At 57.3% G+C, this 127,642-nt stretch overlaps 20 protein-coding genes across 34 annotated transcripts in view; 8 read left to right on the forward strand and 12 right to left on the reverse strand.

Annotated features, from left to right (window-relative positions):
* The first annotated feature begins 355 nt into the window (after positions 1 to 355).
* Positions 356 to 16,341, forward strand: LOC128755364 (cadherin-20-like). Of its 2 annotated transcripts, XM_053858713.1 has the most exons (11): positions 433 to 510; positions 12,138 to 12,327; positions 12,399 to 12,813; positions 12,890 to 13,057; positions 13,792 to 13,979; positions 14,116 to 14,369; positions 14,438 to 14,574; positions 14,635 to 14,756; positions 14,833 to 14,950; positions 15,008 to 15,259; positions 15,326 to 16,341. In XM_053858713.1, exons 2-11 carry the CDS (start codon positions 12,157 to 12,159, stop codon positions 15,832 to 15,834), a joined length of 2,334 nt encoding a protein of 777 aa, XP_053714688.1. In that variant the 5' UTR covers positions 433 to 510; positions 12,138 to 12,156; the 3' UTR covers positions 15,835 to 16,341. The 2 variants fall into 2 exon arrangements, with proteins under 2 accessions (XP_053714689.1, XP_053714688.1); XM_053858714.1 differs by lacking the exon at positions 12,138 to 12,327 and having other exon boundaries at positions 356 to 510.
* Positions 15,766 to 21,476, reverse strand: rnf152 (ring finger protein 152). Of its 2 annotated transcripts, XM_053858769.1 has the most exons (3): positions 21,028 to 21,476; positions 19,409 to 19,646; positions 15,766 to 18,275 (listed from the first exon to the last, which is right to left on the reverse strand). In XM_053858769.1, the coding sequence occupies exons 2-3, from the start codon at positions 19,469 to 19,471 to the stop codon at positions 17,667 to 17,669; spliced, it is 672 nt and encodes a 223-aa protein (XP_053714744.1). In that variant the 5' UTR covers positions 19,472 to 19,646; positions 21,028 to 21,476; the 3' UTR covers positions 15,766 to 17,666. The 2 variants fall into 2 exon arrangements, with proteins under 2 accessions (XP_053714744.1, XP_053714745.1); XM_053858770.1 differs by lacking the exon at positions 19,409 to 19,646.
* A 7,493-nt stretch (positions 21,477 to 28,969) lies between these two features.
* On the reverse strand, positions 28,970 to 32,131 carry buc (bucky ball). Its single transcript, XM_053858733.1, has 6 exons — positions 31,912 to 32,131; positions 31,700 to 31,849; positions 29,609 to 30,982; positions 29,445 to 29,546; positions 29,311 to 29,385; positions 28,970 to 29,248 (listed from the first exon to the last, which is right to left on the reverse strand). The coding sequence occupies exons 1-6, from the start codon at positions 31,916 to 31,918 to the stop codon at positions 29,220 to 29,222; spliced, it is 1,737 nt and encodes a 578-aa protein (XP_053714708.1). The 5' UTR covers positions 31,919 to 32,131; the 3' UTR covers positions 28,970 to 29,219.
* kbtbd2 (kelch repeat and BTB (POZ) domain containing 2) lies at positions 31,916 to 45,435 on the forward strand. Of its 2 annotated transcripts, none has more exons than XM_053858730.1 (4): positions 31,916 to 32,215; positions 34,638 to 35,120; positions 38,257 to 38,422; positions 38,993 to 45,435. In XM_053858730.1, exons 2-4 carry the CDS (start codon positions 34,948 to 34,950, stop codon positions 40,550 to 40,552), a joined length of 1,899 nt encoding a protein of 632 aa, XP_053714705.1. In that variant the 5' UTR covers positions 31,916 to 32,215; positions 34,638 to 34,947; the 3' UTR covers positions 40,553 to 45,435. The 2 variants fall into 2 exon arrangements, with proteins under 2 accessions (XP_053714705.1, XP_053714704.1); XM_053858729.1 differs by lacking the exon at positions 31,916 to 32,215 and adding an exon at positions 32,254 to 32,587.
* Positions 41,447 to 45,998, reverse strand: avl9 (AVL9 homolog (S. cerevisiase)). The gene is made up of 16 exons (XM_053858732.1): positions 45,799 to 45,998; positions 45,189 to 45,309; positions 45,022 to 45,107; positions 44,886 to 44,957; positions 44,599 to 44,688; positions 44,464 to 44,530; positions 44,352 to 44,392; positions 44,249 to 44,287; positions 44,109 to 44,178; positions 43,652 to 44,043; positions 43,451 to 43,585; positions 43,170 to 43,389; positions 42,979 to 43,096; positions 42,851 to 42,904; positions 42,578 to 42,666; positions 41,447 to 42,501 (listed from the first exon to the last, which is right to left on the reverse strand). The coding sequence occupies exons 1-16, from the start codon at positions 45,880 to 45,882 to the stop codon at positions 42,380 to 42,382; spliced, it is 1,800 nt and encodes a 599-aa protein (XP_053714707.1). The 5' UTR covers positions 45,883 to 45,998; the 3' UTR covers positions 41,447 to 42,379.
* A 534-nt stretch (positions 45,999 to 46,532) lies between these two features.
* On the forward strand, positions 46,533 to 49,538 carry lsm5 (LSM5 homolog, U6 small nuclear RNA and mRNA degradation associated). 2 transcript variants are annotated; one of them, XM_053858781.1, is made up of 5 exons: positions 46,533 to 46,633; positions 46,931 to 47,026; positions 47,101 to 47,128; positions 47,479 to 47,551; positions 48,251 to 49,534. In XM_053858781.1, exons 1-5 carry the CDS (start codon positions 46,588 to 46,590, stop codon positions 48,281 to 48,283), a joined length of 276 nt encoding a protein of 91 aa, XP_053714756.1. In that variant the 5' UTR covers positions 46,533 to 46,587; the 3' UTR covers positions 48,284 to 49,534. The 2 variants fall into 2 exon arrangements, with proteins under 2 accessions (XP_053714756.1, XP_053714757.1); XM_053858782.1 differs by having other exon boundaries at positions 46,610 to 46,678; positions 48,251 to 49,538.
* psme2 (proteasome activator subunit 2) lies at positions 48,319 to 50,929 on the reverse strand. Its single transcript, XM_053858768.1, has 11 exons — positions 50,443 to 50,929; positions 49,972 to 50,004; positions 49,829 to 49,891; positions 49,649 to 49,732; positions 49,536 to 49,581; positions 49,382 to 49,479; positions 49,191 to 49,259; positions 49,059 to 49,126; positions 48,788 to 48,842; positions 48,582 to 48,668; positions 48,319 to 48,514 (listed from the first exon to the last, which is right to left on the reverse strand). The coding sequence occupies exons 1-11, from the start codon at positions 50,488 to 50,490 to the stop codon at positions 48,434 to 48,436; spliced, it is 732 nt and encodes a 243-aa protein (XP_053714743.1). The 5' UTR covers positions 50,491 to 50,929; the 3' UTR covers positions 48,319 to 48,433.
* A 3,528-nt stretch (positions 50,930 to 54,457) lies between these two features.
* LOC128755377 (neutral cholesterol ester hydrolase 1-like) lies at positions 54,458 to 58,929 on the reverse strand. 2 transcript variants are annotated; one of them, XM_053858750.1, is made up of 5 exons: positions 58,559 to 58,929; positions 57,728 to 57,950; positions 57,535 to 57,604; positions 57,226 to 57,397; positions 54,458 to 55,744 (listed from the first exon to the last, which is right to left on the reverse strand). In XM_053858750.1, the coding sequence occupies exons 1-5, from the start codon at positions 58,805 to 58,807 to the stop codon at positions 55,133 to 55,135; spliced, it is 1,326 nt and encodes a 441-aa protein (XP_053714725.1). In that variant the 5' UTR covers positions 58,808 to 58,929; the 3' UTR covers positions 54,458 to 55,132. The 2 variants fall into 2 exon arrangements, with proteins under 2 accessions (XP_053714725.1, XP_053714726.1); XM_053858751.1 differs by lacking the exon at positions 58,559 to 58,929 and adding an exon at positions 58,318 to 58,531.
* Positions 58,930 to 59,547: 618 nt separating this feature from the next.
* On the forward strand, positions 59,548 to 61,477 carry emc9 (ER membrane protein complex subunit 9). The gene is made up of 7 exons (XM_053858771.1): positions 59,548 to 59,965; positions 60,053 to 60,190; positions 60,292 to 60,497; positions 60,661 to 60,737; positions 60,800 to 60,869; positions 60,936 to 61,030; positions 61,101 to 61,477. The coding sequence occupies exons 3-7, from the start codon at positions 60,303 to 60,305 to the stop codon at positions 61,279 to 61,281; spliced, it is 618 nt and encodes a 205-aa protein (XP_053714746.1). The 5' UTR covers positions 59,548 to 59,965; positions 60,053 to 60,190; positions 60,292 to 60,302; the 3' UTR covers positions 61,282 to 61,477.
* On the reverse strand, positions 61,171 to 65,148 carry irf9 (interferon regulatory factor 9). Of its 3 annotated transcripts, none has more exons than XM_053858757.1 (10): positions 65,018 to 65,148; positions 64,825 to 64,887; positions 64,384 to 64,506; positions 64,145 to 64,322; positions 63,938 to 64,062; positions 63,701 to 63,773; positions 63,568 to 63,627; positions 63,124 to 63,510; positions 62,939 to 63,060; positions 61,171 to 61,972 (listed from the first exon to the last, which is right to left on the reverse strand). In XM_053858757.1, exons 2-10 carry the CDS (start codon positions 64,876 to 64,878, stop codon positions 61,826 to 61,828), a joined length of 1,269 nt encoding a protein of 422 aa, XP_053714732.1. In that variant the 5' UTR covers positions 64,879 to 64,887; positions 65,018 to 65,148; the 3' UTR covers positions 61,171 to 61,825. The 3 variants fall into 3 exon arrangements, with proteins under 3 accessions (XP_053714732.1, XP_053714731.1, XP_053714733.1); XM_053858756.1 differs by having other exon boundaries at positions 61,328 to 61,972; positions 63,695 to 63,773; XM_053858758.1 differs by having other exon boundaries at positions 61,823 to 61,972; positions 63,167 to 63,510; positions 63,695 to 63,773.
* Positions 65,149 to 66,556: 1,408 nt separating this feature from the next.
* Positions 66,557 to 75,263, reverse strand: LOC128755357 (E3 ubiquitin-protein ligase RNF31-like). Of its 2 annotated transcripts, XM_053858698.1 has the most exons (24): positions 75,000 to 75,263; positions 74,529 to 74,719; positions 74,315 to 74,455; positions 74,095 to 74,250; positions 73,974 to 74,030; positions 73,803 to 73,899; positions 73,575 to 73,736; positions 73,147 to 73,294; positions 72,928 to 73,076; positions 71,923 to 72,065; positions 71,662 to 71,853; positions 71,324 to 71,599; positions 70,559 to 70,744; positions 70,283 to 70,489; positions 69,319 to 69,492; positions 69,154 to 69,252; positions 69,006 to 69,095; positions 68,140 to 68,254; positions 67,964 to 68,076; positions 67,791 to 67,904; positions 67,675 to 67,723; positions 66,973 to 67,066; positions 66,733 to 66,898; positions 66,557 to 66,667 (listed from the first exon to the last, which is right to left on the reverse strand). In XM_053858698.1, exons 2-24 carry the CDS (start codon positions 74,715 to 74,717, stop codon positions 66,620 to 66,622), a joined length of 3,165 nt encoding a protein of 1,054 aa, XP_053714673.1. In that variant the 5' UTR covers positions 74,718 to 74,719; positions 75,000 to 75,263; the 3' UTR covers positions 66,557 to 66,619. The 2 variants fall into 2 exon arrangements, with proteins under 2 accessions (XP_053714673.1, XP_053714674.1); XM_053858699.1 differs by lacking the exons at positions 66,557 to 66,667; positions 66,733 to 66,898 and having other exon boundaries at positions 66,978 to 67,046.
* Positions 75,264 to 79,670: 4,407 nt separating this feature from the next.
* On the forward strand, positions 79,671 to 85,248 carry tnfsf10 (TNF superfamily member 10). Its single transcript, XM_053858766.1, has 6 exons — positions 79,671 to 79,868; positions 81,581 to 81,706; positions 82,299 to 82,344; positions 82,416 to 82,553; positions 82,645 to 82,883; positions 84,718 to 85,248. The coding sequence occupies exons 1-6, from the start codon at positions 79,761 to 79,763 to the stop codon at positions 84,925 to 84,927; spliced, it is 867 nt and encodes a 288-aa protein (XP_053714741.1). The 5' UTR covers positions 79,671 to 79,760; the 3' UTR covers positions 84,928 to 85,248.
* Positions 84,518 to 91,267, reverse strand: msl2b (MSL complex subunit 2b). Its single transcript, XM_053858718.1, has 3 exons — positions 89,712 to 91,267; positions 87,758 to 88,860; positions 84,518 to 86,982 (listed from the first exon to the last, which is right to left on the reverse strand). Exons 1-3 carry the CDS (start codon positions 90,547 to 90,549, stop codon positions 86,689 to 86,691), a joined length of 2,235 nt encoding a protein of 744 aa, XP_053714693.1. The 5' UTR covers positions 90,550 to 91,267; the 3' UTR covers positions 84,518 to 86,688.
* Positions 90,965 to 98,304, forward strand: ezh2 (enhancer of zeste 2 polycomb repressive complex 2 subunit). Of its 4 annotated transcripts, none has more exons than XM_053858711.1 (18): positions 92,286 to 92,611; positions 92,984 to 93,107; positions 93,562 to 93,690; positions 93,751 to 93,870; positions 93,983 to 94,103; positions 95,005 to 95,320; positions 95,379 to 95,542; positions 95,609 to 95,706; positions 95,767 to 96,001; positions 96,448 to 96,614; positions 96,692 to 96,827; positions 96,883 to 97,008; positions 97,077 to 97,255; positions 97,315 to 97,410; positions 97,481 to 97,562; positions 97,633 to 97,713; positions 97,781 to 97,865; positions 97,930 to 98,304. In XM_053858711.1, exons 2-18 carry the CDS (start codon positions 92,991 to 92,993, stop codon positions 97,988 to 97,990), a joined length of 2,313 nt encoding a protein of 770 aa, XP_053714686.1. In that variant the 5' UTR covers positions 92,286 to 92,611; positions 92,984 to 92,990; the 3' UTR covers positions 97,991 to 98,304. The 4 variants fall into 4 exon arrangements, with proteins under 4 accessions (XP_053714685.1, XP_053714686.1, XP_053714687.1 ...); XM_053858712.1 differs by having other exon boundaries at positions 95,005 to 95,148; positions 95,209 to 95,320; positions 95,609 to 96,001; XM_053858710.1 differs by lacking the exon at positions 92,286 to 92,611 and adding an exon at positions 90,965 to 91,024 and having other exon boundaries at positions 95,609 to 96,001.
* Positions 97,112 to 108,721, reverse strand: LOC128755359 (cullin-1). 2 transcript variants are annotated; one of them, XM_053858703.1, is made up of 22 exons: positions 108,555 to 108,721; positions 105,197 to 105,573; positions 104,101 to 104,275; positions 103,874 to 104,041; positions 103,498 to 103,548; positions 103,350 to 103,440; positions 103,124 to 103,287; positions 102,901 to 103,063; positions 101,035 to 101,165; positions 100,862 to 100,969; positions 100,690 to 100,796; positions 100,577 to 100,625; positions 100,390 to 100,521; positions 100,204 to 100,321; positions 99,863 to 99,939; positions 99,678 to 99,796; positions 99,496 to 99,601; positions 99,388 to 99,435; positions 99,227 to 99,309; positions 99,057 to 99,162; positions 98,870 to 98,983; positions 97,128 to 98,800 (listed from the first exon to the last, which is right to left on the reverse strand). In XM_053858703.1, exons 2-22 carry the CDS (start codon positions 105,334 to 105,336, stop codon positions 98,720 to 98,722), a joined length of 2,331 nt encoding a protein of 776 aa, XP_053714678.1. In that variant the 5' UTR covers positions 105,337 to 105,573; positions 108,555 to 108,721; the 3' UTR covers positions 97,128 to 98,719. The 2 variants fall into 2 exon arrangements, with proteins under 2 accessions (XP_053714677.1, XP_053714678.1); XM_053858702.1 differs by having other exon boundaries at positions 97,112 to 98,800; positions 99,863 to 100,321.
* A 1,424-nt stretch (positions 108,722 to 110,145) lies between these two features.
* si:ch211-230g15.5 (polyhomeotic-like protein 3) lies at positions 110,146 to 116,626 on the forward strand. 2 transcript variants are annotated; one of them, XM_053858705.1, is made up of 12 exons: positions 110,812 to 111,021; positions 111,590 to 112,058; positions 112,131 to 112,283; positions 113,481 to 113,546; positions 113,615 to 113,819; positions 113,887 to 114,606; positions 114,682 to 114,941; positions 115,245 to 115,398; positions 115,514 to 115,625; positions 115,698 to 115,818; positions 115,885 to 116,149; positions 116,210 to 116,626. In XM_053858705.1, the coding sequence occupies exons 2-12, from the start codon at positions 111,609 to 111,611 to the stop codon at positions 116,362 to 116,364; spliced, it is 2,661 nt and encodes an 886-aa protein (XP_053714680.1). In that variant the 5' UTR covers positions 110,812 to 111,021; positions 111,590 to 111,608; the 3' UTR covers positions 116,365 to 116,626. The 2 variants fall into 2 exon arrangements, with proteins under 2 accessions (XP_053714679.1, XP_053714680.1); XM_053858704.1 differs by lacking the exon at positions 113,481 to 113,546 and having other exon boundaries at positions 110,146 to 111,021; positions 116,210 to 116,625.
* A 179-nt stretch (positions 116,627 to 116,805) lies between these two features.
* LOC128755381 (claudin-11-like) lies at positions 116,806 to 118,008 on the forward strand. Of its 2 annotated transcripts, XM_053858764.1 has the most exons (3): positions 116,806 to 117,165; positions 117,418 to 117,582; positions 117,647 to 118,008. In XM_053858764.1, the coding sequence occupies exons 1-3, from the start codon at positions 116,940 to 116,942 to the stop codon at positions 117,901 to 117,903; spliced, it is 648 nt and encodes a 215-aa protein (XP_053714739.1). In that variant the 5' UTR covers positions 116,806 to 116,939; the 3' UTR covers positions 117,904 to 118,008. The 2 variants fall into 2 exon arrangements, with proteins under 2 accessions (XP_053714739.1, XP_053714738.1); XM_053858763.1 differs by having other exon boundaries at positions 116,858 to 117,582.
* Positions 118,009 to 118,408: 400 nt separating this feature from the next.
* LOC128756000 (probable cationic amino acid transporter) lies at positions 118,409 to 120,863 on the reverse strand. Its single transcript, XM_053860123.1, has 7 exons — positions 120,563 to 120,863; positions 120,264 to 120,500; positions 119,979 to 120,196; positions 119,763 to 119,909; positions 119,484 to 119,692; positions 118,789 to 119,429; positions 118,409 to 118,725 (listed from the first exon to the last, which is right to left on the reverse strand). The coding sequence occupies exons 1-7, from the start codon at positions 120,861 to 120,863 to the stop codon at positions 118,409 to 118,411; spliced, it is 2,070 nt and encodes a 689-aa protein (XP_053716098.1).
* Positions 120,864 to 122,596: 1,733 nt separating this feature from the next.
* On the reverse strand, positions 122,597 to 123,694 carry rpl22l1 (ribosomal protein L22-like 1). Its single transcript, XM_053858779.1, has 4 exons — positions 123,606 to 123,694; positions 123,049 to 123,180; positions 122,818 to 122,939; positions 122,597 to 122,760 (listed from the first exon to the last, which is right to left on the reverse strand). The coding sequence occupies exons 1-4, from the start codon at positions 123,612 to 123,614 to the stop codon at positions 122,616 to 122,618; spliced, it is 408 nt and encodes a 135-aa protein (XP_053714754.1). The 5' UTR covers positions 123,615 to 123,694; the 3' UTR covers positions 122,597 to 122,615.
* A 3,338-nt stretch (positions 123,695 to 127,032) lies between these two features.
* Positions 127,033 to 127,642, reverse strand: part of LOC128755387 (eukaryotic translation initiation factor 5A-1-like) — a 1,165-nt gene continuing 555 nt past the window's right edge. The window contains exons 2-4 of the mRNA XM_053858772.1: positions 127,576 to 127,642; positions 127,352 to 127,483; positions 127,033 to 127,296 (exon numbers count right to left, since the gene is read on the reverse strand). The exon at positions 127,576 to 127,642 is cut by the window's right edge and continues 38 nt beyond it. Coding sequence (XP_053714747.1) covers positions 127,234 to 127,296; positions 127,352 to 127,483; positions 127,576 to 127,642 — 262 coding nt within the window. The 3' untranslated portion in view covers positions 127,033 to 127,233. The remainder of the gene's footprint in view (positions 127,297 to 127,351; positions 127,484 to 127,575) is intronic.

Genomic DNA, 127,642 nt, shown 5'->3' on the forward strand with positions numbered 1-127,642 from the left:
AGGGAGTGAGAGAGAGAGAGCGATGGAGAGAGTGGGGGGGAATAAGAGAAGGGGGGAGACAGAGAGAGACGGAGCGCAAGAGTGGAAACAGCGAGCGGAGTAGGAGCTAGAGAGAGAGAGAGTTAGAGGGAGAGAGAGAGAGAGTTAGAGGGAGAGAGAGAGAGGGAGAGAGAGAGAGAGAGTTAGAGGGAGAGAGAGAGAGGGAGAGAGAGAGTTAGAGGGAGAGAGAGAGAGTGTTAGAGGGAGAGAGAGAGAGAGGGAGCGATGGAGAGAGTGGGGGGGAGTAGGAGAGGGGGGAGACAGAGAGAGACGGAGCGCAAGAGTGGAAACAGCGAGCGGAGTAGGAGCTAGAGAGAGAGAGGAGAGGGAGGCGGTGCGACACAAGAGTCTCAGTCAGAAGCGTCTGCAGGCACTGGAGAGGAAACCGGAGTTCAGAGCCGACCACTCGTTCCCACGTCTCCCTCGGCACCAGACGAGAGCCAGAAGTCGCCGCGGAACAACGGAGAGAAGGTGAGCCTCTGATCGAGGTCCGGACCCGTCACTCAGGTGTGGCTTCTGGTTCTGTGAGGAACTTCTTCCTCCACACTCCACTCCTGAACCAGGACCCACATTTGAGAGCTGTCGCTCGGTGTCTGTCGCACTTGGACCTGAACCGAGGGTCGAGTCGTGACTCGGGTCACATGACCTGAGGCGGGCGTGTGGGAGACGGGAAGTTCTGCGCGGAATCTCTCACCGATGACCTGAGCGTGAGGAGTCTGTGGACTTCCTGCTGGGAGCCCTGCCCCCGCCCTCTCTCCAGGCTCCGGGGGTTCAGAGACCCTCTGCATCTGTGAGGCTCTCCTGCAGCTCCTCACCTCTGTCTCAGTCTGAAGCACGAAGCGTCGGCCATTTTTGTAGTCCTGGTCATGCCGGGCCAAACGGCTTTTTGAGCAAAGGCAGCCAATTTGGGGGTGGGGGGACACGATAGGGCCCCTTTATGCAGATTAGGCCCCGCGTCTGGGTCTTTGGCAGATTGATGTCTCTAGTTTTGGGGGTCGGACCGGAGCCCAGCAGGTTGCCAGGAGAGAAACAAGGTGGCGTTGAAAGTGAGGCAGATGAAACAACATCAGAGGGTGAGAGCGGCGGGATGTTGGGGAGGGGCGGGGGGTGCACTGTACCAGACGGGGGTGGGGGGCCGATCACTTACGGCGGCAGCTGACACGCTCGACAGCCGACCAGGGACAGTGGCATTTGTATTTTTCAGCCTGGTCCGGAGTCTGCGCCAAGTCTGGCGACTCTCCCCTCCCTCGCTCTCGCACCTCCGCCCCCTGCTGGATAAAGATTTCATTGTGCGCCTGAATTCATGAGGCGGCCCCTCGCTCGCTCGCTCGCCCAGCCCCTGTGTTGCATCAACAGTAGTGCTTTTCCTCAGTGAATAATGGTCCGACACACTGGACCTGGGTCACCACGGGACACCTGTCAAGTGAGCCTCTGTGGGAGGAAACCAGAGTGGCCAGGCTGATGATGATGATGATGGTGATGATGATGAAGGTGATGATGATGAAGGTGATGATGACGACGATGGCGATGATGATGATGATGATGATGAAGATGATGGTGATGATGATGATGATGATGATGAAGATGATGGTGATGAAGATGGTGATGATGATGATGGTGATGATGATGAAGATGATGATGATGGTGATGATGAAGAAGATGATGATGATGGTGATGAAGATGGTGATGATGATGATGATGATGATGATGATGATGATGAAGATGATGGTGATGATGGTGATGAAGATGGTGATGATGATGATGGTGATGATGATGATGGTGATGATGATGGTGATGATGATGAAGATGATGATGATGGTGATGATGAAGAAGATGATGATGATGATGATGAAGATGATGGTGATGAAGATGATGATGATGATGATGAAGAAGATGATGATGATGATGATGAAGAAGATGATGATGATGATGATGATGATGAAGATGGTGATGATGATGATGATGATGATGATGATGATGAAGAAGATGGTGATGATGATGATGGTGATGATGATGGTGATGATGATGATGATGGTGATGATGATGATGATGGTGATGATGAAGATGGTGATGATGATGATGGTGATGGTGATGATGATGATGATGATGATGAAGATGAAGATGATGGTGATGATGGTGATGAAGATGGTGATGATGATGATGGTGATGATGATGATGGTGATGATGATGATGATGATGATGATGAAGATGAAGATGAAGATGATGATGATGGTGATGATGATGAAGATGATGATGATGGTGATGATGAAGAAGATGATGATGATGGTGATGATGAAGATGGTGATGATCAACAAACCAGGTCAACTCTAGCTTGACCTGGTTTGTTAGCTGAGCCAGCTAACACACATATCTCATTTTAGCTGAGCGGCTAAGCAGCTAGCTTCGATGAAGCTACGTGCTTGACTTCAGAGCCTCATGAATGTGTTAGTCTTTGACGATTATTTTTCCTGTGAGATCATTCCGTCGTTTTTCTTGACTGTTTCCAGTGACGCCTGTTAGCATGTGGTTCAGATCAGCTCCACGCGTGTTGCTAGCATGTCCTGCTCTCCTGAGCGCTCAGCACTGAGGCTACAGCTACGGTCGAACGGTGGACCTTATGTTACTGAGGGTTTGGAGGCGGCGGCGGCGGCGTCCGTCGGCGTGAAGCGCTGCAGGTCGGAGACTGCTTGCTGTCTTGTTTGTTGGTGGAGTCAATGCGGCTCTGACTGGATGAGCGTGTGGCCCCGAGGCTCGCAGGGGTGGCAGGGGCCAGCGCTGATTCACCGCTTGCCGCTGCCGTGGCGATCCGGCCGGCGGCGCCAGAGAACATTCCTGCTTCCTGTCCGTCACCAGACAGACGCGGCGGCGGCGTCTGGCAATGAGCCTGTCGTCGCGCTTTGGAGAGGCAGAGCTGCTCTTTTGTCCGAGCGGTGATGGAGAGGTCGACTGAGCTGCAGGCTGCGTGTCGCAACGTGGCCGACAGACCAGGAGGAGGAGGAGGCCATGTTGGCGCTGGTGTCAGGAGCTGTCTGAGCTGACAATTTGGGTGAAAACCTCCAAATAACTGGGTGAGTCTAACTCCACTTTGGTCCTGGTTCAGGTGAGCCATGTGCGTAGGGTCGAGAGGCAGGCCCCCACAAGGACAGAGAGACAAACCTGTGTGTGTGTGTGTGTGTGGACCGATCCTGAAACCCGACCTCTCTGAGTTCCACGTGTTTCTCTTTGAACTGAACTGCGGCCCATTATCTGCTCTGTGTCAAATTGATGACAGCAGGTGTCGTGAGGAGAAGCATCCGGGCCGTGGAGTCCGACTGAAGCTGTGATGAAAGAGGCGCTGGAGATGAAACACACACTCACACACACAGAGCAGCGCGGTCGGGGGCGGAGCCGCCTGCTGCTCCTCAGGTGATGATGCGGCTCGAGCCCGACGTCTCACCTGGTGATGAGGATGATGAAGATGGTGAGGAGGAGGCGGATCTGTGGAGTGCTGACCTCATCACTCTGCTGCCAGCCGTCGTCGGTGAGGTGGCAAATGCTCTGAGCATCCAGGAGTCCAGCTCCCCGCTGCCTCTGAAGCAGCAGAAGCAGCCACTCGGACCGACCCGAGTCACGATCCGCGCGGAGCCGTTTGATCAGGTTCAAAAGAGATCAGGCGTCCGAACGCTTCACCGCCTCCTCCCGCTGCCTTTGAAGGCAGAGAAGCGGAAGGTTGTGCCCAGCAGGGGGCAGCAAAGCCTGGCCGACCTTCAGAGGTGGAACCAGAGCGGTTCTGGTCCAGGAGTTGAGACGAGGACTGGGCTTGTCAGGAGAAGATGGAGGAGAGAGCGGCGCCGCCACAGATCACCAGGACAGTCGAGTGGAAGTGATGCGGGCCCGGCACCGAGGAGACGACGTGATGGACCAGTCTGCTCCTGCAACACACACAGGTCCTCTCTTCACACCACTAGGGGCAGCGGTGCTGCGTCACAAACGGAGCTTTAGAACGTCTCAAGCTAAGAAAAGGCTCAAAGAAATGCGACATGCTCTCATTGGTGGGGAAGCTCATCCGAGAGGCTCGGGTCCAGAGGACTCACTCCGCTCTGAGTCACTTAAACAATGACTCAACTCACCCACGTTGCATGAGTCGCGGCTGGGATGAACGAGTCACTCGAGTCATTGAAAGAGTCGTCACCAGCAACACACCTCTTCAGGATCTGACTCATGTGTTGACTCCTGAATTGGTTCAGGAGTCTTTTCTGCTGAGTCAGAATAGAAAGTCTTATTAGCATGACTTGCTAGCATCATGCTATCAGGGGAGACTTGCTGAGCTATGCTAGGTAGTTTTGTGAGTCTTTCTGAGTGAGTCACTGCTGACTGAGTCATTTGAGTCAGCATCCCTCTCTGCGACGCTAAAACAAGGGAAGGCAGTCACGCCCTGACTCTTGAATGTGACTCCACTTGTGGGAAAAGTGTCCAAGGACAGAGCCTTGTGGCGCTCCGCCAGAGACGGCCCTCAGGCGAGAAGAACAGAAGCAAGCTGGAATGAAGGAAGTGTTTTGGAAGGAGAGAGTCAAATCCCAGCAGCTTCTGAGTCATATTCTGGAATGAAATGATGAGAAGTGTCGGGGCACAGGGAGGAAGTAGAACGCTGCCATTCAGATGTGTCATTCGTGAGAAAGGAGGCGGGTCAGGTGACCCTGCAGGAGGCGGGCTCCGGTGTTGACCTGAGAGAGCCGCCCTCTGGCTCAGCTCTGCTCCACACAGCAGAAGCTTCCTCTCACTCTGACTCTCCACACTCGTGTCCTCACGTCAGTGGCATCCTGAGACTCGAGTCATGAACGAGTCAAAGTTGCCTGGAGACACAGCGGCAGACTAGTTTTCCACTCACTCCGGAGTCACAGTCGTCTGCGTTTGTGCTGAGCGAGTGACTTGACAGCGGATCAGCGGCTCTGGTGCGCCGGCGTCGGCGGTACCCTCCGATGATTGACAAGCGGACGTCTGAACCGGCCAGCCAATTATTTCACCGCCCCAGAACCTGTCTGTGATCTGGAGCTGCGCAGCCACCTGGCACCAGCGACCTCACCACTCCGACCCGACTCCTGGTGGATCCTGTCGGGGGAATCAAAGGAGAGGAGGTCTCAGGAGTCAACGATGTCGAGATCAGCTCGCTGTCGGCCCTGGCATCTGCCGCGCCGAGCCACAAGGCGGGATGTGTGTGTGTTTGTGGCGTGTGGAGTGTTTGAAGACGGAGTCGTGGGAATCTGCTGAATTATTTTAGACGCTGAGCAGAAGCTTGAAGATGTTTCTGTCCAAGTCCTTCGAACCAGAGTTCCGGTTTGGTCCCGCACTTTCTCAGCCTTGAGTCATCTTCTCTGGTGATTCTGCCCTTTGAGTGGACGGGTCATGCGTCAGCTGTTTGAGGGATCTCCGCCCCTGGACTGGGCTCAACATGACCCACAGGTCGAACCTCCTGCACGCCACACGGCTGCGGTGCCGGCCGCGTCCAGGGGTCGGGCGGTGGCAGGTGAGGTGACTGTGGTGACCGCGTCACTGCGACGTCAGTTCAGACGCTGGCGCAGACTGGCGCAGAGAGCTGGGTGACCTCAGGTGGTCATGTGACCACAGCAGGACGCCGCTGCGTTTTTTCCGGTTTCTCTGAGGTCAGAACTTGAATGTGTCTGGCGGCTGATGACGGCGTGAGAGACGAGCGCTGGTGGTGGTGGCGTGCTAACCGCTAACAGCTAGCTGCACAAATGAATCCCGCCGGTGCTGAGTCCTGGTCTTGTCCCACTCGGGTGGAGCCAGTTCTGGACCCGACCCCACGGACGCCGGGCCAAGCTCCACAGCCGGGTCTGGTTCCGGATGATGAGCTCCGGTGAGGTGGCGCGGCGGCGCCGGCCAGATGCTGATGATTATTGACCCGAGGATTAGCGGAGGTGAGACACGGTCGCTGCAGGTGTGGACCTCGGCCACGCTCCACTGCCGGCCGTCTCCATGGGAACATCAATCGTCTCTGATGCGCCATCACGAAGCGGCTAACTGGCCTGCACACCCGCAGGCTCGCCCCTGCAGCCAGGTCAACAAGAGTCATGTGACCTGCTCAGCTCCTCCTCCCCCGATGGTGTTTTCTGTGTTCAGGTGTGTGCTGCGTCTCGCGTGTGTGTGTCAGCAGCAGACGGAGCAGCAGTTGGCACGTGGAGCGTGTCGGCAGGAAGCTGTCGACTCGGGTGGAAGTCCCCCCTCACGCTCCTCCTCCCCCCACTGTGTCGCTCTGATCGATGCGCCACCTGCTGGCCAAGTGTTTGTCGGATGCTCGCGGCTCGTGCGTATCTCCGTCCGAGCGTCGTGGAAGAAGTTTGGAGTGAAGCAGCTGGTGCCCAGAAGAGGGCGTGGTCATGTGATGTCACTTCATGAGCTCCAGCTGTGATGTCACTGGCACCTTCTGTCGTTGGCGTGGAGGAGAGGCTCTTGTGCTGCTGGTGTCACATGACGTCCGCACCAGTTCCCAGGGTTCTCTGCTGCGCTCCTGCGGCGCAACAAAACAGCAGAAATCCGATCGCTCTCCCCCAGTCAGGAGTCATCGATCAGACGGGTCATGTTCGGAGGGTCACGTGACTCGGTTCTGACCAGTCACAGGTGGCCAGACTTGATGAGTCACTCCAGATTCCTTTCAACTGCCGTCAGACCAAAGCAGTCGAATGACCAGCCTTAGCTGTTTGTTTGGGACACGACACGGTCATGTGACCTTTGTGAGTCACACTTGCTGTCCATGATGCGCTCACCTGTCCTGTCGTCATGTGACCTGAGGGCTCTCCAGTGATGTCCTCTCAGAGGCTCACCTTACCGACTGGATCCGGGCCCGGCTCAGGCCCCAGGCCCGGTTCTGTCAGAGCCATTGTTCCCCCACACTGAAGAACACGGTCGACAAGGAGAAGATGAGAGTCACACAGAGACTCTTTGTCTCCTGACGCTCCTCAACATGACTCAGAGGAACATGAGACCAGGACCCCAGGCAGGAGCATCGCCACGGCGACCGCAACAGAAGAGGCTGTGGATCAAATCCAGGAGGTGGAGGGAGGGAGGAACTGACCTCTCCTGGCACAGAGAGAGTGTGTAGACCAGAGTGTGTAGACCAGAGTGTGTAGACCAGCGTGTGTAGACCAGCGTGTGTAGACCAGAGTGTGTGGACCAGAGTGTGTAGATTAGAGTGTGTGCATCAGAGTGTGTAGACCAGCGTGTGAGGACCGTTGACAGGAGCAGTTTGGAGTGTGTCAGTCAGGACTTGTGTGTCGTCCTGGTGCAGCCGTCAGAGTGAGTCTGCCGCGCGTGTGTGTGCAGCGTCCTCATCAGTGAGTAAACAGTGTTCAATATTACATGACTTCACTCTCGGTGATCCAAAGTGGATGCTGGTGGTCCTGCTGGGCTCCAGGCTCCTGCTCCTCCATCATTTCCTCATGAATGAAACCAGACAAACTCAACTCCTCCAGTTGGAGGGAAACAGAGACCTGCCGCGACATCCAGCCGGCCTGATGGACACACGCTGTTTACACACACACACACGCGCGCGCGCACACACACTCCTCTATTGTTCCACTGTTGACTGCAGGAACTTGGTCTCTGAATGAGCCGCCATTTGAACCAGAACTGATGGTTTGGAGGTCAAACCAGGTCGCAGGAAGTGTGTGTGTGTGTGTGTGTGTGCAGGCGCTGATGACACTCCAGAGATTCACGTTGCAAGCTCGAGCTTGTGAGGCAGCAGCCATGCTAAAATGGAACCCGCGAGCACAGCGAAATACTCTAAAGCAGACAGAACAAGAGTCCGAACTCTGGCCGCTGCAGACCCGCGCTGGTGTGGCGGGGCCAGCGCTAACTCCTGCGCTGCAGGTGGAGTGAAGGAATGTGGCTGGTTCAGTTAGCAGCCGTGCTAACACGGCGTGGTCGGCGTGAGAAGCATGAAGCGCTGAGCGAGGCTGACCAATACTGTGGCTAACATGCTAACAAAGCGCCACCGGTGACACAAACTAGACAACCATGTTTGATGAAGCCTAAATTGGGTTTAAAAGAGCCTCAAACGTAGCGTTTCTCATGTTGTTATTTATCTGTTTCCCTCTCGGGTTCTCGTCAATAAATCACACAGTTTCTATAATTCAGCGGTTTCTTGTCTGGCTCTCGCGTCCGTCAGTCACAACGTCGGCGTTTCCCCGACTGGCCGACATCAAAAGTCACTTTGACATTCCGGCGGGACCGCAGGGGCCGAGCGGAGAGCTGGGTGATGAATAATGACAGAACGTGGAGGTCTGAGCATCGCAGCCAGGCGGGTCAAGCGAGCTTCGCCTCCCTCGCTGAGTCCTCGCCGCTGATCCCCAACCTGAGCCAGCCGCAGGGATCCTCCGTTAACTAGGTTAAAGCCGAGGCTCTGAGGGAGAAGCGGAGGAAAGGTCAGGAGGTGGATGGTGTCTGGAAGTGAGTTGAATGTCACGGTTCAGTCCTTCAACCTCTGACGTCTCGCTGAAAGGTCAGAGCGGGTTTTCTCACGCACGTCCACCAAACACCGCAGCATCTTCACTCTCTGGGTCAGAGCACCAACGCCCCCTGGTGGTGATGCCACTCTCCAGGGATCCGGTGTCCGTCTGCTGACCCAGGACCCGGACGGAGTTCCACACTGGACTCATCTGGTGAGCGTGTTGGACAGGGCTATGTTAGCATGTGTCACAAAGCAAGTGCAGGTGAGAGTCCCTCGAAGACCGGAGACTCAACTGTCTGTTCCTGCGTTGCTGTGCAAACCACCCTGCGCTACATTAGCCACATCAGCTGTGGCACATTACCCAGCGGGTCTTGTTGTGGTGGTTAGCTTGTGAGCGCTAACACAATATCCTCACCGAGTTGTTTTTAAAGCTTAGCACGTCATTCGCGAGGCGTGAGCGGCGAACCCTTGGCGTTAGCCGTACGATGTTTGTTCAGACGACTGAGAAGCTGTCGCTAGTTAGCGTGAGAAACAGGTCCCGCGTGTGGTGACCTGAAGTGTCCACATCTGCGATGGTTCTGGGTCATGGTCTCAGCCTGGCGTGAGGCACTTACCAGCCCCAACAAGTCACGGCTCTTTAGGCTGCTAAAGCAGAAGGCGGACTCGATGTGAGGTGTGAAACCAGCGTGTCCGTACAACTTCTCGCACATTAGAGAAGAAGTCCGACAAACATGCAGAACACAGCTGTGTCAAATCTATTCCTGCGGCGGCTCCGGGCTTTTGTCCGGGGCCCCGAAGGGACTTGTTTTCAGAGCCACCATAACGGACTTAAGAAGTCGGGCGCGAGTCCTTGGAGCGCGATTTGTTCTGCCAATTAGGATTCTCTGCGGCGACGGAGGGCGGTGATCGATGGGCCTCCCTGACAAAGAAGGGCCCCTCCTCTGAAGGGGGTCCGGTCAAGCATGCTGGGGCGGGGGGGCGGGGCCCAGTCAGCTCTTTAAAGCACAAAGGAGGCCTGCAGAAGAATGAGCCCAGAGGAAAGTCAATGAAAGAGGCTAAGTGGCCCATACAAGAAACATATTGAAGCCATTGAGAAGAACGACCTCTGGACCATCTGGCTCGGCGGGGGTCCCGGGGCAGCCCCGGCCTGGTGCGGGTCCTCAGGAAGACCGAATCGGAGCCAGGATCTGGGCCAGAACAAACAACTCTCATAAAGCAGCGGCGGGCTTCGGTCCCCTCTTGAGGTCCGTCGCCCCGGATGTGAGCGGGTCAGGGAACCTCCTCCAAACCTCTGGAGACCTTGCTCACCATCAAACCCGAGCTCTTCTTCTGTGACACAATGTTCCAGCGCAGTCGCTGAAGAGCCTCTGCTCTTCTCCTGCTGAGAGCTGAGAGGTCCAGACCTGGTCCGGAGAGGCGGCCTCCACTGGAGGAGCAGAGTTTCCTGAGTCTCTCCTGGATGATGGAGGCTCCAGACAGAGAAGCTCTGGGGCCCACAGGTCCGTCTCCATCATGGCCTCACTCGTGACCAAGACCCCGAGACACTCGAACTCACCGGAAGTCTCACGATCCCCGGCGTGAGCAGGGGTAGTGCTGAGGTCAAAGGTCAAGCAGAGGTGCTGAGGAACGGCCTTGGAACTGGAGAAGTGCGGGCGAAGCACCACTCTCAGGTGCAAAGCATGGCGGGGAGGTTTCAAAATAAAAGCCTCCGGCTGGCGGCCGCCCCCCCACTCCTCCTGTCAGCCCCGCCCCCCGCCCCCCCCCTCCTCATGCCAGAGGTCTCAGTTGCAGTCCTGATTGTGAAGAGGAACAATTGTTGCTAGGTTGTGATTGGCTGCCGCAGCAGAGACGAGAGCCGGAGCAGAGGAGTGTGAGACAGAAGAGCAGCGGCAGCCAGAGGCCACACACACACAGGCCGCGGCGGGAAGCCTTCCCCACAGACCTGGACTGGAGGACACCCGGACGTTTGCTGCTGATCCTGCCAGGACGTTGAGGTGAGTCAAGCCTCCTGCGGCGAGGAGTCAGACACTTCTGAGCGCTACACTCGTCACCATGACGACCGAGCAGGGCTCTGACCCGCCAGGTCCCGCAGGTCTGGCCTCGCCCTGTGACGCCCACCCATGAGGCGTTTAACGTGTTCGCCAGCTCGCTACGTGGCGGTAGCGCCTGACTCCGCCCCCTCATGCCGACAACAGCGTCACCCGACATCGGTGTTGGAGCTGCTACACACTCTGATGTCGTACGCTCAAGTTTTCCGCCTCCGGCAGCTGCGACGCTCTGCACAGAGCCGAGCGCTAACTGTTGGGATCAGGAGAATGTTCCGCGTGTCGATGAATCAGTCACTTTAACCTGTGATGGAGAGGCAGAGTGATGACGTCATCACTGGTCCTGTGAGAACCTGGGAGTGGAGAGTGACTCGCGACTCGCTCAACCTGAGGGCTGGACAGGTTGGGAGGCGTTGAGACTCGTGTTGAGATCCGAGGGGACTTGGACTCGCAGTGACGCCACGGGGCCAGCAGGCGGAGATCAGGCTCTCCAGCGCACCTGAGGCTCCTGATGGGGGGCGGCGAGCCTCAGCCTGTTCAAAGAACTCACCGGAGGCAGTGGGACCAAAGCAGAGGTTGTAGTGATGCATGCCGGGAGATGTGAGGGGCACAGACCAGCGAGGAGAGAAATCTTCTTTGAACCAGAGAAACACACAACTTCAGACTCCACCACTGCTTTTATATCTGCGCGCGCACACACACACACACGTCTGCCTCTCTGAACTTGTGGGGACCATCGCCCTTCCCCCAGCCTCTCCTCCCATGGCACCTGCACCAGGGCTCAGTTACTCTCAAGGTTTGTGCATCTGAAATTAAGGCTGAACCTTGTGGGGACCGGCCGAGCTGAAGCAGGTCCACACACACACACACACTCCGGCTGGTTAACACACTCAGAGGGGGCGGAGTCAGCCGTGACTGATGGGCTGATGACACTTGTTGCTTCCTGTCGGAGCGAGCGAGCAGCGCCTTCCTCTCTCCCCACCTGTCATGGTGTCTCTCCCCCGTCACTCACCAGCTGCTGTGTTTAACTCAAACAAGTCACAACGGCGGCGAGGTCGCCGACTCGTTAACCGGGTGAACTGTGACCCCCCCGAGGGAGGGGGGAGGGAGGGGGAGCAAATCTGCACTTCATGAAGACCTGAATGGGCTGAAAGGAGGAGGCGGCTCAGCGCCGCCCCCTGCTGACCCGCCGCCGCGCCCCGCGCTGCCTTTGTTTCCCAACTACAATGATGAAGTGAATTTGGCTGGCAAAATAATGGAGTCACAATCGAGTCACAGTCAGCCGCCCTCGCTCGCCCACGGCTCTCTCTCTCTCTCTCTGGTGAAATGTTTGCTTCCTAACGTCCATTTATGTGTTCATCAAGTGCTGCAAGCCTCATCCACTCATTTCACTCTCTCATCAAGCACTTCATCCTGTCACTCTATGGTCCGTTCACTCATTCACTCTCGGCCCCTCCTCATCCATTCACTCACACATCTCCCCTCTACTGATCTGTGATTCATCCGTTCATCTGTCACTCACTCGTTCATGGAGCTGGAGGCCCCCTCCTCCTCCTCGGGGGGCAGGTCCAGTGGACCCAGGTGCTCATCAGCCGGCGTGTGTCCGTCAGGTGTTTCGGAGGCGTCACCATGGCGACCGGGTCAGCACTGGTTCTGTTGGTCCTGCTGACCTCCTGGACTCTGGGCCTGCCGGTGGAGCCGGGTCAGAAGGCGCTGCGGCGGGCCAAGCGCGGCTGGGTCTGGAACCAATTCTTTGTTCTGGAGGAGTACACGGGTCTGGACCCGCTCTACATCGGCAAGGTGAGTGTCGATCCGGCGTCGGCGGCGGAGCCACTTTGCGGCCCACCCACGCTTCCCTCTCTGTCCGGCAGCTTCACTCGGACACGGACCGGGGCGACGGCGCCATCCGCTACATCCTGACAGGAGAGGGCGCCGGCTCCACCTTCACCATCGACGACAGCACCGGGGACATCCACGCCATACGGAGGCTGGACCGCGAGCTCAAGTCCCAGTACCTGCTGCGCGCCCAGGCCCGCGACCGCCGGACCGGCCGGCCGCTGGAGCCGGAGTCCCAGTTCCTCGTCAAGATCCAGGACATCAACGACAACGAGCCCAAGTTCCTGGACGGGCCGTACCAGGCCTCCGTCCCAGAGATGTCCCAGGTCGGCACCTCGGTGATCCAGGTGACGGCCAGCGACGCCGACGACCCCAGCTACGGCAGCAGCGCCCGCCTGCTCTACAGCCTCCTGGAGGGCCAGCCCTACTTCTCCGTGGACCCCGACAACGGTACGGCCCCCTCCGACCCGTTTCTGCTGACTCCACTGAATCTGACCGGAGCGCCACGTGCTGCGTCTCCCACCAGGCGTGGTGCGAGTCTCTCTGGCCGACATGGACCGCGAGACACGAGAGAACTACACCGTCATCATCCAGGCCAAAGACATGGGCGGCCAGCAGGGGGGGCTCGCCGGCACCACCACCGTCAACATCGCGCTCAGCGACGTCAACGACAACCCGCCGGTGTTCGACCACAGTGAGTCTGTCTTCCCAGCGGTGTGCTGCACCCTCTAGTGGACGGCAGCAGATCTGCAGCCCGAAACATTTTGTTTGGCTTCTATTTTTATTCTTATTTTACGCAACTTTATTTAATTTACAGAACTTGAGTTTCAACATATTCATGACTTGTCAGTCATTAAGTGTTTGAAGGGAAACATTTGTTTGATGTTGTGACATTATTCAACATGAAAAATGAGTCACTTATTTCGCCAACATCATCGTTTCACAATCAAAACTGAAGTGAAGAGGCAGCGGTTTACTGGGCGCCTGGTCAACGAGCGGTGGCGCTGCGCCCTCTCGTGGAGAGCAGCTGCACTGCACTGCAGTGAGACTTCAGCTGACGAGAAAATGCTTGTCAGATCATGTCGAGTACATTGTTAAATACATTACATTTGAATAGTTGAGCACATTTGAACCCAAACATTCAAGATACTGATGTTCGTCGCCAGTGAAGGTCACTTCGGGGCCTGTTGAGCTCATGAGGAGAAAAGTCCGGGGAAAGGGGACACGACAAAGTTTCCTGTTGGGCTTGCTTTTACAGTCTCGTCTGCGACAGCCAGTTCCTATTGATCAAACAGAAAATGGCGATGTTTTAAACGTCTGTTTTACATGTTTGACACTGTTTGAAAAGCAGCCTCAAACTTCAGCAACAGGTTTTCTCGCTGAGTCATCGGAAGCAGCTAAAACTGACGAGTCACTGTTCCCCCACAGGGTTGTACCAGATGAGCGTCCCCGAGTCGGCGACCGCGGGCGCCGTGGTGGGTCGGATCTGGGCCAGGGACCGGGACGTGGGCGTCAACAGTCACATGACCTACAGCGTCATCGACGGCGACGGCCGAGACACCTTCGACATCAGCACCGACCCGACCCACATGTTCGGAGTCATCACCGTGAAGAAGGTGAAGAAACCTCGGGTTTGGTCTCGGCGTGACGAGCTCTGCTGTGATTGGCTGGGAGGCGGGACCTTGGAGTCACCCTGAGGGGGGCACTGCATGGCCACCAGCATGCTCTAAACCTGGCGTCTCACGGTTGCAGCGTCTGGACTTTGAGAAGAAGCAGAGCTTCACGCTGAAGATAGAGGGCGCCAACACCTTCGAGGACCCGGCGTTCCGCCAGCGGGGGCCTTTCAAAGACGTCACCATCGTGCACGTGAGCGTGGAGGACGTGGACGAGCCGCCCACCTTCGACCTGACGTCCTACGTGCTGGAGCTGCGGGAGGACGCCGAGGTCGGCACGCGGCTGCGGACGCTGAGCGCGCGAGACCCGGATGGCGCCAACAACTCGATCAGGTGAGCAACGGACGGAGGGCATGTCACGCGGCGGTTCTGGTTCTGACCCGCTGACCTTGCTCCTGCAGCTTCTCCATCCTGAGCTCCAGCGACCCCGACAGGTTTTTCCACGTGGACCTCCTCTCCGGCGCTCTGATGGCGGTGCGGCCACTAGACCGCGAGACGCGCGGCTGGCACAACATCACCGTCCTCGCCACCGAGACCAGTACGTACCAACGCGTGTCCCGGAGGCGAGTCAGCTGACTGACCCAGCCTGTGTCTCCAGACAATCCCTCGCAGGTCTCCAGCGCGTCGGTGGCCGTGAAGGTTCTGGACGTCAACGACAACCCTCCGACTCTGCCGGACTTCCTGGAGGCCTTCATGTGCGAGAGCACCAAAGCAGGACAGGTGAGCTGCTCATGCGCTCGCCTCCTGCAGTCCCCCCCTCCGCGTCTCACACCCCCTCCCCCTCCTCTTGCTCCAGCGGGTCCAGACCGTGGCGGCGGAGGATCTGGACGAGCCACAGGAGGGACCCCGGTTCCACTACAGTCTGGCTCCAGAGGTGGTCAACAACCCCAACTTCACGCTGAGAGACAACCAAGGTAACGTCTGAGCGACGCTAACGTGTGAGCTACGCTAACGGGTGGTCTCTCCTGCAGACAACACGGCCTGGCTTGTGACCCGGCGCGGCGGCTGGTCGCAGCGGGACCTCACCGTCTTCCACTTGCCCATCGTGATCTCCGACGTCCAGCCGCCGGCTCACACCAGCACCGGCACGCTGACGGTGCGTGTCTGCAGCTGCGATCACCATGGCAACGTCATGAGCTGCGCGCCCGAGGCCTACAGCCTCCCAGCTAGCCTGAGCAGAGGCGCGCTGATCGCCATCCTGGCCTGCATCCTTGTGCTGCTAGGTGAGTGAGCCAGACCGGACCCGAGCCGGACCGGGACCCGTCGTTGACCACGGCCTTCTCTCGCAGTGATGCTCCTGCTGATGCTGTCGCTGCGGACTCATCGCAAGAAGCCGTACCTGTGTGACCAGGAAGAAAATGTTCACGAAAACATCGTACGTTACGATGACGAAGGCGGCGGGGAGGAGGACACGGAGGCCTTCGACATCGCCGCCATGTGGAACCCGCGCGAAGTGCACCCCCACACCAAGCTGAGGAAGGACATGATGCCGGAGATTGAGAGCCTGTCGCGGTACGTGCCGCAGCCGTGCATGTCTGCCGGCGACGGCAACGTGCAGGGATACGTTCTGGCCAAACTCCTGGAGGCCGACTTTGACCCGTCCGCAGCGCCGTACGACTCCCTGCAGACGTACGCATACGAGGGCGAAGGCTCCGTGGCCGAGTCGCTCAGCTCCCTGCAGTCAGGTACGTCCAACAACGACCACGAGTACGACTATCTGAACGAGTGGGGGCCTCGCTTCAGGAAACTGGCCGAGATGTACGGCGTGCTGGAGACAAACGATCCTCCGGTGTGGTAGGATTGTGGCGTGTGGCGCTCCCAGGAAGCCGGAGAGGTCGCCGCCATCACTTCCTGTCTGAGCTACTGGGGGGGTCCTCGATGCCACAGCCAGGACTCCTTTTGATAATCGCAAACAAGTTGGCAGCTTCTCTGTGGTACGACTGTCAGCAGGTGGCGCCGTCGCCTTCTGCACAGACCGCTCCGTTTTCTTTTCCGCGTGTCGTATTTATACATTTTTAACTTATTTGTACCATTTTGACACAACAGTCCTCCGTTTGTACTTAGCAATTAGCTGTTAGCCACGAGCGCTCAGCGGGAAGAGAATGAGGTCGAGGGCGACTTTTGTACGTCAACTTTTACACTCGACTGTTTTGGGATAAAAAAAAACAATGACATTTCCAAGATCGGCACTTCTTCTGCAACCAGATGGACGATTTTCTGCCACCGTGCCATGTCGTGTCACCGCGCCCCCTGGTGGCGACAGGTGGAACAAAAGACGGCCCGCTGCAGTCTTCACACCTCCAGTGACGCCTACTTGAATCTTTGTGTTTTTGGCACAAACCTTGTATTGAATGTCGATGATTTTTCTATCTTTGATAATAAAACATTTGACTACGATCCCTCACCTCTCACAGCAAGACAATTCCTTCTCAGTTCCAGGCTCCGCTGTTTAGGGAGCCAAACAAGTCGCCCACAGCAGACTTGGGGCGGCGCAACAGCACCCAAGTGTCGGCTTGATGGATCTAGATCTTGACTCCAGAGTTTGTAGAAAGATCTTTATTTACCCATCAAACAGGAAGTTGACAAACTGAAGTTTCAGAATCTTCTGGCTAAAAAGATTCCAACTTATTTCTTCCGTATAAACACAATGACACGCAACTGTGCAGATTTAAGATTATAGAAAACATTTACACAAACTTAAAGTGACTTTTTCTACAAAACAACGCGTTTGATGCTCTTATTTTGAAGAGTGCAACACAAAGTTCCTGTGTGTTCCTGAAGCCTTTTCAGAGCTAATACTTCGCGTCAGACTCAAACTACAAATCTCTTGGTGCTGGTTTGACTTCTCGTCACGATGGATGCTAACATGAGACACGAGCTCAGAGGTTTCACCCTCGTAACATTGACAACATCAACTACATACAAATCCTCAATACATTAGCACAACCACTAGACTTTGCTAACTTTAAATCTATTAGCATTCCAGTGTTGCTAGCGCACGGAACATTCAAGTAATGATGTCGAAGCTTCAGGTTAGCGCGTCAGCATTGTTGGCTAATAAATTCAACAGATTTATTTACACTAAATTAGGAATTTTCGCAAGCTAGCCAGGGACTCCGTCTCCACTCGATATGGCGTATCGTTATTGCTAGCTAATGACAGTATTGCAAAGAGATGGTGGAAGCAGCGAACAAATGTGTGCACTTTGACTTCAGATCATCATTCACATATTGTTAGCGTCTGCTCACAACACCGCGTCATGGCTTGCATGCTTCAGTCCTCCCACCTGCAGGGGGAGCTCTAAGGAAAATAAATCATTTTGGCACGAGCACATTTGGTGACTGTTTTTGGCGGGAAAAAGTTGCTGCTAATGCTTCTTAGCAGGATTGCTAGGTGATGGCTGCGCAGCTGTTTCGTTGAGCTTCATGAACCTTTGTGCTCCTGGACTTCCATGACAGGTGGACCCTGTCTGTCAGCACATAGTGTCTCTGGAGCGCCCTCTGCTGACAAACAGTGAGCAAGTAATAAGCAGGAAAAGTCTCAGGTCGTCGCGGCGAGCCTGACAGCCACCGGGCTTCCCAGGACTCGTCCGTCCTTCGAGCCGTGAGAGCAGATGTGCGCTCCGCACCGTCAGCCGCAGGAGATGACGGTGAAGCGCTTGGAGATGCAGGACATGTTGTGCAGCACGATGGCCAGTAGGAAGAGCAGCACGCACGCCACCAGGATGACGGTGCAGACTCCAGACCACGTGGACCCCTTCCTGGCCCCGCCAGGGCCCCCGGCCTGGCGCTCCACCTCCTCCAACCCCGATTCCTCCAGACCCGGTGGGTCGGGCACCGCCACCACAGCCACTCCCTTCTGCTGGCCCCCCGGCAGGAAGCGGCACGCAGACTCCTTCGCGGCATGCAGCGGCAGCATGTAGCAGCCGCTGCTCGGTAGGCGGATGAACACGGGCGTGCGCTCAGACACGTGAGGGACGGCTAGGACCGTGACCACATCCGGGTCGTCGGGCAACTGCGCCACCGAGAGGCCAGGGGCCAGTGTGGTGACGGCACGGCACCACGGGCAGCGGAGCTCCTTCTGGCTGCCGCGTAGCTGCGACAGGCAGACGGAGCAGCAGGTGTGGCGGCAGTCCAGCAGTTTGGGCCGCCGGCGGGCACTGTAGCAGTGGAAGCAGATCTGGCACTCCAGCAGCGAGTCCTGGCACACAGTCTCCATGATGAGCCCGGCGGCACCCGTCTGGACCAGGAAGGAAGGATGGAAGGAAAGAAGGAAGGAAGGAAGTAAAGGAGGGAGGAAGAAAAGCAAGGAGGAAGGAAAGAAGGAAAATAGGTAGGTAGGAAGGAAGGAAGGAAGGAAGGAAGGAAGGGAGGAAGGGAGGGGGAAGGCAAGGAGGAAGGGAGGAAAGAAGGAAAATAGGTAGGTAGGAAGGAAGGAAGGAAGGGGGGGAGGCAAGGAGGAAGGAAGGAAGGGAGGAAGAAAAGCAAGGAGGAAGGAAAGAAGGAAAATAGGTAGGTAGGAAGGAAGGAAGGGAGGGGGAAGGCAAGGAGGAAGGGAGGAAGAAAAACAAGGAGGAAGGAAAGAAGGAAAATAGGTAGGTAGGAAGGAAAGAAGGAAGGGAGGGGGAAGGCAAGGAGGAAGGAAGGAAGGGAGGAAGAAAAGCAAGGAGGAAGGAAAGAAGGAAAATAGGTAGGTAGGAAGGGGAAGGAAGGGAGGGGGAAGGCAAGGAGGAAGGGAGGAAGAAAAACAAGGAGGAAGGAAAGAAGGAAAATAGGTAGGTAGGAAGGAAGGAAGGGAGGGGGAAGGCAAGGAGGAAGGGAGGAAGAAAAACAAGGAGGAAGGAAAGAAGGAAAATAGGTAGGTAGGAAGGAAAGAAGGAAGGGAGGGGGAAGGCAAGGAGGAAGGAAGGAAGGGAGGAAGAAAAGCAAGGAGGAAGGAAAGAAGGAAAATAGGTAGGTAGGAAGGGGAAGGAAGGGAGGGGGAAGGAAGGGAGGGAGGGGGAAGGCAAGGAGGAAGGAAGGAAGGAAAATCAGAAGGAAGGAAAGGAAGCAAGAAAGCAAGAAAGAAAGTGGGGAAGAGAGAGAGACAGAGAGAGAGAGAGAGAGAGAGTTAGCACAGGTCAACTGTCAACCGTTCACTTCCTCCATCAGCAAGTTGGGCGGGCGGGCGGGCGGACAGTCACATGACTCCCCTCCACCCTGAACACAACTTCATTCAGTCACATGGACAGGTCCAGCGTTTCAGGGGTCCACCTCCAGGTTTCCACAGAAACTGACAGACAGCTCACGTTGCCGCCACGACGACGAGACCCTAGCTATCAGGGGCGAGAGCGGCGTCTCTCCTCCTCAAGTGTCCCGTCTCACTCTCCATACCACTTCACTGCACTGTTTTCTGCTGATGGACCCCGGTGACAGGTGCGAGCCGGCGCCGCTCATCGGTCCCACAGCCTCTGAGTCAAAGCAAACACAGCCTGCAGCTCGACGGCGCCCACTGGCCACAAGTTAGTTGCCTCCGCCCCTCTGAGAGAAGACACTCCTGGGAGGAGGCCCCGGGTCGGACCCAGCACAGACGAGGAGTCAGGGTGCCATCACAGCTCTGGACCCTGGAGTCCTGACCAGAGGGAGCAACATGAGACAGACTCTCGGACTCATGGCTGCAACAAGACACCATCTGTACTGAGGCTGCACAAGCAAATCCTGTGACATCATCGACTTCCTGTTTGAAAACAGAACCTTGCTGAACCTTCAGCTTCCCCCGCCGACCTGGACATGGATCTCCAGCACTTGAGGACTCGTCCAGAGTCAAAACAGCCGGCAGAGTCAAACTCTCCTCAGAGCACCGGTCGAGTCCCAGTGAGAACTTCCTATTTTCACTTCCTTCCTGTTTCTAAAGTGCTGTGGTGAGAAGAGTCACACCAGCTCAGGGAGAGGCAAGCGTCAGGACCGCTGCAGGAGTCACAGCAGATGGAGACAATTATCCACCCTGACTCGCAGAAAACATTCGACCAGCACGCAAATGAAGCAGCAACATCGAGGAGAGGAGGAGAGGAAGGAGTGAGGAGGAGGAGGAGAGAGGTGAGGAGGAGGAGAGCGGTGAGAAGCAGACAGGTGAGGAGGAGGAGGAGGAGGAGGAGGAGGAGGAGGAGAGAGGTCAGCTGCAGTGAACTGGGCCCCCTGGTGGCCCTCAACAGTCTTGCACAGATGGAAGGCATCAGTCTTCAGGTCGCTGAGGTTCTCGGGACCGAGTCTCCCATGAGGGAGCGGACGGCAGAACCGCAGCGGCGGGTCGATCGACACCAGCGACAGCGTGACATCATCACGGTGCCAGTGCCACGCTGGACCCTGGCTGGGGAGGTGGATCCCCTCGCCCCTGAAGAGCGTCTCTTCTTCTCAGCAGAACAATGCGTGTCGATGCAAATGAGCAGCTCAGGTCACGTGACACAGTGGCCGGCGTCGCCTCCTGTGGTGAGACTGACCTCTGACCTGCGCAGGTTTCACACCTTCACCCGGAGCCGGCACACAGGGGTGGGCTTCACGAGTCAGACAGAGGAGTCCCACACACCTACGGGAGTCCCTGTGACTCCAGTCAGAGCCGGGTCAGCTGCCGTGAACTGGGCCCCCTGGTGGCCCTCGACAGTCTGGCACAGACCCAAGCCCTCAGTCTTCAGGAGGTTGGTCATGACGATGACGACGAGCTCTTCATCATCGTGCTAACTGTGAACATCAACCTTTGTGCGCTCGAGCTGCGGTACCGACGCGGTCCAAAGTCGCGCGCGCCTGCGTCCCAACGTCCAGCTCAGTTCTACACAACAGCAGTAATCACTTTGTGCCAACACGCCGCAACAAAGTCACATGTGGGCCGAACCGGACGGTCCCCGAACTTCAACCGTTAAAGGACAATGAAGCACGAACCGAGAGGTCTCGCACCGCAGCTCGGTTGGGCATCATTAAAGTTGGTTTGAACAGACTCAGACACAAAGACAAAGACTCACCGTGTGTGTGCGGAACCGCGAGCGTCTGGCGCCTCTGTTGACTTCCTCCTGCACAAAAGAAGCCGCTCGGAACCGCCCACCGACACCGCCCTCCTGCCGCCGGGGCTGAAGTCCAGCGGGAGCTCCGGGGAGCGGGAGCAGTGGTGAGGGCTGGCCGCAGGAGGAGCCGCCTCGGCGGGCAGGGGAGAGCGGAAGTGGTCGGTGCCGCGAGTGGGTCACAACAACACTGGCAGGAACAGCGGCTCGTCCGGGTCACGTGACCACTTCCGCTGGAAGAAATCTCGGCCAACGCCAAACCTGTTCCGTAAGAGTCACAAGCTGGTATCACAGGAACAGTTGGAGTCCTTTGTTTACGGTGACGTCCTCCCGCCAGCTACCGTGCTAACTGCTAACTCTGCTCTGAGTTCGTCCACAGTTCCAGGGTCCAGGAGATGTTTCACAAGCACCGCGTTCTTCAAGAATGACTCCCCATGGAGTTGGTCTGCGGCCGTCTGCAATCATTCACAACCATGACAGCCTTAAACGACCTGTGTCCGCGTGACGTCACAGCAAAGTCTGAATCCTCTTTTAAAACCTGCAGCATTATCTGTCACTCACATCAATCATCGTCACCTGCCATGTTGAAACCCAGAGAGATTAGACCTTAGTTGTTGATGATTTACTTTGATAATTTTCAGATGAAATGAAATCAAATTATATATTTTTGAACAAATGATATTGTGGCATGATGACACTTTTCCCTTTGAATGATCTTTCAGTCACAAAATATAAGTGTCCTTGTCTTCTGTTCTCACGTGGGTGTCAAATAAAGACTGGCATTGAGGGACACATGAGAGACTTGGCCACCTCTGGTTTAAGAGGCAGTGAGCACAGCGAGTCTGCGTCCAGAGACTGGAGTGTGTTTCACCAGCGCAGCCTCATGTTCTCCACCAGAAACCAGTGGAGGTGGAGACCCAGCTCTGTGTGGCCCGCAGCAGCAGCATGAGCTCCTGAGGCGAGAATGTTGAGCCTGAACGTGCGCCTGCTCTGTGAAACGAGGACGGAGCCCTGAGGTGATTCACTGGAGGCGCGTGTTCGGTGACGCTCTGCCTTGTTGGACTGGCAGGAGGTGTGTGGCAGGTCCGGTCCTGGGGGCAGCAGCTGATGTGACGAGGGCCGGACGTCATCTCGCTGCTGGGTCTGCACCAGGACCTCCTCCCTCCTTACACATGGAGCAGAGGCTCTGCCCCGAGTCTCTCCTGGATGGCCGAGCTTCTGGCCCTCAGAGAGTCTCAGAAAAGCAATGAGGTTCCTCGGAGTACGACAGACCCCTGTGGAGCAAAGCATGATGGGACATCTCCTGCGCCACCTGCTGGAGCGAGGCCCACCTGCCAGTTACTCTTGAAGCTGCACAGCGATATTTCTTACAGCGTGATTTATGCTGCTCCAGAAACACAACACACACACACCTTCACCTGGTTTGGCCTGATCACAAGTGTGCTGAACACTCCCAGCTGCCATGACAACCAGGCACTCACCTGCTGGCGGTGGCCATGTCGGGAACATGGACGCGTGTGTTGTGAGCCCCCCCACTCGCCTCACCCGGGGGGACTCCAGTGACTCACACTCGCTCTGTCACCCTTGTGTCACCAGCGTCTGCCCAGTCGCACCAAACGGGACGTCCAGGTCCAGTTCTTCTGCCACTCATCAGAACGTCTGACACCAGACAGTCCCGCTGACGTGTGTGTGTGTGTGTGTGTGTGTGTGTGTGTGTTCACAAGAGATTATGGCATGTGTGGCTGCGGGACAAGGTCACACATGGGAGTGAAGGTCTTGTTCCAGTTTAGCAGCTGACTCTGGTCCTGACTCAGTTGTGGCTCTGGTTCTGACTCAGCGCCTCCGTTGGGACAGGTCTGACCCACTGATGTGGCTGTCTCTTGGTAAGCTGATCCAGCTGCAGGACCGGTTCTGTTCTCTCACCCAGGACCCAGAAGATCCTGGAGCACCAGAACCTTTGCGGGTGGTTTGCTTCTGGACAGGTCCTGGGCCGGGTGGGGTGAGAATCAGAACCTCGAGTTCTGGGGTCAGTCGTCCACCAGAGACTCAGAGTGGAGCTGCCATTCCTGGACCGGAGCCACATGGAGACACTGAAGCCTCGCTCACGTCACCTCGTCTGCAACTCAGTGGTCTGATCCACACATACGGGCTTAATGGTTCCGACTCGTAAACAAGATAAGATATCTGCTGACTCATCTTTAATTTGACCGCCGCGCCGCTGCGCCTGGGCCTTTTACCCTCCGGCGCCTCCTCCTGACAAGAGCAGATAAAAAAAGAGTCTCGGATTTACCCGCCAGCCGTGCTCTCCGGCTGATCCCTTATCTCCGGCGGATGGGGAGGAGATGGGAGTGAAGGTGACCTGCTGAATGAGGCGGGAAGATGAGGAGGCTCGGTCCAGCTGGGTGGACACGGCTGACCTTCAGCTCCTGCTGAGTTGGTGTCCCGAGGTGTTGCTCTCAGGGTCTCAACACCACCAGAGGACGCCGCAAGCACAAGGTTGCTGGTTCGAGTCCCAACACCTGCTGACCTGCAATACCTCCCAGGATCCAGGGCTCACACACCCGGGTCACTCACCGCTCTCTCACCTCCTGTCTCTCTTCTGCCACCCTCAGTCATGTGATCGATGGCCCGTCAGAGGTGGAGGTCACATGACCACAGAGGAGTGTGTGAATGGCGCGTTGATTAACTAATGACTGTGTGTGTGTGTGGTCTTCCTTGTGGGGACCAATTCTTGTCAAAACGCTTCCTTATGAGGACAATGTGGGGACGCCCCCTATGGCTCAGGTTAAGCCATGAGTTCAGGAGGAGCGGCTGGGGAAAGGGTGATGGCCAGGAGGGGTCCTCACAAGGACAGAGAGACAGGCGCGTATGTGTGTGTGACTCACTGAGTGGAAATGAAGCAGAAATTGAATTTTGAGGGCGAAAGCTTCGTCTCTCAGTGAGTGAGTGACCTTCAGTTGTGATACTGAGATGAACACACACACACAGACAGACAGATGAATACATCAGCGGCTCAAACTCTTCTCCGGTCGTCCATCACCGTGACCCTCATTAACTCCCTGCTCCTTCATCACATCTTCATCCTTCCCACTTGGTTCCTCATCTCCCGCTGCTTCTCCCCCTTCTGAGGACATGAACCTTCTCAAGCCAGGAAAGTTGCAGCACACCTCCTCCGCCTGTGCTTTCAGTGTTTAACCGGAGCTCAGCTTTGGTCCCTGACTGTGACAAGACGGTTGTTTTCATGTAGAGCCAATTCAACTCACCAGCGCCGCCCTAGTGACCGTCTCAGCAGTGGACCATAGCATGCATCAGAGGAGTAATTCAAGATTTGAATGCGTTCTTTTTTCAGTAGACAAAAATGTTCCCGATCACAATACTTTATCAACAGTGTTGCTCAGCCCAGCCGTCCACAGCGCAACCTGTGTCAGACGCACCAATGTGAAATATCACCTAAAGTGGGACCATCAAAATGGCGGCGCCGAAGTCGGACAGTTGAAGTGGCAGCGCTGAAGTTGGACCACAGAAGTCGGACCTTTGAAGTGGCAGCGCTGAAGTTGGACCACAGGAGTGGGAGCACTGAAGTCAGAGCGTCCAAGTTGGAAGGTCAAAGTGGGAGCACTGAAGTGGGGGCGCCAAAGTCTGCCCAAATCCATCAGCCGTTCTTTCTAAAGAGAACTGGACACTGGTGTCTGTCAGGCAAAGATCTGGTTTCACGCTTGCCTCACCGCTTCATGAAAGAGTTGCTGTTCTTATGAGCCACTGCGCCACAAACGCACCCATAAATGTGTAAAAACCAGAGGAGCAGAGTCCGATGTTTGGAACAGCTGTGTTTATTTGTTGGTCAATAAATAGTGAACTTGTGTGGTGACAACTGTGTGGCGTGAAAGAATCGTGTTTGGAGTAAAAAAGTGCCTTTTCTTCACTTGTGTGCTCCAGCGTGGATCAACACCGCGTGTCCTTCCTCTGAACTCCTGCGGGGGGAAGAGATGATCGGTCAGACGTCGGTTTCGCAGCCGTGACCGTTGACTCACACGCACCATGTGATTGTGACGTTGTGCGTTTGTTGGTGATTTGTGTTCGATCCCTCTGGAAACCGCCGCCGTTGTGCGTCGTCTTCCATGACCTTTCTGCTGGACAGAGAGACAGAGACAGGAAGTGGAGTCAGCGCCACCCGGTGGCCACCTTTAACAGAGACCCAGGAGCACCCGGGCACAGGGAGAGACTCACCCGTCTGCCAGCGCTGCCTCAGGTGGACCTGGTCCACGCTCCGCCACCCGTCCTGGGGCGATCTCATGTTCTCGTCCAGCTGTCTGATGGTGTTGCCATGGGGACAGCAGCGCAGCTTCTTCCAGACCCCTGCTGGACACTGTAGCTCACTGCACCAGCAGCTCTTCTCCCTCAGGTTGGAGTTGGAAGGACAGGGCTGCAGGTTCTGCCGAGGCGCCAGCGGCCTCTTGAGGGGATCTCTGAGATCCGAAGTCCACCTGAGGCCGGAGCTGTTCTCAGAAGACTCTCCTTCTGTGTCGTGACTCCGGATGGATCCCTGCCGCACTCGTTTCTTGGCATGAGAGCGGCACGCCTCGCACGTGGGCAGCCTGACGTTTGACTGCTGGAATGGAACGGCCTTCCTCTTCCAGGTCTGACCATCGAGGCCCGTCCCAGCCTTGGAGCAGTTCCTGCGCTTGTTCAAGCAGCGCGTGCACAGTCGCTCCTTCTTGGAGGCGTATCGATCCAACATGTTCCCGCCGTAGGGCCGACCGAGGCAGCACTCGTGGTCAGACAGACTCCGCCGGTCAACTTTCCCCTTCACTTTGTAGCGTTCTTTGGGTTTCCGCAGCCTGGGCAGGTCGTTGTACTCCAGGTCCAGTTTCCTACGTCGGTTAGGGAGATCCAGACTCGCCCTGTTGGCAGTGTCGCCCTGCTTCTGCGGCGTGGGTGGCACTCTGCAGTAGTGCAGGTTGTCGAAGTCGGAGAGCCAACTGGTGGAGGGCAGGTAGGTGGGCAGAGACTCGAATGAAGTGTCCTGGGATTTGGGGTTCCCGTCCACCCTCAGAGGGGATGCTCCCTCCAGAATCAAGCTAGACTGAAGAGACGGCTCTGGCTGCGGGTTGGAGTTCACGTGAGGAGATTCCTCCAGGGTTGCGAGCTCCATCAGGACAGCTGACACTTCCTGAGGTTCCTCCAAGGGTGGCACCTGCGTAGCTGGATGTACCTCGCCGGCGTTGAGCGCTGGTTCTCCTGCAGCCGTTTTGCTCTCGAACTCAGGGTTCAGGATCAGGGAGCCTGGCGAGCCCATTAGGGTCTCATCCACTGACCAGACGCTTGACTCCATTTTCTGGAGCTCCGCCAGGTACTTTGGGTCAAAGGGTAGGTGAACAACTTTAAACGGGAAGCTGCCGTCCTGTCCTCTTCTGGTGTCCTCCTCGGCACAGACTTGTGGACTCTTACCTTCATGGCGGCCCTCACTCTCACTCAAGAGCCGCTCGCTGCTGCTGGAGCCCACCAACAGGATGTCGGGGCAGACCTGCGGCACTTGATCCGGCCGGTCTGGGAGAGGACTCGGCCCCTCTTCTGGGCTGACGTGACCCTGGACCACCGACCTGCATTGCACCACATCCTGAGAGAACTGGTGGGAGACCTCTGCCGTCTGAGAGCGCAGAAGCTGCAGACCCACAGGGGTGGTGCAGCATTCGATGCGGACCTCCTCGGTTTGAATCATGAAGCCACCGTTCTGAGGTGTCCTCACGTCTTTCAGCTCCAGAGAGCATTCTGCCTTCTGCACAGCCAGAGCTGGGGACGGCTGCTGGCTGAGGCCACTGGGTTGCGGCACCGACAGACGACTTGAGGCCTTGGTGTCGAAGGATCCCCGGGTGCTGGTGCTCGGGGGGGCAGAAAGAGGCTCCGTTTGGACCTCAGAACTGGTGACCTCCCTGTTTGGCCCGCTGTGTTGGTAGCGGAACCTGCGGGAGTGGTAGGCCATGGTCTGGTAGTACTGCGGGTTCAGCAGGCGGCGGTAGTCCATCAGGTGCAGGTGCGTGTGCGGCATGATGAAGGCGGGCGGCTCCATGTAGGGGCTCGACTGATAGTGTGGCATCATTGCCATCCCATAACCTTGAGGAACAGAAGTGTGGTCAGTGAAGCAGCCCTTCAGAATCAAACAGAAACAAGTGATGGATCACCTCCATGTTACACATGAAACCAAGGCTTTGCTCTTCAGTCGGCAGAGAAGACCCAATGACACGAGGGTGGTCATAATCTTTTGGCCAATCAGTTGACCTCCCAAGCGTTACTCTAATCTACTGACATCTCTTTAAACCAAAAGTCTATTTTCATTGGACGCGACGAAGAGGCCAAGGACAGGATGGAGTTAGCGTTTGGGGTGGTCCAGCACAGGAAGCCCTTGTCGACCAGTCCACCTCATGGTGGTGAGCTTTCTGGGCTCGGACTGGTCAACACTCCGACACTTGTCAGCAGAGTTCGATACGACAGGTCAGTCCGACACCATCACATGGTGAGAACAAACCTCACGACAGAAGACTGAGACAATGATGAGTTCCAGTGAATGTGGAGGGGTGGCGTCCATGGTGAGAACTTAGGACACCATCTGCAGAGCTGCGGTTCAGGCTGCCGCACCGTGACGCAGGCCTGACGACGGCGCACGCTCGATCGACAAAACCAGACCTTCTGCTGACACCATGCGAGGAAGTCAAGACAAGAAACATTCCTTCTGGACTCACCAGGAGCTGGGTAGCCGTAGTACGGGCTGTAGCTCAGCGGCACGTGCAGTGGCATGGGCCACTGTACGCCCGGCACGGGGAGGAACTGCTGCGGTGCAGGCTGGATGTAGAAGAAGGGCTTTTGGTGCGGCTCGTCCAGGCGCCCAGCGGGTGCAGGGCCCGGCTGCGGGGCCTCCTGCTGGCCAGGCTCGTGGGCCTGTTGTTGCTGAGCTCCATGAGCCCCGGGGCCGCGGGGGCCGGGACAGTCAGCGCGGTGAAAGTGAGAAGCCACAGCGTCCGTGTCTGAGCAGGAAGCAGAAGACAAGTTAGAGTGGAGCGGAGGTCCTGGACAGCAGCGGAGCCCGGTCTGCGTACCCAACATCTTTTGAGCCAGCGACTCGACCCGCATGCTTCCGTCTGAATTTGGAATCGAAGGTTCGACTCGCTCAGCTGTTGATCACTTCCTGCTCCGTCCAATCCCAGTCTCAGGCTTCTCCAGCGACCAATCGGAAGTCGGGAAGTCGGGACTCTCCTGCTGCCCTTTGACCTGGAACTAGTGGAGCTGATTCGGAACAGAGCTGCGGCTCGTCAGCATCGTTAGCCGCCACGCTTCATTCGGTCAGCTGGTGAAGCCCCTCCCTCACAGACTCCCCCCAGCCAGACTCTGGTGTTTCAGGGCTCTGAACATGTTTCCTCCCAGTGAGCACCTGAAGGCATCAACACCTCCCACATGCTCGGTTGGAGAGCAGCACATCTTCCACGCGTCGGTTTTACCCGTGAGACTGGCTGCCAAAGAACCAACCAGCTCAATCCAAAAGAATCCATTCCCAGACAAAGCTCTGGGTCCACAACGAGGCCCGACTCCGTGGTCCATCACTCCTCCTCCTCACCCACCACTGTTCCTGAGCTTCCTCATTCCTTCACTTGAGGGAAGGTAGATGGTGGTCCCCACAAACTCAGGCTGTTTGGAGCGGCTCTGGGTCATGACCTTACCCAACATCACAGCATCTGTCTGCTTCAATCTTTTATTGGACAAAGCATTTCAAACCGTTTATGCAATATAGAATACAAGTGGATTAATATGAAGTAAAAGGAAACTATCATGACTCCCACAAAGCAAACTGAAGTGGCGGAGTGACGATGAGACAGGAGGCTCTTCAGGACGAGTCAAGAGACGACAGGCTGGTGGAATCGGTTCAGTATTTTATTGGACTGACCAACAGTGACCCCGCGTGACCCCGCCCCCCAGTCAGTGAGCTCATCGGTGCGAGGCAGCTTCTCAGCTGAAAACATCTTTATGAACCAAAACACTCGTGCTGTGACATTCACCCTGTGCTCCAAACATCTTCAACTTCCTGTTCCACCTACGGGGACCTGCAGAGCAGACGGACAGGTGAGGGCGCCGCAACGCAGGCTTCTCGCCTGGGTCCACAACGCTCGTCAACATCTGGGCTCTCTGGGTTTGGAGGCTGCAAAAAAGGCAGGAAAATGAGTGAAGGCCAGCAGATGTTTTTCAGAGGTGAAAGATCACCTCTGTCCCAGGGAGCCAGGTCCGTGGCGTCGTCCTCTTCTCTGCTCCTGTTGTACACCCTCTGAGCGCTGGCATCTGCAGACACAGGCCGTCAGCAGTGACTGCTACCGTCGGGTCGCCACACTCGGCCAAACCTGCGCGTGGCAGAGGAGCCGCGTGTCTCCTTCGAGGAAGCACCTCGCCGTCTCCCCACCTCCTCTGCTCCGGCGCCATCACGTCCTCCCGGCGGCTCTCGTCTGCTGACGCCCATCACGGTCAGACTTGAGAGGACACCTCAGTCTCGCATTAGGAGACTCACCCTGACACGACCCGCACTGCATCTCTTCCCCAGCCGGCGGCGCCGCCCCCTCTCCGTCGGCCTCCTGCTTGCCGGCCTGGCGAGCGCCTTCCTGGGCCACCGGCTCCGGGGGGTCCTGGTACGGAGCTCTCTTATACCAGGGCTTGCTGCTGTGTCTTGGCAGCGCCGCGTAATTCTTCCTGGGAGCCGAGTGCTTCCTCACCACCACCCGGACTTGTGGCTCGCACCGTTCGTCCTCAGAATCCGCAGCCTCGTCCCGGTACTTCTTGCTCTGCAGGCCTTTACTCCTGCTGGAACCCTTGGCGAGGTTTTTCCCACAGCAGGCACACATGAATCGCGTGGAGCCTGGCAGCCACACCTCATCCGTGTCAGCCGGTGTCTCGCCAACTGTCTCCGTGAACCTGCGACCGGCGTACACGTGTTTTGGGAAGAGGTCCACCTCGTCCAGATCGGTGGAGAACATCTCATCTCGTGAAGACAGCTCATCCAGGGACGGGCTGAGGACACTCATGCGCTCATGAGTCGTCTGCAAGGAGAGGTAGTTGTAGTAATACGGCGACGTTGGTGAGGAGATGCGGCCGGCGGCGGCGGCAGCGCCAGACGCCAACACGCCCTCAAACGGGAGTTTGAGGATCTGGAAGTTGGGGTCTGCAGCGGTGCGTGTCCTGTGGGAGCATCTGCCCGAGTCCCTGGAAGTCATCTGGACGGCAGCGGGCAGGCAGGACTCCACCTCGGGGTCGCCCAGCGGCAGCTTCTGCTCGGTGGCGCAAACCTCTGTCTGGACATCTGCAGCCACCTCCGCCGCACGGAAGTGCTCCTCCGCTGCGGCCCGTGACGGCTCGTCTTCGTGAACCGAGGAGCTGTCCAGGGGCAGCTCCTCCTCCAGGCCTCCAGACCAGCAGCCCTGAGGGCTCAACACGTCCAGGCTCCTGTGACTAGACTCGCCGTCATACACGGCCGTGGTGGAGATGCTGAAGACCACAGCCGGCGACTCCAGACCACTCTCGCTGAGCGCTGCACTCTGCTCTTTGCTCTTCCTCTCGTCCTCTGGCGAGAAGATGGCGGAGGACTGAGACGCCACACCCGAGTCCAGCTCCCTCTCCCTCTGAGGCGCCTGCACCCCGTCGCTCTGCATCTTGTCCAGGCACTCGATGAGCTTGGTGATGGCTTCGTTGGGGTCGGTCTGAGCCTCAGAGCTGGCCGTCTCCCTCCGTGGATGGTTCTGCTGGCGAGGTGCTTCGCTCCAGTTCTGGAACCGAGGTTCAAACATGCGCCTGTAGTCCATGGGGTACATGGGGCCTTGTGGGAAGACCAAGCCGGGGTACTGCATGTAGGGCTGGTACGGAGGCATGCAGGGCCGGGCGTAGTTGAACCCTGGACACGGAGGCAGACAACACAAGAGGCTCGAGTGCAGCTCAAGAAGAGTCGCTGGAACCACAGCGTTTGATCTGGAGACGGTGTTGTCGTACTCCACACCGGCCTGAAGACCACGTTTCAGGGTCTCCGTCTCAAACTCTGGATCTCTATTCAAGATTGGCCCAGTCCGACAGAGAAAACTGTCATTCTGGCTTTTGGTTCAGTTTTGTTGCGATTTTCAGGTCTCCAACCGATCCACTAGAGGGGCAGGTTCTTGTTCCTAGCTGATCAGGAGGAGAGCCACACACCAGTCAGGTGTCTGAGGACTGCTGTCTGTCTGTCTGGCTGGTGCTGCTTGTTTCAGCTGACACCTGATTGGTGCAGCTCATTTGTGGATCAGTCTGAGACTCCTGGTATACACCTGGATCATGTCTCGGTCGGCGTGGTCTACACACAACACCATGTGGATCCAACACTAGTATCTGAAGCGCTGTGATCAAAATAAACATGCCACACCCCGACAATAAAGACGCCGTCCTCCCTGAATCAGAGCAACAACTGGGGGCCTGGACGACAGTCCTGAAGCCGAGACACACTCCAATGCTGGCGGAGTGTGTCTCGGCTTCCCATTTTGAGGCTGAGCTCCTCATCGTCAGCCTAAGTGACCTCTGAACTCTGGGGAGAGCCGCTCGTGCCCAGTGAGAGGAGCGCCACCACTGCGCAGCGGCGCCTCACCTGCGGGTAAACCGTAGTGGCTGTACGGGCTGTTGAGCTGCCACGGCTGGTACAGGTAATACGGCTGCGACGGCGGCTGCACGTAGAAGAAGGGTCGCGGGTGTTGGTTCCTCTGCTGCCCTCCGAAAGCTTGCGACGCTTTGTTTCCATCTACAACACAGAGTGACGCGTCAAAGCCGCTCCTGCGCGCCGCTCCTGGCGTCGGACGTTACCTTCCATCTTTCCCTCAAACACCACGAGAAGAAGTCCCACTCGGATTCTGCAGAACACTCAGACGAGCGTGGCCTCCACGTGACGCCAACAAACAAAAGACCAAACTTGTCCGATCATTAGCCAAATAAGATAAACCTGTTCGAGGCTGGCGGTGCGTTCAGGGTCAGTGGGGGAATCAGTGTGATCGGCCGACTCTCATTCACGTGTGTTTGTTTGGCACCAAACGTGGACTTCCTTGATGCCCGTTGAGCGCGGCGACTCATCTCTAATGAAGAGTTGGCTGATGCGTTCAGTGACAGCGTGGTGAGGAAAGTTGCTTTTCATTTTACAGAGCATCATACATTGAATGTAAATGTAATTGAAGTCCACAACCTCGGTGTGTTGCGCACGTGACTGCGTAGTTTCGTATATTTCGTAAACGTCTTGTCGTGTCCCCTTGCGACCAGCAGAGGTCGCTGTTTGACTTCAATTGGTGGCGGACGGGCTGGTGTGAGCGCATGCGCAGTGTCAGCGCTCGGCCTCCGCTCTTCCAGGCGCTTAAGATGCGCTGAAAGGTTGTTGGTTCAAGTCTGCTGGTTGAAGACGTTCAACGCCTCCGGAGCGTACCAGACTCGTGAGTCGGAGCGAGAAACCCGCAGAGGCGGCTGTGTGGAGTCTGTTCCAGTGAACAAACCGGTGAGTGTTTTGGTGAAGTGAGTAACTCGGATGCTAACTAGCCCTTTAGCTAGCCGTGCAACACTGCAGCGTCTGGACCTCATGTCTTCCGAACGTGGAGACAGGCGGGGTGGAACGTCATGCGCCTGGTCTGTGGAGCAGGCAGCGGTGGTGCGGACCGCTGACACCGCAGCCGCCGTCTGGTTCGGTTCGTTCTGGCCACGGAGGGGAACGGTGGCTAGCGGGCTAAGCTAACTAGCAGGTCAGACATCAGCAAGTTGTTCAGCTCCACGGAACCCGACTTGTGTTCCGATTCCGTTCATGTCAAGTTTGTCAAAGATGCTCGTCCAGTCACGCTGCGGTTAAACAGTGGTTTGCTGTTGGATGCGAGTTCATCCGAGTTTTCACGGCCAATGAGGAGTTAGGAGCCGAGAAATGTCAAGGTGTGACGTCAGGTTCCAAATGTTCTGATGAGGAATGACGTCTCTCACGAGATTGACCATGGAGAACAGGCGTAACACGAGGACGCTATCGGCGCAGCGCCTGGGAGCGAGTAGACCCCGGGGATATGGAGGCAGTGCGATGGCTCTTCTCCGAGTCTCAAGTGCGCGTCAGAACTCGCCACATCGATCTATATTGGTGAGTGCTATGCTGTCCTGGATCTGTCTTCCTGTCTGTTTTCACAATAGACAGGAAGGAGCAAGATCACCAATGTGTGTGGCCCCTTTTCGAATGGAAGGGTGGACGGACGTAAGCACCCGGGGTGAGCAAGACCACACGCAAGTCGATTGGCCAGTCACTCGTGGAATAGGACACCGAATATTGTCAGAGTGGACATACTCCACCTGAAACTGTGATTCAGGAAATGTGTACAGATGGAAGCGAATCATGGCCGTTATAAAGGCTTTTAGCCAGGGGGGGGGGGTCTGCGAAACATGGAAAAATGGCCGCCCTGTTGCATCCACGCCATAAACGTCCGATTGTTAGTGCCGGTATCACACCCTGCTCGTAGTGTCATCACACTGGTTTCCACTAAATTCTTTCCACATGATCATTTTTCTAAATATGATTGAAACTCGCCGATTCTCCACCCTTCTGCAGCCGTAGCTGGGCCGCCATATTTGTTTACATGCGTAATCTGGCGGTTATCCACATGTGGCGAGTCACTACACTCGTATGTCGCATGTCTGACGCTGACGACAGGAGGAAGAAACCTTCCACATTTCAAACGGTCGTCTACAAAACAAATTCATATTTTTAATCTGAAGAGTATTTTGACGTTTTTTACCCTTCTATCTGAACAAAGCTATTTTTTTCAGTAGCTATTTGCAGACCTCCGATTTGTGTAGGTCCATGATTATTTACTTGTCTCTCTCAACTCCCTTCACATTATTATTAACGTGTGCTGAATAAAACGATTAAAGTCCACCAGATAGCAGAATTCAAGGGGAAAAAAGTTGTTTTTCATGTTTCTGTTGGCGGGGCCAGGGAAATAATGGGCCTGTCACTCTGATTAACTGACAGGCCAGTGATTGAAAAGATCTTATGCTGCACCCTGAAAGGAGCAGGCTATTGTTGTGTAGCATGCTGTCCAGCCCAGACAGGACAGATTCAGAACCAGGTGATCCAATTTCCTGTCGGGTGTTTGGAGTCCCTCAGGTCGAGTTTGGATATCTGGGGGTTGATTGGCAGCTCAAGGGGTGGGACTATAGCTACATGGTCCACCTGCATCACTGGTACAATCCTGTTTGGGTCTGTTCAGTTGAAGGGAAACGTTGGCTGCACTTTAGGCCACAGTGAGTCAGGTGGCTGCAGGTGTCCCGTGGTACGTTGTCTAGTTATTTCTGTTCATAGCTGGCCGGCGTTCGGCTTTGGACCCGGCAGCTGTCGTGTTCACAGCAGTGGCGTTAAGGCGCAAAGATGTCAGAGAGTGCTGGGTCCTGTGGTGTGGAATCCCGAGCATGTGATGGCAGCCTTGTCAGAGGTGCTTCAGCGTGACTGTCGTGATTTGGCAACCCGCATAAGTTTCCGTGCTTTTGTTGGGTCTGACTGTGTTGTCTTTTGTTTCCAGGCCACTGCTGATATCATAGTCCTGCTCCCTCCAACTCTTCTGGACCTGCATGGTCTCACGCGACCAGCGGACACTCGACCCACTGGCCCCTGGTTCCCTCCATTGTCCCTGTCATCCATCATCCGGTCACGTCCAGAGCAGCCCCACGCCTGTGTCGAACCCTCCCGTGGTTCCGCTGGAGGTGTGCAGGTTCTGTCCGACCTGCTGATCCGAGGACCGTCACTCTGACATTTTCTCCAGGTGGTCTCGCGTCCGGTTCTGCCGGCCACCTGACTGTTCAAAACTGGGGCGCGATTCATGGGATGCAACCATGTCGGATCTCAGTGAGCGCAGGCCGGTCAACACGGACTACGCTGTCTCCCTGCTGGAGCAGCTCAAGTTCTTCTACGAGCAGAAGCTGCTGACCGACGTGGTTCTGTTGGTGGAGGACACAGAGTTCCCCTGCCACAAGATGGTGCTGGCCACGTGCAGCTCCTACTTCAGGTCAGTGGACGCTTCCTCACATCTGCCTTCCCATCAGTCTGTACACCCACAGCACGGTCGCATGCCCAGACCGATACGCTCAACCACTGTCATGACTCCAGTGATGCCCCTCGACTCACATGTGGATGTCAGCATTGTGAGCGCTGGCCGTGCAAGTCGCACTTCACTACACGTTGAGGACAGTGTAAAGCTCGATCCCAACCAGGCTTTAAGCTAGGGTTGTGAAACAGGGTGTCCATTCCCCTCCAGACACGTCGTGTCAACGACTGACTTAACTTGCTTTGTAGAAAAAAAAATTAAAACAAGCTGTAAACATCTACAACTTTTTATAAAAACACATCAGAGGCATTAGCTGTTTGTAAAATTTTACTCAGCTGACCCCGATGAATGAAAAAAACAAAACAAAACAATTTTATCCTGAGTCTTTCCCTTACTACAAGCTCAGTGTCGACAGTTTAGTAATTCTTCTTTTATATACATTTATGGAAGATAAGCAACAGTTGTGTCAGCTGTGGATCTGTTTTCTAAACTTTCACACATTTAAACATTCATTCATTCAGCCAAAATACATATGAAGCCTTGCCTCTTGATTAAATATATAGAACCATGTGAAGTTTCATCCCTGTTCATGCTATTTTGCTCGCATTCGCCAAATGCTGTGAGCTGGGGAGCGAGGGGGAGGAGCTTCGTGCCAAATGAAACACCAAAATACTCCTCCGATTGAAAGCTATGAGTTAGTTTGGTAACCGATTGTTTACAGTGAGGAACGTATGTGCAGTTTCCTCCTGTCACCAGTGTCACACACCCCACCAATCACAGCGCTTCCACGCCGCGAGTGTGGCGCATGCTAGCGTGAAGTGAAATATCTTTGATGGTCTGCTTCCAAGACGCCGGCATGACGCCAGCATGAAGCTGCCAAATGGTGAAGTCGGCACGTCAAGAGTCTCAACCGACCTTACGGTGCAGAAATGCTGGCGCAGGACTGTATCGCTCTTTTTAGTCCAACATATTGATGTTTATTCAGTAGATATGCTTTGAGTTTATTGGAGCAACGGACCCACAGTGGGCAGCGAGTCATGCGACCTTCCCTGTCAACGCCTTGTGCAGAGAAGATGTAGCCCGGGCTGAAACGCCGGCGTCAGCTGTGTGGGGACACGCATGGGCTCACCTGACTCCTGCCGATACACCGCCCTCCTTAGGACTGCCGGTACCTCCAGCCTTCATCATCAACTCACGTCTCTCTAGTTGTGCCGTGCTCGAGTGCCTGGCTGACTCCCTGTTACTTGTAGGGAAGGAGGCAAACATAGTGGCACAACGAACCAGTGACTTTTAGGGTGGTTTCACACTGCAGGTTCTGTCTTGGGCCCCCTGCTGTGCAGCCTCGCGCCTCAGGGATGTCCCCTTTTTCCTCCTCAGCTTGCGGCGCTCTGCGCAAAATAGCTGTTTGTGACCCACGACGAAGTGTGAATACGCCCTTAATTCATGAAAACCAAGCAGCCAGAAGTGTCAGACCCCAGAGGGAATCCATCTGTGGCACAGTTTGATGATGCCAGGGCCTGATTCTGGGGAGGGAAATGATCCAGGTTTCTGCAGGTGGAACCTTTGAATGAATGGCGCTGAGGTGTACGTGGGGTGTCTGAGGACGTCTTCCCTAGAGCTGCTGTCACATGTGTGACGGCTTGCCTCCTTGTGTTTCAATCAATAATGCAGTGTTTTGGAAAGCGCACAGTGGAAAACAGGAGAGGCCCCCGTCCCCACCCCCACACCACTTGGAGAGGTGAGAGACGGATGTGCACAGACAGCTCTGTCAGAGAGTTTGAGTCTGGAAGTGTTGCTCTGCTCTCTGGATGTGTCGTCCTCACGCAGAGATCCACACCAAGTCCTCATCCACTTGATGGATGTTGCTCCAGTCCGTAGCTTGCAGGAGACCAGGAGCCTTCATCTTCCAGGGGTCTAGAGCAGTGGTCCCAACCCTTTTATCACCGCGGACCGGTCTACACTTCACCGTTTGAACGCGGCCCGGGGGGTATGATGTTGCCACTTTGAACCGTCAGACCAGGCCTCTGCATCTTTGTGTGCTTGGCACGAGGGAATCACCGACCATGATGAAATGAGTCTGATGATGAGTCTTAAAAACGTTCTTCTTCATGGAAGTCGTGTCTCTTCACTGAGCCTTTTTCTCTTGGCAAAGAAACTTTCCAAAGACGCCTGTTTCCTACTCATTTTGCAAGCTTGTGGGTTACATTCTGGCTTTCAAGTGACCGAAGCTTAACCAGGAGAATCCAGTCATTTTTCAAGATAAAAGCTCATTCAAACTCAGATAAAACAGAGAAAAATATTTCTTGTGCAGCCCGGTACTAGTTGACCCACTAACTGGTACCACTGGTCTAGAGAAGTGTTTTCCTTCTTTATTGAGCCACAGCACACTTCAGTCATTGAGGCACCAAAGGAACCACGAACTTGTGCTTCATCCGAAATCGAGAAAATCCCTTTCAATTCATGGGCAGTTGTAGCTACCCACACCCGGCTTTGTTGCTATCAATGTACGGAGAATTGACTTCCAAACCTCTCCAGGTAGGGGGCGATGGATGTCATTTGAAAGTCATGTTTTGTCTTATCGTTCCTCTCAAGCTCACGGCTATGTTTGAGACTAATATTCGTTGGCCATTTCTGTGAGTAAAGCAGCCATGAAAGAAAAATAAAACTGTTTAGGAAGGAACAGATTTAGATGACGTAAACAACAACACAACATCAAAGGCAGTAAAGACTGCTGGCGCTGGAGCAGGACTCGCGTGACCAAAGCAGTCGGCACTTCTGTTCAGCAATGAACATTTTCATTACTCTACTCTATCGTGTGTTTGTCGTGCCAACGGACCCGATTAGTCATTTCGGAGGGGTCGAGACCAACAATGAAAACAGGGCGACGTACTGCACACCAGTGTGGCAGAGAACAACTGGGGCGAAAGCGGCACATTTCAAGGCTGCGATGTCGATAAAAGGCCTGCCGTGTCTTCGTTCTGGTGTGAGGAAGCGCAGTCTTGACACTAGTCAACTATCGGATTACATCCTGCGGCATGGCGCTTCAGAAGCCGCAGCCTCGTGTGTCTGCACTCTCACCCTGGTGCGTCTCTTGCAGGGCGATGTTCATGAGTGGCCTGAGCGAAAGCAAGCAGACTCACGTCCACCTGAAGAACGTGGATCCGGCGACGCTGCAGATCATCATCACGTACGCCTACACTGGCAACCTGACCATCAGCGACAGCACGGTGGAGCCACTCTACGAGACCGCCTGCTTCCTACAGGTACACACACGCCTCTCTGTACTTGTGAGGACCTCTCATGGCCACCACCCTTTCCTCAGCCTCTCCCCCTAAACACATGGCTCAGTTATTTAGGAGTTTTAATCCTCAAATTGAAGCCTAACCTTGTGGGGACAGACAGAAGTGGACCTGACTAGGATAGATATGCTGAAACACACTCACCTCTGTACCTTTCACCAGCCTCTCCCCTGAACCTAAGCACCCAGAATCACCCAGTTATTTTGACGTCTTCGCCCTGTAAAACCTTGTGAGGACCGACCAAAATGACCTCACAAGAAGGTGGCTTGAAGAAGGCTTGATACTCATAAGTGAGGCAAAACATACCCCCCCATACACACAAACACACACTTGCTTGTATCTCTGCCCTTGCGAGGACCTCCTCTCCTGGCCGTCACCCTTTCCCCAGCCTCTCCCCCTAAACACATGGCTCACCTGAACCAGGACTCTGGACCAGACTGAGACCCAGTTAGACCTTGTGGCTCTCTCTCTCTCTCACACACCGCCACACGGTGGCGTGGCTGTGCGTCCTGTGACCCGCGTCCTGCCTTCCAGGTGGAGGACGTGCTGCTGCAGTGCCGCGACTACCTGGTGAAGAAGATCAATGCCGAGAACTGCGTCCGCATGCTGAGCATCGGCGACTTGTTCAGCTGCAGCGAGCTGAAGCAGAGCGCCAAGCGCATGGTGGAGCACAAGTTCCCCTCCGTGTATCGGCAGGAGGCCTTCCTGCAGCTGTCCCACGAGCTCCTGGTGGACGTGCTCAGCAGCGACAACCTCAACGTGGAGAAGGAGGAGACGGTGCGGGAGGCGGCCATGTTGTGGCTGGAGTACAACATGGAGGCGCGCTCCCAGCACCTCTCCTCTGTGCTCAGCCAGATCCGCATCGACGCGCTGTCGGAGGTGACGCAGCGCGCCTGGTTCCAGGGGCTCCCCCCGAACGACAAGTCCGTGGTGGTCCAGGGGCTCTACAAGTCCATGCCCAAGTTCTTCAAGCCGCGACTCGGAATGACCAAGGAGGAAATGCTGATCTTCACGGAGGCTCTGTCCGAGTCCCAGGGCGACGCCCACATCATGCCCTGCTCCGCCCCCACCACGGTGGTCTGCTACAGCCCGCAGGCAGAGAAGGTCTACAAGCTCTGTCCTCCGCCGGGAGAGCTGCAGAAGGTCGGGACCCTGGTCACCCCCGACAACGACGTCTTCATCGCCGGGGGCCAGGTGCCGCTCAAGAACTCCATCAACAACCACGGCAAGAGCAGCAAGTTCCAGGTGGTCTTCCACTCGGTGGACAGCTTCTTCTGGTTGGACGCGCAGCAGAACGCCTGGGTGCAGAAGACGCCCATGCTGTGCGCTCGCATCAAGCCCTCGCTGGTCTACTGCGAGGGCTGCATCTACGCCATCGGGGGCGACAACGTGGGTGGCGAGCTGAACAAGCGGACGGTGGAGCGCTACGACTGCGAGAAGGACGAGTGGAGCATGATGAGTCCGCTGCCCTTGGCCTGGAACTGGAGCACGGCGGTGGCGGCGCACGACTGCATCTACGTCATGACCCACGACCTGATGTACTGCTACTTCCCGCGGGCTGACACCTGGGTGGAGATGGCCATGCGCCAGACCAGCCGCTGCTTCGCCTCCGCCGTGGCCTTCGGAGACCTCATCTTCTACATCGGCGGCCTCCACGTGGTCAGCAACTCGGGCACCCGCCTGCAGACCAGCACCATCGAAGGCTCCTCGGTGACGGTGGAGATCTACGACGTGAACAAGAACGAGTGGCGCACGGCCGCCAACATCCCCGCCAAGCGCTACTCGGACCCGTGCGTGCGCGCCGTGGTGCTGCTCAACTCGCTGTGCATCTTCATCCGCGAGACGCACATGAACGAGCGCGCCAAGTACGCCCTCTACCAGTACGACACGGCCACGGACAGCTGGTACCTGCGCCAGCCGGTGCCCGAGCGCGTCCTCTGGGACCTGGGCCGGGACTTCCGCTGCGCCGTGGGCAAGCTCTACCCCTCCTGCCTGGAAGAGTCCCCCTGGAAGCCGCCCACCTACCTCTTCTCCTCGGACGGAGCCGAGGAGTTCGAAGTGGACGGAGAGCTGGTGTCCTTCCCCCACGTATAGCTCTGAGCCGAGGAGGGCGGGGCCACGGCTCAGGGGTGACCCCTCCCGGAGCGGCACCTGAACCACACCCCTCCCCCCCGTCAGCCGCTGTTACACGTGGGATTCGCCACCTGGCCGGGGCAAATGGCCGTTGGGCCGTCGCTGCGGCGTCTTCTGACGTCACTGTTTTCATCTTGTCACACAAGTGGCACATTGCGACTCTGGAGTCGTTCAGCGGCTCAGTCGCGAGCTAGCTTCTGTTAGCTTGAGCACTCGACTGAGCCGCGTGAAGGCCTGTTACTGGCGATGGACCCGATCGGTCCGAGTCATCCTGGCAACAATCCCGACGTGTTGGTCACGGCGTTAGAACCCGGGAACGTTCGGCAGCCATCTTCCCAACATGTCATGACCAGCGGGGGGCGTGGTTCCCAGGAAGCGGGTTTCAAGATCGACTGCAGGCTCAGTCTTTCACCTCCTGCTGCTCCTCATTTAAGCTCCAGCGCCCCCACCAGGCTGTCGGTTTCACCTTGTTCAAACTCATTCCCGCGCTGCTAACGCCGTAAACCATCTGTTTCCGGGGCGCGGGGTTTCTTTTGTACTAGACTTTTTTATTTAATACCAGACTTTACTGTAGTGCGACTTGTTCTCCCGTCGGACCCGAGTTCGGGTCCGTCTTGCTGCTGATTGGTTGTGAGCAGAGGGCTGGCCCAGGCTGTTGCCATGGAAACTGTCCCAGCAACCACTAGCAGTAGTGGGGAGGAGGGGGCTCCTCCGACCTTTATACGAAAACGGGGTCATGAGCACAGGTGCTTCGTGACGGACTCGCATGTTTGGCTGCATCATATTCCTTTGGCACTGTATTTTGAATGAACGTTAATTTATTAAAAAACATACCAAAACGTTCCGCCAGCCTCGAGGGCGTCTGTTCCTCATCCTGCCCGCCGTGGAGGTCCGGACCTGAGAAACCCGGGGAGACTGGAGCACAAACAGCCGAACCGTCCGAAGGAGGTGAAAGTACTTTTTTATTCAGCAGTAGAGCGTCTCACTCTCCGTTCAGTCGGAACACTCCACTCCAAAACACCAAGTAGAAAACAAAAGCAGTCGGGTCGAAGGTCACGGCTGAGGCGCTGACAGCATGCTAACAGGACCTGGTGACTTGGGGGCGCCACGGCAAACACCCAGAATAAATACATCTTTAGCTCCACTGGACAGACGGACGCACCGCGGGGTCACATGGTTCTCGGGCAGCGACGTGAAGGGCTTGAGGTGAGGAGCAAGAGCACAACTGTCGCAGCTCGGACGCGAACAGACTGGGTTGCGAGTTGATATCCGCTGGTTCCAGGAGCCACGCGTCACAGACGCGTTCGCTCCACAGTCAGGTCCAGAAATGACTGAGCACAGAAAAGACAGGAACAGGACCAGCGTCTGTTGCCATGGTGACAGACCAAGCTCCTGTCTGAGCCACACCACAGTGTGAAGCCTCGCTCATGACACACTAAGTGGAAGTCAAATTTAGCCATCATCGATTCAGCGATTAAAAACGGAACAGTGGTGAATAGGTTAAAAAGGTTGTCGCCATGATGGTGGGTCGCTTGCTGCTGAAGGCCAGTGAGCAACACTGCCCCCTGCTGACCGGCCCAGCCTTCACACCGTTACCATGACGACCAGCATGTGTTGATGTCCGTCACTAAAATGAAGGTCTTGGGCGAGCGCCGACGGCAGCGGCGAGCTCGTGTCTCACGGGTCACGTCCAGCATGAGGAGAACTGGCAGGAGGGTCTGGGTTTGAGCTCACAGTGGAGGAACGTGGCTCTGGTCCCGGAAGAAAGCAGCCAGTGGAAACGTGTGCTCAGCAGGTCCGTTTCTCGGGGTCAGGGGTCACAGTGGTTGGTTCTGGAGCGGGAGACAGCGTGGAGAACCAGGAGGACATGGCCGACTTGGCACTGGTCAAGGCTCCGCCCACCGACTGACCTGGTGAGACACCCACAGGTCAGTACCCACAAGTCAGGAGCCAGGCGATGAGCGTGTTAGCCGCGAGCTACCGTACCCACGATCTTTCCCGTCTGCACCACGCTGCGGCTCGTGGTCATCATGGCGTTCCCGATCTTCTTCCCGCGCTCGCTGTTCTGCACCGAGCTGTGGCGGGAAACATGGCGGTGAGGATGAGCAGCGGGACTCAGTTTCCTGTTCTCACACCCACACCATCATCAAGTTCCTACTGAGAAACTCCGTCTGATACTTAACGTCATTGCGTTCTTCTGTTCATTTCAACCACAAGAGGGCGACACTTGCCGTGCAGCAGGTGGACGGAGGCACTTACTGGGACAGTCGCAGTTTCACATCAGCCACGCTGTAGTGACCCTGGAACAGGTGACTGACACACACACACACACGGGGGTCAAACCAGAACCAGCGCATCCGCTGCGTCCACACGGTGGCGCCACTCACCCCGGCGTGACGGTCGTCATGGCAACGTGCTTGTTGCTGTACCAGACCCTGAAGTTGTGCGTGTTTTTCCAGGCGCCGACAAAGCCGGCGCCGTAGTCGGCCAGCAGCCGCTCGCTGTCTGTGGCGGAGGCAGAGGCGGGGCGTGAGCGGCGGTGCACAGCCAAGCGCGCGCCCCCGGGGGCGGGCCTCACCTGGCTGCAGGACGCTGGACAGCAGCGAGTGCAGGTAGAGCGTGAACTGGGCCCGGATCCACTCGTCGCCGCCCTCCCAGCCCGTCCCGTCCAGGAAGACGTCGTCCCTGTTCTCTGTCACGTGCTTCACCAGGTAGTCCGCGAAGCGCAGGTCCGCCGTGGTCAGACTCAGGACCTTCCTCAGCTCCGGGTCCTGGATGTGGATGGCCGCGTCCTCCACCTGGGGGTCGCCACAGGGTCACGGCCGCACGCCTTTCTGTCTGTCTGCGCAGCGGTCGTACCTCCACCACGGCGTCGCTCAGGTGTCTCTGCTGGCGGAACAGAATGTTGGTCGCCCCGGCGACGAAGCCACGGACTGTCACGTCCGACAGCAGGTGGTGCTGCTGCAGCGCCATGTAGGGCAGGCACAGGTATCCCTGCAGAGAGCCGGACAGGTGAGACCGTGGCAGCGGCGCGTGACAGCAGGCGGGCAGCTGAGCAACCTTGGTGAAGACGGCCAGCGGGAGACCGTACTGGTCCTCCTCCAGTCCGGACACCAGGCCTTGAGTCACGGCACCCGGGCTCGCTGCCTGCGGCTGCACGGTGATGGGCACGCCCGTCTCCGCGTCTGCCGCTGGCTCGGGTGCTGCCTCTGCCCCCTTGGGGGCGTCGTCCAGCACGCTGGGGTCCAGAGTCTCCCAGTCGCTCTCCGAGGAGTCCGGCGAAGTTCTGGTCGGGGGTTTGAGGAGGTGGTTCCCTTCTGAGCCAGACGACCCGCCGTCGGCCAGATCAGTGACCGACACCGACACAAACTCCTCCCCGAGCGCGCCGTCCTCCGACACGCTGCCCCGCGGCCGGTAGTGCGACGAGTCCACCAGTCCGTGCTCCAGCATGCCTGCACACACACGGCAGCGGCGTCAGCAGGGTGCGGAACCTCCACCGGCGCCGCTCGCCACTGACCCGGGAAGAGCGACAGCACCGTCATCAGAGCTCCCACCAGCCGGCTGACCGGGGACACGTAGAACAGGACCTGCGGACGGAAGCGGACGTGAGCGCTGGACCCGCGGTGAGCCCGGGTCATGTGACCGGCCGCCCGGCACCTTCTTCTCCAGCAGGATGAGCTTGAAGAGGATCAGGACCTGAGGGCAGAGCAGGGTTAGTGTCAGCGCGCGGCACCGGCCCGGCCCAGGCGGCGCCCCCTACCTTGTGTCGGAAGTGCAGGATCAGGTCTCGCGGCGACAAACCTGCGGGAAGACAGTGTGAGCGAGTGGCTGATTAACAGAGAGGGCAGCGCCCCCTGCTGGGGCCGACCTACCCAGGTGGAGCTGAGAGCCCTCCAGGCTGGAGCCGCCCAGCGAGCCGTTCATGTGCTCGAACAGCTCCTGTGGAGAGAAAGAGCCCCAGGCCAGTCGGTGACGTCTCAGGCCGCGGTGATGTCACAAGCTCTCACCTGCAGGATGGAGATCTGGGAGAAGTCTTTCTCCTCGAAGTAGGCGTGAGTGATGAGCTGCAGCTTGGCTTGGAGGAGGCCGAAGAGAGGCTGCACACACACACACACACGCGCACGCGTCTGTCTCTCTCTGTCCCTGTGAGGACCGCGCCTGGCCGTCGCCCTTCCCCCAGCCTCTCCCCCTGAACTCATGGCTCACCTGAGCCAGGACCAGGCTGGAGCCCTCAGAGTGAGGCGAGAGGACCCACCCGCGACACACACGGACCTCAGAAGGACGAGCCACTCACCACGCGACTGAGGACACACACGCTCTTCTGCACCGTCTCACGGGTCACGTCGGCCTGCCGCACCTTCAGAGCCTGACGGTGGGAGATCAAGTCATGACACTGCCGTGGGCCCCGCCTCCACACAAACACGGGGTACCTTCGCTTCGATTTGTCGGTAACACGAGACCCCGTAAACACACTTCATGTCGCCGCCCAGCGGTGGGAGGTGGAAGTACACCGTGTCTGCAACACAAGCGGCAGCGGAGTCGGTGAACGGCGGCGGGGGTGTGCGCGCGCGCGCGCTCGTGTGTGTGTCTCTCTCACCCTCCTGGAAGTTGTGGGCGCCGTCGGGCAGCGCGAGGAACGGCAGGTACTTCCACTCCTCGGGCAGCAGGCTGCTGTCGTGACCTTGGTCCGGCAGCAGCGGCGGGAAGGAGAACTCCACCTGTCAGACAGCAGCCAGGTGAGTGACTCGGGCCCCGCCCACCCTCTCTGTCCCGAGGTCTGGAGAGGTGGGGCGAATCCTCAACCAGGTCAACAGGTGGGCGGAGTCCGCTGACCCCCTCGGGTCGAGCACGTCACCCAGACTTTCGTTTGGAGCTGCTTCCGGTCCAGCAGAACCAGCTCTGAATCATTGAGCAGCTGCAGGACAGATGGAAGACGGTCGCAAAACACCTCGATCACGTGACAGCTCCGCGACCGGCCTGGGCCGAACCGGTTCCCTGAGTTCTGTCACCACACGTGACTTCTGTCAGCAGGTTTCACTCGAAGTGGGACGACTGGGTTCGGGCACCGGCTGCAGGAAGTGGCCGTCCCTCCCGACACCAGAGCGCCACAGCGGACAGCTGTCACCAGCGGTTCCGAAGCTCTAAACCCCGCGCGCGCGTCAGCCGCTAGCAGCTGTTAGCTTGTGTTAGCATGTGCTAGCAGGTACCTGGCAGCCCTTCTTGTGGTGAAATCCGACCACCACGATGTGCAGCACGGGCCCCCGTGGCTCTTCCCTGCCGTGGGAGTCCATGGCCCGGGGCGGACGGTCGCTGGGTTCGGGCCGGGGCGAGACGCAGCCGCAGCTCCAGGAACACAACACCGGAAGTGGCTTCCTCCCGCAGCCGAGGCAAGAGACGGCTCCGCTCAACACTTCCGGTGTCTTCTTCCGCGCAGTTTAACCGACTCTATCAGCTTCTTACACTCGTGTTCACGCACGATTCTTCACACAAATGTACCCGTGCGAACATACTCCATGTTCCCGTTCACCACGTCCCGTTGTTGAGATGTCACAGACGAGGTGGGAGCAGTTAGTTTACGTCACCCGCAGCAGAGGAGGAGGGAAGCCTCTTGACGCTGACTTCTTTGGCTCTGTCAAAACAGTGACGTCGTGATTTCAGAATCAGAAAAAAAAACTATTTATTTCGAGGGAAATTTTGTTCTCAGCGTAACATGCTCTTTAAACAACAAAAATATAAATATAAAAACATAAAAAAAAATACATTTTTTGTTATCTCTCTCTTTCCCGTATTCAGGATGTTGGTGGAAAACATCTTGCATACGCAAGTACAGTAAATACAAGTCTCCACAAATCCAGATTCCGATTTTGGGCGAAAACAAACGACGCAACGTTGTTTTTGCAACAAGACGTCGTCATCGCGTTGGGCCGGTTCGATTGCTCTGGTCTGACCCCGGCGCTCTTCTCTCGATTGCTCGTGGCTGGCTGACTTGTTGGAACATGGCGGCGACACCAGCGACGAACCCCTCACAGCTGCTCCCTCTGGGTCAGTAGGCGCCTCTCCGCGGAGTGTTGCTGTTTGTTTAGAAACGTAGGTAGAAACGTGTCCGCGTGTCTTCCGGCTGAAAGCTCGCTGCGGTAACACACGGTTCTCTGTCTCTTCGTTCATCATCCTTCCGCCTGCGTCCCGGTCGCGTGCTTGAAAGTCCGCGCGTCTCTTCTCATGCCGTTTGTTTTCATGCTCAACCATGCTCTAGCTACGTCCCGCGTCGGTCACGTGACCAGGGGGTTCGCGAGTCACGTGAAAACGAAGCCTTCTGAAATGCGTGAATGAATGTTGCAGAGCTGGTGGACAAATGTATCGGCTCCAGAATCCACATCGTGATGAAGACGGACAAGGAGATCGTGGGGACGCTGCTGGGCTTCGACGACTTTGTCAGTATCCTTGGTCAGTGTCCTTGTGTGTGCTGATGGGCTCGATGGTCGCGCGTGTCCTCCTTCACTCTGCCGCAGACATGGTGCTGGAGGACGTGACCGAGTTGTGAGTATTCCACTGGAGTCCAAACGAGTCATGTGACGTGCCACCTCAGGCCCGTGGGAGCTCAGCCAGACGTCTCCCCAGGGGGAGGAGTCAAGATCAGTCCCCAGTCATGAGGCGTCTCTCTCTGGACTCACCGAGAGAGAGAGACGCTCAGTCACCCGGGGCAGGCTGAGCTCAGGTGCCACAGGTGTCACAGAAGGCTGGGCCTCGCCACGCCACGCCAGGCCGGGCCGGGGCTCACAGGAACCTCAGCCTCTTGAACACGGTCCTGGTCTCGTCTGGTTCCACCTCAGCGCCAGTGAACTGACTCGGAGTCGGTCCCGAGTCTCAGCTCGTGTCTTCTGTTGCAGTGAAATCACGCCTGAGGGACGGAGGATCACCAAGCTGGACCAGATTCTGCTGAACGGAAACAACATCACCATGGTAACGTTTGAATTTCCCTCCAGTGGCGGTGCTGGCCACGCCAAGCCTTAGTCAGTCTCTCCCTCCCTCTCTCTCTCTCTCTCTCTCTATCTCCCTCCCTCTCACCCTCACTTCCTCTCTCTCTGTCTGCCTCCCTCCCCCCTTTCTCTCTCTCTCTCTCCATCACTCCCTCTCTCTATCTCTCTCCCCTCTATCCATCCCTTTCTCCCGCCCCGTCTCTCTCTCCATCACTCCCTCTCCCTCTCTCTCTCCCCCCTCCATCCCTCCCTCCCTTCCTCCCGCCCGTCTCTCTCTCTCTCCATCCCTCCTTCCCTTCCTCCCGCCCGTCTCTCTCTCTCTCCATCCCTCCTTCCCTTCCTCCCGCCCGTCTCTCTCTCTCATCCCTCATTCCCTTCCTCCCGCCGCTGTCTCTCTCTCATCCCTCCCTCTCTCTATCTCTCTCCCCCTCTCCATTCCTCCCCTGTCTCTCTCTCCATCACTCCCTCTCTCTCTCGCTCTCTCTCTCTCCATCCCTCCTTCCCTTCCTCCCGCCCGTCTCTCTCTCTCTCCATCCCTCCCTCCCTTCCTCCCGCCTGTCTCTCTCTCTCTCCATCCCTCCATCCCTTCCTCCCTCCCCCGTCTCTCTCTCTTTCCTTCCTCCCCAGGCGCTTGTGTCAGGTGCGTCTGTGTGTTTCAACAGACTCCTGTCTTGTGTTGCAGCTGATTCCCGGAGGCGAGGGACCTGAGGTGTAGCCGCCTCCCACCATCCTTAGTAATGACCCTCCAGACAAGAGTGTTTTTGTTTGTGCCACGGAAGAATGGCCTTTTTCTTTTTTAATAAACTCATTTGCAGTCAAACAAGGTTTTATAACTCCTTCCTGCCACCCAGCAGGTGGCAACCCATCAGTACATGGAAGACTTCTCCTCTCCTTTTGGGTTGGTCACCTTCTCAAAGTTTTTGGACACGACGTCGTAGAGTTCGCTCTGAAAGAGTGTGGAGGTCAGAGGTCAGCTGGGCTGCTGCTCAGCGTGACGCTGAAGGTGAACTCACGTAGTAGCCCCGGATGTCCATGAGCATGATGAAGAGCTCGCTGCGCATGGCCTCGTCCTTCTCGTGCACCAGGGAGCGATAGTCCATCTGCAGGACCGACAAAGAGCTGACCGTCAAAGTCTGGACCGCCGGCCACTCAGACAGGGGGTCATAATGTTTTGGCTCACTGTTCTGAGAGTCAAAGTTATCAGAAGAGAAAGACTCACCACGTGAGTGTCTTTAGAAGCTTTGGCCACAGCATCACCTCGCTCAGAGAAATACCTGCCAGAACAGACTCACCACAGTCAGACTCACCACAGAGTCAGACTCACCAGAGTCAGACTCACTAGAGTCAGTCACCACAGTCAGACTCACCACAGTTTGACTCACCACAGTCACACTCACTAGAGTCAGAATCACTACAGTCAGAGTCACCACTCACGACGGTGCGAGTCACTACAGTCAGAGTTGCTCCAGTCCGTGTGCTTGGGAGCGTACTTGTTGATGTTGGTCTGGAAGGTCTCGGCCTTGGTCTTCACGGCGGTGATACGTTCCAGAATCTTCTCCTGTGGTGGGTCCAGGTGCTCAGACTCGGCAGTGACACGTGGCGGCAGCAGACAGGAGACTCACCTGGACGGCGACGCCAAAGTCATTTCCGTCTTCGATCTTGGGAATCAGGTGAAGAATCCAGCAGCTCACCTGCGGCGCAGAGTTGAGGAGGATGTGTGTTTGATCCTGACAGCATGTAGACTGTCACTGTAAAAGCCTCAGGAACACAGAGTCCTGGGTGTGCGATGACGGTGAGGATGAGGGAGACTCACGGTGACGATGGTCTCTCTCAGCTCCACCACCTCTGGCTTGACCTTCTCCAGCAGCGCCTGAATGGTCTGGTTCCCTGGGATGAAGCCGCACTTGGGAGCTGGACACAGAAAGGAGTCGGGTCAAGTCGGCGGGTCTGGGGGGGAGTGGCCTCACCTTTCTTCTTCTTCTTCTCTCCACCGTCTTCGTCCGTCTCCATGTCCTGTGATAACATCACACAACATTTCAAGGCGGCGGTGGACGCAGGCCTCCAGGGGGCGACGGCTCACCTCTTCATCCTGCGGCGGGGGGTCGGGGATGGGGATGTCCAGGGGAGCTCGCAGGGCCTCGGTGGAGGAGCTGAAGGCCTCGTCCTGGACACAAGTGAGGACAACAGAGGCCAGTGAAGGCGGAGGCCGGCGCCGGACAGACAGACGGACGGATGGAGGGAGGAGGAGGAGGAGGCAGACCTGCAGCAGCGCGTCCAGCCGCAGGATCTTGGAGGGAATGAGTCGTGAGATGAGCTGGTCCGCCTGCATCACAGGGCCCTGGTCAGACACGCTCCCCTCCAACAACAACAACAACAACAACCGCTGCGGCTCAGACAACAAACCTCCTGGTAGAGCGTCTGGCGGAAGTTCTCCACCTGCAACAGCACACAACTGGTGTTAGGACCCAGCAGCTCGGACGCGGCCGCGCTTGAATCGTCGTCTCAACTATCACAAAGTAAAACCAGCAAGTAAAACGAGCCTCCCGCTTAAAGAGGCGGTTCGCTCGCACGCGTGCTGAACGCTGTCCGTTACTGTTTGGAAAGCAGGTCCAGCTGTGACAGCCATGGAACACCGAACACGGCTCGACCGCCGGTCTCTGACTCGATTCTGTTGGCGGAAGAGGAAGACGCGCCGGTTCGTGAGGGTCGGATTTGCTGACTCACTGGTGGAGCCACTTCCTCTTTCGCTTTCTCTGGATCCGAAGGGGACCAAACGAAGCGCAGTGATCGTACTCGCAGTCGGCTGGTGAATCCATTCGTCCTACAAGACACCGGCCGCGGAGACACTCGGAGGAAACACTCGGACCAACTGACCTGAACTTTGTTGGCGGCGCTGATTTTCAAAATGGAGGATCTGGACATGACGCGGCCGCCGTTGAGGTTCGACCCTGGAGAAGAACGAGGTTGAAGCGCAGGCGGTTCCGAGGTCACAACAGGAGCGACGAGTGCGGGAGACGAGGACGAGGCGCTGAGGCGAGTTCGAGTCCCGGGCAGGTTCACTTTCGCTTTCCCGACCCCGCCCCGCGCCGCTCCAGCGGACCTCAGTTTAACCCTTTCACCGACAGTCTAGACGCCTGACTGACGTCTTAACAAGGCGCGTCTCACTCTCACAAGTGACAACCTCACGCTTCCGGTCCTCGACCTCCATCAACAACGCGAGCAAACGGAATCATCGTACGATTGTTTCCTCCCGTTTCTGCAATGAAACACGCGGCATTCACATTTAATTCCACTCAGTCGTCGACATTATTGTCACACTGACAACAACAACAACACAGCGACCGGAGATTCAGGTTTTCCTCTGACGTCATGTGCGCTCGCGCAGCCACAAGACAAGCTCCGCCCCCAACGTAAAACCGGCATGAAACATCCGGAGTGGGAAAACGAACCACAACAAAAAAACAATTCACCTTCACTCATCGTCACTGATTGTATGCTCGAGGAGAGACATTTTCATCTGTGAAATGATCATTAAAAATGAAGTAGGCAGGTAACCTACACTGTCTTTATGGCGCCACCCTGTGGCAGGTTTGTGCAACTGCACGTTATTGGATCTGCCTCGTGACCCTTCTCCAGTCACGTGAACACCACAGGCGGACACAGCAGACGCTTCAGTCTGACTCTGACGTGAGACTGTGGTGCCACTCAGATGACAGAGCGCGTGGTTTCACCGTGCAGATGGGTTTGAATACTCATACACACATTTCCATCGTGTACTCCACTCGCACAAAAAGCACTTGGAACAGAGTTTCAACACAGTCATAATCAAGATTTGATTTTATTGTGAGCCTCTCATTCATTCATGCATTTCAAATGACGCAGAGACTTCAAGATTGTGAACTCTGACAGAGAGAACAGCAAAGTTAGCAAGTGAGACTTCAACTCTAATGCGCAAAAATGGACAAATCCACAAATACTGTATGTACAGTACCTTTGCAGTTCAGTTTATAGGTGCAGAGGGGCACAGAAAAAAGTCCCAGGCTGCTTGTTTCTTGTTTCTTTGGGATCAAACCCCATCTCCACATGGTGGTGTGTCTCTGTACAGACAACAGAATATGCAGACGGAATCATCATATTGAAAACAATTGCATTTTTGTTACAATGTGCAATACACATCAGACTTGTGAACAGGTTTTAATCATGAAAACATCCTTTATTCTGACTAATATATAGGTCTTGTTTCGACCTCATCATGACGTATTTCATGCCAATGTTATTGCACCAGACATGTAAAATGGTGAAGGCGTATGCAATAGAACATAACGTAACGCACATGTTTGCCAGGCTAACTCATTCATATTATTAACATAAGGTAACGAACTGTTCCACCTGTTGCATCACAACGATATGATACAAAATGATGAGGTCATATGTTGAGATCATATTCAAGCGTCCGTTTTAAAGAAGTCCCTCTTACCTCCAGTGCTGTGGAACACCTGGCTGATGTTGTGTGGCCTGTTTGAGATGCAAGCGCAGTGGTCGATGGGCGTGTGTTCACGTTGAAGACGGGCTGAACTCGACGTCCCTTAAGTGGGCGGGACCCTCGAGCTCAAGGTGGGAAGGTGCGCGGAGTCCGAGCTTCTCCACAGTAAACTGAACCTGCGTGTATAAAAATGATTGATAACAAGAAATGTGTGCAGACTGTGAACATAACTGAAGAATCATTCAGAGAAATGTGATATGCCAGCCCGTCTTCTCCTCTCTCTGTGTCCGTCCTTTTCAGTATCATTGTCTGATGAAGTTAACTTTGTATTTGTACCGTCCTACTGTATCGTCTCTATCTTATCGATATGTTTATAAGAATATGCCGAGTGAAGACTTTATCTTGTTCTGTCTGTATCATGTTCATGCCCTTGTTTTGTAAATGAAACAACAGACAGCTTCTCCACGGTTCCTCCTCGATGGGCTGCTCCGTTTCTGTCCGTCTCTTCCTTTGAGCTGCGCAGATATACACATGACAAAAAGAGCTTTACTCCTCCAGGGTTCATCTCAAGTTGCTGTTGCTCTGTAGCTTCAGGTCTCTTCACTCTCTTCACATCAATAAACGTCAACTGTTTCCTCTGAAGGAGTGTTCTCCTGGCTCTGTCTGCAACCTCAGCGACATATTTGGGTGTTGTCGTCGCCACAAAAGACCAGGAAAACAGGACGAGCCTGAATATCTCTCCTGCAATTGACAAAGCCCAGGTGCGTTTTAACCAGACCTGTGGAGGGATTTCCTGCCCAACATCTGCTGCACTATTTCATGAGTCAGCATACTTCTGATGGCTTCATGCTGACGACAAAAGAATCATCTTTGGCTTATGTCGTTGCTCACACAAGCGTACGGTGACGGTGTTGTCACTTTGATTCCATTTCTTGCCGAGTTCCACGCACATCAAGGTTTCAGTGTTGACCAAAGAGCTTGACTGTTCCATGTCAACAACCCAAGGTTCCCCGGATGTAACAGCAATGAATGACGGTGTCAGTGATGGTGTCATCCACTCAATCTTCTTCCATGGCCTTCAGTGACAGTTTTCTTCTGCTTTGATTTTGGGTCTCTTTTTGTACGGTTGTTTAACGATGAATCGTCCGTGTGATGGTCTCATTTGTCGTCTCTTTCCCTTGTGTTTACGTTGTCATCTGCTTGTTTGTTTTTCATATAAAAGGAGTGGTCTTCTTCAGCCAGACACCAAACAGATGGTCTGTGGTTCCGCTCCGAAATGTTCACCAAGAAACAAATGAAATACGATGAAACCATCTGCGACTTGTGTTGTCGATGCCATGAGCCTGTTGGCGCGCAGCAGCCACTGGTGCGACGGGATGACGGACCGTTGACTCCCGTCAGCAGGAGGGTGGAAAAAACAAACGTGATAATGAGATCACAACCCACTGGAATAAACTGGATAAAGGTGAGTTATGTGGAGGTGACGTGTGCTGGAGTTGGTCTTGTTCGCCGCTAACTAAGGGTCCGCTATAGTTGTTAGCGGACTGGACGGTGCGTGGTGATCTCACTCAGCTGCTTGGTTGCTTTGGTGACAGTGGCCTGGCCTGCAGTGGGAGGGGCCCCACACCAGATGGGCTTCTTCAGGTCCACCAGGGAGGCGGGGCATGTTGCTGCTGCCTGAGCTCGGTCAGGGATGTGTGAGAGTGGATCACTCTGATGGAAGGAGGTGGAGGTCTGATGACATCACCTTGATCCACAGTCAACGTCTGCAGTTGAAACCTGTGGATTTGAAGAGGCGCCTGCACTCTCAGCAGGGAGGAGCTTCTCCAAGCGGAAGCTCATGTGCAGCACGGCCTGACTGGTCTGCAGTCACGTCAGCCACGGCTCTGGAGAGCAGGCGCTGGGCTCGGACTCTGCTGGTATCTGCTGCTCTCACATGGATCCAGACCATGAGCGTGTCACCCTAGTGTTGAGAGCGTCTGCGGGCGTGATGTGAACAAATGAAGGAGGCAAAACACAGACAAAGCTTGCAGCAACGGTTCTGTCAGGACACGTGGCAGTGTGCTGAGTCTCCAGAGACTGTGCTGTGTCGGTGACATAGTGACAGACACAGAGCGCGGCAGTTATCAATGTTTCCAGGAGTTTCAGACTGAGGTGGCCCTGTTCAGTGGTGATGTGAGTGGTGGTCCTCAGACTTGGAGCCTCATCAGATCCATCATCAACACCACTGACATGACTCAGTTCCACGTCTGTCCTTCCCTCAGCTGAAGGTCTGGCATGTGTTTCACCTGTGACTCACTGTTGATGACACTGTTGAGGCTCCAGTCTGCAGCGTGGCTCACACACACACGGACCGGGGCCACGTTATTGGTGGCAGGAGCCACGTCCAAACATAGAGGAGTCAAGTCAATGGCACACCGAACGTGCGGCGAGGTTTATTGTTTAAATTAAACATGTGTCTTTGAACAATATTGTGACATCTCGCTGGAACAGCGCTGACTTTTTCCTCTTATTTCCTGTATAAACCATCATCTCAACAGCAACTTGACCAGAACCGCGGCCAGTTCGGCGGCTCATTTGGTGAAGAGCCGCATGAATCTGGGGAGAGAGGTGAGGTCTGACCTCAAGGGGGTCGCTTCATCACCGTCCAGCGAACAAGAGGCCCCCCACACTGCACCTGGCCCCGGGCCCCTGCCGAGCTGGACCCGTCGTCCAAGACAATGAAGAACTGAACACATCTTCCAACCCACTTCTTTACTTCAGAACCAGCAAAGACACATTTGAGTCCGTATATTTCACAGCGCTGCAAAGGCGCGGGTCACGTGACCAGGCGATCACGTGACCCGCGCCGACACCCAGGCAGCGAGGCCGGAGTAAAGCTCAGCAGGGAATGATTAAACCGATAAAAGCGCCTGCCCTCGCAGCTGAAGGGTCAGACCTGGTGGGCCAGACGTCCTCTGACTCCGGGCTCCTCTTCACCATGACTGCTGCCCCAGTGGACAGAATCGTTGCCCCCTGAGGCAACAGATTCCTGGCTTCACATTCTGGTCGGGTCCGAGCCGGACGGCGCCCTCAGGAGCGCTACAAGTTCTGATCCAGCCAGCGGATGTAGTTGTTCATGCTCCTGAAGCCCACGCTGGACATCATGGGCAGGTAGGCGAAGACCATGCAGCCGTGGAAGCCGTCCTCGTAGTGGTCGCTGGTCACCGGCACCTGAGCCTCCTGCAGCCGCCGCACGTACATCAGGCCGTCGTCCCTCAGGACGTCGAACTCGCAGGTCATCACGTAGGCTGGGGGGGTCCGGCTCAGAACCTCCCGCTCGGCCAGCAGCGGCGCCGCCCTCGCGTCCACCAGCGCAGGCGCCAGCGGCCTTGCCGAGCCGGTTTCCCTCAGAACCGGTCGGAAGTGCTTCTTGCGTTGGGCCGAGAGCAGGGCGGTCCAGTCCAGCTTGGCACGAGTGGCGGCACTGATGCTCTCCTGGTCCAGCGAGCTGTGGTTGTTGGCCAGCAGGTCCGGCTCCAAGGAGGCGTCGGCACCCAGGTACTGCAGCCAGAAGCGGGCCATGATGGGCCGGTGGAGGATGGGCACCGCCTGGTTCTGCTGATAGGACGGGGTGTAGAAGTCCAGAGCCTGGAGGACCGGGTAGATCAGCGCCTGCAGCTTGAACCTCCTGATGCCGTCCTCGGACCCGAGCTGACACACAAGCAGAGAGTGGCAACAGCTGAGACCTCGGGACGGTTGATAGCTGATGGTACACCATGTCCCATTTTAGGAGAGAGAGAATTGTGACAAGGTTTTTCATCACACGAGACAAAGGACTGACAGTTTGGATCATGATCTGGAGAACAGGCTTCTACCACAGACCTGAAACATTGAGTTGCTCATCTCTGCACTGAGTTCACTGTTCCACTGAGACGTCAACAGACCATGGTGTTGGAGACTAACTCCTGAGTTCCATCATCAAACAGAGCGACTGGAGTGGAGGAGAAGGAACATGGGTTCATCCTGATCGTTTTCGCCAGATATCATTAAAATTTATCCTGATGACTTTTTTTGTCCATGTGTCCCGTCCCTCGTGTGACCATGCTAAGAATTGTCTTTTTCGATCACATGGTTTGACAATGAATCAAAATGATGAGACCTTCTGTGTCCATGATGTGAAAACATGAGCCATTCAATCCTTTGATTCCCTCCTCAAGAAGGCAAAACATAGAAAAAGCCTTGTTGAAAGAGGCAACCACTGTGTGAAAAGGAGGCGAGTGAGGAGCACGTCATTCCACGTGAGCCGTGGCACTTTGGTGAGTCTGTGCAGACGGTGCCGTGCTGCGGGCGCCACATACTGACACGCTGAAGTGGGACTCTGACACAGACAGCACTGCAGTTATCAACGGTTCCACTCTGGACGCTGCGCCTGACTCCAGGGGTCGTTCACGCTCGGACGGAAGGTGCTCATCTGGCTCGGTGGAATTAGGGATTGCTTCTGGGCCAATTAGCTGAGCGCTCCAAATGTCTCAGACTGGCGGCTGTTGCTAAGTGTCAGCTGCGCTAACAGCTGCTGCTGAGGGAGCAGCGCTCTCACTTCGACTCTCCGTGCACGAAAACGCAACAGAGGTTCCCCGTTTTGTCAGGTTTTGTGAGCAGCTATGTATGGATGATGGATGACTGTCGTCATGGAGAACAACAAGGTCAGTGCGATGTACCACAGATGTAGTGGGGGACTTCTGTCTTAGAAAAGAAACAGGCCAAAAACAGTTGGAAAATAAAAGGAACTGCTGTGTGTGTGCAGCACAAACACCAGTACAGCACTGAGCCCCATCTCTGGCTTCTGTTGTGGGTGACAATGCTACTGGAAGCTGTGGGCAGAACACAAGTTCCTGCTTGCAGCAGCTTACATTGAACGGCCACTTGGTGGTGCCAGAGCGCGCATGAACCTTCTTGAAGAGTCGACTCATGAGTCAAACCAAGTCCTCCAAACGCCTCAGTGCTTCAGGAAGCTTCATCTCACCATCACTATCCTTCAGTTTCTTTCCTGTTCACGTCACGTGACTACACGGCGCAGGAGGCGCCACCGTGGGACACAGGAAAATTCAATCCGACACGAGAGTGAATTGAAATCGCGATTTATGGTGCAGGCCCAGTCCAGTCACGTGACAGGTCATGTGATCCGCTCCTACCTTCTGAGCCACGGCAGCGGCCAGGTTTCCTCCGGCGCTGTCTCCGGACACACACACTCTGTCGGGATCCACGGCGTAGCGCTGCAGAACCTCGTCAGACAGGAAGGCCCGGGACGCCGCCAAGGCGTCGTGGTACTGGTCCGGGAACACGGCCTCCGGAGCCAAGCGGTAACTATGGCGACAGGAGCACTGACGTTAAGGTTTGTCTGTGGAGGAAGGAGAGACTTGCGTCCTGGCAGCAAGTCAGACTCAACAGAACCACACAACACCAAAGTAGGTCTCGTCGGCGACCTTCCAGCCTCAACTCACTCCACTGACAGGACCACGGCGTCCAGGTCGTCCGCCATCTTCCGACACAGACGGTCGTAGGATCTCATCCCTGGAAGAGAGACGCAGGCGTCAGCACGCTTCTGTGGAGGGGACCGACCCCGTCGAACGGCTCGGCCCGGAACAAGAGACAAGCGTGAGCCGTCAGTAGCAAGTGTTCTGGACGCCGACTCACGTGCGCTGCCGAGGGCCCATCCGCCGCCGTGGAAGTAGATCACGCCTCTCTTGGGTCGCCTCCCTCCCCGGGGCTGGAAGACCCGCGTCGGGACGCCCCCTAGTGTGGAGTCGGAGACGTGCACAGCAGGACAAGAGCGGGCCTCGATCACCTCCACCAGAGAGACCAGGCGGTTCAGCAGGTGGACCCGGTGACACACGCCCAGAGCGTGCGCCACGTCACTCTGCGGGAGACAGAACCAGGTCAGTGTTGGGCTGTGACAACACGTGAGAACTGTGGCTCATGGGTTACAGGGTCTGGACTCTGGTCGGGCGGGTCTGAGGACCAGCTCGCACACGACAACACAGAGGCTCCGAGGCACCGGCGGGCGTGAGAACCGGTCCAGCCTCCTGTCAGAACCGGTCCGGCTGCAGGCGGGGTCAGAGTGCTACCGAGTTCTCACCCCTCCTTCACCCCCTCTGATGGACACAGGAAGCAAGGAGGGGCCGGCTGACCCCCAGGACTTGACCTTCGACCCCAAAACAGCTCTTCTCACGTTCAAATCAAACCTGTTTACATTTCCATGCAAACGTGTCACAAGAGGAAAGCACCTGCGGGGGGGGGGGTTGACCATCGGACTTGGGAACAAGGTGTCGACGCAAAACAGTCACGTGCTCAGGTCAGCGCGCGGAAATCGAGGTTTGCATTTCAGTCCAAAACAGTTCAGCCGGACGACTGTTTGCCCTAAACAAGGTCGTCAACAGTGACGTCTGACTGACACGCGAGAGCTCTCGGCTTTGGTTCGGCGCTCCGCTCACGTGACCCGGGATCACGCTGCCCCCGCGTCCTCACCGCTCGCAGGAAGCTCCGGAAGAGCGCGTCCAGCAGCATCAGCTTCCAGGGTTCGCTCACGCCGCTCGGCAGCGGCAGATACACGTAGTAGGCGGCCGCCGCCAGCAGCAGCGCCGCCGCCACTCGGAGCCTCATCCCGCAGCACAGTGACCTCGCTCGGCCCGGCGCTCGCTCCTCTGCTGGATCCGAGGAGTCGACGCAACTCGGAGGAGCGACCCTGGTTTCAAAATAAAAGCCTCGCCCCGCCATCGCAACAGCCTGACAGCGTTGGACTTTTTTTGCCGTGTCTCCTCCGGGGACGATGTTGCGTCATCAAAGCCATTTCATTTATTCGAGGGACGTTACACGCGTTGATTGGCGCTTCCACTTTGTCACTGTTGCGATGAACATCAGGGGCGCTCGAGTTTCGCCTTTTCAAGGGGGGCGAAACATAGTCATGGGCACGCGCGACGCTTTGTGATCATTCTGAGAGCTCAGCTCTCATCATCTCATCTCATCATAACTGGGCTCTGATCCGAACAGAAGCCGAGCGCGTCCCTGACAAATGTCGTCTCCTTCTTGGCTGAGTGATGGATGGACTGACGGTTGGTCGCGGTTCAACTGAACCGTTCCTTCTCGCGCAAACAGGGGCGACAAACAGGTTGTTGTCCAGCCTAACTGGGTTAGGCTGCGCTGATCAAGCGGTTCGTCATGTGGGCACCAGTTGTTCTTGTCAAACTCGCGCTCTTACTTTGAAATGTGGAGAGCGGAAGCCAGGCTGAGTTTGCGTAACCGTGCTGCCGCTGGGAGTTGTAGTCCGTCAGCAGTCAGCGATTGATCGAACACCGTGATGACGTCACACGCTGTCGTCATGAAGTCGTTCCGGATGCTTGAGCTGCCCGGGGGGTCGGGTGTCCCATGATCAAACATGACGAGACTTTTGAACAGCGGGGTGTGCTGCCCGCCTCTCCCGACCACTAGAGGCCGCTGTTCTCAGCTGCACCTGGCACTGGCAGAGCTGACTGGGAGTTTCTCTTTTGTTCTTCTCTTGTTCCAAAAACCACGACGTGCGATGGTCGTGTCTCCAGGAGTGGAGCCTGGCTTTTCTCTCGGACCAAGCGAAGGCAGGTGGGCGGAGCTGGTGTTCGGCCCGGTCGGTGAGGAGCTGACACCGTCCGCTGAACCGGCTGCCACACACGTGACTCGCGCGACGAACCACAGCCCCAGAAGCGACACTCATCCGCTGCCTGTCAGTGTCACTGATCCGAGCTCTCGTGGTCCGTAAACTCACTGGACAAACGTCACTTTGGCTTCGAAAGCCTTCAGTCATGATCGGAGTGGAGTTGTATTGGACCTCCAGGCCGCTGGAGGGCGAGCTGACACAGAAACCAGCGGTGGCTATGACGGACACCATGTTCTTCCAATCAGGTAAGCGGGCGTCATCCTAACGTCCAATGAGAGGAAGGTTGTCCCCAGAGATGGGCGGAAGCTCACGTCTCTTCCTGCTGTTGCCAGTGAAGAGCTTCGAGCGTCGGTGTGTGTTCGCTGTGGACGTGAAGCGCTCGTCCCAGTCGGAAACGCGTCCGTCTTCAGGGCTGCGCGGGATCTGAGCTTCGTGCTCGGAGCTGCTCAGATTAAAGTCCGTCTGTCAAGGTGAGGCTAGAGTCTGCTCAGCTAATGCTAACGCAGCATCCGGCTAACTGAGGATGCGCAGCGGCTTCATGTCTCCGACGTCTCCCCCGCCCCCTCCCCAGGCTCGAGCGTCATGGCGGAAGTGGAGCTGTCGTGTCGGGCGTACGTGAAGATGTACCTGCACGCGTGCCTGTTCCCGCGCTGCAGCATCAACGGGCTGCTGTTGTCTTCCAGCCCGGCAGGTGGCGCCGTGAGCGTGACGGACTGTGTCCCGCTTCTGCACTCGCACCTGCCGCTCGCTCCCGTCACGCAGCTGGCGCTCACGCAGGTGCGTCAAGTGGCCCATAACACATGGTCTTCCCAGACACAACGCGCTGAAAACGAGTGTTGACTGAAAGTGTGCTGGAGTGAAGTGTCCTGGAGCCGCACCGGAGTTCTGCTCCAGGTGTCAGCGGGTGACCCGGGCCGGTTCTGACACGCGTCTGTTGCAGGTGGACGTGTGGTGCTCCCAGACACAGCAGAGGATTGTGGGATATTACCAAGCCAACGCCTGCGCGTCGGACAGCAGGTGAGTTCCGAGCGTGTGGGTGCCGCCCAGATGCTGATGAACTCTGGTTTGGTCCCTCGCAGCCCGACTCCCGGGGCGCTGAAGATCGCCGATAAAATCGCCGAGCAGTTCGACGCAGCAGTTTTACTGATGGTGAGTGACCGAGCCCGGTGCCGCCCGGGTCGGACCAGAACTCTGAGCGGTTCCTGTGCTCCACAGCTGGATGGCAGCAAGATGTGTCCCGACTATCGGGTTCCTCCCATCGTGGTGTACGAGCGCAAAGATTCAAGATGGACGCCCAAAGACAAACACACGTGAGTGAGGACGACGGCTCTGGGGCCGTGCCAGGACGCGTGTCGCCACCTGACGCCTCCCTGTGTGCAGGATCATGCTGCGCCAGTGGGAGGAGACCCGGGACGTGGCCGGGCAGCTGCTGGAGTCCGGCGACCACACGCTGCTGGTGGACTTCGACACGCACCTGGACGACATCACCCAAGACTGGACCAACCAGCGGCTCAACAGCCGGATCGAGGAGCTGACGTCGCCGGCCAACGGGAACGTCTGAGCGGAGCAGCGCTGACTCGGCACAGACGCACGCCCCGGAGCCGATTCGCCCGAGACCCGGCCCGGGTTCACAGCCGTAGATTGATGGGAGGGGGGGACGGGTCATGTGACCTGCTCCGAACGACGCTACACTTGGACTGTTTTTCCAGAGAGAACGGGGGCGGAGCTTTGTCCGGCCCGACCAATAAAATGCCTCACCGTCCTGCTGGTTCTGGCTGGTCTGTTCTAAACGCCGGTGCTGGTCGGGTGCTTGTGCGCTCTCCAGGTCTAGCTCGGCCCCGGGGCCTCCTCACCGAGTGACTCCTGAGGAGGAGCTGGGCAGGAGGATCAGGTGCAGCCCCACCAGCAGGAGGATCAGCGTGACCTCTGACCTCGGTGCAGGGGGCGGGGCTCAGCTGCCGTCACTCACGCAGGCGCCAGAGACCACAGAGGCTTTTTATTCCACAGAGACGCACAGAGCAGTTTGTTAGTGTTGACGCTTCAAATGGTGAATGAATGGATGAATGAATGTGTGGGGACGAAAGCATGAATCGCTGCTGGCTGGCTCAGGAGTCGGAGTCGGGCGTCACACTGACCAGGTCCAGAGTCACCTCCCCCTGTGGAGACTGACCCGCCAGAGTCTGCAGGAAGCTGATGGTTCCCAGGACGGAGCAGGTGTCCCGCAGCTGCTGCTCGGCCCACGACACGCCCACCTGCCGGGGAGAGGGGGGGGGGGCACACGGCTGAGTGACACGCCCCCTGCTGCTTCTGTTCTGACTCAGTCTGGTTCTGTTCTGCACTGCTTCTGACTGAGTCTGCTTCTGTTCTGGACTGGTTCTGTCTCAGGATGGTTCTGTTCTGGTTCTGATTGAGTCTGCTTCTGTTCTGCACTGGTTCTGACTGAGCTTAGTTCTGTTCTGTTCTGGTTCTGACTGAGTCTGCTTCTGTTCTGGACTGGTTCTGACTCAGTCTGGTTCTGTTTTGGACTGGTTCTGTTCTGCACTGGTTCTGACTGAGCTTAGTTCTGTTCTGTTCTGGTTCTGACTGAGTCTGCTTCTGTTCTGGACTGGTTCTGACTCAGTCTGGTTCTGTTTTGGACTGGTTCTGTTCTGCACTGGTTCTGACTGAGCTTAGTTCTGTTCTGGACTGGTTCTGACTCAGTCTGGTTCTGTTCTGCACTGGTTCTGACTGAGTTTAGTTCTGTTCCGGACTGGTTCTGACTCAGTCTGGTTCTGTTCTGCACTGGTTCTTACTGAGCTTAGTTCTGTTCTGGACTGGTTCTGACTCAGTCTGGTTCTGTTTTGGACTGGTTCTGTTCTGCACTGGTTCTGACTGAGCTTAGTTCTGTTCTGGACTGGTTCTGACTCAGTCTGGTTCTGTTTTGGACTGGTTCTGTTCTGCACTGGTTCTGACTGAGCTTAGTTCTGTTCTGGACTGGTTCTGACTCAGTCTGGTTCTGTTTTGGACTGGTTCTGTTCTGCACTGGTTCTGACTGAGCTTAGTTCTGTTCTGGACTGGTTCTGTCTCAGGATGGTTCTGTTCTGCACTGGTTCTGACTGAGTCTGCTTCTGTTCTGGACTGGTTCTAACTAAACCTAGTTCTGTTCTGGACTCATTCTGTTCTGGACTGCTTGTGTCTGGGACTGGTTCTGACCCAGGATGGTTCTGTCTGGGACTCACTTGGACGATGATGAGCTTCTTGGCGAGGTCGTCGGTGCTTCTCAGTTCTTCTCCGAAGCACAGCGTGATGCTGCAGCGAGGCGGGTCGGTGACGCCGCCACTGGAACAGAAGCGGTCCAGCTCTGCGGAAGGCAAAGCCCGAGCTGTTGACGGAACAAAAGCTCTGTGGAGGCGGCTTTGCTCACCATCCTTGAACGCCTCTTTGCTGAACAGCAGCACCGGCCTGACCTTGCGCTCCAGCTTGTGCGGTTCTGCCGTGAGCGAGTGTCCGGCCCAGAAGACCCGGCCGCTGCAGGAGCGGCTGCCGTACACGCCCTGGTCCGTGGAGGTGAGCATCACGCCCTTCTCCATGAAGGGCAGGAGGTCCCGCAGCGCCTGCGTCTCCGGGCCCAGCTTCAGCTCGGGCGGCGGCTCCGGCAGCGGCACCGGCGTGAAGCGGTCCCTGACGGCGGCCAGCGTGGGCGGGATGAGCGGCGTGGGCAGGTACAGGATCCGGAGGTTGCCGCCGTGGATCTGGGTCTGGAGGACTTCCTGGCCCAGGTAGTAGATCTTCACGTTCAGCAGGTCCAGGTCTGCAGAGGAGACCGGGTCAGAACCAGATCAGGTGGTCTGGTGAGGAATGCCATCACCTCCAGGTGGCGCCGCCACGCTCTCCTCGATCCGAAGGTCCACCTGGATCTCCTTCATCTCTGTGGAGCGGAGAGCCAGAACCGGGTCAGTCTGGTGATGACAGACCTGGAAGTGTTGGGGCCGCACCCTCACTCTGGCCCTGGACCGAGTCGGCGTCTTCGCTTTGGGCCGGGTCTTCGATCCGCAGCGACGACTCGACGCCGCTCTAAGAGACGAGCAGAGGTCACCTGAGCACACATACACGCCTGTCTCTCTGTCCGTGTGGGGACCTCTCATCTGAACCAGACTCAGACCCAGGGAATTGGAAGGTTTCAGCCTCAAAACCAAAACGTCTAGTCAAAGTTCGGTCTCACACACACACACACACACCTGGTCGGGGGTGGGCACTTCCTCCTCTGTCTTGACCTTCTTGTCCTCGCTGACCTCTGACCCGCTGACCCGCCTCTTCGACCTCTTCAGGGGTTTCTGTTGGTCCTGTTTCCTGGGCTGGAGGCCTGGACGGGTCACGTGACCACAGCCCGGTCCTGTTAAACCCTGTCAGTGTGTGTGTGTGTGTGTGTGTGTGCGGGTCCTGACCCTGTTCGCTGAGCGGGACCAGCCTGTAGACCTTGTAGGGTTCGGAGATGTCCAGCTGGGCTCGGTCCGGAACCTCGCAGAACTCGGGGCTCTTGTTGAGGGCGCAGCGCAGGCGGGTCTTACAGGTGGCCGGGTTCCTGTCCTCGTCCGTCAGCTTCCCTTTGAACTGGGCCCAGGCCTGCAGCAGGGGCGGGTAGGGGTCAGCGACGACACCTCGCCAGCAACACACGGCACCGGACCTTGAAGATGGCAGCGTCCTCGTCCTGCCGGAAGTCCTGCTTCCCCGCGTGTTTCCAGGGGATCCGGAACATGGTCTTGTCCTCGTCGTCCCACATCACGCCGAGAAACCTGCCGCTGTTCACCTGCGCACGCGAGCTCACGTCACCTCTGACCTCTGGACGTCCATTCACTCACCACCTCAGACTCGAACCCGAAGGTCCACACTCGCCTCCACTGTCACGCGCACGCACACACACGCGTCTGGCTCTCTGTCCTTGTGGGGACCTCCCCTGGCCGTCACCCTTTCCCCGGCCCCCCTTAAGCACCAAACTGAGACCCAGTCAGGACCAACTCTTCTAACCGAGGCTTTAGCCTTATGAGGACATTTGGGCTGGTCAAGACTCGGTCCTCACAAGGATGGCAAGACTGGCCCTCGGTAACACACACACACACACACACACCTGCTCGACCATCCAGGAGCGCAGTCTGCGAGTGGAGCGAATCCTCCCCGCCATCGCTCGAGCCTAAAGCAAACAAACAAACAAACAAACAAACAAACGCTTTTCTCAGCGATAACGTCACGGCCAAAGTCGCGCCAAGGGTCAGCTGTGATCAACACGTCACGTCAACACACTCAAAGTAAAAGCCACCGACCTGACGTCGTCGGTTGAGAGAGAACCTGCGCGAGTCCCAGGTGAGGCGTGGGACGCGAGGAGTTTCTGTCCCTTCCTCCCGACACCGACGGATCCAGCGGACCTCTGAGCTCTTCCTAGAAGTCACGTGACTGAGAGGAAGCGGCGCGGCCGGCCGGCCAGCAGAGGGCGCCGTTACCCTCCTTTAACTCCCCTCCGACCTCCCCTCGAAAACCGGACCGGAACCAGAGACGGTTCTGGTTCCAGCGCCAGCCGCGGATCGATGGTTCATTAAAGTCATTCCTGGAGCTCGTGCGCGCCCGCGAGTGTGTGAGTGAGTCGCACAGACAGAGCGTGACCACGGACCTCAGCAGGAGGGGCTCCACCTCTGGCTCTCTCAGCTTCACCAGGGTCTCCGAGCTGAACACACAGCTGAAGGGGCCTCTCTCCACCACACACCAGACCTGTCCACTGTCCTGACGAGAGACGTTCCTCATCACCAGGCTGCGGTCGGGGAGATGCACGTTATCTGGTCGCTGTTCCTCATGAACGTGAGAGACTTGTGCTCTGGTTCTGCTGGACCTCATGAACCACAGAACCTCACCAGTCTGACTCCAGTCCCCACAGTGGAGCGCGAGGTCCTCAGCAGGAGGATCAGGCTCAGGACACACGGTCAGGACATAACTCTCAGGACCAGCATCACCAAGGTGACAGGGCCAAGGTCAGAGATGGAAGCGTCAGAGTGGAGCTGAGACTCTCTCTGTCAGACCCCAGTGAGTTCACCATCCTGCACCTGAGTGTTTGGCTCCTGCTGCCATCAGAACAGTTCAGCTCCAGACTCTCTCCCACCCAGCGCAGGATCCACTCTGCTGAGACTCCAACATCAAAACCACTGTGAAGGTGGCACCTGAGCTGCTGCTGCTCCAGACAGTAGTAGGTGATGATGTCACCAGCAGGTCTGTCAGCAGTGAGCAGGAGGGAGCTTTGTTCTGCAGCTGCTGGAGTCGGTGCCCGTGAGGTGTTCTGTCGTCTATTAGAACTAATCCAACTGTTCTGCCGTTATAATAGGCCCAGTGAACACTCTGGTTTGGTCCCACCCCGTCACAGCTCAGCTCCACTGTCTCTCCAACAGTCAGGAGCACGGTCTCATGACCTATCATCTCCTGGTCGTCACACACGAGGAGCGTGGGGTTCCTGTCCAGGGTCCAGCACTGCTGCTGGTACTGACCCGAGTGGGAAGCATCCAGAGGGTCTATCTGATAATGGGAGGCTGAAGAGCTGAAGAGGAGCTGCGCCCCCTCAGCGGTCCATCTGGAGACGGAGCAGAAGTCAGCGGTGTGGTCCAGGAGGAAGAGATGATCCCCCTGCTGGGCTGATGACCAGAGCCTGGATGTTGGAGCAGAGCAGCAGCAGCAGCGCAGCCATGGTTGGTCTGTGAGACACACCAGTCTGACGGCGGCTTTAGCCTCTCTATCTCCACAGCATCAGCAGGACGTGACGAGAACATCAGCTTCATCAGGTGTGAAGAGCCGCGGCACGTCACGTGAACCACACCAGACAGAGCGGCTGAAAACCTTTATTATGTTCAAATGAAACACGTGGCCGCTCCTCCTCCTCCTCCTCCTCACTTGTTCCGAGGAACCTTGTCTCCCAGAGGAACCGTGGTCAGCGCCTGTGAGGACCAAGGCTCTGTCAGCACCCAGCCACGCCCCCCTCCTGCCCCCTCCCCCCGCTCACCTGCAGCAGCCGGGCCAGGTGGGCCTCCTCGTCCTCGCCCTCTCCTCTCTGCGTGTCCAGCTGGTGGCGCTCACACACTCGGACCAGCTCGTTGGCCTGGTAGAGCGGCGCCGGGTCCAGAGCGTGAGCGTTGATGAGGTTCACCAGGTACTCGCAGTAGTGCTTCCTGTCTCACACACACACACACACAGGGTCTCTCAGCTGCGGGTCACCTCCACCCGACGCCGGCGGCCCACTCACTCGCACAGTCCGGCGTGACCCGGCTGGGTGTCGGCGCCACACGGGGAGTCCACCATCAGCCCGCTCTCATCCTTCTGCACCATCACGCCACAGGCTTCCACACCATGGAAGACAGGAGCAGGGCGTGGGCAAACAAAAATGGCGCACTGTCCCCGCCCCCCCCCGCTCGGTGGCTCAGCTCACAGCGATACCGAGGAGACCCGAGTGGGTGGTTCGTATGGAGTCTGTCTTACACATGAAATACTACTACTACTACTACTACTACTTTCACGCCTGACTTCCTGTTCCCGTTCAAAGCGCTTTTATTTTCACATCCGACTTCCTGTTCCCGTTCAAAGTGCTTTTACTTTCACGCCTGACTTCCTGTTCCCGTTCAAAGCGCTTTTACGTTCACACCTGACTTCCTGTTCCTTTCAAAGCGCTTTTACTTTCACGCCTGACTTCCTGTTCCCGTTCAAAGCGCTTTTACTTTCACGCCTGACTTCCTGTTCCCGTTCAAAGCGCTTTTACTTTCACGCCTGACTTCCTGTTTCCGTTCAAAGCGCTTTTACTTTCACGAATGACTTCCTGTTCCCGTTCAAAGTGCTTTTACTTTCACGCCTAACTTCCTGTTCCCGTTCAAAGCGCTTTTACTTTCACGTCCGACTTCCTGTTCCCGCTCAAAGTGCTTTTACTTTCACGCCTGACTTCCTGTTCCCTTACCTGGCTGAGCTGTGTCTGCGCCGTCCGTGTTGAACTCCACGGCGTTCCTCTGTGTGTGAGAGCGGGTGTCAGAGGTCAGAGGTCAGAGGTCAGCAGCAGCGGGTCCCGGGACCTACCTGCAGAAGCTCCTGCAGCCGCGCCGGCTCCCAGTCCCTCAGGTAGAAGAGGCAGTCCCGGGGGTGGTGAGCGTGCAGGCCATTGCAGAAGCACGCCGCCGTCTTGCACTTGGTCTAAGGGACAGACAGGCGCGTCACTCGGGCGCGGCAGCCTCAGGGTCACGCCCACTCACCTTGTGGTAGGGGTTGTTGCAGCCGCTGCAGAACTCGTGTCGGCACTGCGTGCAGACGAAGTGCATGCAGCCGCCTTTGGTCAGCGCGTACTGGAACCTGCAGTTGGGACACGCTGGCGGCCCAGGTCAGAGGTCAGAGGCGCTCCAGCCGGGGCGTGTGAGGCGTTCGGTCTTACTGATGCCGTTGTCCCGCAGGAAGCCGGCCAGACCCTGCCGCTGGTACTCCGGGTCGTTCTCTCGCTTCCACTGGTGGAACTGGTCACACGACACATCCTTGTGCTGCGGCTCCCACTGGGAGGGAGACACACACACACACACACACACACACACGGGTCTGTCTCTCTGGCCTTGTGGGGACCTCTCGCCACCCTTTCCCCAGCCTCTCCCCCTCAACCTAAACTGCAGTGGGACTCTGAGCCCGACTGAAGCCCAGATGTAGGGTCCGGGCCTGAGCCTCCTGCCTGACCACCATCCTTGGTCTTTCACAGGCTGGAAGTCCATGTTCTCCAGAGAGTCACGCTGCATCTTTGCTCAGTTGCTGAAGTCACATGGCTCATATCAAGCTTGGCATCAGCGGAGCTTGTGTGTGGCGTGCAGGGCCCAGGCGCTCGCTGACGATAGCATCTGCTTTCTGCCGACAGGAAACCATCTGGCTGCGCGTCTTTCGTGGCGCATTTCCCCCCAAAACGCAAGTCCATCTTTCAGTCCTGACCATGAGTTTTCACCCTCAAACCCTCACCAGGACCAGGCCGAATGTCCCCACGAGTACGGCAAGACACACACACACCTCATCCGGCGACACCATGAAGGTGCTGTTAGTTTAGCACTAAAGAAGGTCAGCGCTCACACACAGACGCCTGTCTCTCCATCCTTGTGGGGACCTCTCCTGGCCACCACCCTTTCCCACATGGCTCACCTGGACCAGGACCCTGGACCAGAGCTTGATGTCTCCACCTCTCTGACTAAGGACTTGTGACCCGCAATGCCAGGTGTCCCCACAAGAACAGCTAAAGCACGCAGGCACGCACGCACGCACACTCACCAGTTTCTTGCACTTGGCGCAGAAGCTGTTGCGGCAGGACGGACAGGTGACTCTCAGCTGCTCGCCGTCGTTGATGAAGCCGAAGGTGCACTGCGGAGCGGACAGGTGAGCACCAGCTCCCCGACAGGCCGGCGTCTGCGGCACTCACGTGGCAGCACCACAGGAACTTGGGGTCCTTCATCAGCGTGTGCTCCGTCAGCTTCTTGTGGAACAGCTCGTAGACCTCGGGCTCCAGACAGCCGCGCAGCTGCAGGCGGCGAGACGGTCAGCCCGCGGCCAGAGGAAGCCCCGCCCCCAACCGCTCCCGGTTCACCTGGACGTCCAGCGTGGAGAAGTAGTGGTCCAGCTGCTCGGGGTCGTTGACCTTGGGCTCGCCGCAGACGGGACACACCATGTCTCTGATGTGGCGGTCTCTCACCGCCACCGTGAAGTGGCGCCCGAAACACTCCAGACACACGGAGCACTGGCACGACGTCAGTGACTGCATCTGTGAGAGACACGCGCCGGCGTCACGCTCTGCCCACGGTCACATGACCCCACACACACACTCCTCCGGCATCACTTCCTCCAGATCCGGCAGACCTCTGGACCAAAGGAGGTGAGGCGGGCTGGCCATTATTCCACGACCGTTCAACCTCTGTGGAACACTGTGTCAGATATAAACGATCATTTGACAGTCATGTTTGACCTTCACCGTGAAGGTTTAAGGTCAGGAGGAGAGCAGCTGTGGCGCCCCGCCCCCTGAGGTCATGTGACGGTGAAGCACATCGCTGTGCATCACACAGTTGCTGGTTCGCGTCCGGCGTATGTCTCTGTCGTGCATTTATTTTGAAGATGGATACATTTTACCGTGATCCTTTTGGAAATATCGAGGCAATTTTTGAGGCTCATGCCGCCAATAACGTTGCCACAGTCAGCGTGTGTGTGTGAGCGCCACAGCAGACCGGAGGGTCTCACCTCGACTCTCCACTGACAGACGGGTGTTAGTACATGTGTTGGCGCTGGAGTTAGCATATGTGTTGGCATGAGATATGGTACAATGCGCCCGTGGCACTTGTCTTGCCTCAGTGAGCAGAGGGACGAACTCGCTGCTCAAATCCACTTGCAAATCCGCTCACTAAATCTTGCGTCCCAACATCACAGGCCTGTGTTTGCAGCAGGAAGAGGTCCACGCACGCGCGCGCGCACGCACACACGCACACGCACACACACACAGGTCTGCCAGACATAAACAAGGTGCAGAAGGTGGTGCAGGAGAGGGAAGCATGCGGCGCCACCTTGCTGAGGGGGAAGCTGCTGAGGCAGCAGGGACACTCGATCTTCAGCAGACGTCGGATGAAGTCTCGGTCGTGAGACTCCTTGACGGCCTGCACCACGTCCTCCAGAGAGTAGGTGACGTCGGGCTCCTGCAGCAGCGAGAGGATCAGCTCGCAGCGCCCCCAGCTGGGCAGGTTGTAGAGCGCCAGCAGGCGGCGGCAGGTCCTCTGAGGAGGAGACGAGAGGCCGGTGAGGCGGGCCATGGCGGCGCCGGCGGGCGGGCCACGCTCGCTCACCTGCTTGTCGTGATGTGCCGGGTCAATGGGCGGCTCGGGCTGCTCGGTCCAGATGTGCTGGTGGAAGGGCTCCAGCAGGGGGCGCTGCAGCAGGGCCAGCGCCTCCCTCAGGTCGCCGCCGCTCTGCCTCAGCGCCTCCTCACACTTGGAGACATCGCTGAAGCCCAGAGTCTGAAGCTCCTTCATCTGCGTGCACGCACACACGCGCACCCACGCACACACACACAGAGTTAGGGGGGAGAGAGAGAAAAAAGCGAGAGACAAAGAGAGTAAGGGGGAGAGAGAGAGAGAGACTAAGAGAGGAAGAGGCAGAGAGAGAAAGAGTGAGAGGAAGACAGAGAGGCTGAGAGAGAGCAAAAGAGAGAAATAGAGAGAGAGAAAGAAAGAGAAAGAGAGAGGGAAAGGGAGAGAGAGGATGAGAGAGAAAGAACAAGAGAAAGAGAGAAAGAGAGAGAGGGAGGGAGAGAGAGAAACAGAGAGAGAGAGTGAGAAAGAACGAGAGAGACAGAGAGAGGATGAGAGAGAAAGAACAAGAGAAAGAGGGAGAGAGGAAGACAGAGAGAGAAAGAACGAGAGAAAGAGAGGGAGAGAGAGACCCACCAACCCACAGATGCACTGTGGTCTCATGCCGAAGCTAGTTGCCAGCAGCAACACGTATGCTAACACACATGCTAACCAACAGCAGTGCCGGAGCCATGCCTGGAATCCTCTCCCAGGACGACCTGTCTGACCTGGAGAGTGCAGTGAGACAGGAAAAGCGCTCACCTTGACGCGGTGCTCTCTCAGCAGCTGTCTGGCCGCTCGCTCACTGTCGCCCCCTGCTGCCACCCAGGCCAGCTTGGCCTCGGCCCGAGAGAGCTTCAGGTCTCCTGCCGGAGTCTCAGCCGGACCCTGGTTGACCACCATGGACTCCGCCATGGCGCAGATCTCGTCCAGCAGGTGCGGCAGCTCCGACTGCAGCCAGTCACACGGGCCGCTGCCGCCGCACACGGCCACGGCGGCGCACACCTCCTCTGGGCTGATGCCCTGTTTCTCCGCCTCCTGGGAAAGAAAGGAAGCGTGAGGCTGCGGCCGATGGTGCAGCAAGACTCGCCGTGACTCACTCGTATCTGCCTCATCAGGCTGAGGCCGTCAGCCTTCATACGCTCCTGCCTCTGCAGGTCGGCGCCCACCCGGGTCCTCGGGAGGGGAGCCGGAGGCCGCTGACCGGCTCCGGCCGAGACTTTGGCAGAGCCGCACATGTCGCAGGCGGCGGCGGCCTTGCTGTTGAGGAACGTGCAGACCTGACACTTCCACTGAGGCACACAGCACGGCCGGGGTCAGAGGTCACTCAGCAGTCTGGGACACACCTGCACACCACACACCTCGGGTCCAGCAGGCGCCGCAGCTTCCTGGGCGGATGGCGGCAAGGCGGCAGGCGGGCGAGTGGCCAGGCGGGGGCGCTCGCAGGCTTCACACAGAACGCTGCTGCCGGAGTTGATCATGGTGCAGGTCTTACACGCCCAGTCTGACAGCAACACACACGCTCCGTCAGTCTTCAACTGACTCCGCCCCTCGAAGGAAAACCATGTGATGGGAGACAGCATCGCTGGCTGAAACCTGACTGCCGTCAGCGTCACACCTTGTTGGGTCCAGGACACCTGTCCAGCTCGGGAGACACGTGAGCCCACTGTGCCTGGTTCTGTCTCAGGGTGGTTCTCTTTTGGACTGGTTCTAACTCAAATCAGCTCCGCTGGATCTAACTGAGCCTAGTTCTCTTCTGCACTGGTTCTGACTGGGTGGAGTTCTTTCTTAGGGTGGTTCTGTTTTGTACTGGTTCTGAACCAGCCTGGTTCTGACTGAGCTTAGTTCCGTTTTGACTGGTTCTGACCCAGCCTAGTTCTGTGTTGTTCTCACCTCCCAACAAACCATGTGACGGAACACAACATGGCTGAAACCTGCCAGCCCTCGACGTCGGACCTTATGAGGCTGTGGACAGCAGAGTCCAGCCCGGGAAACACGTGACCTTTTCAGCTCCTACAAGCCACGGGGTCACAGCAGGTGTCACAGAGCAGACTGGGCGCCACCCAGTGGTTCGATCGCGTCATGACATTGATTGATCAGAGCGGGTCATCAGGGATGTCACGGCGTGTAAGGCTGTCGTCATCGCGGTGACTAGAATCTCGTCACCCTCATGCTGCCACACGAGAGGCTGGAAAGGTGCAGCGCACCTGCAGCGGGGGGCATTCTGGTCGGGCCACTTAGGGTTTTGAGGGTGAAACTTCAAAACAACTGGGTGATTCTTTGGTTCCGGCTCAGCTAAGCCATGTGTTTAGAGGGAGAGGTCCTCACAAGGACAGAGAGACAGACGTGTGTGGAGTCACTCCCACCTGACTTGGGCGACACCGGGGCTTCCTGAACCGCAGAGGCCGCGGCAGTGGCGGCGGCAAGTCGGGGTCGGTCACAGGTGGAGCAGATGGCGGCCGGCGAGCTGTTGACCGTGGTGCAGTAGGAACATGCCCACTGAGCCAGCGGGACGCTGAGGACACACACACACGCGTTACTTCCCTCTGAGAAGCGCAGACCACCCAAGTCCAGTCGGCGCTCACATGGTGGAGACCACACTCCGCTCGTGGTTCCAGCGCTCCGGGTGCGAGTGAAAGATCTGGTCACACTTGAGGCACAAGTGCTGTCTGCAGGTGGCGCAGTGAGCCTGCACAGCAGCACCACCACAGAGGCTGCAGGGTTCTGGAGACACTGGTCACGTGACCGGGGCGGGGGAAAGACAGGTGAGGCTCCCGTGTGTGTGAGAGTGTGAGAGAGTGTGTGTGTGTGTGTGTGTGTGTTTGAGAAAGTGTGCATGTGTGAGAGTGTGTGTGTGTGAGTGTGAGTGTGAGAGTGAGCGTGAGCGTGAGCGTGAGCGTGAGCGTGCGTGCATGTGTGTGTTGTGTGTGTGTGTGTGTGTGTGAGAGAGAGAGTGTGTGTGAGTACACTGCTGCTGAACCCAAGCTCGAAGCGGTCCAGAACATCTTCTCACCAGGCTTGGCTTGGGCCCGCTTGACCCTCCTGTGGTTGGTTCTGGACGGGTGCCGGTGGTACACGTGGTCACAGGCCTCGCAGAAGGTTTGGTTGTCACACGAGGGGCAGACGAGCGAGGCGGCGCCGCCACACACGCCGCAGTGCTGAGAGCCTGGCGGACCTGAGGACAGGTTTGAGGCGGTGAGAACGATCCGGACCTCGGGCGGCGACCTCCATCAGGGCTCACCCGCAGGTCTCGGAGGCCGCCTCGGTGCCGGGGAGGGGGCGGAGCCTGGACGCGGGTCCGACGGCGGGACGGAGACAACGGGACTGAGCACCAAACTCTGCAACAGCAGAGTGAGCAAGAGGATGAGTCACAACTACTACCTCTGCAGAGCCCGACCCAGTCCTGGCCCACCTGCTGAGGACTCGCAGCGAAGACCTGGGAGAAGACTTGAGGGTCCGGATGCGAGTCCTGCTCACAGAGACAGAGGCTCTGGTGAGGACCGTGGCACCGTCAGCCACTCAGGAGAACCAACCTTCACCAGCATCTCCAGCTCCAGACGTAAGGTCATGACCTCCACCGTCACCGCGGCGACCCGGCCCCGGTCCGGCTCGGTCACGTGGTCCGGGAATCCCAGTCCGTCCTCCTGCTGGTGGGTGTAGCCGTAGAGGCGCAGCACACCGCGGCCGCCCTGCAGGCCAGCAGAGGAGTTCAGTCGGGGCAGCGGGGTAGACACCGTGGCGGGCGGCGCTCACGCTGACGGCGTCCACCGTGGCTCGGAACACCGGGTTGTTGAACTTGACGTTGCGCCAGTACTTGGGTGGCGCCGAGCTGGTCAGGTTGCAGCCGTACTTCTCCAGGATGTTCAGGGCCTTGATCAGCCGGCTCAGCGCCTCCTGGGGGCCCGGGACACACGGCGCGTGCTCAGTCGTGGTGCCGCTCAGGTGGGATCCCAGAGCCCAGACTCACCTGGCGATGGCCGCTGCCGGCCACATTGTCCGTCAGCATGGACTCGGCAGGAAGGTGTCGGTACTTCTGCGACAGGGGCAGCGAGGCGGCGGCCATCTTCTCCACCTCGGGCCTCGCGGCCTGCGGCGGGCCGCTCACCAGGGCGAGCTCCGCCCTCCGCCTCGCCTCCTCCACCTCCACGCCGCTCATCTCTGTGGACACAGGTGACCTCTCCTCCGTGACCTTTGACCTTTCCTGTCCCGAGCGTCACAAAGAGCGGGATCCGCCACTCGCACACACAACACGTGATGCGTCTCCCACGAAATAAGTCGTTCAACTAATGGCAGCGCCAAAGTTCTATGACGTCACGGTGAGTGACTGGAACCAGGAAACCCCCGGAAGAAACTTGTTTACAAGTTTAATCCGGGGGTTTCCTGGAGTTCAGTCGAGTAGAAAACCGAAGCAGAAGTTCATGAAAGGTCGAGACGTCACCTGGTTCAGCTGTGGAGCGAGTTGGTGGCGGAGCGGCTCCGCGGGTCCGAAGTGAAAGTGAAGCTAGCACAGACCTCGACCGCCCAGCGGCGCTCACCAACCCGAGGAGCCGCGCGGCGCCGGTCCTCCTGCACTGGTCGGCACCGAGGGGTTCGGGTCCGTGGGCAGGGTGACGACTCTTCCGGGTGTCTGTGAACGCCGCTTCAGCTGACTGCAACACCGTCCGTCAACGCAGCGCCACCAGCGCTTCCGCTTGGCTCAAAGTAAAAGCCGGAAGTGGAGTTGATGCGTCATGAACGGGACACCAGGGGGCCAGGCCGTTTGATCCCGGTCTCTGGTCTCTCATCTTTCAGCATCATTTCTCTCCTCAGAGACATTATATTTAGAAGAACACGTCTGTCTCTTATTTAAACGAAAAACACTCTTCTGTCTTGTTGATCAGCTTTTGAATGATCAAGGCTTGAAGACTTCCGAGGAAAACCCAACCCTCGTGGTGGAGGGTGGAGGAGGCGCCAGGTAGGTGTGCGGCCTGACACCCCTGTTCTCCCCAGTGAATACACTGGCCAGTGGCATTTGCTTTGAAAAAGACTCAGAGGACAGCAAACTCGTGGGATGGTTATTTCAGAGACACGTCTGTCGCGCAGCACACATCCTTCTTCATTGGAGCCAGGTTGAGAAAGTAGAGTGGCTCCATCCACGTAACAGCTTTAAGACTTCATCCAGACACCACTTCAGAGAGACATCGACACCGCCGTCAGTCAGTTTCGTCGAATCAGCTTGAGTCAGAATCAGAATAGAATTCATGCTCAGTGGGGGTTCCACCAACTACTGCTTCGAAATAAAGTGCTGTTAATGAAATAAAATAAAAAATAACCCACAAACACCAAAGGCTGCTCATGAATTCAACCGTCTGAGGGCCGAGGGGAAGAAGCTGTTCCTGTGACGGGAGGCTCTGGTCTGGATGGACCGCAGCCTCCTGCCAGAGGGAAGAGGAGCAGTCTGGAACCTGGACATGGAACAGTGTCCAGGATGAGGAGGGTCGGCTCTGATCCCACCTGCACGTCTCAGAATGTTGTGTTTCCACATCCATCGGTGTAAAGATGCTCACACATCCGCTTCCTCAATTGGTTCCTTCAGTTAAACACAATCATATTTCAATTCCATCCAACATTCCACCACACAAAAGCACAAAACTGAACAACCGCTTGCTCTCAATTTAAAAACGTCCTCCTCAATCATGTCCCCCCCTCGCCTTAATATGTATATGTTGTGTGTGTGTGTGTATTTGATTTTACGTCCAGTTTTATTCCTTTGTTTGTTTTGTCATTTATTGCTGAAATGTCTCTGATTCCTATATCGTCCACCCACATATAGCCGTACAGTGAATTCACATTGTATTGGCCGTGTTCATGACTGGATGTTTAATTTTGGCAATTAAAAAAAAAACAAAACAGAACAGGGCATGAAGTTGAAGCTGTTGAAAGAGACCATCAAAGGGCCATGGATGTGTCTTCCTCCACATTCAACCCGAGGTTATTTTAATGCGCCATCGATGTTTATTTTCATTCCATTCTTGACAACGCTCAGTTCTGCGCCTGGCCAGCAGGTGGCGTCACGGGCCTCGGCTCGGAACAGCTGCCTCCAATCTCCTCACCGGGCGCTGCAGTTTTATAGGGATCATAAAAGGATGATTGACGTGCGGCTTCAGCCTCCTGCGCCTTGTGTCCGGCAGATTTAGAGGTTCGGTCTGTTGTGTTGGCAGCACTGAAGCTCCACTGACTCCGAGTCAAGTCCAGACCTGCTGCCTCAGAACCCAGTGGCGTTCCTGCGAGGTCACGCGGCTGGCGAGGAGGAGCCAGCCTCACCTGACTGACAGGTTCACCCCGATCGCCTCAGTCCGGACCTTTGATGTCCAGGCCAGGTGCGCCTAGCTCGGGGGCCACCTGGGAGCCACCCGGGGGCCAGCCGGCCCTGGGTTTACCTCCACCTACGTGAAGTGGGTTGCCAAGGTTTCTCAACAGGAACAGTGCTCTGAGAGCTGTGCTGGTGACAGGCAGGACAGCGGAGGGAACCTCAGCGCACTCTAGTTTCCTCCCACAGCCCAGCAACATGCCGAGGTTGCTGCTGCTCCATAGCTGTGCTCATGGCTACATTCAAGAAACGGACCGAGGGCAGCAACAGAGTCGAGCCGAAGCAGCATCCATCAGCCTGGAGCCTGGAGGAGTGTTGACGGAGGCAGACTGATGAAAGATAAACAGAGTGTGTGTGTGTGTCTTCCGGCCCGACATGAGTCAGCGGTTAGAAAAACAAAAGTGAGCAGAAGCTGGTGGGAGAATGTGGAGCAGAAGAATCTAATCTGGAGCCTCATTGTTCGCCTCTTCCTGAGGCTCAGACCTGGGCTGCAGCAGGTCAGGGTCCCCACCAGATCACCCTCCTCATCACCTTCATCATCATCGTCATGTTCCTCCTCCTCCTCCTCATCACCTTCATCATCATCGTCATGTTCCTCCTCCTCCTCCTCATCACCTTCATCATCATCGTCATGTTCCTCCTCCTCCTCCTCATCACCTTCATCATCATTGTGTTCCTCCTCCTCATCATCACCTTCATCATCATCATCACCATCTTCATCATCACATCATCACTTTCATCATCATCATCGTCATGTTCCTCCTCATCATCATCATCATTGTGTTCCTCCTCATCATCATCACCTTCATCATCATCATCATTGTGTTCCTCCTCCTCATCATCACTTTCATCATGCTCCTCATCATCACCTTCATCACGCTCCTCATCATCATCATCTTCGTCATCACCATCATCAGGTCGGACGTCCTTCATCGAGCCCTCAGTGGAGACTCTTCACCATCTTGTCACGTCAAGTTGTCAGTCACGGTGCAGACCTGTGTCACCTCTTGATGGTGACCTTGGGAAAGGTCAGGGTCAACGACATGCTCAGCTCCCAGAGGAGAATCATCTGCAGCCCTGAAGACAGTGAAGTGCACTGGCAGCCATGGTGAGCAGCCTGCGGGAGGAGAGGAGCGGAGGTCTGCTCTCTCTCTCACACTCACCACCGGAGATGATCACGACCGGACGGTTCGGTGCATCACTCTGTCCGCCAGCACACACGCACACATGCACACTCAGGCTCACAGCTCACATGAAGCGCCCCACACACACACACATCTTGTGTGTAATTCTATCCGACCACAGGGGGCTTCTGTGAGGGGCGGCTGCTCCCTCTGCGTCTGGTCCGCCTTCCTCCAGACCTAAAGTGGGATGACGTAAACCACACACACTCACTCACTCACACACACACACACACACACAGCGTTTGAGTGAAGCCAGAACATTCTGGAAAATCCCCCAAATATTCCTGTGTGCTCATTTGAAACCTTTCAGACAAGTCGCATCCTCAGGTGTGTGTGAGACCGAGTGATCTGTGTCCCTGTGTAGCTATACTGGTGGGGACCACTTGACTGGACCCCACAAGGCGAAGCCTCTGTCTGAGGATGAAAACTTCAAAATAACTGGGTTCCACTTTGGTTCAGAGTAAAGGTGTGTTTTGGATGGTTAGCCTCAGGGGGAGAGGCTGGGGAAAGGGTGACAGCCCCACAAACCTAAAAAAAATCCTGAAAGTGTGAGAAAAAAGGCATCACTGTTGCACCACTTTGTTTTCATTCTGCTGCGACATGTGTTGTTGCTCAGAATCACATTATCTTGGATCGTAAAACCAGGACAGAAAGCAGAAATCCTCCTCCTCAGAAGCGGATCAGAACCAGACCCGGCAGAGACCAGAGTTTGTGGAGGCGGCGGCGTCAGACGGAGGAATGAGTGCGAGCAGGAGGTCGGGACTCGGGGGGCGCCGCTCGACCTTCCGGTGGGCCCGGTTCTGACCCGAGACCTGGTTCTGAGGAACGTCACCAGACAGGACAGAAGTCAACACAAGTGACTCGACGGCCAGCTGGCGACTGCAGCCAAGTCTCTCTCGGACCGACCCGGTTTGACATCCTCCTCGCACACAGCAGCACTGCTGGCCCCACCCTCTCACGGGGCCGGATCCAGACTGAGGCCAGATGTTGGACGGGGGTCCATGAGCAGGTCCAAGCTCTGGACTGGACCCACCCAGTGACCCGGTCCAGCACGTCCTCGCTGGAACCACCTCGACCGTCAAGCCAACGAGACCTCCGTGGGATCGTGTGATGTGACACACCTCTCTTTAGCATGGCAAAAATAGTCACTTTTAATGCACTGCTCCATTCTATTCATGTACTAACACAAGTACTTCAAGCACCACAAAAGAAACCTTGACTCTCAGCACTGTAACGCCGGCTGCAGCCAGCTACGGTAGTTCTTGTCCAAGTCCTCCACACGCTTCCTGTTGTGAGTTCCATCAGTAAAACCACTTCATTTCGAGCTGCCACTCTGCTCCTACACAGATGGCTCTCACAAGTAGTACATTTGCTCATCATCATCTGAGTACGATCACATCTCACTGTCACTACTACTACCAGCACCGCACCAGTACCACTCCTGACGCCGCTACTAAAAATAGAAATCACTTTTTTTTTTTGCCTCCAGAAGAATTTGAATGTTGTTCTTCCTCCTCCTCCTCCTCCGCCCTCGCCTCCCTCCTCCCCCCGGTGTGCTTCACAGGGACAAGTTTACAAGTCAGTGCTCAGCCATTGTTCGAGCTGTGGACGTCCGCTTCTGCGCTGGTTCTGGTCGCGCGCCGCTCCGGGCTGGCGGCCTGTCGTCATGACCGGCTCCGCTCCGAAGCTCGGCCTTCTGCTGCTGCTGGCGGTCCTGCTGCAGACGGTGGTGGTGACCATCACGGTCCTGCACTTCACCAACAGCCTCAACTCGGTGAGCGCGCGCGCACACGCATCGCATTCGGAGCACGCGGGAGCGCGCGTCCGTTTTTCAAAATCACCACCGCGGCTTGAACGCAACGGTGGTGCGTTCTGGGAGCCCTCGTTTCCGTCTCGCGCACCTTGAATACGAGCGATCACCAGGAAGCCGAAAGGATCAAAGTTCGGTTTCGGTTCCGAAACTCGCCGTCAGCGCCTCCGTCTGCGGTGCACGCCGCTGCTCCTGCGAACCGAGTCAGAACCTTGGAGCGACAGGCGTGTGCTCCGACCCTCGGCAGCCGCTGGAAGAGCGTGCGTGGGCATGTTGGGCCAGACTTGAGAGGACCGAGGCTTGACAAGCCTCCGCCTTGTGAGGAGATCTGGGCCCGTCCTCACAAAGTTTAGAGCGGTAAAAAGTAGTTCTGGTTCAGAGTGTGTGTGCGCCCTTGTTTATACTCCTTTGTGGGGACCAAGTCTTTACAAAGTATGGTCCTCATGAGGACTGTAAGACTTTGTGGGGCCCATTTCACTGGACCACAGAAGGTCAAGCCTCAATTTGAGAGTGAAACCTTCCAAATGACCGAGTCATTCTCACTGGGTCTCAGTCTGGTACCGAGTCCTGGTTCAGCTTAGGGTCAGGAGAGGTCCTCACAAGGATAGAGAGAGACAAACCTGTGTGTGAGAGAGTGAGTGTGTCCCCAGAGCCTCAGTGTTGAGCGCTGATGTCTTCTATAGAGAGAGGTCGCAGGGTCGGGTGGCTGGACCCGCCCCTGGTTCTGGTTCTGATCTCTGGATGGCCGTGGCTGTGTCAGTGGTGTGTATGTGTTTCACGGCGGATCAGTTGTGACAGACGTTGATGATCACAGCGTGACGCAAGAACACGAAAACAACTTCTGGAGCCAGCGCGGCCTTTGAAGTGGGTCATGTGACCGCTTGGCGGTGGAGCTGGTTCTGACGGCGCTCAGACCCGACTCCCTCTGAAGAGTTTCATCATCGCGGCATGAGGGCCCTCCTCACACCATCAAATCCGACACGTACTTGATGGTTGGCAGCCCGTTCAAACCTCACTGAGGGCCGTGGTCAGGCAGGTCCCATCAGGTCACAGTGAGGCAGTGGAGGGGAGACGTGTTCGATGAGAGCAAGCCATCCAGGGCCAGTGACTGGACCTGGCCTCCCTCATCTTCACGCTGAGCACAGCACTTGGCATCAGCTGACTCAACACTTTTGGTGTGGTCCAGTCACCAGACGCGGGAGGCTCCCAGCTCACCGGCCCAAGCTCACAATCCAAGATGGCTTCCCCCGAGCGTAAACAGGACGGAGAAGTCTGCCGCGAATGAGACCCAGGACGCAGAAACAAACACATGACGCAAACGTGTGTTTCCTCTTCCTGCAGCCAGTTCAAACCCATGTTTGTCAAGAAGTTCGAATCGCTATCGTGGACGTCGCCATCTTCGGTTAGCGTAGCATCAACTTAACATTGAGCTGAGCAACAGCAGTTAGCATAGCATTAATAAAACAATCGGTTAGCCTTGCACGGCAGTCAACCTAACGTACTTCTCACTTTAGCATTAGCATGCTATCAAGCATGTGACCAGGTAAGCGGACACAACGCAAACCAGGCGCCGTCCAACTTCCTGTGCACTCCGGTCCTTCAGAGTAAAAGCCTTCCTGAAGGGAATGACCTGCAGCAGTGTCCTGCTCTCACCGGCCGCTGCTGTGTTTCTGCAGATGAAGGAGACGTTTGCACGCAGCAGCGTTTCCTGTCTGACCAGCGGCGACCTGCAGAGTCTCAGCGCAGCACGCAGCGACCCCTGCTGGCAGGTGACGCAGCAGCTTCACCTGCTCATCGAAAAGGTAACGTGGCAGGCTCCGCCCCTGCTGGCTGGTGAGTCTGACGCTCCTCAGGACCCCGACCACACGTGACCCTCAGCTGGGGTCGAGGGGGCAGCAGCTGAGGGGCAGAGCTCCAGACTGCCCTCTCTCTTAGCCGAGCCGAGAGAGTCCAGACAGAGAAGCTCTGCTTGGCTGGGTCGTGAGCCCAGGTGAGAGGAGGAGCCCAGCGTTGCCTTCTGGCTCAGCTCTTCCTCCACCTGCTGACTGAAGTCAGTCGTCACCAGAGCTGAGGGCTGCACCAGGGTCGAGCCATGTAGAGCGCAGCAGGAAGTTTCACACAGTTACGCTCAGGTGTGTCATCAGAGGAGGAGGAGGAGGAGGAGGAGGAAGAGCGTCTGTCGACTCCACTGCACACTCACAAAGACGCCTTTCACGGAGGAGACTTGATCCAGCTCGCTCTAGTCAGCACAGGAATGTAGCCACACACACACATGCCTGTCTGTCCTTGTGAGGACATCCCAAACACATGGCCCACCTGAGCCAGGACTCTGAGGCAGACTGGAACCCAGTGACTTGGAAGTTTCCCTGGTCTCAGTCTGTCTTTGTCGCGCAGAGTTTGTCGCAGCGCCACCAGAGACTGATCTCGTCCGCCGTCAGAGGTAAAGACGTCGCCGTGGAAACCGCTTGGTCCTCGAGGAAGTTCACCAGCGGCGAATGTTCTTGTGTTCAGATGAGGTGTCGCGGGTGCTGCCCTCGCTTGTGCTGGACGAAAAGGCCTCAGCTCGCCCTAAAGTCGCCGCCCATGTAACCGGACATGTTGTGCCCCGACTGGAGCGGGAGGAAGGGGGAGGGGGAGGGAGAGGAGGGGGTGAGTAGCATTCCATTCTCACACATGGTTGATGTCACTTCCTGCCCGAGGTCGTGAGGTCCAATCCTGACTTCACCTCTGATGTCATCAGCACCGGCGCCGTCGGGTCGACGCATTCAGGGTCAGAAGATCTCATGGTGGGAGGGTCAGAAGGGTCTGGCCTTCCTGCAGGACGTCCGGCTGGTAGACGGCGAGCTGGTGGTGTCGCAGCCCGGGCTCTACTACGTCTACGCCCAGACGTACTTCAGACACACGCAGGCGCCCGAGAGCGAGAGCGGTGAGGACGGCGAGGACCGAGGACGACCCCTGCTGCAGTACATCTACAAGAAGGTGACGACGCTAAGACATCACTCACGCGCTGGTCACCACATCTACGCTAACACATCACTCACGCACTGGTCACCACAACTACGCTAACACATCACTCACGCGCTGGTCACCACAACTACGCTAACACATCACTCACGCACTGGTCACCACAACTACGCTAACACATCACTCACGCGCTGGTCACCACAACTACGCTAACACATCACTCACGCACTGGTCACCGTGACGACGCTAACACCTCACTCATGCGCTGGTCACCACAACTACGCTAACACATCACTCACGCACTGGTCACCGTGACGACGCTAACACATCACTCACGCGCTGGTCACCACAACTACGCTAACACATCACTCACGCACTGGTCACCACAACTACGCTAACACATCACTCACGCGCTGGTCACCACAACTACGCTAACACATCACTCACGCACTGGTCACCGTGACGACGCTAACACCTCACTCATGCGCTGGTCACCACAACTACGCTAACACATCACTCACGCGCTGGTCACCACAACTACGCTAACACATCACTCACGCGCTGGTCACCACAACTACGCCAACACATCACTCACGCGCTGGTCACTACAACTACACTAACACATCACTCACGCGCTGGTCACTGTGACGATGCTAACATCACTCACGCGCTGGTCACCACAACTACGCTAACACATCACTCACGCGCTGGTCACCACAACTACGCTAACACATCACTCACACGCTGGTCACCACAACTACGCTAACACATCACTCACACGCTGGTCACCACAACTACGCAAACACATCACTCACGCGCTGGTCACCGTGACGATGCTAACATCACTCATGCGCTGGTCACCGTAACGACGCTAACACATCACTCAGGTGCTGGTCACTGTGACGACGCCAACACATCACTCACGCGCTGGTCACCACAACTATGCTAACACATCACTCACGCGCTGGTCACCGTGACAACGCTAACACATCACTCAGGCGCTGGTCACTGTGACGACGCTAACACATCACTCACGCGCTGGTCACCACAACTACGCTAACACATCACTCACGCGCTGGTCACCTTGACGATACTAACATCACTCACGCGCTGGTCACCGTGACGACGCTAACATCACTCACGCGCTGGTCACCACAACTACGCTAACACATCACTCACACGCTGGTCACCACAACTACGCTAAAACATCACTCACGCGCTGGTCACCGTGACAACGCTAACACATCACTCACGCGCTGGTCACCGTGACAACGCTAACACATCACTCACGCGCTGGTCACTGTGACAACGCTAACACATCACTCACGCGCTGGTCACTGTGACGACGCTAACACATCACTCACGCGCTGGTCACCGTGACGATACTAACATCACTCACGCGCTGGTCACCGTGACAACGCTAACACATCACTCAGGTGCTGGTCACTGTGACGACGCTAACACATCACTCACGCGCTGGTCACCGTGACGACGCTAACACATCACTCACGCGCTGGTCACCACAACTACGCTAACACATCACTCACACGCTGGTCACCACAACTACGCTAACACATCACTCACGCGCTGGTCACTGTGACGATGCTAACACATCACTCAGGCGCTGGTCACCGTGACAACGCTAACACATCACTCACGCGCTGGTCACCACAACTACGCTAACACATCACTCACGCGCTGGTCACCACAACTACGCTAACACATCACTCACACGCTGGTCACCACAACTACGCTAACACATCACTCAGGTGCTGGTCACTGTGACAACGCTAACACATCACTCACGCACTGGTCACCGTGACGACACCAAGCCCTTCTCTCTCACCAGGTGAGCTCATACAGAGATCCCTTCCTGCTGATGAAGACGAGCCGAACCTCCTGCTGGTCCCGTGGCTCCCAGTTCTCTCTGCACTCCGCCCACCAGGGGGGACTGTTCCCTCTCAGTGTAGGCGACCGTCTGTTTGTCACGGTGACCAACGCCTCTGCAGTGGACATGGACGAGAAGAGCAGCTTTTTTGGAGCCTTTCTCATCAGCTAGGGGGCGCTGACGTTCTCTCACCTCTGAGACTTGAAACAGGAAGCGATGAGTTTGTTGCCACCGATTCTTGGACTACACTGGTGTGTGTGTGTGTGTGTGTCTGGAAGTGTGTGTAAATAAAGGTGTCAATATTATCTAAATTTGAGTTTGAAAAAAAAAAAGTGTGGTGTCAAGGTTCAGTGGAATGTGGAAGCCACTGCAGTGACCCCGAGACGCGGCCCAGCCGCCGCGCCGCGCCAGCTAGCACCACTGAGTCCACACACCTCAATTAAAAGTGAATGTAAATATGTTTTGTGTGTAAATATGTCCAATAAATCTTTGTTGTCATACGTGGATATTCTGTGATTCTACTGCGCAGACGCAAACAAGTGAATACGTGCGGTTCAACCCCGCACGCTCGAGTGGCTGTTCGACCACGCCACTGAGTTGAGCCTTGGTTTGACGGGTGGCTGGTCGCATTCCGCCCACTTTCCACGCTCAGCTTCCTTGTTCATCGTCTGAACGTGTTCGCACGAGGCTCGGTTCCAGGCTGAGACACGCTCGGCTGTGGCGCCCCCTGCTGCACGGACGCTCACGCGCGCGCGGACAATAACCGTCAACACTCGGTCACGTGTTTTACCTTTTCATTTGGTGGAAATATGTTACAGATATTTTACAGGTTCTGAAATGCCCCGCAGGAACACACACACACGCACACAGGTCTGAACAATAAATACTGCAGATGTTAAGTCTGGTGTTTAGCAGCACGTGTTTCCCTTCAGGAGTGAGTGAAGCTTCAGCGACTGCTCTCCTCAGTTCACCTGACACGCGCACACACACACACTTGCCTCTCTGTCCTTGTGGGGAGCTCTCCTGGCCATCACCCTTTCCCCAGCCGCAGGATCAGATGGAAGCTCGTGAGGCTACAGGTCCCCACAAGGGCAACAATACAAGTCCACTGACGTCACTTCTGCTCCTGTGACAAGAGAGTGTGAAGAGCCTGTTGGAGCTGTCTTGTCCAGCTGCACCTGGAACTGAGACGGTGGTTGGAGCAGGAGGCGCTGCTCTTCAGTCAGCTGAGTGTGTGTGTGCATTACATTATCTTTGTGAGGACCTGTGTGAGTTTCTAACCCACAGAGCGAGGACCTCGTGGCAGCTGCTCACCTGGCCTCAGTTGGAGGGTTTAGGTTCAGAGAGGGAGGAGGAGGCTGGGGAAAGGGTGATGTTAATGTATGTCAATGGTCCTCACTGAGACAGGAAGACAAACGTGTGAGTAAATGAAGTTGTCTGTATGAACTCGGACCTGAAGCGGAATGTAGAAGCATCTGGACCGACCCACAGGTCACAACTATCTCTCACACACACCTGCACACACCTGCAGCAGCTTGGCAGGTCTGAAGCTCCGCCCACTCTGACACTCCAACAGGAAGTGACGTTAACAAAACACCTTGATATGAATTACAGCCACGACCTCTCAGACTGGGACACACACTCACACACCTGCAGCAGGTTGGTTGGAGTCAGGACATCTGAGCGACGCCTGTCGACTGAAGCTCCACCCACTCTGACACTCAAATAGGAAGTGACGTTAACAGCTACGACCTCTCAGACTCGGACACACACACTCACACACGCGCCTGTCGGCAGAACCGGATCGAGCGCCTCCGTCGCTGCGTCCAGAAGCCGGGGCTGGTTCGCCAGCAGGCGGCGCCACCCTCCGCCCGTCACTGTAGCTGCCTGTGTTTGGCACTCGGAGTCAGAGCCAGCGGGAATGTGGCGGCATCAACAATCGAACCTCATCTCCAGAGAATCCTCGAAGCCGTCGTGCCCCGCCCCCGACAGGAAGGAGGGCGCGACGGGCGGGCCGCTCGCCGCGGCGACGTTGAGGAGGGCGCTGGCCGGTGAGGCTGAGGACGGGCTGCGGAGGGCGGCAGCGGCGATGCTGGTGAGGTTGATGCCCAGCGTGAGCCGCGTCTGCTCCAGAGCCTTCTCTGGGACGGCGAAGGCCTCCAGCTTCTTCTCGCCGTTGGCCATGTACGAGTTCTGGCAGCCGCGGCAGATGCAGTCCAGACATGCCTGTGGACAAAATGGCCAGGTCACATCACTACGCCACAGTCGGCCCAGAAAAACACATCCGTCTTTGGTCCACAGCTCAAAAGATGGTCGAGCTACGGCCCCGGTGTCTGTGGCTGCAGTCTGAGCAGGCTGTGACCTTTCCCCTACTCTGCAGCTCCGTCCCCATGGCAACGCCCCCCTCCTGCTCCCACACAATGAAAGGCAAAAGTGCTGCGTCCTTCTGCCTCAGCGCGCCAAGTTACCCACTCCCAGTTTCGGTCTCTCGGAAACTGTAGGTAGATAGCCGAAAACTGAGCACACAGAGAGAATCCCGAGGCTTTCGTCTGTAACCGAGTCGAATTCCACGTGTCAACAGTCTACGGTTTGTCCAGGATGGCGAGTTGAAAATGAGTAACTTTGCTGCAATTTTTGAGCCGCAGCGGCTCCTCGTCAATGTATTTTCAATGGAGCCGGATCCGAGATTGCCGCACTTCTGCGACTCTCACGCAAATTCAGGACGTTTTGAGCTTTTTGCAGACTTCCTAGTCTTCATCGCATTCGCGATAATAAACAGATCACATGTGGCTGACACCCTGAAACCTGCCGCCTCCAGCCACCGGGGGGCAGCACCTGACTCCAGTCGGCAGAAAGGTGTTGCGCTTCTTCTTGTGTGGTTCATGAAAACTAGGAGGGAGTTTTTCTTCAGTTTTTAACTCATGCAAGGCCTTTCAGTCTGGTTTTGACGCACATTCACACAGTTGAGTCATGGGGAACATGAAGAGGAGTCAGTTCTTACCTTGCGGTTGGAGTAGCAGGGGCAGCGCTGCCCCCTGCAGGTCAACACCGAGGGGTTCTGTGTGGCTCGGCCGCACTTGCAGCCCTTCTTCTCCACCGGCTTCTTGTACTGAGGCTTCGAGGGACTGGGGGGGTGAGTCAGCGCGTGAGGGAGGAGCCGCTCATGTGACTGGGGGCGGGGCTTGGCGCCACCTGGCCGGGCCTTAGCACAAACCTTCTTGGCGCCACCATGGTGCTCCACAGTCTTCTTGAGGTTCTTGCTGGAGATGAGGACAGTCTTTCCCACCTTGGGGCAGCCGCCGTTCGGTACCGGGGCCAGGTGAGGGCGCTGCGAGGGGGCTGGGAACTTTGGATCCTGTGGGTGGGTGAGGACGGGGGAGGAGCCCTGTAGGAGGCTGGAAATGGGGAGGGGCTGCACCTTCTCGCTGTCACTCTCCGAGCGGGACCGCTTCCGGTGGCAGCGGGGAGGGGGCGGGGTCCGGGCGCCACGAGGGAGGGGCTGAGGGGAACCGAGCTCAGGGGCCGTGGACTTGGACAGCTGGCTGGAGGAGGTCAGCGGGGGGCAGCGAGGCCCAGGGAAGGCGGGCGGAGTTGCCGGGTCGGGCTCGGGCTCGGTGTCCAGAGTCCTGAGCACCTCCTCCACGCTCAGCAGCAGCGGCCCGCCGCCGTGCTTCAGCTCCTCGCCGAGGGCGGCCCTGACGCACAGCGGGACCTCCTGGGTGAAGCCCCCCTCCGGGCCCAGCACGCCGTTGCAGTCGTGAAGTCCGTTCAGAGCCGGCTCATCCGGGGCCCGGCTCTCCTCCGAGCCGTGCGGCTGGTCCTCGGCGGCGGCTCCCAGACCCTCGTCCAGGACGGCCTGGAGGTCCGGCGAGCTGCAGGCGGCGCTGGCCACGTGCGGGGCCAGCGGCGACTGCGTGATGTAGCGGCACAGCGTCCTGTAGCAGCGCACCAGCAGAGACAGCTGCCGGTTCTCCTGGAAGCCGGACTGGTCCTTGCACCAGCTGCAGGACGGCTTCAGCTGCATCCGCTGGCCCCTGCAGCCGCGGCACACGGAGTGCTGGCACGAGGAGTCCACCGGGGCCACGGGCTCCTGCAGCAGGTTCCCTGTGGGGCCGGAAGACAGACTGAGATTGGTCCTCACATCAACGTGCTCACACACACTTCCACACTCAACAAACTGCTCTTTCACTCTGCAGAGAAGCTTCCTGAGGCTCGGTGAGGAGCAGCTGCAGGAGGGAGAGCGCCGGGCTCCGTTCACTCACACACAGCAACACGCTCACACACGCGCGCTCTCACGCACCACGCGTGCTCCACACACACACACACACACTGGAGCGACGAGTCTGTGATGCACACGTAGATGAGCTTTGAACAGTGGAGCAGTTACTGTAGACCACACCACAGCTGGGGCCGACAACCTCACCTCATACGGTGACCAGGCTTTGAGCCAGGATTGGCTCGGCAACTTGCTTTGTAAAAAACAAGCCGTAAACATCTACTTGTGCAACACAACTTTCTATAAAGACAAACATCAAGTCATGGTCAACTGAGATGAACTCAGCAGCTGTTGCCACGGTAACACTCTCAGATGCAGGAGTCTCCTGGGCAGCTGTTTGACTCAGTTGACCCTGACTCATGACAACAAAATATATATATATATATGTGTATAATGATTCTTCCCCTGACTAAGATCTAGGTGTCAACAGTTTTGTTCACTTCCTTGGAGATATTTTTATGGAAGACAAGCAACAGCCAGATCACGCCGTGAAACAAACATGGCGGCCAACAGCGTTGTAAACTTGAGGGCCAGGTCTTTCTTCCAGTTACATTCAGAAGAGACACAAATGTTGGATGCACTTGAACGGCCAGTTAACTCAGCTCCAGCCCTGCTGTTTACTGGAGGCAGCTACAGAAGCCTGGCCCTGAAGGCAGCACCTGCGCAGGTGAGCACTCACCGCACACCAGACACGACACGGACTGGCGGAAGAAGGGCAGCAGCTTGCAGAGCTCGGCCAGGGCTCGGGGGTCAGCGGGGTCGCACTGCAGCGCCGAGCGGCTCGCGGACACGTAGAGAGAGGTCGCGTTCACCGGGTTCATCTCAGACGCCTGACGACCCGGCACCACACAGTCGAGGGGCGACACTTGGAGGGGAGGGAGGTCCGAGCTTCGGCTGAACAGAGCGCGCCTCACTAGCAGCCTCTGCCGCGCGGCTTGCACCGCGATACTCCCATCGTCGGCTCTCACGTCGGTGCGAGTCCGGTCCGGCACCGAGTCATCGTCCGCGCGCAGCCGACAGGCCGCTCCGGTTCCGACTCGCTCCGGCGGCACCAGTCGGGTCGGGACCGAGGTTCGGCTCAGACTCGGTTCGTCGCGAGGGGCCGGGCCGGGTGTCCTGACGTCAGCAGCGGGGCGAGCAGGCGACGTTGGCCGCCACAGCTGCAGCAGGATGCGGGTGCGGGAGCAGGCCGCTCCCCGCTCCGGAGCTCTGCGCTCCCGCCGCGGCCTCGGCGCCGACACAGGTGCCGCAGGGGCCCGGGAGCAGGATCGATGTCCGCCCTGGGACGCGGCCAGGTGAGCTCGGCTCGGACTGGTCAACGCGGCGTCCGAGTCGCGGCGAAGCTGCAGGTTCACATAAACAAGAGGCGGTCCCACTTCTCGCGAGAACACGCAGCTGACGTCACTCATAAACACAAAGTTGAAGCGTGAATTGTTGGTCACTTGTTTATAACTGCTGACATTTGTGCGGAAGGAAACCCGGAGTCGAGTTAAGGAAAGGTCACGACCGTTTCCCATTTCATGAAGCGCCACTCGCCGGCTGAGCTTGTTTGCGCCTCACCTGCTGCTTATTCTCCTCATTCCTCACTGTAAAACACCACTGCTCATCATGCGTCGGAAGCGATGATTTCACGTCTCTTCGGGCTTTGGTATCTTCATGTTCATGTGACCGACATTGTAAATCTTCTCGGGTGTCTTGTTTCCTTCCTTTCTTTCTCAGGAGCTCCTTACGTTTGATGTTTTTTTTTTCTTTTGTTTCTTTGGCATTAACTTGGTATGTGTGTAAAATTCTGTTCAAAATGTCCGTGATGAATTGTATGGCATTTTATACTTGATCTGTCAAATAAATCGTTTAAAAAGCGTCCTGCAGCGCGTCATGTGTTTTGTAAGCCTTGAACGCATCACGAGTGAGCCAATAGCCGCCGAGGAGGGCGGGCCTTAGCAAACTCGTCGACCCTGGCGGGAGCTGCTGTTTTCGCGGGTTCACCTCGCTGTAAGTGCTAAAAACGCTTTCGTTTCCTGTGGCTTCGTGGTGAACACTGTTGTGTTGCAGCGCGTCACTTCGGGTTTCTGCGTTGATCGTGTTGACTTTGGTTAGTGGCGCCAACAGCGGCTGGTTCCTGTCCGTCCGCAACTACTGGTGTGAGCGATGGTCCTGGGCCAGAAACGGTACCGGCACACCGGACTCTAGAATCCAGAATTTGCGCGTGCACTTTATAACAGTATGTTTGCTTCTGAAAAGTCAAAGTAGACACGAATTCATCGCCTCATCTTGAGGGAAGATCGATCGACCTGGAAGGTTGACTTGGCTCATGAAACGGTCCCGGTGTTGCCTCGCCACGCACCCCAGCGACACGGCCGGATCCGTAGCCAGCTGTGCTCTCGCGGTACTGATGCTGCGGCCCTGTTGCCCCGGGAGTGTGGAGTCAGAGCTGGGAGTGACGTCACAGCCGAGTTCGGCGTCTTCCGGTGCTGGGAGTCCTCTGAAATTCTTGCTTTGTTTGTGTCGAGAAAAACTTCCAGAGCCCTCCCTTCAAGCACCTAACCCACTCTTGACTGTCAAATAAAGTAGACATGGTCATTGAATAGCTCCAGGGAATGGACCGCCTCATGATCAAAATTCAAAGGGAAAAGTCTGCGTGAATGGCTTCAGAGCAGCTTCTGTTCTCTGCTTCGGTGACACAGGTTTGCTTCCATCTCCATTGGTCATGTGACAACAGGTTCCCTGGGCCAGTCTGAGGAGGCCTCAGCTCAGGTGACAGCACGTGGAGGTGGTCAGTCCAGACCAAAGGTTCGACTCAGAAGAACCGCTGACACCTGCTGCGCTGATGATGTCTCTGTGAGCTCCAGCAGAGCAGGAGCTCTGTGTGGCAGCAGCAGCAGCACTTGCCCGGTCCTCTGCTGTCAATCACCGGACAGCGTGGAGAACAAAGAGTGGCACGTCGCGGATCGCGAGTCGTAGGATGGTAGGGGAAGGACCCGCCTCCCTCTCCTCAGATTGGCTAGAATGACTCCCCTACCCATAACCCCTCTCAAATTTGGCTCGGAACACTCTGCTGTTTATTTCACCTGTCTGCCCCAATCGGAAGGCGGGACCTTCCCCTACCATCCTGAGATGCGCTGACGAGCTCGCGGGTCAGGCTCTCGCTCCTATAGGCGGACGCCTGCGGAGGAACAGCCAACGACGAGGCGCCGTCCTCCTGGAACCGTGCGACGCACTCTGCGATTGGTCAGAACGTTTGGCGCCTCAGAGCTCTGCGCAGTCGCAGTGGGCGGTGAGAGTTTGAATGACGAACAGCACTAGAGTTCCAGCTGCCGAACCGAACCGAAGCTGCCGGAGGAACAAGCTGCCGTCCGGATCTTCCTGCGCTCTCCGGGTGTCTGACGCTCAGCGGCCCGGAGCACGGTGTCTCCGGCTGCGGCTCGGAGAAGCCCCTCCTCCGCGGCTAGGCGCTAGCTAGCCTCGGAGCTAGCCGGAACACGCTAGCGGGCTAATCCTCGACACAAAGAGGAGTTTGGGTCCGAACCACGCCTCAGCGTGCGAACACACCGGTGGCTGAGGAGCCTGCCTGCCGCATAGGTGAGTGTCCCGAGGAGGAGCGGACACTCGGCCGGATGTCGTTGCTTCTTTGTGGGGTCTTTTGTTAGCTCGCGCTCGTGTTGTTGTTGTTCTCCGACTGTTGGGCACATTTGGAACCCGCCAGAGGTGCTGTCACGTGGTAGGCGTGGTGGACCTCCGGGAGGAGAGCTCGGATAAGCAGCTTCAGGGTCACGGACTCATGAGGAGCTGGGAGCTGTGGCTCTCCTGACACGTGACAGACAGGAAGTGTGAGAATCAGAACTAGTGTTGGATCTGATGCTGCTGCCGTGGTCCCCTTCAGCTGGAGAGCCAGACCTTGTGTCACCACCTCCTTAGCAGACTGCTCCACTGATGTTTCCTCTTGGCCCGCAGGTCCACCATGGTGCTGACTGGGAAGCGCTCGGAGAAAGGCCCGGCCTGCTGGAAGAAGAGGGTCAAGTCTGAGTACATGAAGCTGCGGCAGCTCAAGCGCTTCAGACGGGCCGGCGAGGTCAAGGTGCGTGTGAGGGTCCTGACTAGTCGAGCTCCACATTCACATCTGGCAGCCACACACACACACACACACACACACCGCGTGAAACGTGGGCGCTGCACCCCAGTACAGTTGAAGAGGTGGCTCCGTTTCTCACTGTTTTGTGACAATATCACTTGAATAGTCTCCAGCAGGGGTCACCAACATGCTGCCTGCAGAGGCCATCGTCGTAATGATCATTTTCATGTAATAACCATCTTATGATCTGTGCTTTTGTGATTCGTTTTTTTGTCGCACCATTGGTAATTACTGTGAAGACTCAGCCATGAGGAATATCATCGATCATGAGTTAAAGTCTGAAGCGATGGCAGACCTTGAACTCTTTGTGGTGTGTGGCGCTCCGGTGTTGTTAGCATTAGCATTAGCGTGGTGCGGTCGGTCTCTCCTGACTGCCCCCGGCTGGTGTAACCCTCCACAGAGCATGTTCAACACCAACCGCATGAAGATCATGGAGCGCACCGACATCCTGAACCAGGAGTGGAAGACCCGGAGGATCCAGCCGGCCCACATCATGACGTCGGTGGGCTCGCTGCGAGGAACGCGAGAGGTGGGTGGTCCCGCCCTGCCCCTCCCCCGGCCGTGTTAGTGACCGCCTGCCTCCCCACAGTGCACCGTGGACAGCTGCTTCTCCGAGTTCCCCCGGCAGGTCATCCCGCTGAAGACGCTCAACGCCGTGGCGTCGGTGCCGGTCATGTACTCCTGGTCGCCGCTGCAGCAGAACTTCATGGTGCGTTGCCGTGGAGACGCACACACAAATCCAGTCAGAAGCTCCAAGTGCAGCTTAGCCGCTCCCTCGTTGCACATTGCGTGGTGTGACCCTCCCCTCGCGTGTGCGTCAGGTGGAAGACGAGACGGTGCTGCACAACATCCCCTACATGGGCGACGAGATCCTGGACCAGGACGGAACCTTCATCGAGGAGCTCATCAAGAACTATGACGGGAAAGTCCACGGAGACCGAGGTGAGCCAGAACGCTGAGTCAGCAGCAGGTGTCTCTGCACCAAGCAAGGTCCACTCAGCTGACCCGGGTCCGTTGCCCAGCAGGCCGAGATGGCGAGCTTCGTGTTTCCAGGAGAAACCTGCTCTGCTAGCTCACTGCAAACCCTGGACTGGATTTCCTGTACGTGGGTGAGGTGCCACAGGAAGTCCCGTCCACAGTTTGCAGTGTCTGAGCGGCTTCAGTTAGCAGCCAGCGTTTATCAGCCCAGCCTCCAGTCTTGGGACCTGCGGGGCCCGTGAGTCCGCTGGAGCCAAAGCAGCTCACTTTCGACACCCGTCTCTCTTGGACTGAAGAAATATGATGCTCGCAGGTTTTTAGCTAGAAACAGGGCGTCCAAACCCCCGCCCCCAACCCATAACCCCGCCCCCCACCATGTCAACGACTGACAATTAACTTGCTTTGTACCAAAATACACTACCGATAAACAAGCATTGTTACCAGACATGAAGTCAGTGACTGTTGCCACGGTAACACTGTGAGATGCGGGGCTCCCTTGGGCGGCTGTTTTACTCGGCTGACCCTCATTCATTACAATAATCATAATAATCGAATGATTCTTTCCCTCACCACCAGCCTCGCTGTGTCCAGCCTGGCGTTCTGCAGTTTAGACGCCCTCGAGCTGAAGGCCTGGCTGCACGTTGGTTTTCAGGACCACGCTGTTGACTGTGGTCAAGATTCATGGGCGCCTGACCCACTTCCCTCTGTGGTCTGACACCGACCTCTAGTGGCCTCCTCCACTCACTGCACCACAATGGAGAAGAACCCGGCCAACTGAGCTGTGGTGTCAGGGTCTGAGGAGAGAGCCGCCCTGCCCCGGGCCGGGTCTGTCCGGGTCCCTGACCTCTGCCGACTCTCCCCCCAGAGTGCGGCTTCATCAACGATGAGATCTTCGTGGAGCTGGTGGGCGCTCTGGCTCAGTACAGCGACCAGGAGGAGGAGGACGAGGAGGACGAGGAGGAGGAAGAGCGGGACTACAAGATGGACGTGGAGCGCCCGGCCCCCGAGGGTGAGTCTGGACCTCCTGCTCCGGGCCCCAGTCTCAGGACCTGGCTCTTGGCGTCTGCAGGTCGAGCGCTTGGCGGTGACGGCGGCGGCAGGAAGTTCCCCTCCGACAAGATCTTTGAGGCCATTTCCTCCATGTTCCCGGACAAGGGTTCCACCGAGGAGCTGAAGGAGAAGTGAGTGGCGCGGCCGCGTGACCTCTGACCTCGCCTGATCTCTGGCGGCTCTCTGCAGGTACAAGGAGCTGACGGAGCAGCAGCTGCCGGGCGCCCTGCCGCCCGAGTGCACGCCCAACATCGACGGGCCGCACGCCCGCTCCGTGCAGCGCGAGCAGAGCCTGCACTCCTTCCACACGCTCTTCTGCCGCCGCTGCTTCAAATACGACTGCTTCCTGCACCGTGAGTTGACTTCCTGTCGGCCGCCGCCGCTGCTCCTGGCTGACCCTGCCTCCTGCCCCCCCCCAGCCTTCCACGCCACGCCCAACACCTACAAGCGCAAGAACCTGGAGAACCTGGTGGACAGCAAGCCGTGCGGCCTGGACTGCTACATGTACCTGCTGCAGGTGAGCCGCCGCAACCGCCGCCGCCGCCATGCACCACCTCTCAATGCTGTGTCCCTCCAGGACGGGATGGCTGGCGACTTGCCTCTAGGCGGCGCTGAACGTCCCAAGACGCCATCCAAGCGCTCGGCGGGCCGCCGCCGTGGGCGTCTGCCCAACGGCAGCAGCCGCCCCAGCACGCCCACCGTCTCCTCCGAGACCAAGGACACGGACAGCGAGCGTGAGGGCAGCAAGGACGAGGAGCGGGACGGCGAGAAGGACGACGAGGACAAGAAGGACGACAACACCAGCAGCTCCGGTGGGTGTGGCCCCGCCCACTCGAAACGCCTCGTGACTTCCACAGTAGCCTGCCCTGAACACACAATAGTTTGACTGGTGAAGTTTCTTCACGCACTACTGCTGATGAGTCAACATCGACCAGGAGACAGTTTTGTCTCAGTAGTCTTACGAGTCAAGCTTGAAAATGTACCCGTGATTGTTTTTGTAGCCTGCTCGTAGTACAAGTCACTCAAGCACAAAGAACTTCACCAGTCAAACTATTGTTGACTCGTCGTTCTGTATGTCTACCAGTTCTACTGGTGAGCATTGTTTAGCTCGAGTCGTACATGTGACACTCTTTGCCTTACTAGTAAGATGCACACTAGTCAAAACATGTAGTGAAGCAAAAACAACGTTGATGTTCAATTTATGACCAAACGGCTAGCGGCGTTAGCGCCCGGCTAACGCATCTGTCCTCCACCGCAGAAGGAAACTCACGCTGCCAGACTCCGGTGAAGATGAAGCTGAGCGGCGAGGCGGAGGCAGTGGACTGGAGTGGCGCCGAGGCCTCGCTGTTCCGCGTTCTGATCGGAACCTACTACGACAACTACTGTGCCATCGCGCGGCTCATCGCCACCAAGACCTGCAGACAGGTGCTGCTGCTGCTGCTGCACCGCCGCCGCCCGTCCCCCACTCCATGGGACCAAACCAGAGCTCTGTCTTCTTGCAGGTGTACGAGTTCCGAGTGAAGGAGTCCAGCATCATCGCCCGAGCGCCCGCCGAGGACGAGGACACGCCGCCGCGCAAGAAGAAGAGGAAGCACCGGCTGTGGGCCACGCACTGCCGCAAGATCCAGCTGAAGAAAGGTGTGTGGCCGGCCGGCGCTCGGACTCAGGCTCTGACTCTGCCTGCTCTCCACAGACGGCTCCTCCAACCACGTCTACAACTACCAGCCGTGCGACCACCCGCGCCAGCCCTGCGACTCCTCCTGCCCCTGCGTGACGGCGCAGAACTTCTGCGAGAAGTTCTGCCAGTGCAGCTCCGAGTGTGAGTCCGGTGTGGCGCCACCGGCGCCTCTGCTCACCGCTCTGACTCTGCTCACCGCTCTGACGCAGGCCAGAACCGCTTCCCGGGCTGTCGGTGCAAAGCCCAGTGCAACACCAAGCAGTGCCCCTGCTACCTGGCGGTGCGCGAGTGCGACCCGGACCTGTGCCTGACATGCGGCGCTGCCGACCACTGGGACAGCAAGAACGTGTCCTGCAAGAACTGCTCCATCCAGCGAGGCGCCAAGAAGGTGGGTCCACTGTGGGCGCTCCACTGTGCTCACTGCTCACGCCTGCTCCTGGCCTGCAGCACCTCCTGCTGGCGCCCTCCGACGTGGCGGGTTGGGGAATCTTCATCAAGGAGCCGGTCCAGAAGAACGAGTTCATCTCCGAGTACTGTGGCGAGGTGAGACGCCGCCACGCTGGCTGGCTCGCACGCACCGCACACGCACCGCCTGACGCCGCCTCTCTCTCAGATCATCTCTCAGGACGAAGCCGACCGCAGAGGGAAGGTGTACGACAAGTACATGTGCAGCTTCCTCTTCAACCTCAACAACGGTAACAAGCGTCGCCGGTGACCGGCACTGGTGACCGGCGGGTGATTGAACGCCGCCTTGGTTCTTGTCAGATTTTGTGGTGGATGCGACCAGGAAGGGAAACAAGATCCGCTTCGCCAACCACTCCGTCAACCCCAACTGCTACGCTAAAGGTAGGGAGCCTGCAGGTGTACGAGCAACGCGGGCGGCGCCGCGGTAACGCTGTCCGCCGCTCCGCAGTGATGATGGTGAACGGCGACCACCGGATCGGGATCTTTGCCAAGCGAGCCATTCAGACAGGGGAGGAGCTGTTCTTCGACTACAGGTGACCCCGCAGACCCGTGACCTCACTTCCTGTCAGCGCTGACCTTTGCCCTCCCGCTGTCCAGGTACAGTCAGGCCGACGCCCTCAAGTACGTGGGGATCGAGCGAGAGATGGAGATGGCCTGACGGACACGCCTACCTCTGACCACACACACACGGTTTCACAGCCTCCGAGTTTCACTTTCAGGGACCAAACTTGAGCACCAGCGACGTGCGTGTGTCACCACCAACAGACCTTTGGATTTTGTTGCTTCTATTTGAGTTCTACTTTGTCACAAATTTTGTTTTTTTCTTTTTTAAATGAGTCCAGACCCAGAGGGGGCGCTGCAGCCCCACGTCACCACCCACGGTCTGGAATGTCTCTGGTGCTGCTCTGGTGTTTACAAATGCTTATGGACTCAGAATAAAACCTTCAGTCCGAAGCGCTGTCCTGCCCTTCACTCTGCCTCGGTGCCTCTGAGCACGGCGCGGGAATCACACCAGGCTTTAGCGAAATCTTTCCCGGCTTTTATTCGTCACACATTTAGAAAATGAACCACACTATACAAACACCCGGCCGCGCCCCCTGCCGGCCTCCACGCGGTGGCGCTGTCTGCGGCGAGTGAACTCACGTTTCCTGGACTGATCTGGTGTTGGGGGTTGCCGTGGCGACGGCGGAGGCTGAAGCATGCAGATGCTCGTCGGCTCGCTGACTTGCTACTCGAAGACGAGAGGATCCGAGTCCGCAGGTATTTACAAGATGGGCTCTGGCCCTCGGGTTAGTCACATGATCAGCGGCCGCCGCTCGAGGATCCACGCGTTACGACTCAGACAGGAAGTTTAAAAAAAACCGTGAACTAAAAAAGGGGGCGGAGCTCAGGCCAGGTAGCTGTAGGTGTCCTTCTCGCCGTCCACGCGCTCCAGGTACTCCTTCTCGATCAGGATGTCGATGCATTTCTGTCCGGCAGAGGGCGACACGTTAGAAGCCCGCCAGCCAACCCCGCCGCGCGCAGGAAGGGACATCACCTTGATGACGGGGACCCGGGGTTTGAATCGAGACGACAGCTGGTTGAGGACTTCGGCCAGGAGCTGCTGGTGCTTCAGGACCTTCCTCATCTTCATGATTCTCACGATGGCGGCCTGTGTCAGAGGAACACGGTGGCGGCGGTCACGTGACGCCACCGGCCGCAGGTCAGAGGTCACGGCCACCCACCTGAATGAGCAGCTTGCGGTCCTCCTCGATGTTCTTGTGCGTCGTCTCCTGCTCCTGTTTCTGCTCCGTCTTCATGGGCACGTTGATGTTGACCCGCAGCTTTTTACTGACACAGACACACACAGGCATCAGCACCGCGGCGACGCCGGCAGCGTCAGCACCCGTCTCACTTCTTGTAGCCGAGGAAGAGTTTGATGACGGTGTCGGGTTTGAAGTCCACCTCGTCCACGTTGGCGTTCTCGTCCTCCAGAACCTGCCGGGGAGTCAGCAGCGGTGAGAGCGCCCCCTGCTGCGGCGGGGCCACTGGCCCACCTGAGAGTTGGTGACTCACCAGCAGTTTGGACTTGAGCAGAATCTGCAGCACTTGGATGAGGATGTCCTGCAACAGAGAGGGAGGGGTGAGCGTGGCCGGCAAACAAGAGCGCCACCTGGTGCTCACAGTCTTGATCTGCGTGCTGTCGGCCAGCTGCTGGACGGTGTAGCTGTCCTCCGTGTTGTACTGCAGCAGGATGGCCATCTGGAAGGTGGAGGCCTGCAGGGTGTACCTGCACACGCACACACGGGGTCAGCGTGTCGGGCGCCGCCGCGCCCCCTGCTGCCCGCCCGCCCGCCCACACTCACCTGTTCTTGAAGCAGTTGGTGACCAGCTCACCTTTGGACAGGTGGTAGAGCCAGGTCAGCTTCCTGCCGCTGTGTCTGCTGGCGTAAAAGGCTGTGAAGCGCTGGTAGCTGCGCTCCAGCTGTGGGGGGAGGACGCCTTCATCGTCATCACCCTCTTCATCTTCATCATCATCATCATGACTCACCTCTGACGGCAGTGCAAAGGTGCACGACTGCTGGAAAGGCCACGAGCCGGAACTCAGCACCTGGATACTGAAGTCCACTGTGGACACGCACGCACACACACACACACACGCGCGCACACGCACACGCATCAGTGGGGCCACGCAAGGGTGTGTGTTCTTGTACTCCTCTCTTTGTGAGGACCTGGATGACTTTCCCATGGACAGAGTGAGGCCATTTGGCAGGTGCTCACTGTGTTGGTCCAACCCTTCAGTTTTCAGCCAGGACCGGTCCTCACTCAGGCAGGAAGGCAAACGTGTGTGTGTGTGTGTGTGTGTGTGTGTGTGTGTGTGTTGGTTCTCACAGTCCAGAGGTTCAGAGTTGGTCAGGTGCTTCTTGAACTGTTCGTTCAGGTCTTTGCTGACGCCGATGTCCTGGAACATCCTCTGCAGCTTGGAGGTGTATTCGAAGCCGCACGCTTGCTGCTCACACACACACACAGGCGGGCGGTCAGCAGCCGTCACCCGGCCCACGAGCCTGGCGCTCCCACCTTCAGCTTGGAGATCATGCTGGCCTCGGCGTCGTCGCTGGCGCTGTTCTGGTGCACCAGCCGCTTGGCCAGCATCTTGGCGTAGAACTTCTGGAACACGTCTTTGTCCTCGATGTACTTGAACACCACCATCTGCGGGAAAGCAGAGTCATGTGACCTGCGCAGACCAGCGCTCTCCGGCTCCTACCACTTGGTTCAGCGTGTCCTCCAGCTCCGCTTCTTCTGGGTTCTTGGAGCTGGAAAGCAGAGCAAAGGTCAGGCGGCGCGGTCACATGACCCGAGGCAGGCGGGCGCACACACCTCTTCTTCAGCAGCGAGTCGCAGTAGCGGGCCAGCAGCTCCGGGGACTTGCTGGACGACTGCGCCATCCTGGTGACGGCGTTGTTGTTGATGAACCTCCCGCAGGCCTGACACCACAAACACACCGTCAACACCAGGGCCCGGCCCGGCCCGCCCTCCCGTGACCTCTGACCTTGTCCAGCGCGGCCACGAAGCCGGCATCATTGTTGAAGGCCGACATGACCAGGGCGTTGTACTTCTTGTGGACGTCCAAGGTGGTCTGCACGTAGACTTTGGGGTCCTGGGTCAAAAGACACGGTCCAGTTCAGCAAGCACCTCACGGGCGCGAGCCGCGGCCAGACTCACGTTCAGAGCCGCCTCGCCGCACTTTTCGATGGCGGCCAGCCCTTGGTTGTGGATGTGAGTCTCCAGGAGCTTCTTCAGCTCGCCCAGGCCGTCGGTGATGCGCGACACCAGGTTGTACATCCGACCCAGATCTGAGGAGCAGAGCGCCGGCACCGCCGCAGGGACACGTGAGCATCAGAGCCTCGCAGGGATCCACCATGAACGTGTCATCCACATGAGACCTTCAGCGGACGCGATGCAAACAACTGAAGCATGAAATCATTTCACTACAGACACGTCTTCATCTCCCTCTTCAAGGAGGCAAAACACAGACCAAGCAACTGTTCTGTCACGAAACATGGCAGTTTGCTGAGTCTCCACACCAGTGTTTGTCAACCTCTCTGCAGCCACGGCAGCCGTGGTTCACACCACCACAGGAACCTGGGCCACTTGTAGAAACCCCCTGTTCACTGGTGAAACACTGGCTTGTTCTGTTGCCAGGCTGTTTGCACAAACACATGGCAGAAAAGGTCTCTGTTTCCCATGTGTCCAGAAAGAGGCGGCGATATGGCAAACTATATCATGGTTCATTGATGTGTTGACTGACTTGAAATCACTGTTTGGATGGGATCACTTCTCTTTTGATGATGTGACTGTAGTTTCCAGACAAATCCTCGGCTTCTCTGCCTGAACTTGCTTCATAACAACAACAATTCTTTCCCTCTTCACATGTATTTTGTGGTGCGTTTAGTTGCTCAGAGCCACCTTTTAAAGCACAGAGCAGACATTGACAGTCCATGAGCATCAATACAGTTTGGAAGTCAGACAGGTCAGGTTAGCCGTTAGCTCTGTTAGCTCTGCGCTGCAGACAGTCTTTGGCCTGGTGGCGGCTCCCTCCCTCCCTCCATGGTTCTGTGGTGAAGGTGTGTGGTCCAGTTAGAGGCGCATCAGCTTTAGAAACAGCTGGAAGTTGTTGAAGCACGTGAGCGGCTTCTTGGCTGTGAGTGTGTGGGAAGAGGAGCGCGGCGCACCACAGCAGCGCTGCTTTGACTGAGGGAGGGATCAGCGCATCAACACACCGGAGCTCTACAGTAGACCTGGGCAAAGTGCAGCCCGGGGGCCATATGTGGCCCAATGCATGTATTTTTGTGGCCCTTGGGACTAAAACTGCTGTACATTTTCTGCTTCTTTTTTTTGTTCACTCTCTTTTCATCACCACCACTTCAGCAGTAAATATAGCCTGCTCTCGTTTGAAGACTACAATTATCTTCCTTTCACTGGCCATAGTTGTGTACTGTATTTTTCTTGTTCATCAGGAGGCAGCTGGGGTCGTCCTGCACCCATGAGAAGAACCAGAACCCGACTCAGCAGCCACACTGAACGCATCATCTCAGATGTTTATAGTGTCATGCAGATCAGAGCGTTGAAGCTGGATGAGCAGATCTATGAGAGGAGATGTTTGAAACACCTCACATGGACCAATATAGACCTCAGTTGGACAGAAGTGTTGCATGGTTCAGGCGTCACAGGCTTCATTTCTGACTCCGTCCTGTTCCTCTGATGCTAAATCCACCCAGCTTTTTCAGCTCTACAGGACAGTGACTCAAGTTCCCTTGTCATCGGTGCAACACAGTGAACCAATCAACAAGTTTAAAAACCTCCGCTTTGATGTGACTCTTTATAAACGGTGTCAGTGAGTCGCATCATGAATGGAACTGCTCTCGCCTGAAACCCACATCTATTGATACCAATTCAACCATTTCTCTTCCCGTTTTGCCTGTTGAGACTCGATGAGAGCAAAGGAACCGAATGGCTGAGCCGAATCGTGAGCATCTCATCCAGCCCCTCCCCACCTGTTCAGAGCATGTCCGCCGCCGCTGGACTCACCTTCGTTCTTGTCAGCGTCCAGCAGGTTCTGGAACTCTGTGTGGAAGATCTCCAGGTGCTTCTCGATGAGAACCTGCTCGCACTTGCGGGCCAGCTCGTCCTGCGTGGACTCGTGGAGGTAGACCTGCACGCGGCGCTGCTCCTCCAGCAGTCGCGCCTCGGCCTGGCAGGAGGTGGCGCGTCAGTTAGGCAGGATCTGGGGCGCACGTCCACGCCGGCCTACCTTCTTCATGTACTCGGTGACGGGGTTCTGCTGCAGGAACTCTGTGCTCTCCCGGGTGTAGAAGCGCTCGGTGTCCGTCAGGAACTGGCACTCGAAGTACTCCTTGTACACAGACAGCGTGGGGCCTTTGGCGAAGGCGTCCTCTTCGTTCAGGCCCAGCTCCACTGCAGGAGACACAGCAGAGGTCAGCTCCACGCAGCGGCAGCTGCCTTCACCGTCATCGTACCGTAGGACTGGACCACGCCGCTGATCAGCCGGGTGTTGATGGTCTCGCCGTTGCGCTCCCTCTCGATGAGCTTCAGTACGGCATTGGTCACCTGAGGGCGCAGGAGTTCAGCGAGGAGAGACAGGAGGCGCGGCTGCTGTGGACTCACCTGCTTGTTGAGCGGCCGGAACAGACACTCTCTCCAGGTCACCAGGGCGAGCTGCGGGTCACACAGAGGTCACTCAGCATGCACATGACCACACACGTAAACGGGTCCCACAGAGGACGGGCTGCGGGGCCAACATGCTCCCGCAGCAGGGTTTACTGTGGACAGCTGAGGATTCCTGGACCACTGAAAACAACACGCTCTCACCATCAGACCATCTACCGCAGGGTCCAAACCGTCACATGCCTTGTGACTCAAGGTTGTTCTGGCAGCACAGCGGAGGTGGGTGGAAACACACCGGTGTGTTTGCTGCCCTCTAGTGGCCCAAAGCGACCCAAAAACACTGACGTGATGGGACGCGCCGCCTCCGGACGCTCACCGAGTAAATCTCGTAGATTCCCTTGCGTCCCTCGTCACACTCTCTCCGGACCCAGTGGCGGTTGAGGTAGGCGCAGATCCCGTTGAGGACTTTGCTGGAGAAGCGATAGTCCTCCCACTGCTGCGTGTAAAACTTGAGGACGCACTCGTCCATCAGGTCCTCGCCGTCCTGCAGGACAGACAGGTGAGAGTCAGGGGAGGAGCCGGCACCCGGCTCAGGCGGCTCACCTTCAGCAGGCTGGTCAGGTAGTTCTTCAGGAACTCCTTTAGTCTCTTGTAGAGCTCCAGGCCCACGAACTGCGCGCCGCCCGGGGTGGTGGACTTTTTGGAGGGTTTGGTGGAAGGCACAGAGCCCCGGCCCTGACTGGACTGGTGGACGCTGGTGCAATAGTTATATACATGTCTGGAGGGGTCAGGGGTCAAGGAGCAACACTGAACTCAGACATCGCAGACATCACAGCACACATGAACCTGCTCCGTCTAAACCTCGTCAGCTGGTCCTCACAAGGGTCTCTCACACGTCTCCAACTGCTGCCACGAACATCTGTGAGCGCAGTCAGGAGCCAGGGCCCACGCTACATGTAAGAAATGGCGGCCGCCATGCCGTGTCAGGTGACCAAAGCAAGTGGAAACATCTAAACACATCGCAAGAGAAACCTCAAAACTAAATGACAAGAACAGAGCCATGGGGCGCCGCCGCGGTTCCATGGGAGGCTTCACGACCATGTGCCTCTCACTGTGGAGGATGACCTTTGTGAGCGTCAGGGTTCGCCTCAGCTGAGGTGACAACACCACCACTGCGCTCAGTAAAAGGCTCAACCTCAGGAACACGGCCGGTTCTCAACCAGCAGCTTGTTGGACAATGTGGTCCATAACCTGCTGGGAATTCACCGAGACAACGGTAAAAGCTACTTCAGTCTCCTGTCAGGGGCCCCGCTGACAGAGCGCTGAACAAGCAGTGGTGCTTATGGGATGTGCGTTTCCCTCTTTGAAAGGTAAAGAGGAACTCGGTGATGGTCGACGGACTGGGTCACTGACTGGCTGCAGAAGAACGAAGGCTGTGAAGTGAGCGGTGAACCTGGTCTCCAGGACCAGCTCAAGCAGCAGGGAGAACGTGATGAGAGGCCCTCCGACACCAAGACCTAGGAACCAACGGACCAAACGTAAGCCAACTTCCAGCCACGAGCAGAACCTCGGAGCCCGACTGGCCCACAGCCACAGTGAGCGAGGCCCTGACTGCAAGCCACACCCCCACCCCGTGTTGCAGCGGGGCGACAGCAGCAGCATCTGGCAGACGCGGCACTCGCACTGCATTGAGGGATACGTGTAGAGTTCCATGTAGCGTGACTTGGCCATGCTCTGCCGCGTGTACACCTGCTGGATTCCAGCCCGCAGGTCGTCCCATATCTGGTCCAGGCCTATCTGTTTCAGTCCGTGGGGGTTCTGGGTCCTGTTAGACGACATGACGGCGTCCCCGTCCACTGCACGTCCTTCTGAACTCCTCCCTTCCTGCTCCGCTCCCCCTGGCCCGGGTCCTCTTCAAGTCTGGGTCCTCGCTGACTGTGCTCTACAGCGCGTGGTCCATTTGTAGGCGATGGCGACACTCTGAAGGTTCTTGAAGGTCTTGAGATGCTCTGCTCGTCTGGACGGCACCAACTGCCACTCCGCCACCGAAGAGCTGGGAGCTTCTCACCAGGTGACCTGCAGAAGCAGAGCAGCCACACAGTCACACGTTGGTTAGGCTTACCAGAGAAATTCGGCTGCCTCCCCACGACTTCGGAGCTGGAGGTCACCTGCCTGGATTCATTATTCAACACAGAGAAGAGCTGGGTGACACTTGCGCAGGGAGAGGTGGAGAAAAGAAAAGCAGATGATTCAGGCGCTCGTGAGGACAGGCGCTGCAGATCCTGAGCATTCAACGTGATCTCAGGGAGATTAAGGCTGAGGCAGGCCCGTCCAGCAGCGGGCTCTGAGGGGCGACCCAAATGGATCACAGCTGCTGGTGGACTTGAGCTAAGAGCTTGTTTTAAAGGTCTCTTATCTGCCTCCCTGGTCCCAGTATAGTAGTGCTCTGGACCTCGCTTCCAGGAGGTCGATTCAGGCAGCGAGGAAGCAAAGATGGCTGGGTCAAATAGGTGGAGAAACATCTGAACAGCTCTCCTGCAGCAAGCCCAGGAGCAGAAAGGGTGAGTTTGGCCTGGCGCGGGCGGCCAGCTCTCAAGCAAGGCCTGACACTCTCCCCCGGAGACGGCTCAGAGCTGGAGATCTGCTGCTCCTGCACGTGTGCCACGCCAGACTTTGACGTCACTGGGCTAATTACAGATTAGTCCAGTTCAGAGTGGCGCACTGTCCCGGACCAACCCAGTCAACAAACACACGCACAGCCAGAGCACAGCAGCGAGCCCTTTCACAGCACTTCAGAGCAGCCAAGTCAGCAGAGCATGTTCAGGACCCATGGATCCATCGAGTCCTCTCTGTGACTGTGGTCTGAAGACCTTGCTCCACCAGACACTCCAGGAAGAGGCCTCGCTCCTTCAAGAAACCCAAGTTCAGGTCTAAGAAGACGTGAAGTGAGATTGGGTGACCTGGACCAACACACTCACAGCACTGCGGCCCCACTTTAGTAAACAAAGCAGCGACTGGGACCCCAGGCGGGGGTGGGGGGCACATGACGCTCCAGCTGCTATATTTAGAAGAATCCTGGTGTTGGACCGCCCCGGCCGGCGACGTGGATGTGACCCGGGTTTAACAGGGTTAGTGTGAGACGCCAGGTGACCTGCTGATCTAACTACTGCTGCCAATCAACTGTGAACACTGGAGTTGGGAGGCGGAGCCATGAGAGCTGTCCATCAAACAAGGCGAAGGTACTGATTCAAGAGGAAAACTTACTTCCTCGTCTGTCCACTCCAGCAGAGCTGAAGGGAATCACTTCCACTCACAGGTTCTTTCTCACAAGTTCACCTGGAGTGCTCCTGCAGTTACCATGGCAACTGAGGCAGACAATCGCTGAGAGAAGAAGCAAGGAGCACTGGGTCTATCTCCCGGGCTCCTGGGTCGGGAGCGTTTCAGACCTACAATCTGTGACCACGTGCTGAGGAGGTGCAAGACCCAAGTGTTTGCGGAAGTTTGTTGTGAAACAGGAGCTGGGCGTGGGGGCTGGGGGGGCGCGGGCAGCACGGGGGGAAGTGGATCGCACCGATTTCAAGGAACAAATTCTTTTCAGGGAAACACTTCAAAGCCATGTGGCGAGAGTGTCAACAAGCTTGGATTTTTCTGTGTTGGCTGAGGATCAGAGAAGAAACCTGGATGGAGATAATCTCAACATGTAGATCAGTCTGGTACACAAGTAAGTACAACAGATAAATACCAAAGCATGAAGTCACAGCGTGACTGGCCCAACACGTTCACTGGCAGAGCCCTTCAGGAGAACCAGGGGTCAGAATGGGTGTGCAGGGATGGAGACTGTTGGAGTCCTCTCCAGAGTCAAAGACAGCAGCTGTGTCTGCACGAGGCTCTTCAACAGAAGACCAGAGCAGAGGTTCCGATGGAGACACTCTCAAGCCTGCTGCTCCTGAGGGACCGGGTCCTTCTGTGGTTATGTGATTGAAACACCAAACAATACTGGTGTTCATCTGATAGCACGTGGATACAACCACTGTGATGAATCCTGAGAACCTTTCGGATGCACGTGAACTTTTGTAAACAGCATTCACGCAGCACGGCACGTACAATCACCACATTAAAGGGATCGATGGATGACAGGGAGCGAAACCAATGACATCACAAGATCGAGGACCTTTAGACGGGACTGGGGCGACACTGCGATGAAGCGCTTCACATCCTCAGAAACCTGCACTCTCAAGTAAACATCAGAGATTCCAGAGACATGTTGAGCACGTTGCACAACTTCATCACATGAGGTCTGATGCTCCCATCATCATCATTTCCTCACACAGACACCTCAACACTGTCAGCAGTGAGCTGGACTGACTGTGTTTCCCAACCAAACCCACTTGGGCTCCAGCAGCGGAGTCCGCGGACATGAACGACAGGTTCAGACCCCAAACCTCAAAGCAGATCTCAACCATCACGACCATCAAGAGAAGGCTGCTCTCTGGCATGTTGAGGTTCAAACACCGGAAATGTCACGAGCATTCAAGAATTCGTGTCAATAAAACGACGTCCAGGTCACGATCGCAGTTCTCCTCTCCAGACAGTGTGTTTGGTTCAACACGCTCAGACATCCGAGTCAACAATCGAGAGATGAAGCCACACTTATGATGGCACCGGGTAAATACGAGCACAAATCATCACACGACGAGCGACCGAGGAAACCTAGCACTTCTACGCAACACTGCTAACTAGCATTAGCCTCGCTAGCTCCATTAGCTCGCAACAACGACTGCTCCACTTCCCGGGACCATAACAGCGACCCTATTCACCGCTGCTCTGGCGCACGGGGGTCCCGGGAAGAGGCTCGCGGTGATGTGGACTCTTGCAGGGGAGATATTGGCGGCAGGAGCGGTGTTTACCGAGCCGACCGCGGCGCTGTAAAATGGCAGCCTCAATAATGAGTCAGGAAAACGGACGAGCCGAGCAAAGCTAGCGCAGCCAGGTGGCTCAGGTCCGAGGAGCGCAGTGGTGAAGGGACGTTCGTAGCAGCTGGGACGTGTATCTCTCACCATTTTAAGTCCTCTCGATCGCTGTGTCGTGTAGGTCAGCTCGGCTCCGCTCGAGTGTGTCGTCAGTCGCTAACTGCGATCGTTCGCACAAAGATCAGCACACAGCCACCGAATCATGCCGCGTTCAAGTGCACTCGGAAACGCGACCGTCACAGCCTGGCACTGGTCTAACGCGATGATGATGATGACGATGATGATGATGGCATCCTGCGCGGCTCTTATTAAGACTTAGGCATCACTGTGACACCAAACAAAATATCAAATAGACGTTACATACGATATATATATATATATATATATATATATATATATATATATATATATATATATATATATATATATATATATATAGAGAGAGAGAGAGAGAGAGAGAGAGAGAGAGAGAGACGGATGTTTTCCCGATAGCTGCTCTTAGTTCGTTTTGTTGCTTATTCTTGTGAAAGCTCTGCTCTCTGTCCTGAAGCTTGAACGGGTCATGTGAACGCAACACGAACCTCCAATTCGCATCAAACGAACTACAAACATGGCGGCGCACAACAAACGGCACCTGTTAGCATGTGACACACACAAGGAGATAATGGAAAAGAGAGTGAGGGTATCGGGAGTGTACGACACAACAATGGAAAATCAGACTCAAATTTATTCCCATGGTCAGTGGGGATCACCAATTAGAAAAGTGCTTTGGAATAAAGTGCTGTCATAAAATAAAATAAAATAAACACCAAAGGCTGATCAGGAATTCAACCGTCTGACGGCCGAGGGGAAGAAGCTGTTGCTGTGACGGGAGGTTCTGGTCTGGATGGACCGTAGCCTCCTGCCAGAGGGAAGAGGGACAAACAGCCCATGTCCAGGGTGAGAAGGGTCAAAGGCTCAGATCCCACCTGCACCTCTCTGGGTCCTGACATACAGGTCCTGAAGAGGCGCTGCAGGCTGCAACCCATCACCTTCTCAGCAGAACGTACGATGCGCTGCAGTCTGCTCTTGTCCCTGGAGGGGGCGCTATTGTACCAGACAGTGATAGAGGAGGTGAAGATGGACTGGATGATGGCTGTGTAAAATATAATGCACATGAAGCAGACGGCACAGGTACAGGTGGTGTTGAGATTTTTAGGGAATACAGGATTGTCATATTGCATATAATGTCATTGGATGAACCAGACTTGTATGTTGGGAGGGAATTTAGATTGTAAGCCTGCGGGACCACATTCCAGAACAGGAGGGGGCAGTAATGCGCCAAAAGCTGGGTGCCAACCAACGAAGCAGCACCGCGCCTGTCAGTCCAGCGCTGCGTTCAGGTGTTGGACCTCAGTCACTGAACTTGGACCAACTAGCCACTAGATGGGGCCGTTTGAAACTCACACTTTCAAAACAGAGAAATGGACTCCAATAACCCGCATCTATGAGGCTGTAATGTAAACTCGCGCATTGGTAACGGGGCTCTTCGTGAGGAGGGCAGACGCGCGTCCAGACTCGAAGATGAAGACACGTCCGCAGTGCAGTGAGCAGACAGCAGGTGGCGGTAGCGCGACACACCCGGGAGCCACGAAGAAGAGGCCAGCAGCGGCGAGGATGGGAGAGCGTCCATCCGCCTCACCGTGGTCACATGACTGACTCGAGAGCGCCGTGTCCACCGAGTCATCAAGTCAGAAGCGCAGTGCATCCAAACACACGACCCCCGAGTTGTTGCCGAGCCAGAGCGAAGGCTCCCTGTCGCTCAATGATGACCATCATGGAGAGGAGCAGCCAGCAACTCAGGTGGCCAGAGGTCACGAGGGGAGCGGGTCTCTGAAGGCCGCCAGCAAGCGATGGAGAAACAGCGGAGCGGCGCTTTCTTCCTCAATAATTCAAGAGTGACGGGGCCGACAGCAGAGGCGCTTGTCTCTGGTCCCCGGTGAAAACTCGTTTGAGAAGAGGGTGACGCGCGTGACGTGTTTCCTGTCAGGGGTGAGGGGGGTCTCCAGCACCTGCTCGCGCACCTGGAGGCAGGCGCTCGCGCCGCGATTCCGCTGCCCGCCAGCCTGGAGAGCGACATGGAGTGCGCGAGTCCTCCGGAGCTCTGAGTGGTGCTGTCTCTCCCTCACACTTCCCCGTCTCCGGAGCAGCAGCGGACTCACTAGGCCGCCGCCGCCGCAGCAGCAGCACCGAGCCTGCTGCCGGACTCACGCCGCCAGCGGTGAAGGCAGAGCCGCGGGCAGCGTCCAGCGCCTCCGCGGGGCCGGGTCCGCGCTTCCAATCCCGGGATGTGACGCGAGCTGGAGCCAAGTGCGACACCGAGCACTCGGGCCTCCGCCGCTCCGACTCTCACGCTCCGAGCGGCCGGGACGTGGTCGCGGGAGGCGCCCAGACCGCAGGTCTCGACTCACGCGCCCGTCTCCGCCTGTCGACCCCGCGCCCCTCCGCCTCACCAGACCCCGGCAGCATGCTCTCGGACGGAGGACGCGGAGGCTGAAGAGCTCAGACCCGGAAGGTGAGTGACGGTCTCGGCGTGTGGAGGCCTCCTCTTCCTCCATCATCATCATCATCATCATCATCGTCACCTGACGGACGCGCCGACAGGTGGTCGCGAGCTCGAGTGTTTGACGTCTGAGCGGTCTGGGTTCGCCCGCAGCTGGAGGTCAGCTGACTCAAACGTGACAGGCGTGCACGCGCCTACACCCCGCTGCCATCAGGAGACGTTCCCAGGCCGGACCGTCGCTTTCGGCTTCGGTGGCGGTCCGTCTGCCAGACATGCGCAGATGACGCGTCTGGAGCTCAGGTTCGATGAAGCGACACGGTGCGGGATCAGGGCAGGAAAGACTCCAGAGTGGAGAGACGGGGTCTGGGGGCCACTCAAGTAACAATTGATGGCTCTTAAAAAGGGCGTCTGGGGCCGTGGCCAAACTCGGTGAAGCTCCAAGGCGAGGCAGGCGTCCATCTCCTGCGTGTTCTTCAGGCTGTGGCATGTCCCCGCAGAGAAGCCGCGGCACTCACAGCAGGCTGGTCCTGTCGCGTGTTCTCCTGCCGTGTGTTTCTGACTCCGCCCTCTCCCCTCACAGTGTGCTGCAGAGTGGAAGGATGGACCGGCCGCTGGGACAGAAGAACCCACCAGAACACAGCGCCCCCTCCACCCCCACACCTCCCCGCCTCACCCCCAACCCCATGCTGTTGGACTCCCCTGCGCCCGCTCCCACTCCCACCACCTCCTCCCCTCCTCCCCCTCTCACCCCAGCTCCCACCATCACAGCGGCAACCCAGGGCCTCAAGGGGGCGGCGACGTCGACGACTTCTCCCCATGGCCTGGTCCCGGCCCCGCCCAAACTGACTCCCACAGCCAGCCCCGCCCTTCGCACCTACTCCCGCCCCATCCTGCCGTCAGGTGCCTCCTCCCCCGTCGCCGCTCCTCCATCGTCTTCCTCGCTGTCCTCCAAGTCGTCTGCCTCGCTGACCAACGGCGGCCCCCGCCCCGTGTCCTCCTCCACGCCCATCACCCCCTTCCACACCCCAGCTGGCCCACCGGGCCGACAGGTAAGGCTCTGGCTCTCCTGTTGCCAGGAAGGTCTTGTTTACCTGTGAGGCGCTGGTCTGTCTCCCCTGCAGGTGTCTCACTGCCCCCCCGGGGCCTCGCCTGCTCACTGCAGGACCAATCAGAGCAGCGGCCCCGTCAGGCAGAAGGTCCCCCAGCAGACGCTGCTGCTCGGCAAGAGTCTCCGAGGACCGGGCCAGGACCAGGTGCTGCTGCGAGCCCAGATGGTAAACACAGCTGCCCGCACTCCCTTGGTCTGAGGGCCTGGGGTCCGCCTCTGTTGCCATGGTGCTGCTGGTGTCTCTGCTGCTGCTGCTGCTGCTGCTGCTGCTGGGATTGTGATGTGCTGTTGTGACTCATGTTGCGAGTCTGTGACTCTAGTGCCGTGACTGTTGTGACTCATGGTTCGAGTCTGTGACTCTAGTGCCGTGACTGTTGTGACTCGCGTTGTGAGTCTTATGTGGTGACTCTCATGCTGTGACTCCAGTGTTGTGACTCTTGTGACTCATGTTGTGAGTCTTATTTGGTGACTCTCATGCTGTGACTCCAGTGTTGTGACTCTTGTGACTCGCGTTGTGAGTCTTATGTGGTGACTCTCATGCTGTGACTCCAGTGTTGTGACTCTTGAGACTCATGTTGTGAGTCTTATGTGGTGACTCTCATGCTGTGACTCCAGTGTTGTGACTCTTGTGACTCATGTTGTGAGTCTTATGTGGTGACTCTCATGCTGTGACTCCAGTGTTGTGACTCTTGTGACTCATGCTGCAACTCTAGTGTCGTGACTTGTGACTCATGTTGTGAGTCTTATGAGGTGACTCTCATGCTGTGACTCTAGTGTCGTGACTGTTGTGACTCATGTTGTGAGTCTTATGTGGTGACTCTCATGCTGTGACTCCAGTGTTGTGACTCTTGTGACTCATGCTGCAAATCTAGTGTCGTGACTTGTGACTCATGTTGTGAGTCTTATGAGGTGACTCTCATGCTGTGACTCTAGTGTCGTGACTGTTGTGACTCATGTTGTGAGTCTTATGTGGTGACTCTCATGTTGTGACTCTAGTGCCGTGACTGTTGTGACTCATGTTGCGAGTCTGCGACTCTAGTGCCGTGACTGTTGTGACTCATGCTGTGACTCTAGTGTCGTGACTGTTGTCACTCATGTTGTGAGTCTTATGTGGTGACTCTCATGCTGTGACTCTAGTGTCGTGACTGTTGTGACTCATGCTGTGAGTCTTATGTGGTGACTCTAGTGTTGTGACTCTTGTGTTGTGACTCTAGCGTTGTGACTTGCGTGATGACTCTAGTGTCGTGACTCTTCTGACTCATGTCCATTATGTTGCAACCCTTATGTCGTGACTCTGGTGCTGTGACTAATGTTGTGGCTGTCCAACTCACCTCCACTTCCTCCTCCGTCACTTCCTGTGCAGCTGATTCTCACATCCGCCATGCGTCCTGCTTCCTCTTCCTCTTCCTCTGGCCCCGCCTCCGCGCAGGTGAGCTGCCCACCTGTTGACAGCGTGCAGCCACATGTCTGTCTGACCTGCCTGTCTCTCTCCCACAGCTACAGAGTCTCACCCTCAAGTCCCCCCGTCTGCCCGGGACCCTCCCCCCGTCCGTGCGCTCCTCCTCCTCCTCCTCCTCCTCAGTGACCCCGCCCGTGTCCCGCCCCCAGACCTTCCCTCCACTCCAGCCGCGACCGCCGCCGGGCAGCAGGGGGGCAGAGCGACCTCCGACCCCGACGCGTCACCTAGCCGTGCCGCCGCCAAGTAAGTTGTGAGGAGGTGGTCCGTCCTGGTGTGTTGGTGCTGAGCCGCTCTCCGGGTCTCTCTGCAGCGTTGTACTCGCCGCTGCGAGCCGTTCCTCTCCGGCCCAGACTGCACCCGCCCCGCCACATCGCCCCCAGCAGGCCTCAGGGGGCGCTGCTGTCCGCCTCCTTCCAGTCGTCTGCAGCCAGGCAGCTGCAGATCATCGCGCTGTCGTCAGGCCACGCCCACTCCGTCATGGTCTCGCCTGACCCCACCGGCCCGGCGCAGAAGGCCCAGGACCCCCCGCTGCCCACCGTGCCCGCCCCTCAGACGCTGGAGCCTGCGGGCCTGAGGCGGGAAGCTCAGAGACAGACGGAGTCAGAAGGTCCAGACCTGAAGGAGGAAGAGGAGGAGATGGAGGTCACCGAGCAGGGAGAGAGGGGGCGGGGCCAGAGCCGACCTCCTGAGACGCTGGATCCAAACCACACCTCCAGTTCCACAACAAGCCCAGAATCGGCCTGTCCTTCAGTCCCGCCTCAGGTCCACAGTCCGGGTCCCTCGGACTCCACGGTGCCAGCGCCGGTCCAGAGCGCTGTCCCCACCTCGCCCACGCTGCAGGACACAAGCCAGGCCCAGCTTCCTGTCAGGACCTCCCAAGTCCACACTTCATCTGTGTCTCCGCCCCCGACCCAGGAGCCGGCTGTGAGCCCCGCACCAGACTCCGCCCCGGCCGCGCCCCCTGAGCCACCTGCCGACCCGCAGCCTGCTCTGGAGGAGCTCAGTGAGAACTTGTCTGACACCCAGTCAGGTGACACACTCACACACACGCACACACACACACACACTCGGACACAGCGCTGAACTGCCCTTCTCTCCCCCGCAGCCTTGTCCAGTCTCTCCTCTCAGTCCCCGCCCTCTTCTCCTCTCATCTGCCCCCCCTCAGACCCGCCCCCCCTCGACCTCACTGACCTCGACCAGTCACGCTGCGAGCTGCAGCCCGTGGCCGAGTCTCTGGACCAATCAGACGACGAGAACCAGAACTGTGGCGTGGCCTGGACGCCTGCACCCTGGCCCGCCGGCCGCGAGGTTCTGACCCACCTGGTGGAAGGGTTTGTCATCCAGGAGGGACTGCAGCCGTTTCCTGTGAGTACACACACACACACACACACACGTGTGTTCGTCTTCCTATCTTAGTGAGGACCTCTCCCCCTGAACCTCACCGTCTCAAACACTCGGCTGAACTGAACCTTGACTCTGAACCAGACTGGAGCCCAGTTAGAATCACCCAGCTGTGTGAACCCTCAAACTGAGGCTTGGCCAAGTCAGGAGCTGCCAAACTGGCCTCACTCTGTTGGACACAAACTCACACCGGTCCTCACAAAGACAGAAGCACAAGAGCACACACACACAGGCGGGCGGTCAGTGAACGGTGTTGTCGCTGCGCAGGTCAACCGCTCCTCACTGCTGGTACCAGACCAGGCCACACCAGCCAGCGTCAACGGAACCAACGGGAAGGCGCCGTCCCCTGAAGCCAGGAAGTCAGCTGACCACTCGACCGATTCTGACAACGAAGGGGGCGGAGTCAAGGAGCCCACGGCCAGTGAGTGCCCTTGTCTCTAACACACACCTCCCTCCCAGGCAGCGTCTCTCTGGTGCTGCGGTCCATCGTTGTTGTTGTTGGCTTTGATGCTCACGCTCATGGTCCCGTCCTGCAGAGCCGGGTCAGCGGGACCGGACCGTCCTTCACTGTCAGTTCTGTGGGAAGCGGGGCCACGCCCACAACTTCATGCGCTCCAAGCGCTTCTGCTCCACCTCCTGCGCGCGTGGGTAAGTGCCAGCGCCGCCGCCATCGCAGTGTCATGTGACGCTCAGCTCACCGGTGGCCGCCTCTGGGTGCAGGTTCAACGTACGGCTGACCAAGCGCCTGCGCGCTCTGAGCGCCGGCAGTCGCAGCGACAGGCCACGCCCCCTTCTGAACCGGGCCGAGTCGGTGCCAGGGAAACCGCTGCTGCTGCGTCTGGTGAGTCGCACCCCGCCGTCACAGGCGTGGCTCGGTGTTCACTCGGTTTTCGTCTCGTGTCGTCAGCCTCGAGATCTGTGGAGCGCCGGGCGCCGCGAGAAGGAAATGAAGGAGACGGTGGCTGAGGAGGAGGAGGATGTGGAGGGAGGAGAGGAGGAAAACGAGGAGGACGTTCCGGACCAGACTGTTACCGTGACGACCAGGGCGGAGCCACGAGCCCGGCGGGCGTCGGCGCCGGCCGTGACCACCACCACGCCCACCAGCACCTTCAGGCCGCCGCCCTCGCAGTGGAGCGTGGAGGAAGTCACGGCCTTCATCTGCACGCTGCCCGGTAGGACGCCCGGCGGGCCGCACCCGTCACTTGACCCGCTGACGCCCGCGTGTCCCTCAGGTTGCGGCGACGTGGCCGAGGCCTTCCGGCTGCAGGAGATCGACGGGCAGGCGCTGCTGCTGCTGACCGAAGACCACCTGATGACCAGCATGAACATCAAGCTGGGGCCGGCGCTGAAGATCTGCGCTCACATCAACGCGCTCAAGAACCCGTGACCACGCCGCCGCCACCGGACTTTTGTAACTGTGTACATACGAAGGATTTTCAACATTTAATATATAAATTTGTCTATTTAGTTTTTTTAGGAGGTCGTCATGACAACGTAGCCCACATAACCACGTGACAACCATGTGTTGACTTTGTACGTCTCTGTTTTCTATCACCGTCTGTGAACGATCGACCGTCACCTTTTTATGCTTCGTGCTCGACTTGATTTAATAAAGCCAGAACCAATCAGAGCCGCCGTCACGTGACTGGGCTGCACGACAGGAGGAGCGCGTCGGCGCCGCTGATGGCCGGGGACGCGGGTCGAGCAGCAGGGGGCGCCATTGCTGCAGGTCAGCCGGCCCGCTCGGCGCTCTGGTTCTGGTTAAAGGTTCGGAACTGTGATTGGCTGCGGGTGCAGGACCAGCAGGTCTGGTCCTGCACCCGCCCGGAGCCAGTCTTACTCTGGATGTTCATCTGCCTGCTGGGTTCGGTGAGCGCAGCCAGAACCTCTCGAACTGGGTCCTGACTTGAGCGAAACGCTTCTTCTTCGGAACCTGTGCCGTGTGCGGTTGTTTGGGTCGACATGGCGATGATGTGCAGGCAGATCATCGGCGCCGGGTCCAGCGCTGCGGGCTGGGTCGGACTGATCGTCGCGACCGCCACCAACGACTGGGTCCGAACCTGCGACTTCAGCGTGTCCACGTGCGTGCGCTTGGACGAGCTGGGTTCCCGCGGACTCTGGGTCGAGTGCGTCAACAACCCCGCGATGATGCACTGCGTCCCGCTCAACCCGGTTCTCAATCTGCCCGGTGAGTCCAGCAGCGACCCGAGTCCCGAACCGAGAGTCAGTCCGCCGACCCGGGCGCGCGCGAGAGAGTCAGCGTGTGCGTGTGTGTGTGTCTTGACAAAGCACTGTCCTTGTGAGGACAGCCTCAGTTTGAGGGTGAGAACCCCCAAATACCTGGGTCTCGGACTGGTTCCCAGTCCTGGTTCAGGGGCCTGGGGAGAGGGCGATGGCCTGGAGAGGTCCCCACTAAGACAGACGCTTGTGTGTGTTCCAGCCTACATGCAGACCGCGCGGGCGCTGATGGTCATCGCGTGTCTCCTGGGGCTGGCGGCCATGTTGCTGGTCCTGCTGTCACTCACCTGCATCCGGCTCCAGAACGACACCGCTGTCATCAAGCACCGGCGCGCTCTGGCGGGCGGGGTCCTCTTCCTGGTGATGGGTGAGTCCTGACCCCGCAGCGCCTCCGCCCCCCTCCCCCGTCTGAGGTGTGTTGTTGTGCGCAGCCCTGTGCGGGATCATCTCCACCGTCTGGTTCCCGGTGGGAGCCCACCAGAGCGGGGGTCTGATGTCCTTCGGCTTCTCGCTGTACGCGGGCTGGGTGGGCTCGGCGCTGTGCCTGCTGGGCGGCCTGACCCTCCTGCTCTGCAGGGTCATCATGGCCGGGCCGCCCGACCGTGACAACAGCTTCTACTACTCCAGGCAGGGCGGGACCGCCGTGCCACTGGACGGTCCCGGCCACGGCAAGAGCGCCCGCGTGTGACGGCCCGCCAGACCCTGTCTCACCTGTGCTGGGTCTCAGACTTGGACCCTCACCTGAGTCCGGGCCCTTGATGATGCCTCGTCTGCTTCTGGTGTCCGAATAAAAAGGTTCAATAAAGTGACCTCAGGGGTTGTTCCTGTTCCTGTCTCAGACAAAATGGCCGGCGTGTGACCGAGTGGGGAAGTGGAGCCGCTCCCCCTGCCGGCAACCATCGGAAGGAATGTGGAGGAGATCAAGGTCTTTATTTTGTGAGGGGAAAAAAACAGGTCTGTCTGGAAATAAAAACTCAAACAGCTAAAGTCCCAGACTCTGGAGGGGCGGGGCCTCGGGGAGAGCCAAGTGAAACCTGCTGCCCGTCAGGCTGAAGACAAGCAGTCTGGAGCCACTGGTTCTGATCCAAACGCCTGTCGGAGCATGAAACATCCAGAGGTGGAGCGAGGATGAGGAGCCAGCCGCTGCTGAGCGGGTCGACCCCATCCTTCATCAGATCCAGGTGCGCCAGGACTCAGTCCTCCTCAGCGAAGGCCGCGTTGGTCCAACCCCGGCTCTGGTAGCTGTACTGGTCCCCGGAGGGGTCGCACGGCTCCGGCTCCAGGTCCCGCTCACGATAAGAGCCGCGTTCCTCGGGCGCCGACCAGCCCTGGTAGGGTCTCTCCTCCTCTTCCTGGTACTGGTACCGGGGTTCCCGCTCCAGCTCCGGGGAGAAGGTGTCGTCCAGGTGGTCGTCGAAGCGCTGATAGGAGCTGGCGTGGACCTGCTCCTCTCGGGCGCTGAGCTCCAGCGAGCTGTGCCAGACGCCGTAGCAGCCGTAGATCAGCAGACCTGAGGGGGAGAGGGGTCAGAGTCATGGAGCGGCGGCGGCGGCGGCGTGTGAGGCGGACTCACCGAGGAGGCACCAGACGGAGAACCTGGTCCAGGTGAGCGGCGAGAGCTTCAGCATCAGGTAGCTGTTGACCAAGATGGCCGCCGCAGGAACCAAGGGCACGCCGGGCGCCATGTAGGCCAGGCTCCGCCCACTCTGGGGCTGCTGCAGGATGGTGGCCAGCACCTTGGCCAGAGACCCAGCCATCAGAAGCGCCACCACGCCCGAGACTGCAGCGCCCGCGCCCGTGCCGCCCTCCAACCCGAAGATGACGACGGTCCAGAGGAGGAAGCTGGCGAGGAAGAAGAGGAGGGTGCAGCGGGTGACGGTGCGGCCGGTTGCCGGGGTCGGCCGGGCCGAGGGCTCCGGCATCCCCAAGCGCAGCCGCAGGCTGTGGTAGTGACGCCCCAGGAGCCTCCTCAGCAGGGAGTCCCGGTCCTCCTGACCGCCGTCCGGCTCGGCGCTCAGGTCCGACTCGTCCGGTTGGTAGCGCAGCATGAGAACACACAGGCTGACCAGGGTGTAGGCCAGCAAGGTGCCGATGGACATCATCTCGATCAGGTCCTGCAGGCTCACCAGGAGAGCCAGGAGCGCCGCCAAGCCTCCAGACACCACGCACGCCAGCGTGGGCGTGCGAGTCCGCGCCGACACCCGGGACAGGAACCTGCGCCGTAGAGGTCAGAGCTCAGCCGTCCACCCGCCGCCGCCCGGCTCTCACCTGAACAGGAGGCCGTCGCGCGCCATGGCGTAGATGACCCGGGGCATGGGGAAGAGCGAGCCCAGCAGCGACACCGTCAGGCCGCAGATGGAGCCCGCCGCCACCACGTACTTCCCCCACAGGAAGCCGTGCACGGCGAACATCTCCATGAGAGGAGCCGAGCCGTCGATCAGCTGGTACGGCACCATCAGGGTCAGGACCACGCTCACCTGGGCGAGGGGGAGGAGCGGCGCTTAGACGCCAACAGGTGCTGACCACTGCAGACCACGCGGTACGGACCGACACATAGGCGGTGAGGCAGGTGACCAGCGAGGCGGTGATGGCGTACGGGATGGAGGTGTTGGGGTTCTGCGCCTCTTCTCCCGTGGTGGCGATGATGTCGAAGCCGATGAAGGCGTAGAAGCAGGTGGCCGCCCCTTTCATCACCTGGGTGGGAAGCGAGCTCAGGGTCAGACGGAGGTGACGGCCCGGGCGGGGCCGCACCTCCGCACTGACCCCGGACCAGCCGTACGGCAGGAAGCGCCCGCCCTCCCAGTTGGCGGCGGAGAGGAAGAACATGCCGGCGACGACGGTGAAGACCCAGACCACCAGGTTGACCACGTTGAGGACGTTGTTGAAGACCACGGAGTTGCGGACGCCCATGGCCACGATCCCGGTGACCAGCAGGGCGATGAGGAGAGCCAGCAGGTCCGGGGCGGTGCTCTCACCGCGGCCTGGACTCAGGAGAAGAGCGGAGGTGAGGCGCCGCTCCAGAGGCGCGGCGGGTGCCGTGCGGCTCACCCAGGCCCGGCAGCCGGCCCAGGTGGGCACCGGTGAAGCCGCTGACGCTGTGGTCGGCCAGCGAGTCGAACATGCTGCTGAGCGCAGAGGCCCCGGCCGCCGTGCCGATCAGGTACTCCAGGATCAGGTTCCAGCCGATGAGAAACGCCACAAACTCTCCCACCGTCACGTAACTGTAGGTGTAGGCCGAGCCCGTCGTCTTCGGCACGCGGACGCCGAACTCGGCGTAGCAGACGCCTGGGAGACACGTGCAGGGGGGGCGTCAGGCGGGGCCCTGGTGGGCGGCACGCCTGTCTCACCTGACAAGATGGAGGCCACAGCGGCGATGATGAAGGACAGGATGACCCCGGGCCCGGCCGTGGCCTTGGCCACCAGCCCGGCCACCACGTACATGCCGGTGCCCACGCAGCTGCCCACGCCCAGGGACACCAGGTCGAAGGTGGTCAGGACCTTGGCGAGGCCGACCGGAGAGTCCTGGGCCAGCTCGGTCAGGTCGTCCTGCCCGGCCGCCATCCCGCCCACCGGCTTGGTCCGCAGCAGCCGGGATCGCGTGTTGAACCAGGCGTCGGGCCAGGAGCCGCTGGAGAGCCGCGCCGCCATCGCCGGGCTTTCTAATGCCACGCCCCCTGGTGCCACACTCGCTGATGCCACGCCCCCTGGTGCCACACCTGCTGATGCCACGCCCCCTGGTGCCACCAGACAATGGCCTGGGTCCTCCTCGGCGCCTCCTGCTGGAACGCGGCTGGGGTGAGGCACAGAGACACGGGAGGGCGTGATGGGAAGTCCTCCGCTGCTGTGCACGGCCGCTGGAGCAGAACCTGCTGAAAGTTTGATGAAGCAGCAGGATCAGTTTCTCCAGAGATCAAGCTTCCACGCTGCTTCCTGTCGGCTTCCTCCATCGTGGAGTGAGCGACAACCCCAGTAACATCCACCTGCAGCCCCGCCGACACCGTCCAGGTCAGGGCCCGGACTCAGAGCTCGGAGCCACGGACCCCGCATGGTGTCCCAGGAAAACATGGCGCAGGGGAAATGATGTCGCAGCCCTTTGACTCAAAGCCCCAGGCCCCGCCCACACGACCTGGCGACATCATTCCTGACAGCAAAAGGAGCCGGTGACCTGGTAACAAGCCGAGCTGACGACACGGCGACCCGAGGACTTGGACTGGAGAACACAAGCCCAGAGAGGCTCAGAGGAGCAGCGCTTACCTGGAGGTCGTCGACACACGTCCACCTGAGCAGCAGCTTCTGAGACTGGAGCCGGACAGGTCGCTGGAGACACCTGAGACCATGTGACCACCTGATGAATCATTCAGCAGGCCAGAGCAGCTGCTGCTGTCGCCGTGGCAACCGTCCACATTTGGTTGTGGTGTCCCAACAGGTGACCCAGACTCTGGGTCTCAGGATCAGGATCACAGTCTGGTTCTGGTCTCGTGTCGGGTGGTCCAGGTCTGGAATAGACGGCTCAGTGTTCCCATCAGACCAGACTGAGCCGGAGGTCACACCCAGCTCCGGCGGCTGGACAGGACAGGGACCTGCTCGGGTGCTGGGTCTCCGTGGAGACATGGGCCAGACATGGGACTTTGACCTGGTCTGTCACGGACCTGCTCCAGGATGTGAGACCAGCTCCTGCTGGTGCCGGGTGGGAGGTCCTGACAGAGGAACCTGGAGAACCTGCTGAGGTTTGGACCTTGCGCAGGCCACCTCCTGCCGGTGGGGCAGGGGTCCAAGTCACCAGCTTGTTTGGACCGGCTGAGACTGGACCCAGCCGGACTCCTGACTACCTCAGAAGCTCCTCTCTTCTGGAAGGCGTGCGGCACGCACAGGTGCCGGGCAGATGTGCAGAACATTCCTGCAGGTTCTGGCTGATCCAGACCAGATGAGGAGGCTTCGGTTGGCAGCAGAACCAGACCAGACCCGTCGGGTGGACACGTGGCAGCTGCGCTCAAACGGAGCCGAGCAGTCACGTGACCGGCGGCAGCAGGTGACGCGCACCACTCAATCCAGTCGCCAGAGCTGAAGACACAAGCCGACTCTGCTCCGAGTCTCTGAGGGAAGATGGAGCTCCTCAGCCGCTCTGCTGCGTCAGCACCAGCTTCTGACGTCTGCGCCAGGGTCGGCATGAAGCTTATCGCGTCACTTCAGCACCACCTGCTGCCCGAGAAAGGAACTGCAGCTGCCGACGGATGAGCCGTCAGTGCCACGTTTCTCTGCCAGAGTGTGAAGAACCTGTTTGAGACTCGGCAGCGACACCTGCCGGGCTGTTCTACAAGAGCATTTTTGGCCCCGTGGCCACCTCCAGCCGAGAGTCATAGAGTCAAGCACAGACAGGCAGGTTCTCGTTCTGCAGCTTTATTACTCGTCCGCGTCCGACTCCTCGTCGTCCTGGCTGATGTTGAAGTAGCGCAGCTCGTAGGTCTCCTTGTCAGACGCCACCACGCGCAGCCAGTCGCGCAGGTTGTTCTTCTTCAGGTACTTCTTGGTCAGGTACTTCAGGTACCTGGCAGACAGAGGGCGTCAGAACCGCGGCGGCGGTGCCGGCGGGAGAAGCGCTCACCTTTTGGAGAACTGCTTCTCAGAGGTGATGCTGATCTTGTTCTTCATGCGGACGACCGCCACCACGTTGGCCAGGTTCCCCGTCTTCCCGTTCACCTTGATCCTCTCTTTGAGGTACGCCTCCTGGTGGACAGAGCACAGTGACACGCTAGGGAAGGTGGCCCTAGTCCAGAGGCGGGTTAGCGGGCGGCGCCGTCACTGATGGAGCAGGGCGGGGCGGGACATGACTCACAAAGTTGGCCGAGTCCAGGATGCCGTCCTCCACCGGGTGGGTCAGGTCCAGCGTGAACTTCCACTGGACGCCCTTCTTGGCTTTCTTGGTGCCCGCGGGCTTCTTCTGCTGCAGCAGCGGCTTCTGTTTGGCCTGAGACCAGACTCCGGGTCAGAACCGCCACGTCTCACCACACACGCTCCCACAATCGCGACACTCGACTCGTCGGTCGATCAACGCTTCATTCAGACTCGGCTTCCGACACGCGGGCCGTGAACGCCGCATGCCGAATATATATAAATAAGGAGTCAGTTGAACTGAACAAGCAGCCCTGACCACCCAGTCACGTGACCTCGGCCGGCTACTGGCCGCGCACGAGCCCGGCGGCAGATGACCGAGCACGTGCGAGCTCGCGACACAAAAGCGTCGTGTGTCGGTCGGAAACGTCGCTGTGGGAGACACGTGGAGCCCCCGCAGCGTTCACGGACCTCTTCGCCGACTACGCAGCGGCCAAGCGGCCGCCCGCTGGAGACGTAACGCCACATTCAAGAAGAGGCCGCGGAGAGGCGCCGGCTCACCTGCGTCATGTTGGGAGCGCGGAGAGGAAAGAGCGAGCCGGAAGTGACGTGGCGGTGAGGCGGCTGGGCAGCGGAACTGACGTCTGGCCTGACTCCCCACACATGCGCAGAAACGCTTGTAGCGCTGCCCTCGAGTCCAAGAAACAACTTTGAACACGCTCATTACAATGTCAAATCACGGCACATGTTTTTCATGGACGGACGACACAAGCATAAGAAACACAAAAGCAATAAATCAGACAACAATAATAACGGGGTGCAAAATGAAATACACATATGAACGCTAGGGGGCAACATGATTCCAAGGAAGATTTTACAGTGCGAGCAAGCGGTTGTGGCTTTTGCTGCTTCTTGTTTGGTGGAGCGTTTCAATGAAGAAACCCAGTGAGGAGGGCGACGTGTGGGCAGCTTTGGATCTATGGATGTGGAGCCTGGCTGAGATCACCATGAAATAAGCAGCACAAAAGTGCTCTTCACACTTCCACAATAATTCCAAATGAGTTATTATGTCGTCATTCATGAGGTCGCAGACCCGCTGCCGATGTCCAGTGGATTCAGTGGAGGATTTACAAAGAAGACAAGTGGTGCCAATATCTGTGTGAAATCTTTTCTCGATCAATTCTTCACTTGGATCGACTTTCTGCGTCGAATTCGAAAAGAGATTTCTCTCACTTGATGACGGATCAAATACTTATGAGGAAGGAGCCAGACCTTCTTCCACGCTACTTTCTCAACCTGGCTCCAATCGCGGAGCATGTGCGGTGTGGCACAACCAATTGATCATTTTGCTCATTTACAGTCAGGCATTTGGCCATAGTCGAGACACATCCGTGTGACATGCACTTTACTGTTAAAAGGTTGGCATTTCAATGTTCTAGTTCAGTCAATTGAGAAGATGCTGTTGAAAAGACAGTTGTTGTCTTGCAGTGCAGTTGATCGTTGCTTGTTTTCTCATGTCTCAGCCCCTCACCTGGAAGCGTCTTGCCGCCACGTGACACGGCCGTCCACTGCGGATCACGGGGTTCCGGGATGAATCTGACCGAAGCCCAGCAGCATGGGCTTCCATCTTCACCACTTGGAGCAATGCTGGAAACACTGAGCAGAAGGGATTCTGCAAGTGATGAACAAGAACTGAGTCCTGCTGCTGGGAACATTTCTTTGTTCTGGAGGTTGTTTTTTTTGTGCCATTTTTAGTGCAATGATCTTAAACTTTTCATCGGCTGATAAACAGCTGTTTTTTGTCTCACTCCTTCCTGCTTTGGCATGTTGCAGCTCGACTTAAAACCTCATGAAGATGATGAAATGGTATCATCGGGCTGCTCAATTGAGAACTGTTATGTTTTATTTTGAAGGGAAGGCAAACTGCTTGGATTTAGAATCCTGCACGGTAGATATCTTTACATACGGAGGAAGAACACCACTCACCCTATTGTGAGGAACATGGTCAACATCTGGCTTGATGTTCAGAGACGTCTGGCTCTATCTTTCTGCCCCGTATGGGGCAACGTAGATTTCAAACCAGGAACGGCCCATGCGAGTTTTCAGCCATGGGCTGTGAGGGGTTCAAAGTCAGTCCAGGACGTACTGTCTATAAAGAGCAAACATTCGTGTCATTTAGTTATATTTCAGCTGCACAAAACAGTGTTTTGACTAAACCTAGTCTTTCCACTTTAGAAGAAGGGATCATGAAAAACAGTCATGGAAAGGGTTTCGTTTCTTTTTGGTGTGATTTCCTTGTTTCGGGTTCCAAAGAGTCTTCAAGGAAGAAAGTAGAGGCTGCGGTGAGGACATCTCTGCAGAGGATTGGATGGAAGCAAAGGCTTAACAGGCACTTGAAGTTGCGACAATATAAGTGGTGACTATGCATGTACATCACGCCGATCAAACTAGACACGTTGCATGATAACATACCGGATACCTGCATTCCATGTGATGAATCAAGGGGCACGTTGTTGCATTGTTTGTGGGAGTGGCACAAGATCAAAGAACTCTGGAAGAAGGCGACCATCACGATGAACAGGATTTTCTCTTGACCCAGAGTTCTGTATTTTGGCGTTGAGACCGGTCTTGACAAAAGTCACGCCGGTCGGTCAAGTTGGTGGACGTGTGTGTTCTTCAAGCTAAACGTGCAACAGCTTCAGGATGGAAAAACGTGAGTAAACCACAGGTAGGTGTGTGGCTCGAGGGAAGGTCCACATCTATGGCGGGCAGATGGGGGCAATAATGTGTGTCAAGTTGTCTTGTTGTGATAGTGTTGTGGCTCGTGATTTTGAAGAGAATGAATTGCATAACCATTGTACGTCATGATGTTTGGATTTTTTGTATGTGGAATGTCAAGTTTTGTCATGTGTATAAAAAAGAAAATAAAATGTTTTGGAAAAAAAAAAAAACTCATGAAGATCCAAATGTGCAGAAGGTGAATTCTAGCAACATTTCGACAGGTCTGACGCTTTTGATCAGCGCAGCTTCACCTCCCATCGCTTCATCTGGCTCAACACTCGACCCCAGCAAATGGCGTCCTCAGTTCCGTGGATCAGAGCTGCGGATGAAACACGTGTGCCGATCCAAGCTGCGTCCTGGATGGGGCTCCAGGTGGCGCTCTTCTGTAGTGTTCAACATCACCTCACTGCTGCCAACCTGGATCTCTAGTGCCACCAAGTGGCCGTGAGACCAGACACCCAATGTCAGCGAACCTCAGGTGACACCACCTGAAAGCAGCTTCTGCTGCCGTCGACAGGAAGACGAGTGGTGACGCGGCGACTCCTTCAGCTGAGTCCACCTGTTTCTGGTCCGAAGGTCGTGCAGAGGCGGCCACACCTGACGATAAGGGCCCGGCCAGGTTAATGATTGAGGAGTTGGTGACTCAGCACATGCGACCGGCATCTCCGCGGCCGCTGTCTTGGTCAGATGCAGCCCAGACGTTCCTCGGCGCGGGAAGAAAGCAGAGTTCCGGGCGCATCAGAGAGGAGAGCAGACGGAGGGTGTCCTTCAGTTTCAACACTTTATTTCGCCGTCTCCAGTCTGGTGACAAAGGCCTCGAGTGAACAGAAAGATTGCGACGCCCCCCCCCCCTCCCCAATTAGAGTCCCAAAGCAAACACAGCTCACTGCAACCCCTCTGCCCCCTCGCCCCACCACAGCACCGGCCGGCGCGGCGGCTCGCTGGGTGACTTGTTCGTCGGGGCAGCGGAGCAGAAAGAAAGAAGGAAAGAAAGAAAAAAGCGCGTCTCTTCTGGGTTTGTTTCCACGCTGCGGTGGAGCTCGCCGCGGTCCAGGTCCCACCTACACCCCCCCTCCTCAGCCCCGCCTCCCTTCTACAGGCCCACTGCCGTCTTCGTCTAAGGAATATAAAAAATAATCATAGAAAAGCCCCTCGTTATTTCAACATTCAGGAATGTACGTGAAACCAACAGTGAAATAAGCAGGAATGAGCATCGATCGTTATTTAGTCGTCAGGCGGCGAGGACGAGGTCACGACCCCCACAGCCACGGAAAACAAACGCGGAGGGAAACTAAGATGAGAAATCAGAAGGGCAAAGTTGGAGGTCGCCTTGAAGGTCGACGCTTTGGTGACAGAACCGATGAGGATGTGAGACTGCGTGTGGGCCCAGGTGGCGCCAGAGTCCGTCTTATTTGCCCAACACCTTGGTGGCCACGGCGCACTCCTCGCCCATGGCGGAGATGACGGTGACCTGTGGACAGACGGAGGGTCAGGGCGCGGCGGGCGCGGCGGGCGGCAGCGCTCACCATGAACTCGTCGCTGTTGTCGTGCTTGGCCACGATCTCCTTGCCGGTGTCGTTCTCGGGGACGCGCAGGTCCTCTCTGATCTCGCCGTTGTCGCTCATCAGCGTCATGTAGTTCTCAGTGATGGCGAGCAGCTGAGGAAGCAGGGCGTCAGTCAGGCCACGCTCTTATTCTGACAGGCCTCACAGGAAGTGAGCAGCAGGAGCGGAGGAAGACACGAGCCCACCTGGTAGTCCGTCCTCTTGATGTTGGGGACGTCCATGTTGTGGGTGGAGGGACACATGTCCTCGTAC

The sequence above is a fragment of the Synchiropus splendidus genome, chromosome 3 (genome assembly GCF_027744825.2).
Source record: "Synchiropus splendidus isolate RoL2022-P1 chromosome 3, RoL_Sspl_1.0, whole genome shotgun sequence".
Lineage (NCBI taxonomy): Eukaryota > Metazoa > Chordata > Actinopteri > Syngnathiformes > Callionymidae > Synchiropus > Synchiropus splendidus.

Excerpts from the sequence above, each read along its gene's own strand:
- LOC128755364 (XM_053858713.1), top strand. The coding sequence starts at position 12,157 with ATGGCGACCGGGTCAGCACTGGTTCTGTTGGTCCTGCTGACCTCCTGG. Across the intron at positions 13,058-13,791 it reads CCCGCCGGTGTTCGACCACA|GGTTGTACCAGATGAGCGTC; the intron begins GTGAGTCTGTCT and ends GTTCCCCCACAG. Across the intron at positions 14,757-14,832 it reads AGAGCACCAAAGCAGGACAG|CGGGTCCAGACCGTGGCGGC; the intron begins GTGAGCTGCTCA and ends CTCTTGCTCCAG.
- ezh2 (XM_053858710.1), top strand. The coding sequence starts at position 92,991 with ATGGTGCTGACTGGGAAGCGCTCGGAGAAAGGCCCGGCCTGCTGGAAG. Across the intron at positions 93,691-93,750 it reads CGCTGCGAGGAACGCGAGAG|TGCACCGTGGACAGCTGCTT; the intron begins GTGGGTGGTCCC and ends GCCTCCCCACAG. Across the intron at positions 97,714-97,780 it reads CCCCAACTGCTACGCTAAAG|TGATGATGGTGAACGGCGAC; the intron begins GTAGGGAGCCTG and ends GCCGCTCCGCAG.
- psme2 (XM_053858768.1), bottom strand. The coding sequence starts at position 50,490 with ATGTCCAGATCCTCCATTTTGAAAATCAGCGCCGCCAACAAAGTTCAG. Across the intron at positions 49,260-49,381 it reads TGAGAGAGACCATCGTCACC|GTGAGCTGCTGGATTCTTCA; the intron begins GTGAGTCTCCCT and ends TCTGCGCCGCAG. Across the intron at positions 48,669-48,787 it reads CTTCTAAAGACACTCACGTG|ATGGACTATCGCTCCCTGGT; the intron begins GTGAGTCTTTCT and ends TCGGTCCTGCAG.
- buc (XM_053858733.1), bottom strand. Across the intron at positions 30,983-31,699 it reads CCACTACGGTTTACCCGCAG|GGTTCAACTACGCCCGGCCC; the intron begins GTGAGGCGCCGC and ends CTCCGTGTCCAG. Across the intron at positions 29,249-29,310 it reads CCTGGCTCCCTGGGACAGAG|CCTCCAAACCCAGAGAGCCC; the intron begins GTGATCTTTCAC and ends CCTTTTTTGCAG.
- LOC128755359 (XM_053858702.1), bottom strand. The coding sequence starts at position 105,336 with ATGTCGTCTAACAGGACCCAGAACCCCCACGGACTGAAACAGATAGGC. Across the intron at positions 103,288-103,349 it reads CGGCGTGGTCCAGTCCTACG|TGGAGCTGGGCCTGAACGAA; the intron begins GTACGATGACGG and ends TGTCTCCTGCAG. Across the intron at positions 99,436-99,495 it reads ACAGCACGCAGATCAAGACT|GACATCCTCATCCAAGTGCT; the intron begins GTGAGCACCAGG and ends TCTCTGTTGCAG.
- kbtbd2 (XM_053858730.1), top strand. The coding sequence starts at position 34,948 with ATGTCGGATCTCAGTGAGCGCAGGCCGGTCAACACGGACTACGCTGTC. Across the intron at positions 35,121-38,256 it reads ACGTGCAGCTCCTACTTCAG|GGCGATGTTCATGAGTGGCC; the intron begins GTCAGTGGACGC and ends CGTCTCTTGCAG. Across the intron at positions 38,423-38,992 it reads AGACCGCCTGCTTCCTACAG|GTGGAGGACGTGCTGCTGCA; the intron begins GTACACACACGC and ends CCTGCCTTCCAG.
- LOC128755357 (XM_053858698.1), bottom strand. The coding sequence starts at position 74,717 with ATGAGCGGCGTGGAGGTGGAGGAGGCGAGGCGGAGGGCGGAGCTCGCC. Across the intron at positions 69,493-70,282 it reads GCAGCTTCCCCCTCAGCAAG|ATGCAGTCACTGACGTCGTG; the intron begins GTGGCGCCGCAT and ends TGTCTCTCACAG. Across the intron at positions 67,067-67,674 it reads CGCAGACACAGCTCAGCCAG|CCTGTGGCGTGATGGTGCAG; the intron begins GTAAGGGAACAG and ends ATGGTGTGGAAG.
- LOC128755381 (XM_053858763.1), top strand. The coding sequence starts at position 116,940 with ATGGCGATGATGTGCAGGCAGATCATCGGCGCCGGGTCCAGCGCTGCG. Across the intron at positions 117,583-117,646 it reads GGTCCTCTTCCTGGTGATGG|CCCTGTGCGGGATCATCTCC; the intron begins GTGAGTCCTGAC and ends TGTTGTGCGCAG.
- emc9 (XM_053858771.1), top strand. The coding sequence starts at position 60,303 with ATGGCGGAAGTGGAGCTGTCGTGTCGGGCGTACGTGAAGATGTACCTG. Across the intron at positions 60,498-60,660 it reads CGCAGCTGGCGCTCACGCAG|GTGGACGTGTGGTGCTCCCA; the intron begins GTGCGTCAAGTG and ends CGTCTGTTGCAG. Across the intron at positions 60,870-60,935 it reads ACGCAGCAGTTTTACTGATG|CTGGATGGCAGCAAGATGTG; the intron begins GTGAGTGACCGA and ends TGTGCTCCACAG.
- tnfsf10 (XM_053858766.1), top strand. The coding sequence starts at position 79,761 with ATGACCGGCTCCGCTCCGAAGCTCGGCCTTCTGCTGCTGCTGGCGGTC. Across the intron at positions 82,345-82,415 it reads GATCTCGTCCGCCGTCAGAG|ATGAGGTGTCGCGGGTGCTG; the intron begins GTAAAGACGTCG and ends TCTTGTGTTCAG. Across the intron at positions 82,884-84,717 it reads TGCAGTACATCTACAAGAAG|GTGAGCTCATACAGAGATCC; the intron begins GTGACGACGCTA and ends CTCTCTCACCAG.
- avl9 (XM_053858732.1), bottom strand. The coding sequence starts at position 45,882 with ATGGACTCCCACGGCAGGGAAGAGCCACGGGGGCCCGTGCTGCACATC. Across the intron at positions 45,108-45,188 it reads CGCCCACAACTTCCAGGAGG|ACACGGTGTACTTCCACCTC; the intron begins GTGAGAGAGACA and ends CTTGTGTTGCAG. Across the intron at positions 44,393-44,463 it reads GGGCTCTCAGCTCCACCTGG|GTTTGTCGCCGCGAGACCTG; the intron begins GTAGGTCGGCCC and ends GTCTTCCCGCAG.
- si:ch211-230g15.5 (XM_053858705.1), top strand. The coding sequence starts at position 111,609 with ATGGACCGGCCGCTGGGACAGAAGAACCCACCAGAACACAGCGCCCCC. Across the intron at positions 112,284-113,480 it reads TGCTGCTGCGAGCCCAGATG|CTGATTCTCACATCCGCCAT; the intron begins GTAAACACAGCT and ends CTTCCTGTGCAG. Across the intron at positions 115,626-115,697 it reads TCCACCTCCTGCGCGCGTGG|GTTCAACGTACGGCTGACCA; the intron begins GTAAGTGCCAGC and ends CTCTGGGTGCAG.
- rnf152 (XM_053858769.1), bottom strand. The coding sequence starts at position 19,471 with ATGAGCGGCGCCGGCTCGCACCTGTCACCGGGGTCCATCAGCAGAAAA. Across the intron at positions 18,276-19,408 it reads GAAAACAGTGCAGTGAAGTG|ACGGGTGCCGCCGGGCTCAT; the intron begins GTATGGAGAGTG and ends TTCCTGGTCCAG.
- rpl22l1 (XM_053858779.1), bottom strand. Across the intron at positions 122,940-123,048 it reads TCCTGGACTCGGCCAACTTT|GAGGCGTACCTCAAAGAGAG; the intron begins GTGAGTCATGTC and ends TCTGTCCACCAG. Across the intron at positions 122,761-122,817 it reads GAGAAGCAGTTCTCCAAAAG|GTACCTGAAGTACCTGACCA; the intron begins GTGAGCGCTTCT and ends TCTGTCTGCCAG.
- lsm5 (XM_053858781.1), top strand. The coding sequence starts at position 46,588 with ATGGCGGCGACACCAGCGACGAACCCCTCACAGCTGCTCCCTCTGG. Across the intron at positions 46,634-46,930 it reads CTCACAGCTGCTCCCTCTGG|AGCTGGTGGACAAATGTATC; the intron begins GTCAGTAGGCGC and ends TGAATGTTGCAG. Across the intron at positions 47,552-48,250 it reads ACGGAAACAACATCACCATG|CTGATTCCCGGAGGCGAGGG; the intron begins GTAACGTTTGAA and ends CTTGTGTTGCAG.
- LOC128756000 (XM_053860123.1), bottom strand. The coding sequence starts at position 120,863 with ATGGCGGCGCGGCTCTCCAGCGGCTCCTGGCCCGACGCCTGGTTCAAC. Across the intron at positions 120,197-120,263 it reads GGGCCGGCTGCCGGGCCTGG|GCCGCGGTGAGAGCACCGCC; the intron begins GTGAGCCGCACG and ends TCCTGAGTCCAG. Across the intron at positions 119,430-119,483 it reads CGCGACGGCCTCCTGTTCAG|GTTCCTGTCCCGGGTGTCGG; the intron begins GTGAGAGCCGGG and ends TCTACGGCGCAG.
- msl2b (XM_053858718.1), bottom strand. The coding sequence starts at position 90,549 with ATGGGAAACGGTCGTGACCTTTCCTTAACTCGACTCCGGGTTTCCTTC. Across the intron at positions 88,861-89,711 it reads CGTGTCGTGTCTGGTGTGCG|GGAACCTGCTGCAGGAGCCC; the intron begins GTGAGTGCTCAC and ends CCGGCCCCACAG. Across the intron at positions 86,983-87,757 it reads CCTGCTACTCCAACCGCAAG|GCATGTCTGGACTGCATCTG; the intron begins GTAAGAACTGAC and ends TTTTGTCCACAG.
- LOC128755377 (XM_053858750.1), bottom strand. The coding sequence starts at position 58,807 with ATGGCGGGGCGAGGCTTTTATTTTGAAACCAGGGTCGCTCCTCCGAGT. Across the intron at positions 57,951-58,558 it reads TCCGGAGCTTCCTGCGAGCG|AGTGACGTGGCGCACGCTCT; the intron begins GTGAGGACGCGG and ends TGTCTCCCGCAG. Across the intron at positions 57,398-57,534 it reads GCCGTGGTCCTGTCAGTGGA|TTACCGCTTGGCTCCGGAGG; the intron begins GTGAGTTGAGGC and ends CTGTCGCCATAG.
- irf9 (XM_053858756.1), bottom strand. The coding sequence starts at position 64,878 with ATGGCGGGGAGGATTCGCTCCACTCGCAGACTGCGCTCCTGGATGGTC. Across the intron at positions 63,061-63,123 it reads CAAAGAGGCGTTCAAGGATG|AGCTGGACCGCTTCTGTTCC; the intron begins GTGAGCAAAGCC and ends TGCCTTCCGCAG. Across the intron at positions 61,973-62,938 it reads AGAAGCTCATCATCGTCCAA|GTGGGCGTGTCGTGGGCCGA; the intron begins GTGAGTCCCAGA and ends TCTCCCCGGCAG.